Below are 121,391 nucleotides of genomic sequence, written 5' to 3' on the forward strand. Positions count from 1 at the left end.
TAGGGCCTACTTTCTTAAAAGTTATTTAGTGTAACAACTGAGGTTTCTTTTATTTTTATTTTTATCTTATTTAAGTCTTTGTAATTGGGGGTAGAAGGAGAGGATCTTGTGAGTTGGGTTTAGTTTTATTTGTGATCTGACTGGGGCCTGGGGCAATTTTGTCATGGTGTTGCCTGTGGACTAGACCTCAAAGTCCTCGGTGAATACCCTATATGTGCCTAGCGATGAAGGAAGCAAACAGGACTGGCACTTGGAAACATTGTGATGTCATGACCATAAGCCCTTTGTGCTGGCCCCTGTGTCCAAGAAGCCCTGAGACAAAGAACCTGGGTTTCTCTCTATGTGTTTTCATGTCCCATTACTTGTCTCAAACTTCCATCTAGCACCTGGCAAAATAGAACCTGCTGACCAGCGGGGCCTCCTCAAGGAGGCTCCAACTTAACATTGAGTTCTGTGAGAAAGTGGAAGCAAAATACCAGTGAGAAGCAATAGTGGTCTCGTCTGCCCAGGAGCAGAGCGTACAGGTTGGCTCTCACTGTCTCCTGGAGCCCCACTGCACATGTGCCTGCAGATCACTGGCAGCTCCCAGAGAGAAGCTGGGGGAAGCTTCTGATCCCTGGGGCCCACAAGGGTAATGTTGTCTCTGTCTGGGACGTAGATCCCAGGCCTCCTGCATCCAGGTAAGCTCTCTCTGTCCTGCCCCCATGAGGCTGGGCTCTGTCTTCTCCTGCTTCTGGAATGATAGAAATGTTCTATATCTTGATTGTGATGGTGAACAGACTGGGTAGCACGTCCTTGTTATTTTCAGGGCAAGCATCACCACTCTCTCCCCTTCAAGGCCCCAGTCCTCTTAGAAAACAACCAACCCACCAACCAACCAAAAAGAGATAGACAGTTCTGGGCAGCCTTAGGAATCTTAACTGAGGCTATGTCTTCTTGTCTTCTTCCCATGCTTAAATCTCAGCTTTTTTTTTTTTTTTTTTTTGAGACAGAGTCTTGCTTTGTCGCCCAGGCTGGAGTGCAGTGGAGTGATCTTGGCTCACTGCAACCTCTGCCTTCCGGGTTCAAGCGATTCTCCTGACTCAGTCTCCTGAGTAGCTGGGACTACAGGCGCGTGTCACCACACCTGGCTAATTTTTGTATTTTTAGTAGAGACGGGATTTCACCACGTTGGTCAGGCTGGTCTTGAACTCCTGACCTCGTGATCTGCCCGCCTCGGCCTCCCAAAGTGCTGGGATTAAATCTCAGCTTTATTGGGCCGGGCACAATGGCTCACGCCTGTAATCCCAGCACTTTGGGAGGCTGTGGCAGGTGGATCACCTGAGGTCAGGAGTTCAAGACCAGCCTGGCCAACATGGTGAAACCCCGTCTCTACTAAAAATACAAAAATTAGCGTGCACCACCACGCCTGTAATCCCAGCTACTCGGGAAGCTGAGGCAGGAGACTCACTTGAACCTGGAAGGCAAAGGTTGCAGTGAGCCAAGATTGTGCCACTGTACTCCAACCTGGACGGCAGAGTAAAACTCTGTCTCAAAACAAACAAAAAAACCAAACTCAGCTTTACCGAAGTATAACTTATTTGCAGTGAAATTCGCCCATCTCATGTTTATAGTACAATGATTTGGGGCAATTGTATACGGTTTCATGATCGTGTCAACAATCAAGACATAGAACATTTCTATCAATCACCCCCAAAACTTTCCTCTTGCCTCTTTGGAGTCAATCCCCCACCCACCTCTAGGCTGACCTCTGGCCCCAGTCAACCATAAATCTGCTTTCTATCATTATTGTTTTGCCTTTTCCAAAATGTAATATAAATGGAATCATGCAGTATATAATATTTTGTGTACAGTTTATTTCATTTAGCATGATATTTTTGAGATTCATTCAAGTTGTAGCATATATCAATAGTTCTTCCTTTTTATTGCTAAGTAATATTCCATTGGGTGCATATATCACCATTGGCTTAGCTATGGGTTTAGTCAGTGGGGATTTGAGATGCTTACATTTTTTTACTATTTATTATTATTATTATTATTATTATTATTATTATTATTATTTTGAGAGGAGTCTCACTCTGTCGCCAGGCTGGAGTGCAGTGGCACGATCTCGGCTCACTGCAACCTCCGCCTCCCGGGTTCAAGCGATTCTCCTGCCTCAGCTTCCTGAGTAGCTGGGATTACAGGTGGACGCCACCAAGCCCGGCTATTTTTTGTATTTTTAGTAGAGACGGGGTTTCACCATGTTGGCCAGGATGGTCTTGATCTCTTGACCTTGTGATCCACCCACCTCGGCCTCCGAAAGTGCTGGGATTACAGGCGTGAACCACCGCGCCGAGCTTTTTACTATTATTTTTGAAAGGCTGCTGTGAATATTTGAATACAAGTCTTTTTGTGAACGTATGTTTCCATATATCTTGGATAAATACCTAGGAATAGTATTGCTCGGCCATATGTACATTTACCTTTATAATTCACTGCCAAACCATTTTCCAAAGGGGCTGCACTATCCTGCTGAGGCTGCTTTTTAAATACAGACTGGGGTTGGGGAGGAGGAGGTAGGCAGAGCTGCTTTGCAGTTCTCCTAGAATAAGAAGTTAGACCTGGCATTCATGTGCTTCACAACAAGCTTATGAAGGAGTTAATGAATAAAACCCATTTCACAGATGAGGAAGTAGAGGTTTGGAGAGACATACTTGCCCAAAGTCACACACCTAACAAATGGAAGAGCTAGGATTTAAACCCTGGGACCTTTGTATCAGTGCGCAGGGGCTTACCACCCTATCCTCTCCCATCTCTCTCCCCAGTGATCATCGTGGCAACTTGGGAATTCTGCTGCCTTGACACCGTATATATCACATTTACATCTATCCTCAAGGGGACACAACGACCCTGGGAGGTGGCATTCAACCCCTTTTTTTCAGAGGAAGCAGTTAATGATCAGAGAGGTGAAGTGACTTTCCCAAGGCCAACAGCTTGCCTATAGAATTTCTGGGACCTGAATCAGGTTTCCTAGTTCCAAGTGCTTTCTGCTAGAGCATGGTAACCCACAGCTGCATTTAAAATTTTTCATTCCTAATTTTCTTTTTCTTCAGCCTTCTCTTTCCTCAGTAAGAATGCCCCTCCCTTTCCTCCACCTTCCCCTGCCTCAGGCCCAATACATTGAACCTGGTAGGATTAAGTTGAGGCAGGAGTGGGGACTGGGGAGATCAGAGCATAGAGGCCAAGGGAGAAGTAGCAGGAAACAGGCCATTTTCTCACTCGGGCCTGCTTCTTATCTAGGAGGTGAGAGGCCGGAGGTGGAGGTAAGGGATGAAGCCAGCCACATCCAGAATGCAGGCTCCTCATGGTGCTGCCTAGCCTACCTCCCCCAACTGCAGAGAACAGGATGAAGCCTCTGAGGGTAGGAGGTGCCTCCAGCCCTCCAGCCTGTGCCTTAGCAAAAGCAGGAGGACTTTGGGGGAGAGGGGCGGAAATAGGTGTAGGATGTGCTACTCAGAAGGGTTGTGGAAGAAGCAGCCTCAGGTCACATCTACTGCCCCCTCCTCTCTATTGTCCTGGAGCCCTGGAGAGGGAGGCCAGCCATCTTCTCACAGTCCTCCTGCATGTGGGGGGGTGTGTGTATGTGTGCAAAATGCAGGGAAGCCTGAAGATTCCTCCACACACACACACACACACACACACAGAAATGTGAGTGCAGCCCCAGCCTGGAAGAGGGCAGGCTCAGTCAAGAATACAGCGATCTCACCAAGGGCAAGGCGGTGGTAACCCCTCCATAGTGTGCAACCTTGTTTGATTGTTTGTTTGTTTGTTTGTTTGAGATGGAATCTTGCTCTGTCACCCAGGCTGGAGTGTAGTGGCGCAATCTCAGCTCACTGCAACCTTCACCACCCGGGTTCAAGTAATTCTCCTGCCTCAGCCTCCCGAGTAGCTGGGATTACAGGCGCCCACCACCACGCCTGGCTAACTTTTTTGTATTTTTAGTAGAGATGGAGTTTCACCATGTTGGCCAGGCTGGTTTCGAACTCCTGACCTCAAGTGATCCGCCCGCCTCGGCCTCCCAAAGTGCTGGGATTACAGGCCTGAGCCACCACGCCCAGCCCATAGTGTACAGCTTTTACAGTTTTCAAAGTGCTTCCTCATCTGTTGCCTCTTTCGATCTCTGCACTTACACCGTGAGACAGGCATGGCAGGGGTTACTCTCTCCATTTCACAGGCCAAAGGCTAATCTTCTCTACTGGCCCTTTCTGGTTGAATTGCATCTTTCTAGAAGTGGGGCTGGGCTGGGGCTGGACCCTGGAAAAATCTTCTTCAGGAATTACCTCCTTAGGATGAGACCATCCCTGCTCTGCACCTTCCCCACCTCCCAACCCCCAGCTCCTCCCAGCTCCAGCAAAAACCTTTGGCCTCATCTTGGGACACTTAACCAGGCCTATTATATGCAAGGTATCCCAGGCAGCTGCTGCCCTCCCTCCACCCATCCCCATTTTCCTCTATCCCTCTGCCCTAAGATTCACAGATACCAGGAATCCAGAGTTATTCAGCAGCCCACCAGGGAGCCTCTCTAGCATGCAAATTTACTGAGCGTGCTTTGAAATCCAGCACAAAAGTGAATAAGATTCAAAGGAGTTCATAGTCTGGGGAGGGGAGTTGGCAGAGCAGACGTGTAAGCAAATGATGACATCAGTACAACAAGAAGGGCTGGGTGGGGGAGACTTCTCATTGTGCGGGGGCCCAGGAGCAGCTGCTATTCTGCTGTCTTTCCAGGAGTTTGGCAAATCCAGGAGAGAGGACCAAGTGGAAAGGGCTGGAGGAAAGAAAAAACCCGGTGCATCAAGTTCCCTGGGACTAGGCCAGAGCTTGGGCTGAAGAGCAAAAAGAGGCACACTGGGAGAAGTGGCTAAAGAGTGGGTTGGGTTGGATTCTGGATGGCTTTGTTACTCATCTAAGAAGTCTAGACTCTTCAATAAAGCATATATATGTATATATAAATAATGATATATGAATATATGTGTATATGTGTGTGACTATGTAGAAACATACGTACACATATACACTGGTATCAGGTAAAATGCTGTTTTTAGATGCTGGAGAACTAACACATGCAAGAGAAAAAAACAGGTCATGATAAAGTCATCCTATTTACTCGAACTGCTCATGTATAAGTATTATGCAGTACAAAGAATATTATGCTCATTTTTCTATGTGCCAGGTTGTCTTTTTTTTTTCTTTTTTCTTTTTTCTTTTGTAATTTTTTTGAGACGGAGTCTCGCTTTGTCACACAGGCTGGAGTGCAGTGGTGCCATCTCAGCTCACTGCAACCTCTCCCTCCAGGGTTCAAGCGATTCTCTTGCCTCAGCTTCCCGAGCAGCTGGGATTACAGACACCTGCCACCACGCCTGGATAATCTTTGTATTTTTAGTAGAGACGAGGTTTCACCATGTTATCCAGGCTGGTCTCGAACTCCTGACCTCAGGTGATCCGCCTGCCTCGGCCTCCCAAAGTGCTGGGATTACAGGCGTAAGCCACCGCGCCCGGCCCAGATTATTTGTTTTATTTGATTACACAATGAATTCTCTTCTTGAAGTTTGCCTTCCTTCTCTTTTTCCTGTCCTTTTCTTTTTACTGTATCAATAGTTGTCTGACCCAAACCTCAACAAGTAGAAGGAATTTTGGACTGAAATGTTTCCGTTCACTAAGTCTCAGTTGCGTTCTTGGAAAGGTGCTGGCACAGCTGAGGGACACCCCAGCTGTTAGTTGAGTTTGTGAATTGCAGATCCTGCTCCGGAGTCAGTTCCCTGATACTATCTCAACTTTACGCAGCCAACCCTGTGTACCCAATAATAGCTCAATTTAGTGGCATCCCCTAAAGTCTTATGTAGAGAAGTTTTCCCTCTGGATTTCCCCTTTACTGAAGAAAAACGGGGAGACCCAGACAAGGGTCCCGGGACTACGCTTCCCAGCCGCCTCCGCCCGGCGCCCAGTCCAACTTCCCTTACAGAGATGGCCCCTGGCATCTTGGCCCCGCCCAGCCCCAGCACCATATTGCGAACTACAATTCCCAGCTGCCTCCATGCGTCGGACCCTTCAAAATGGGCTTCCCAGCAGCCTCTCGGGCGAAGAGCCCCGCCCTTCGGAGCTGCTCCCCGGGTCGACCCGGCGCACTCTTCCTGCCCCCTGCCCCGTCACGTGATGCAGTCCCGCCAACCGGCACGGGGAGGAGGGCAGCGGGCGGTGGCCGGGGGCGGGCAGGCCGTGGGGGGCGGACCCCAGAGGGGGCGGAGCAGGGCCCGGGAGCCGAGCAGCCTGGCAACGGCGGTGGCGCCCGGAGCCCGAGGTGGGTGCGCGCTCACGGCTGGCCTGGCTCGGAGCCGGGCACAGCGGGGATCCGTGGTGAGGGGATCGGGAGGAGGAAGTTGGGACTCCTTGGGCCAGCGGGTCGCGCGGGGCCTTGCCGCACCGTCAGGGTTGGGTGGGGGTTTCGCCCAAGCGCCGTCGCTGTCCCCGCGGGGCAGGGCTGAGGCCAGGGAGCAGCAGGCAGGTACCTCCGGCTTCCTCCCGTTCTCCCCGCCCAAGGTGGCCGGCCGGCGGCGGGCGAAGGTCGGGACGGGGGTAGGGGTTGGCTGGCCGTGGAGCTGGGGGCGGACGTCTCAGCCACTGCCTGGACTTTGCTTCCCCGTCCCGGGGCGGTGAGTGGGCCGGGCGTCCGCCCTGCCTCCCCGGCGACGCTCCGCGGCTGGTCCTCGCCTTGGCCCTCCGCACGGAGCGGGCGTCCGCCGCATCCCCGGTGGGCCCTGCGGAGCGGCCGCAGCCCGGCACTGGCCGCGAAGCCTCGATGGCCGCTCTCGGCCAGTGTTTCTGTGTCATACACGAGAGGTTTATCTGCTTTTGCAGCAGTTGAGGGAAGATCTTAGAGGGAGCGGTTAGTTCCCTGATAACGCAGTCGGAAGTATGTACAGGCACGAGCAAGCGCCCGTGGCCGGGTTGCCTCCCTTAACTGTCTGTTGCTGCGCTCAGGAAGTGAAAACTAATTTTAGTATTTGCCTAAGCAAGTAAGAAGTGAATCTGCTGCAAAAATTTTATTGGAGCTTTATAGACGCACGCATCGTTTGAGGCGAAGTGGGTTGCGACTGGTTTTGAAACAGATACACCACATCTTCACAAGAATAAAAATTATAGCATTTTAGAATTGACTGGCACCCTGAAGTTTACATTGTTCATTTGTTTCCTGGATGGGGGAACTGAGGCCCAGAGAGGGTAACTAATATGTCCCGGGCTTCAGGGCAACTTAATGGCAAAGCTAGTATCACAAGCCAGCTCTCTGGGGGTATCTTGGTGTCTGTCTAGTCTGGATTCTTTTTACCACAGCTCAGTATTATTCCTTGTGAAATAACCACCTTAGAGTCTTGAGACTGAGCCAGCAATTTTGCTAGACTGCAAACCATTTTGAATTTCCTTCAAAATCGGTTTACCAACCGAATAAGACAATCAGGCCTGTTACTTTGCAAACATGTTTGCCTTCATCCAACATATATATTGGGCACGATCATGTATTCACCAGGTTTGATTCTGAATGGCTTTTGGCTGCTTCACAAAATCAAATCTACTTTAAAGAGATTCCACACCATGGGGGAGATTTGAACCAGTGGTGCTGCCTGCAGCACCAGTGTATAGTAGCCTCCCAGGGTGCTTGAGGGTGGATACCATTCACGGGGACTTGTAGATTCTAGTGTAGTTAGTAAATGATTGGTCTCTTTAACTTAAAGTTCTAACTACATTTATTAAGTTGTCGGTGGTTTCATTCATTCATCAAACACAAGAATGCCAACGGTGGGCACTGGGAAGACAGCAAAGAGCCCCACTGCTGAGGTCCCTGCCTTATAGAGTTTATATGTGGGGAGGCACACAATAAAAAAATAAACAATGATATATTTTCTGGCAGAGATGAGCGCTATGAGAAAAAATAGAGCTCTGAAACCTTACAGTGAAAGTAAAACAGGCTGGCATGATTGAGAATGACTTGGGCATTACTTTGAATTTCTAGTTTTAGATTGCCAGCTGCTGCTCCATTAAAGGAAATAAATCCAAAAGTAAATCTCTGAATCAAAGAGATGTTTTGGCGTCATCATTTCTCCAATGAGTGTCTTTAGATGGTAAGCTCATCCCAGCCTCATTTTTACTCACATTTCCCCCCCTTACATGCAAACAGTAAGTGATTTCAAATACCTAGAGAGGTATTTTTCAAATCTTTCGCTGTTTTCATAGTTAGATAGCTCACTGTACTACAGAAAGCTCTGATGAGGTCAGTATTGGTTGTTGATTTCATGCCAGTGTCTGCTGGACTCTCAGGCTACCTTGCACAAGGGTTTCTCTTCCTGTGCAATGGTTTGTACTGTGAACCTCTTATCTGAAATGATCATCAGTCCTTGTGTTGTGTGGTTTGTAAAGAAACTAGTTCATTTTGAAATAGCTCAAGAGAAAAGAAGCACTCATTCTTAGGAACAAGAGTGCTCACTAATAAAATGGCATTAATGAGAGTTGACTGTAAAAGTTCATCTGTTTAATACCTTCTAAGTTCTCTCATATTCTGTATGTTCAATGGCTTCAAAGCAAAATTTTAAACTTTTACAGGTCTGAAAAATAATTAAAGTTACAAAAAATACTTTAATATTTTTTGTTCCAAAATGAGAGGCAGATTAACAAAATGTAGTTACTTAGAAACCACTGAAAACACATGGTTCTTGCTCTTATTGAGGGCTCCAAAATAAAGAGAAAAGTGGAGACTCTTCAGCGATTAATAGGTGACATTTTAAAGGGGTAACCAGAGGATTTCCAAGGCTGGAGTTTCTCATTTCTAAAGTTCATTCGATTTTGTAACAGAATAATAGATTGTTTTCATTATTCTTTAGTAATTTTCCTTTCCTGTTTTTGACCTCTTTGAAGTTCTGCTTTCGTTATTTTCTAGTTTTCTAGTTCTTTATTTCCTTTTTGGCAGATGGCGGGGATAGGGACCATCATTTGCCTACAAGATTTTGACTCTGGATTGGGCAGCCTGCCCCAATTTGAATCCTGGACCTAATATTATCTGTGTGACTTTAGGCAAGGTACTTACCTCTGTGCTTTAGTTTCCTTATCTGTCAAATGAAAATAATAATAGTACCTTTCTCAAAGGGTTGCTGGAGGGACTGAGTGAATAATCGATGTTAAGTGCTTAGAAAAGTGTCTTGCATGTAGTAGACACTAAAGAAAAGCTGTTATTGACTTGAACGATATGGAACTCTTTTGTTTTTAAGAAAAAACATTATCCTAGCTATGTCTTAATAAACTTTTGGAATCCAGTAGCTTGCTTTTCTTGACATTTCTCTGCATTTCCTTGTTGGCACGAGCTTTTGGTTCCAGGCGACTCTGGCAGCAGTGTCCTCAGTTCTTGCAGTGCTATATTCCCTTTACCATTTGGACTTAGAAATTTCTTGAGGCCACATTTTGTTGCTACAAACAATAATAGAGCAAGAGAGGCCTTCTTCTAGTTCATCTGCCTTGAAAGTGAGAATGTATTAGGAGACCCAGTAGGAGTTACTGAGTTAGGTCCAGTTGTCATCCTGTAGTTGGGGGAAGGTTTTTCATTGGAAATCTTTGCAGTGTATTTTTCCACTGTGAGTACCATGACAGTCTCATCTTTTTCTTTTTAAGAATGTGGAGGCATCTCTTTAGATAATTGGCATCGTGTACTACTAGTGCTTTCTATTTCTACCAGAGGAACTATGGTAAATGAGCCTTTTGTTTGTGTGAGGTGGTAGAAAGCTTCCTGCATTTGGATTCCAGAAGCTTGAGTTCAGGTCCCAGTTCTCTTCCTTAACTCTGTGTCACTGGACAAGTCATTTAACCTTGCTGCTAGTGGCTCTTCCATCTGTAAGGTAGAGCTAATAAAACCTGCCCTGCCAAGTTTCCAGAGTTCTTCAGAGAATCAAATGTGCCTCAGAGCCCTTTGTAAAGTGTGCAGCATTATTATTATTGCATGAATGTGTTGTATAAGCAGTTGCTATTTGGAGAACTGGTATAAGAGAGCAGTTGTCCTTCCTGATCTTGGACTATCTTCCCTGTGGCTGTAGGTGTGGCCTCTCTGCCTCAATCTCCCTCTTCTGTCATCATTAAAATATGCAGGTATTTCTATTGCCTCTTTCATAGGGGCCTGATGTCACTGGTATACCATAACAAGTTTTCGTTTTATGTATTCCTAAAATGGTAGTAGTGTATAACCAACAATCACAGGGTGACAGCAAGGCAAGCTCAGCCTCAGGGAATGTTGCCTGCCTCTCTCCCAAGTGTCTCAGAATGGAAGACTTTCTCTTTTCCAATGGAGACCTGACTGCAGCTCCTGAGTCCATACTAGACTGGATGCTTGTGCTTCTGGGGTTAGAATAAAAAGTGATCCAGGCTCTGGGGAAGAGATCGTTGATAGCTCCCCAGGTCTGTACCATCCTCCTTGCTGGAACAGGGCGGGCGCCTGAGCGGCCTTTTCTCGTTAAAGTTGTTTCTCAGTATCTTAAAATGTCTCTATAAGTTGCACTTTGCAATGAATTTCATGTACTTGTATTAGTTTAGTATTGCTGTTGCTTGACTGTTTGTCTTAATAGGTAACTCCTACATATTTCAGTACGTTTTTCATTTTCTATGCTTGTAATAAAAAGGGCGAGGTTGGAGATATTTTTTCTGATTGTCTGAAACCTAAGATGGTTCTATACACACAGTAGACATTTAGTAAACATTATTTAACTTGAACTAGACAAAGCAGGCCAGCTTAGAATTGTTCACACATGATCATTGTAACCAATTCTGTTGCATGTCTAGAGATCATGCTCCCTGTCTGCCAGATGAAATGGAGCTCATGCTTAACCTTTCTTGCCGTGGTCAAATAGCAAATGAGAAAGTTCTTTGAATCAGTCATTGTCTTGCCACCCTTTTCTTCTCAGCTCTTGATTTTTGAACTCTTGGCATGAGCAGTTTGAGTACAGATTAGTTTTTGCTTTGCTTGCTAGTATGTTTGGGGTGGGAAGTTGAAGGGGGAATAATTGAAAGTAAAAATAAAAGTTGTTTGTAACTCATTCAGCTCTTATCCCCTTGCCTCCAAACCCTGACAGCACACAGCGATGCCCTTTATTTAGCATGTGATAATTGTTATATTTTGATAGCATGTCCTTGAACTTTTTTGTGAGAAGGAAGCATTGTTTATTTCCCAGAGCCTTTTGCTTGGAATGTAATGGATTGCTACATCAGTTGCCCTTTTCCCTTATTGGGAGATGTAGAGGCAGAGGTGGGTTATAAGGTAGATTCTTAGCATCAGGTGGTGGTGCTTTAAATTCCCTTATATGACTTTTAAATTGCTTTATGGCCCTGAGATGACTTAGGTGGGGATTTAGGAGAATAGTTACTGTGCTGGAATCCAGCAGGCCTGGAATTGGCCCAAGCTGTTTTACTGAAATAAGAAATGTACCTGCCTGCACAGCAGTGACACTTGGCCATGACATGAAATATACCTGCGTGTCAGTGCTATTTGTGGATAACAGTAAGAAGGAAAGTTTGCACTTGGTTTCAGTGAGACCCCAGGAGGGTGCTGCGGTTAACACGGGTTATGTGACTAGGAGGATATGAGAAACCCCAGCCAGTATTCCATTTTGAGTTTCCTGGTTCTGAGGTGTTCCTTGCCCATGTCAGTGGTTCTGGATCTGAGAGAGAAAGCACAGGTCCCTACTGCCCTCACAAAGGGAGGACTGACCGTTGGTGCTGGCCCCCACCTCTTTGAATCCCTTACTTGGAGAGAGAACTGATTTTTTCAAAGTTGAAGCTGAGTCTAACTCTGCTGGACATGTCCTTCCTTCACTATATCAATAATCTCCCCAGAGATTCCCATTGCGCCTATGGCATGAAACAGGTTTTTCTTATTGATGGGGATTGCCCTTGCTCCCCGGGAGGTGGTGAGACGGGCAGAATTTCAAGCCCCATCCTCACCCACTGAGACCCGCGACCTACTCGACTCCTTAAGCTGAATGTGAATTTTAATGAGGCCCCCAGGTGATTTTGCAGTAAATTAAAGTTCAGAAATAGTCTAATAGTACCAGCTCATATCCTGGCTTCCCAGTCCTTTAAGATACCACTAGCCAATAGAGAATGTGTAATTTAAAATTTTCTAGTAGCCACATTGAACAAGTAAAGAAACAGGTGAAATCAGTTTTAATATATTTAACACAGCATATGCGAAATATTTCAATGTGTCATCGACATAATAATGACATGTTTTTCCTTTTTTGGTACTAAATTGTCAATCAGGTGTATATTTTACATTATAGCCCATCTCAGTTTGGATTAGCCACAGTTCAAGTGTTCAGGAGCTACAGCTGTGGAGAGATACATTTGGTCTTGATTTGCTGAGGATTTCATCAGATTCACTGTCAATGCTTAAATAGCCGCCTCAGTCATAACTTACATTAATATTAGGTGTAATCTTTGCCAAGTCCTTAGCCCAGTGCTTTTACATCAGGTCTCATATGAACCCTCACAGCATCGCTTTGAGGTAAAAACTGTTAAGATCCCCACTGAGTTTCAGAGAGGTTAGGTCTAAGCTGAAGCGTTTAGGAAGCAGCAATATCAGGATTTGAACCCAGGCAAGTCTGACTTCTGGGTTTGCAGCCTCCACTGCAACTTCCTGCAGCTCTCATGACTACAGGGTTTTTTCTCAGTTTCAGTTTTTAGTTTTGTAAGCCATATTAAAAAGGCACCATTGGCATATGTATGAAATGCAATCTTCTTTCTTGAGGGGAACTTCAGAGAACTCGAGGAATGCCTCTTCTCTGGCTTTTCAGAGCGGGTGCAGAGTCCCTAAACAGAAGTTTCCTCATAGAGGGAATACCATGGACCAGGGGATTACCTTTCCTGCTGCTCATTAGAATCACTTGGGGAGTTTTACATACTTGCTGCCCTGGGCATCTCCCACAGATATTCGAACTTAATTGATCTGGGCTGAGACTCTGACATCTGCATTTTTAAAAAGTGGTCCCAGCATGCAGCACTACCAGGAGCGCTTCTCCAACTTCATTGCCTTATGAATCACCTGGACTTCGAGTTGAAACACACATTCTGACTCAGTGGTTCCGGGATGGGCCCGGAGAGCGTTTTTCTTCTCAGTTCCATCAAGCTCCCAGGTGATGCCAACAGTGTTGCTCTGTGGCTCCCACTCAGAGCAGCAAGCCACATCATAATCACCTGAGGGGTTTTTGCAAAACTACAAATTCCTGGCGTCATGCCTGGAGTTTCTGATTCAGTAGGTCTGGGGTGGGGCCCAAGATCTTTACTTGAGAAGGCTCTTGCTTTCAATGTTTCACCATAAAGTATTATGTTTACTTTAGGTTTTGTGTAGGGGCACTTCTAGTGTACATTTTTTTCGGTCATAAGTGGATGTTGAGTTTTATCAAACCCCTTTTCTTCCTTTATGGAGATAGGTTTTTGGTTTGTGTTTTTGTAGAGAGGGCTTCTTACTGTGTTACCCAGGCTGGTCTCAAACTCCTGTCCTCAAGCAATTCTCCTGCCTCAGTCTCCCAAAGTGCTTAGGATTACAGGCGTGAGGGAGAACCTGTGTTTTCCCTCCTTGAGCTTGTTAATGTGGTAGGCTATTTTAAGGGATTTTCTAATATAACTTTGTAGCATTAACTAAGTTTGTATTGCTGGGATAAACTCAACAGGGTCATGTTCTTTCTTACTGCTGGGTTTGATTGCTAATACTTTCCTTAGGATTTTTACATCTTATATACATAAGATTTGGTATTAGTTTTCCTGTGCTGTCTTGGTCTAGTTTAGTATCATGCTTATGCTAGTCTTATAAAGTGAGTTGAGGTATTCCCTTTTTCTGTTCTCTGAAAGTTTGTATAAGATTGGAGTTACTGGTTCCTTGAATGTTGCTAGAACTTGCACATAGAGCTGCCTGGGCCTGGAAGATTATAAACTACCAGCAAATGTCTGCCAAATCTATAGCTGTGTCTGTCTTTTCATTCCCGCATCCTACTATTGTTTGTTTGTGCCCTCCTTTTTTCTTTATTAGTCTAACCAGAAGTTTGTCAGTTGTGGTTATGGCACCAACTTGATAATATAATTATGTTCATTTGTTTCCATTTTAGGGCTTTTCTCCCGCTTTTTTGATTAATTTTTAACGAGCAAAAACTTTATATGATTTTAAAGTCAAATTTATTTCAAAGTGTATTCAGAAAAGTCTTGCTTTCACCCCTATCTCTGACCAGGTATTCTGTTTCCTTTCCCCCCATAGATGATCAGTTTTATTAGTTTGTTCTTCTAAGTATCTTTTGCAAATTTGAGCAAGCGCGTACATGTATTTTCCCCTTTTCTTGCACAAAAACATATTTCATACACTATTCAGCCTCTTGCCCTTTTCACTTAAAGAATATACCAGGAATCATTCTTCATTTTCTCCTCCTTTCTTTAGGTTTATTCTGCTGTTTGGATGTTTCAAAACATAGTATTTTCATGATTATTTAGTTGTGATATATTCTATTTTCTATTATGATTATTTCATTCACCTGTGAGCTGTTTAGAAGTACATTTTTACTTACAAATGTATTTTCTAGGTATCTTCAAAACTGATTTACAACTTAACTGCATTATGGTGAAAGAATATGATGTGAACACTCGTAATTCTTTGAAATTTGTCAAGGATAGGCTTATGTGGTATTTTTGTGGCTGGCTTCTTTCACTTAGCATACTGCTTTTTATGTTCATTTTTGTGTTGTTGCATGTATCAGCAGTTCCTGACTTTCTGTTGCTGAGTAGTATTCCATAGTATGGTTATAATGTAATTTATTCATTCAGTAGTTGATCATTTGAGTTGATTCAGTTTTTGGCCATTTTGCAAAAAAGCTGCCATGAACATTCACGTACAAGTCTTTGTGTGGACTCCTGTTTTTATTTGCTTCGTGTAAATACTTAGGTGTGGCATTGCTGGGCCATATGTTTAGTGTGTGTTTAACTTTACAAGGAACTGTCAAACTGTTTTCCAAAGTGGCCATGCCATTGTGCCATTTTGCATTCCCACTGGCTTTAATTGTCTGCGTTTAAAATGTTAGCCATTTGACTGGGTGTATAATGGTATCTCATTGTATTTTTAACTTACAAATTCCCAGTGACTAGTAATAGTGAGCATGTCTTTATGTGCTTGTTGGCCATTAAGTTTATCTTCTTTGGTGAAGTAGTTGCTGAAATCTTTTGCCCATTTCTTATTAAATTGGATTGTCTGTCTGAACTTGTGAGGGTTCTTTTTATATTCTGGATACAAGTACTTCATCAGATATGTGATTTGCAAGCATGTTCTCTCAAACTGTGGTTTGCCTTTCATTTTCTTAACTGTGCCTGTGCAAGAGCAAGGATTTTTAATTTTGATGAAGTCCTATTTACTTTTTCCCCTCTTATGGTTTGAGTTTTTGTGTTTTAAGAAATCTTTACTTAACATAAGTTCACAAAAATTTTCCCCTGTGTTCCCTCGAGAACTTTTTTAGTCCTGCTCTTATGTTTAGATCTGTTTTGGCAGACAGATCTTTCCAACCCCTGGTGTTTATACCTGTGTGATCCCCTTCCCTTGAGTGTGAGCAGGACCTGTGACTTGCTTCTAGAATATAGACTAGAATATGGAAAAAGTGTAGGGATTCTACAGAAATAATTAAGGTCACAACCAGTAGATTTTGAATTAATCAAAAGAGAAGTTATCCTGGGTAGGCCTGAATTAATCAGCACAAAACCCTTAAAAGAAGGTCTGGGTCCTCCCTGAGGTGAGATTCTCTTTGCTGACTTGTTGATGTGAGCAACCACATTGAGGAAGGCCACATAGAAAGGAACTGCAGGTGGTCTCTAGGAACTAAAAGCTGCTTAGCAAAAAGCCAGGGCCCTCAACCATGCAGCCTAAAGGAAATGAGTTCTGCCAACACTCTGAATGAGTTTGGAAGCAGATTTTCTCCATTTGAGCCTCCAGATGAGAATGCAGCCTGGCCATTACCTTGATTGCAACTTTGTGAGACCCTGAGCAGAGGACCCAGCTAAGCTGTGCCTGGACACCTGACCCACAGAAACTGTGAGGTGATAAATGTGTGCTGTTTATGGCTGCTAAGTTTGTTATTCAGCAATATAAAACTAGTATGTCTATGTTCCATTTCAAGTTAATTTTGTATATTTTGTGAAGTAAGGGTAAAGATTCATTTATTTTTCCATATGGACATCAAACTGTTCCAGCATCATTTGTGGGAAAAGGCCCACACATTTTGGTAATTTTGTTGAAAATCAGTTGACCATTGCTAGGACCTCAAAAAGAAGGGCCTAATTATAGTCTCTGTTCTGTTCCATTGATCTGTATGTCTATCCTTATACCAGTACTGCAGTGTCTTGATTACTGAGGCATTATAATAAGTCTGGGGATCAGGTAGTGGAAGTACTGCAACTTTTTTTTTTTTTCTTTTCGAGATTGTTTTGAGTATTCTTGGTTGCTTGCCTTTCCGTACAAATTTTGGAATCATCTTGTCGAAGCCTGTCGGGATTTTGATAGGGATTTCATTGACTTTGTAGATCAATATTGACATCATGACAATTAGGAGTCTTTGATCCTTGAGCATGTGATATCTATCTATCTATCTATCTATCTATCTATATCTATCTATCTATCTATCTATCTATATCTATCTATCTATCTATCTATCTATATATATATATTTTGTTTTGTTTTGTTTTGAGATGGAGTTTCGCTTTTGTTGCCCAGGCTGGAGTGCAATGGTGTGATCTCAGCTCACTGCAACCTCTGCCTCCTGAGTTCAAGCGATTCTCCCGCCTCAGCCTCCTGAGTAGCTGGGATTGCAGGCGCCCACCACCACACCCAGCTAATTTTGTATTTTTAGTAGAGACAGGGTTTCTCCATGTTGGTCAGGCTGGTCTTGAACTCCTGACCTCAGGTGATCTGCCTGCCTCGTCCTCCCAAAGTGTTGGGATTACAGGCATGAGCCACCACGCCCAGCTCAAGCATGCAATATTTCTCCATGTATTTAGGTCTTTAATTTCTCTCAGCGGTGTTTTGTAGTTTTCAGTGTGTGATTCTTGTATGTATTTTGTTTACTGTTTCCCTAAATATTTCATATTTTTGGTATTGCAAATGACATTTTTAAAATAAAGTTTTTTGAGACAGGGTCTTGTTCTGTTACCTAAGCTGGAGTGCAGTGGCATGATGGTGGCTCACTGTAGCCTCAACCTCCTGGGCTAAAGTGATCCTCCCTCCTCAGCCTCTTGAGTAGCTGAAGACTACAGGTGCATGCCCCCATGCCCAGCTAATTTTTTTTTTTTTTATGTTTTGTAGAGATAGGGTCTTGCTGTATTGCCCAGGCTGGTCTCAAATTTCTGGGTTCAAGTAGTCCTCCTGCCTCAGCCTCCCAAAGTACTGAGATTACAGGCATGAACCACAGCACTGGGCCAGTATTTTTATATTTCAGTGTTCATGTGTTCATTGCTAACAATACAAATATAATTAATTTTTATATTGGCTTTGTGTTTTATGCAGCCTTACTAAATTTACTTATTCTAGTAGTTTTTTTGTAGTACTCTTAGGATTTTTTTTGCATACATGATTATGTTGTCTGTAAATACAGTTTTACTTCTTCTTTCCAGTGTGTTATATGTTTTGAACTTGCTAGAAGCTCTAAAAGATGTTAAATACAAGTGATAAGAGTGACCTTCCTTGCCTTGTTCCCACTCTTATTGGTGAAAGAAGAAATGCTTTCTCACTAAGTGTGATGTCAGCTGAAGGTTTTTCATAGGTGCCCTTGACAATTCCTAATTTCCTGAGGGTGTTTTTAAAAATCATGGATAGATGTTGAATTACGTTAATAGAAGCCACGTTTCAGATACAATCTTCAGGAAGATAGCACACCTCATGAATAGTCTTACTGACTACATATCACCACATTTATACCCATTCTTAACCACCACTACCCAGCTTTTCCTCCTAGTGTCGGTAACAGAATTTCCATCTGGAGCTTGGGAATTCTTTGTGGAGCAGCATATACTGCTCCTTCAAAAGACATAGAACTTCTCTGTGAGATTCACATGTATCATTATTTTAGAACTGGAATTTCTTCATCCTCTCTTTCTTTGCCATTCTTTTAACACTGGTTTTGGTTCTTCTTCATCTTCTTGCCTTTTTTATTTCTGCCTTTTTTTTTTTAGGTTATTTCTTCCCCATCTGTGAAACCTTCTCTGCCAATAGTGCCAAGTTATAAAAATATGTACGTTCAGTCCTTTCACCTTCTTCTGTAACAAGGATAGGTGGTTGTTTGTATTTGTGGCTGGAAGAAGTAACTGCTCCAAATATGAAGATAACTATTGTCCATACTCTCTAGGTCATGGCAAGTCTTTCTCCTTCTGATTCTCCCAGGATCCTAATTAAGCCATCTTTGGGGATTCCCTTTGCGTACTCCTTCTCTACTATGGCAAACTGCCTGTTGGGCAAGCTACTTCTCCTACTGCTTATCTCTGCTAACCTTCAAGGTCAACCTGCTCTTGCAAGTTAGGACTAATTAAGATGTATCAAGCCCAACATTTTCAACAATCAAAGGACCCTAGGCAGGGTACCAAAAGCCCCATGTAGAGGAAGGTCAGGAAGTTCCAAATCCAAATTATTCAATGTATTTTGGAACTCTTCTTTGGATTGACTTCAGAGACCATGGCACCTTTAAAAAAAGTATCCTCGCACCTTTAAAAAAAATCCTCAAAGGCTCTAGGCCAAAATCATTTTGTATCACCTCTATTAATATATAGAATGGGCACCGGTGCTGTGTGGAGCGTTGGTTTTGGTTTAAAAATTGAGATATGGTTAAAGTTCATGAGATGGCACCTTATGTAGCTTTAAATTCCAAAGGCAGTTTCAAAAGAGTAATTCAAAGAATACTTTGAACAGTGGCCACATTGCTGGAATTTGTGTACACCATCAAAGGGGACTACTTTGAGGAATAACTCAGCTATATGTGATCTTGACAGGCTTTTTAACAAATGCCTCATTACATCATAGTTGCACCTCATGGGGTATTTTGTGCACTAGTAATAAAAACTTTCTCCTTTTAAAAGATAGTTTTAATAAAGACTAAGTGGATACAAATAAATATTTCAGTAGACAATCAAGGGTTGTACTGTTTCAGTGACTCACAGACATGGATTTCAGGGGAAAAAGCCTATTTGTTGACTCATCTTTAAAGTGAAGTCTAGGGTTCTTCTTTGTGACCATCAGATTTTATCACATGGATGAAATTCCGAAAAGATTTTTTTATCCAGCTGTGCAAGCAGGAGGCATGATGTCCTCATTTTAATATGATCATCTATGACAGAATGAGAATGACAGATATCTATCTGTTAGTGGATGAGAGGGCCGGTCAGATTGCCTGGATTTCAGTTCCACCTTTGACAGTTATTAGCAAACAAATTGTTTAACCTTCCTGTTCCTTGTGTTTGTCAGTTGTCATATGATGATAGTAATACCTAGTTGCCTTTTAAGGTTTTGGTGGGGATTAAATGACTTAATCTGTGATTAGAACAATGTCTGACAAGTAGTAGATGATCAGTATATGAAAGCAGTGATCATTAGTATAAGCAGATACTCTGTTTTGCTTTAATTGTATCACCTCTGTTATTGTCTTTATTACTATTTAACCTTTTTTATACATATTCATTATCTTTATTGTTATCTAAACATTTGTTTATCATCTTCCCAACTCAGTTTTTAGCTCCTTGAAGACATATCTCAATTTTTTTTTGGTTGAGGGGAGGGGGAAATCTCCATTGTGGTCCAAAGTAGTTGCCCACTATATAGTTGCTGATTGTGAACTCTTTGGAAACAAGATTAAATAATGATATATGCTGAGTTAGGAGTATCTCAGAATGATTGGCTTGTTGTCATTTCATTATTTCTTCTAAAAAACCATATTATTATTTGAGTACTGGTTAATTTAATAGGTGTTCATTGAATGCTTATGGATAGATTGACAAATGAAATTGTTCTGAATGTAACCATATGTTGACATGACCATTTTGTAGATTGTTAATTTCTGTAGCCAACCTCCTGCCTATTATGGGTTGAATTGTGTCCCCTAAAAAGATATACTGAAGCCCTAGTCCCTATTTCCTCAGACTGTGGCCTTGTTTGTTACTGCAGTTGTAGTTAGTTAAGATGAGGCCATGCAGCACTGGAGTAGGGTGGACTCCTCATCCAGCATGACTGGAGTCCTTATGAAAGAGGAGAGCACCATATGAAAACAGACACACAGGGAGAAAGCCATGTGACAACGGGCAGAGATTGGAGTGGTGAAGCTGCAAGCCAAGGAATGCCAAGGATTGCAGCCACCACCAGAAGCTAGGGAGAGGCAAGGAAGCATTCTCCCCTAGAGGCTCCAGATGGCACATGGCCTAGCCGACACCTTGATTTTGGACTTTGGGCCTCCAGAACTGTGAGATAATTTATTTCTGTTGTTTTAGGCCATCCAGTTTGTGGGACTTCTTTACAGCAGCCCCAGGACACCAATACACTGCCCATCTGCTTGAATTAGTGTTGACAAGCTTGGGATTTCATTTCAAATGGTGGATTTGCCTATGTTTTCATCTATTATCCATCTTCTCCAGATACTTTGATTTAAATATATAAATATAAATACATATTTATATATTTAAATATAATTTACATAATTTATATATTTAAATATATATTTCCCATACCTGATCTGGCAGCAAATATATATATATATATGAAAATCTGGCACAAAAATACGGTTCTTACATGCATGCTGGGAATAGGAGACATTTCCAAAGATGCTTATAACAGCACTGTTTATAAGTGAAACCTGGAAACAGCTCAAATGAGGAGGAGAATGGAAAAACCAAGTGCAAAGCAGTGGACTGCTATGCAGCTGTGAAAATGAGTGGAACACAACTATATGCATCAACATTTGTGACTCTCTCAATAACACTATGTGAGAAAAGCAAGTGGCAGAAGAATATATAATGATCCCATTTACATGAAACTTCCGAAACATGGAAAATCATATTATTTAGGGATGTATACATATGTGGAAAGTTTTAAAGATATGCAAGGGAATTATAAACCTAAAAATCAGCCCTAGGGAGGTAGGTTGGAGTACCTTTAATGGCTGATGACTAACTTCTCCAAAGTCATGAAAGTTTATGAGGGTGATTCTACATTTGTTTCTTCACTGAATACTGAGTACCCAAACTGTGCTTTGTGCTGGTGCCAGAATGGAAAACATGGTCCTTGGCTTAGGAAGTTCTAGAAATCTAAGAGACGGGACACAAAATGTCAAGGCATAAGTACAGGATGAGAAATGAAATACGGTCGTCCTTTGGTATTTGCGGGAAACTGGTTCCAGGACCCCCGAGGATACCAAAATCCTTGGATGCCCAAGTCCTTGATATAAAATGGCATAGTATTTGCATATAACCTTGCATATCCTCCTGTGTACTTTCAGTCCTCTATAGATTACTTATAATACCTAATACAATGGAAATGCTATGTAAATACAAATAAAAATTAGTATTTGAAGTATTTTTCTATTTGTATTATTTGTATTTGTATTATTTTTTGTCATACTGTTATTTTTGTGTTTCTTCCCAAATATTTTTGATCCGCAGTTGGTTGAATCCCTAGATGTGGAACTGCTGGATGTGGAGGGCTGACTATATTAGAAATATGTATGGTGTACAGAGAAGTGGGGAGAGAGAGAGAGAGAGAGAGAGAGAGAGAGAGAGAGGGAGAGAGGGAGAGAGGGAGAGGGAGGGAGGGAGGGAGGGAGAGAGAGAGAGAGGGAGAGTGCGTGTATGTGTCGGGGGTGGGGGGGGAGGTCAGGAAAAGTTCTCCATGTTTTGAAGCAGGTAAATGCCAACAAAGCAGATGCCAACGAAGCCCCTGCTTCTGCCTTCAAATGAGAGTACCTAGAGGAATTGTTTCAAATGGCAGGTTATCTCCAACCTTTTCTCCTCTCTTCAGTTTTCTAGATACTGTGCACATCCATCTAGAGTTCCTTTTTCTCCCCCTCCTCCACTACTGTCTGTGCTCGGAAGAATCTTCATCAGTAATGCCCAATGCCTGGGCTTTTATTTGGGGTCCTTTAGCCCAGACCTGAGAAGGTTCTTGGAAAGTAAGAAGATGTTTTGATCTGGCACCTTTGTTACTATCATAGTTATAACTATTCATACGTTTCTATTCTTCAACAATTACTGTTTTAACTTTTGCTAAATAAGTTACTGTTTACTTATAAATTTAAAATGTACTTTTTGTGAATAGTTCTCACAGGGGAAAATAGTTCAATAAAATACAGTTTTTTTCATTGAGCAGATCAGCTGGGTTCATGAGTTTTGGAATTGGCAGATGCACGGGAACTTGATCTTGTTCCTATTTTAAAACTTTGTTTACTGGCAGGTATTTGACTGTTAAAAAATCCATTGGTGAGTTTAATGATCTGTTTAAATGTATGCAGTATTGCTAGGTAGCCTTTGTACATTAAAAACAGATAACCTGATAGTAGTTGACTTTTCTAATAGTTTACTTACCATATCACTTTCAATTTACGAAGAATTTCTAAAGTTACCCTGTTCCATGGCCACAGCTCATGCCACTAAAGCCAATCAGCTGTCTTGAAGATGTGCCATTTGTCGTGAGGGGACCAAGAAATAGGGTGAAGAGATCAGCCCAAATCCATCACTAGCCACTGGAAAAAATGATTCAAAATGCGTTCTCCACTGAGTCTGAATTATATTATTTTTAGCCAAAGGTCTTTGCAACATTTAAAGAAATAGGGGTAGGTATATCCTCATGTTTAAAATGAATTGTAAATATCAAAATTATATAGAGAGTGAGATTTTAAATGAAATACTACATAGCATCTTATAATTTTCAAAGAGGAATCATCAAACCAAATACACTGTAGCCCTAAGATTTGAAGTGACCAAGACAAATCAAGAAGCTCTAATGCATCTGTTACATGTGTCTATGTGGACAGTAAGCCACTTACTTGGGGGATCCTTTTTTGGAGTAAATATAGTTAGATTTCCAGCCTATTTTTAGATACCTGGGCCTGAATAGAAAGTAATGAGATGAGATCTGTATGTTAAGGATTTCACAGAAAGTTTCCCTGGGCTAGGAGTCAAGTGTTTTCTTTTTTTAATGGAAGGAGGCATATTTGAAGGTAAACTACTGTAAGGCTGATTGGAGTCTTAGCAAGATTAGATTGATCATCTTAGAAAACCTGTGTGCAGAATGGTTAGGCAATCAAGGATAATGGTATATTTTGTGGACAACCAGCCTAACATATTAGCACCAGTTTGGGGAGTGACTTAAGAGTGCATTGGGCTGGGTGTGGTGGCTCATGCCTGTAATCCTAGCACCACGGGAGGAGGCCGATGTGGGCGGATCACTTGAGGTCGGGGGTTCGAGACCAGCCTGGCCAACGTGGTGAAGTCCTGTTGCTACTAAAAATAAATAAATTATCTGGGCATGGTGGCGCACATCTGTAATCCCAGCTACTCGGGAGGCTGAGGCAGGAGAATCACTCAAACCCAGGAGGCAGAGGTTATAGTGAGCTGAGGTGGTACCACTGCACTCCAGCCTGGGCGACAAGAGTGAGACTCTGTCTCAAAAAAAAAAAAAGCATAAAGCATCTCTGGTAGGAGGAAGGGAACTGGTATTTGAGCATCTTTGTTGTGCCATCTGCTGTGCTATAATTTTACCTGTTCCTCATGACAGCACCGTGAGGGCTGGTATCATGCCCATTTTACAGACTGGAAACTGCAGTAATTAAGTGACAGAATTGGGATCTGAAACACAAATTGGTCTGAATACAGAATCCCTTCCTTTTTTTCAACTGTATCACATTGTTTTGTAGGTGGGCATAGTGGTATTTTGACAAGCTCTCAATGGTGGGGTTAATAGCTTGTTTTTTAGTTTAAGAGAATATGATTATTATGTACTTGGCTGAAGACAGTTCACGTGGGAATTATTTTAAAAGCTTAATGCAGGGCGTGACAGCCTGTTTTTGTAAATAAAATTTTATTGGAATATAGCCCATCATTTATTTACATATTACTGCTTCAGTGCTACGGCGCAATACTGAGTAGTTGGAACAGAAATGTCTGGGTATCTGGCCCTTTACACGGAAAGTTTGTCAGTCCCTTGTTCAAAGGAAAATGTATAAAAATGAACCAAACTTCTGCTTTTGCAGATCATAGTTTATTTTCATGTGAGTTGAGCACTTCTTCCCCCCAAATAAGCAAATATATGTGTTAAACTGATGGTGTACCTGGTCTCAAAATGGCTGGAATATAAACCTTTATCTTTGTTCACAGTGATTTGGTTGAGGACGTCTCAAGGTACGTTTCATTTTTTTGCCTCCTAGGTGGCCTACAATCCAAGCTACTTTAATGCAAAAAATCAGAATAAGTTTATAGTAAATTACCTGCGTTTACTGGCACTCCAGGTACAGAACTCTGTGAATGGTTCTCATTGGGGGTGACACTCCCCCTAGAGGCCAAATTGGAAATGGGGGTGTGTTTTGGTTATGGTGTAATTCATTGAAAAATACGTTATTTTATTATAAATCACTGTCCTTTTATTTCTCCTTTATATTGGAGTTAGTACAGTATATTGATTTTTTATCTTGTGTAGATTGATGATATCCGTGGTTTTCATTTCGGCCTAGCAAAGGGGACTTTACAGAAATTTGTTTTATAAAAAGGGAGTTTCGGGTCTGATAGTATTGAGCACCACTGCCAAAGAGATTTGGTATCTTTTTCAAAACAGACTTCTAAGTAAGGACAGCTACCTTAGAAAGACCTGGAATTCTGAACGGAGAGGCTGCTTGTTCTCTGACAAACTTTAGAAGTCAAGTTTTAAGTCTCAGTATGTTTCCATAAGCAGCGTCTTTCCAGAGAAAGAGCATGATTGAACTTAACGTAAATGCCAACACAGAGTCATAAACCACATTAAGGCTCATCAAAAGACAAAGGCTGCATACCTTTGTCACTGTTTTGTTTGTATACAGAAAAGTTCAGAAAAACCACTCAGGGCCATTGATCTCAACTCAGGTGACAATGGGAAATAGAGCTCTCCGTGGTGTTTACATTTTGCTTGCAAAGGCCCTATGAGGCAGAGATCAAAATTATTTCCTAGTTCTGCTGCTTTTAGAATTTTAACATAAGCGTTAAAATGGCATGCGTTTTTTAATGTTTTTAGTTATGTGTGCTTCAGGTTTGTGTATTGTTGTTTTTCATATTCAACAGAAAAGGAAAAACAGTTCCTTAGTCTGGAAAAAGGGCACAGTGAAAGAGGTTTTGTATCTGTCTCCATAGATTCAACTGACCAATCCCAGCCCCCTGTATTGGGATCGCTGTACCTTAATTTGAAATGTCTGCTTCATGGAAAAGTCTATAAGGGAAGATAGCATTACTCAAATTATTTTCAGTGCAAATCGTTTCAAAGGGGTACAAGTTAACCCTGCAGTTAACTGCATAACAGTATATACACTAAACTCTGCTGCCCAGAACCACCCTGCCTGGACCATCCTGATTAGCCAAGGCCTTGTCGTACCATTTCAAAGATAAGTTTGTATGAACCTCTGGCTTAAGTGAAATATTACACTGCCAGCAACTGTTATGTTCCTTAGCCAATCCTTAATTGCCCAGTTCATTCACTCATTTAACAAATACCTGTTAAGTATCTTTTGGGTGCCAGGCACTGTTACAGGTGCTGTAAATAAATAAAGCAGATAAAATTCTTGGGGCTTAGAGGCCCCAAAGGTTGGTTGGCTGGGTGTGAGTTGAGTTCTCTTATGTTTCTTAGTCTCAAGCTGTACTACTGAGATTGGGACCAGTCACGTGCAACCTGGTTTCCTTCCAGAGACCACTTACAAGCACTTTTCTGTAGGTAGAAGGGACTCTGCAGTGCAAGGAGACCTAGGTTAGAGTTGGCCCTGCCAGTAAGTCACTCCAGGACCTTGTCACACACCCTCTAGGCCCCCCTCATCTCCTCTGTAACAGGAGAGGGTTGGGCTTAAATCATCTCAAAGGTTATTTTGGGGAATCAGAAATGATAGAAGTCTACCTCTGGTTAGAATGCTGTAGTTAACATATATATAAGGAATCAACTTTTAATTTTTGCTTTAAAGCCAAGGTAGCCAAAAATCAACATTTTTTTTTTGTTTTTTAAATAAAAAGGATAAAAAACTTGATTGTTAGGGCTTTGGGATGAAACACTCTGTAACCAAAAGGGTAGCTGATTTTTGTAGACTTCACTGTAGCTTCTGATTATCATCCAACTGCTTTTACGCTAACATAGTCATTTTATACACGAAGATATGGATGAGCTTTCTTTGCTTGGTAAGTTAGAGACAGCCCAGGGCTTGTACACACCTGTCTAGTACATTTTCCAAAGTACTACACTGCTTCCCATTTTCCTATTAGAGCCATTATTGTCATGTATTTATTTATTTTTTTAAGCAAAAAGCCCTTTATAACTGAGTGGCTGCTAGCCGTGCACTATCCCTGTATTAGTTAACTTTTCTCCTAGTATTTCCAAGGTCAGGACTAATTTGTAGAATTGGCTAAGACATTGGCATTCACTAGTTATCCTTTTGTGCTCATAAAAATTAAAAATTTTAAAAATGCTAGTAATTTGTTAACAGATACACTGTGTGGTTCCAAGCCCTTCATGAATGTATTAATTCATTTGTTTCACCTAATAATGTTGATGTAAAATGGGGGTAATAGCAACCAAAGCCCAGAGAAGTTAAATAACCTACTCAAGGTCAAATGGTGAGTTGCAGAGTTGGAATTTGAATGTAGTCAGCTGCAACATTTGTGCACACCAGCATGATGCTGTTCCAGCTTCTGTAAACTTCAGGGATCAATCAAAACCATTCAACAAAGAGAGGCTCACTGATGAGATTTTAAAGTAAGCCTCATTGTGGAACTGGCACATGTTATCTGGACCTTTGGATTTCTCGGATGTGTATTGGATCCAACTATTAACAGTAGTAGTAGTGTCTGGTGTTACTCTAAAAATTAGAGCTTTAGACATAAAGACTGCATATTGTTCGGTTTCATTTATATGAAATTCCCAAAGTGGGCAAATTTATAGAGATAGCATATTCGTGGTTGCTGGAGGATTGGGAGTGGTGGGTGACTGCTAATGGGTATGGGGTGGGGTTTCTCTTTGGGATGATAAAAGTGTTCTAAAATTGATTGTGGTGATGGGTGGCACAACTTTGGATATACTAAAAACCTTTAAATTGTACACTTGAAAAGGGTGAACTGTATGTTACGTGAATCGTAGTAAAACAGTTAAATGAAGGGAAAATGAGGGCTTTCTTCCTTTATATTCATTTTAAATTGAAATTTTTTCATGAAAATCAGAAGTAGCAGGAAGACTCATCATTCTTTTATGGCCCATGAATAAACAGGGTGGTGACGTTGACTGAGTTGACTGTACAACCAGGATTTTAGATTTTTTCTACTGACTTGATAGTAAGAATTTAACTTTTTGTTTTAAAATGTTGACTTACAATTAGTGAAGCATTTTAAATATTAAAGTATCTATACTAAAAGGTAATTTTATATCTGTTACTGAAGAAAATCTGCCCCTAATATATAGTCTTGTTCTGTCAATAGAAAAATTTCAGAGCAGATACATCTGACTTGCTCCATAGTTCATCTCGTCCATTGTGCTATCTCTGAGAATAATGGGTTATTTTGCTTGTACATGAACTTAAGGTTAGAAAAGTTTTTCAAAGAATATTTTACTATTTTGTCTGAATTTAATTCATTTTAGTGTTATTCATTAATCTTTTTAGAAAGTTACTTTTAATTTTGCATTGTGCTACCTGTAGGTAGTTTCAGCTCTTCTAAGTTGAGTATCTCTTTCTATAAAGACGTATTTTGCTCTAATTGTTCATTTTCAAGCGTCAGTGGTAGTTGCCTAATTCCAGTGTTCTGGGATTTGGTGAACTAGTATACATGTTTGCCCCATCATGGCATTTCACAGTATTGTATATTTGCCACGTAATCATTCACCAGATAGTTGTGAGTTCCAGTGTGCGCCAGGATACAGCCACGAACCAGACAGACACAAGCCTTGGCCTTGTAGTGTTGAACTCTCATGGGGGAATCCTGACAGTCCTAACCTTGTAAGATGGCCCCTAACTGGCCATCTCGCCACCTCTTCATCCTGGTGGCTGTCTTTTTCTGTGACTTCGTCACCTCTCTTGACTATTTCTTAAGGACAGTGGCCAGTACTGTGAAGCTATTAAATCCCACTAGGTTGTGTGCCAAGGTGTGTTAACCTATTTATGCCTAGTGTTCCACTATTGGAACGCTAAGCTTGTGGGAGTTATTTACATCCTACTGCTCAAGGTCATCACCAAGGTCTGATTTTTCACAAAAATAATTTGCAACCTCCGGCATAAATGGGTTAATATTCTCCATTGCTGGATTTTGTTAGTGTGTCTGGTTGCTCTTAATACAGCCTGGCAAAAAGATATTTATAAATATCCACAGTCACCTTGTTGAATTGGATGTGGTTTACCTCCCGCTGACTTTATGTGTACCTGTGTCCTAAACTTTGATAAAATAACCAAAGCATTACTTAGTTTTCTGTTGTTGCTGTAATCTTCTTAAGTCTAAATAAATCCTTGCATTAAAATGGTATTTGTGTGTGTTCTGAATATAATGCTTTCATTTATGCCTGAATTGTGATGAATATGCATTATTTAAATGAAGTATATACTTTCCCTAGAAAATACTGATTAAATCAAATCTTACTAATTTGATTTCAATCAAATCCATGCCACTCTAAACTGCCATCATTTGGAGAAAACAAAATTCTTAAAAGAGAAAATAGTGTGAGTTAAATTGTCCATTCTTTTTTCATTCTGCTTGGCTGCCTCTAAATTATCTTTAAAAATTAAGGAGTATGGAAATTTGAGGCCTGTTGCACAATTAATAAACATTAAGTTGTTTTAGATGGCAATTAGAGCACTAGGAATAAAAATTCCTAGAATGTGTGTGGCGTCTTCTGCTGAGCTCCCCCTTGTGCATTTAGCTCCCCTTGTCTGTTTTCCCCTAATCCCCTGCACCTTTATTGGAACTCTCACATACTGCCTGTGCTCTGGTTAATCGTTTGTATGTCTCATTACCACTGGGGCCTAGTATGGAAATAGAACCTGTAAAGTAGTACCGTTTGCTCTCAGTTGCCATATTTAAGTCTCAGATGTCACATATGTTTGAAATTGCATACAAATTCAGTTGATATTGAATGTTGTCTTTCTTGGTAGAGTTTCCAGGATGGCTTCTGCATCAACTTCTAAATATAATTCACACTCCTTGGAGAATGAGTCTATTAAGAGGGTAAGTTGAATTTTCAGATTTATCTGTCTCTTTCCTTGCATTTATTTTGATATTTGAATATTAGGTCATTTTGGGCTGGTCTATTGAATTAGGAATTTTATTATTCATTCACATATAAATACATTTATACATGTGGTTTCTTTATTGTCTCACCTTGTTCCAGAAAAGCTTTTTTTTTTTTTGAGACAGAGTCTCGCTCTGTAGCCCAGGTTGGAGTGCAGTGGCGTGATCTCAGCTCACTGCAACCTCTGCCTCCCAGATTCAAGTGATTCTCCTGCCTCAGCCTCCTGAGTAGCTGGGATTACAGGCGCGTGCTACCACACCCGGCTAATTTTTGTATTTTTAGTAGAGACGGGGTTTCACCATGTTGGCCAGGCTGGTCTTGAACTCCTGACCTCAGGTGATCCACTTGCCTCGGCCTACCAAAGTGCTGGGATTTACTGGCATGAGCTACCACGCCCAGCCCAGAAAAGCTTTTAGATAGAATACCTTATATGTGTTAAGTGAGTTTTACATTTGTAAATCCTTTCACATAACTTCATTTTTGAAAACCTCTGTCTCGTGAAATTACTGCTAGACCTTATGTTTAAGGTACTAGGCAATCCTCCACCCGGAAAGGTTGCTGAAGGACATACTGGAAGGCTAAGGCCTGCTGAGCAGGCTGCTTATGCCTTCCTAAATATTGGCATTATTTTCTAATTATGATAAAATTGTTGCATAACCAAAACAAATACGACTTTAACAGAAAATGGTTCAAGGTATCCAGAGGGAGATTGTGTAATTAGAGGGAGATTTTGGAATGTGCATTCAAAGGAAGGGATTAATTTAAAATAAGCTTTATTCATGGCCCTTTAAGGCCCTAAGATTATCCACCAGAAAGGCTAATTTATACTCCCACCAGGTGGATAGAGATGCCTGAGCAATCAGAAGGGAGCAAAAGGTGGTCTTTTCATTTATATTTCTTGATTACTAATGAGGTTAACCTTTTTTAAAAAAGTGTGTTTATGGTCAGGTGAGGTGGCTCATGCTTGTAATCCTAGCACTTTAGGAGGCCAAGGTGGGAGGATCACTTGAGCTCAGGAGTTCGAGACCGGCCTAGGCAACATAGTGAAACCCTGTCTCTACCAAAGATACAAAAACTTAGCCGGGTGTGGTGGCGTGCGCCCATAGTTCCAGCTACTCAGGAGGCTGAGGTGGGAGATTGTTTGAGCCTGGGAGGCAGAGGTTGCAGTGAGCCGAGATCTCACCGCTGCACTCCAGCCTGGGCGACAGAGGGAGATCCTGTCTCAAAATAAATAAGTAAATAAAAGTGTGTTTGTCATTAGTTTGCATTTCTTTTGTGAAGTGATTGTTCATGTCCTTTATTTGGCTTTTGGGGGTTTTGAGGGGAGTTCTTATTGATTATGTGTTCCGTGTGTGTGTGTGTATAATTTTTTTTTGAGACAGAGTCTAACTCTGTCCCTTAGGCTGGAGTGCAGTGGCGCAATCCTGGCTCACTGCAACCTCTGCCTCCTGGGTTCAAGTGATTCTCGTGCCTCAGCCTCCCGAGTAGCTGGGATTATAGGTGTGCACCATCACACCTGGCTAATTTTTGTATTTTTAGTAGAGTTGGGGTTTCACCATGTTGGCCATGCTGGTCTTGAACTCCTGGCCTCAAGCTATCCACCTGCCTTAGCCTCCCAAAGTGCTGGGATTACAGGCATGGACCACCACACCTGGCTTGTTCCTTATATTTTGATAATCAGCTCTATAATATGTTACAAGTCTTCTTCCTGGTTTATTGTTGGCCTTTTAATTGTATTTATGGTATTTTGATTTTGAAATACTGAAGTTTAAAGTTTTTATGTGATCACATATATCAATCTATATTTTCTGTTTTGGGTGCCTACAAGGACCATCCTCATCTCCAAGATTATATGTTTTTATTGTATTTAAGTATTTTTATGGTACAAGAATCAGTTCTAAACACAGGAGTAATTTCAAGAATGTAACTATAAATCCTTTGTGTAATGCTGCTCTGATATAATGTATAGCCTATGTTAATCCCATGTTATCCTGTTTTAATCAGACATTCACTTCCCTTATTTTGTGGTTGGCCTAGAACTGTGGTATTTAAAAGGTATACTGAGTATTGCATTTGCTTGTTATGCCTGTTTTTAGTTAGTGAGAGGGAGTGTTAAAGGACGATAATTTCTTTCCTCTCCTACAATTTATATAAGGTGTGTGGTTTTGCGTCTCATTGAGGAAGGCATTCCCGGCTGAGAACAGTTTGTCTTGCCCAGCTGGTTAAAATGTTTAGCTTGCAAGTACTAGAAAATTTTTTAAATTGGCTAGGAATTTTCATTCTGCCTCTGAATAAAAAAAAAAAAAAAATTAAAAATTCAGCATAACACCCCTCTTTGACAGCTTATATCTCACCTAAATATACAATTCACATTTCTCTTGTTTCATAATAATTCTCCCCATTTGCATAGCCTCTGATAATTCATAGACGTGTGCACAGTAGCTCACACCTGTAATCCCAGCACTTGGAAGGCCAAGGCAGGCAGATCACTTGAGGCCAGGAGTTCAAGACCAGCCTGCTAACATGGTGAAACCCCATCTCTACTCAAAATGCAAAAATTAGCTGGGCGTGGTGGCACACACCTGTAGTCCCAGCTACTCAGGAGACCGAGGCATGAGAATCTCTTGAACCTGGGAGCTGGGAGGCAGACGTTGCAGTAAGCCAAGATCGCACCACTGTTGCCTGGCAACAGAGCAAGACTGTCTCAAAAAATAAAAGTGTGCTTGTATATATATTTTTTCACTTAATACTCACAAAACTGCTCTGACGGAAGCATGAGTAACCTCACTTATGAAATGATTGCAGTGTGATTTTGGACAACAAATAGAAAAAAATGAAATATTACTGAAAAAAACTTTTTGCCCAAACAGATGTTAGTGATGTGCCTCAAATGTCATCAGACTAGCACCTGCAACACATCTTTGTATTAATCCACTAGAGCAGCTGAAGAACCTGAAAGACAATGGGTATCTATGGCAAATTAGGCTCTGCGAACTCGCCTGCAGGTTGTAGTGGTTAATAATACTGTGCCCGCCTAGCAGAGCTGTGGAAGTGATTGAATGAGGCACACGCTTGGGAATACCTCTAAAGCCAGGAAGCCTAGAGAAATAGTAAAGTGATGTGAAGAATTTGTACAAATGGCTCCTAAGACTTTTGCCAGCTCAAAAGTTCTCTGACAGACCACTCTTTCCTCTTATCTAGGACAGGGATCTTAGTAAATGTGAGGAAGTAAAAAGAGAGGACGGGTCTTAGTGAAATAGGAAACGCAATAGGTAATCACAATGATTTTCGGGCATTGTAATAGGATTCTGGCTAATGGCTGTACTGTTGTTCAGTTAAGCCTCTATGGAATTGAAGTTTTCCTTCCTACTCTTCCCAAAAGATGGCCGAATATGAAAAAAAGAAAGCTGCTACAGTGTATGTGTATCTATAGAACACACTTAATATTTACTTTTTATCACTTTCCCGAAAGCTGTTAACTTTAAAGTGCTTGGAAATGTAGTTTAAAAATTAATATTATTGAAAAGTATGCTAGCATTATTTAATACTAGAAGTTGACACATCTAATTAATGTTGGTGCTAGATTGTATTTTTTTGTTTGAATTTTTGTGCCAGTTTTCCCAAATGCTAAATCTCTAATGCTTTTTCTTTAAAAAAACATATTTCTAGTGGCTTGTATTCCTAGTTGCTTAAAAACAGTGTGTAAATGTAACGTCATTACTTCTGATGCGTCTGTTTTGTTTCTAGACGTCTCGAGATGGAGTCAATCGGGATCTCACTGAGGCTGTTCCTCGACTTCCGGGAGAAACACTAATCACTGGTAAGGACCTGCTGACATTAAGATTTGCATAACTTGAGGAGAAGTCTGGCAGGATCAGGTGGCTTCAGTGCCGCTTACTCTTTAGCAGTCAGGCTTAGACAAATAGGCTACCTTTGTTTAGAAGCGTTAACACAGAACTCTCTGCATCCCTTTCTTGATTAAAGAGTTCTTTCAAGAGCTTCATGCTCACAAGGGTAGTGATATTCTTGTGTCTGTGCCAAAGACTGAGAATGATTTAGGGGAAAAAAATGTGGATTATCTCTTGAAAGTCTCTCATTGGAGCCATAAGCTCTCATGGTTTAAGGTTTTAAGAGCAAAATGATTTCCAGTCAATGATGCATGCTTTAAAATGATAAACTTAAAGGCTTGAAGGCTTAAGTATTCTCCTCTTTGAAATACAGGAGAACATATTGCTTTAAAATATCTTTTATTTGTCAGAAAATGGAAGTTAGTATTTAGGTAATATTTTGATGTTATTTTTCATGATAAACATATACTAAAAGGAAGGGATCAACTTTGGAAGGGCTAGATCATTATGGCTTAAGAATATAGAAGCATCTGACAGCTTCTAAGCCAAGTGCTAATGTTCTGGGCAAATTTTATATGTGGATTAACACCCTCCTTTCAGACTTCAATGTATTTGAAGCAGATGTGATTACCATTGTTCCAGGGAACATTTTGATTAATTAAGATCTGGGTTGTTTAGCTTAAATGGCTAAAACCTGGTGCTAATTAGATGGCGGTCCTAAGCGAGGTACCTTTGGGAATTAGCCATACACCATGAGAAATTCTGTTCTGAGTCCACAAACTTGCACACATTCTAGTCTTGAAATGGAGACCAGTGGGATGTGTTCATCCCGATTTCTGGATAAGAGCAAAGAAGATATTTCACTTTTGATCATCTTCACATATGAAGTTTTGGTGGTAGGTATCAGCACCTGAACCTTAACCCAGGTGGTAACTAATGGAACTAGCATAAAGTAGCTTTACTGAGTATTTTTTATTTAGAACTTGAGGAGAAAGGGATTTCAAAATCATTATAAGTCATTAACACATTCAAGGACATCCCTGAAAGATAAGAGAGGCATATTTCTATTATAATTAATTATTCTGATTTAGCTTCTCCTTATGTTTATTCTACCAAAGATGTACTATTCTTTCGGCCACCTGTTTTATATCACTTCAGTGTTTGAAATGAACCTAGCCAAACTCTATTCTAGACTATTAAAAAGAGAAAGAGGTTTGGTGCGGTGGCTCACACCTGTAATCCTAGCACTTTGAGAGGCCGAAGTAGGAGGATCACTTGAGGCCAGGAATTGGAGACCAGCCTGGGCAACACAGCAAAACCTCATCTTTACTAAAAATTAAAAAACGAGCTGGGTGCAGTGGCGCATACCCATAGTCCCAGCTACTCAGGAGGCTGAGGTGGGAGGATTGCTTGAGTCTGAGAGGTTGAGGCTGCAGTGAGCCATGATCGTGCCACTGAACTTCAGCTTGGGCAATAGAGCAAGACCCTATCTCAAAAAAAAAAAAAAAAAAAAAGACAGAATAACATGTAAAGATTTCTACTGCTGACATTTATTTATTAAAAACCTGATTATGTTTCTGTGGTTAGAGATTGGTAGCCTCATCTCTCAGTCTAGTGGTTAGTCCGTGAGACTGTCCCAGGTGAGTTGCCGTCCTCTGGCTGAAGTAGCTCAAATAGTTACCTTTACAACCACCTTAGGGTAGCAGCAGCAGGATTCTCATTCACTTCTATTGTCACCTTGCCCCAGGTAGTGACAGCATTGTGGGAAAGCTCAGGGAAGCACTGTTAGTGCCTGGAGGTGGTGTGGCCCCACTAGTTCTCCCACTGCCCCAACTCAACCCAGCACGGTAATGTAGAAACGTTGCCAGTGCTTGCTTTCAGCCTTTTCAGTAATTTTTAAAATTGTAGTTATTCTTAGCTGAATAGTTTATATTAAATTAGTGCCATTTGTTGTGTATCTTGGTATCTATTTCCATTATTTTAGGGTACTTTTTTTATCTTAATAGACAAAGAAGTTATTTACATATGTCCTTTCAATGGCCCCATTAAGGGAAGAGTTTACATCACAAATTATCGTCTTTATTTAAGAAGTTTGGAAACGGTAAGTAGAATATAAGACCATAAAGATGACCCTAACTGTTAAAGATAATGCTAAATTGTTTCTCTTCTACTTTGCAAGATTGACTGTGGGTCAAATTAACATGGGGTATATTTGCTTCTCAATTCTAAATTGTTTGCTTATGCAAAACTCATTTAACACTAACACTTGTATATGTAAGGAACAGGGTCAATTAAAAAAAGTCTTATCCCTCACAATGGTTGGGGAGGGGTTAGTTATTGTAACCTTTTGCTGGTTTGGAGAAGTTAGGTGTAGAACAGTGGTTCTTTGCCAGAAGCACATATGAAACCCACTTGTGGAGCTTAACAACACAGTATCCATAAAAGTTAAAAATAAAAAAATACAGATGTCCTCGATAGACTGCATCAGAATATCCAGGCCTGTGGTCCTGGCACAGTTATATTTTCTAAAATATCACGGAGGAAGATACAGATGTGAATTTCTGGGTAAAGCCCACCATTCTAGAACTTTTCCGAGTGTTCAATGATAAAGCACCAGGTAGCAGTGTAGAACTAGGATGACTATGGTATGGCTTACTGCCACTCTACCTTGTCAGTGCCTGACCATGAAAGGTTTGTCACAGCATTTTGAGGAATGTTCCATCACTAGGACAATAACATGGAAAAGAGATGCCCCAGAAAGGGAAGAGAGAGTGAGTAGCTGCTGTGGCTGTCACCGAAGGACTTCCAGTGGATGTGGTGGGTTGTCATTGCCCAGGTCAGCCTGAAGGGGAGGTATATTTTGATAGGATGTGAATGGGGAAGAGGTCCAGGGTTCACAGAGAGTAGCCCATCAGCAGCTTCTACACAGGTGACCTTGAGGCTGTCGGGGAAATGTAGCTTTTGTTTTATTGCTTTTACCCCACCATTTTTTAGGACAGTTCTAATCTAGATTAGTTTGTATCTTTTAATCTTTTTTTCTTTTATGGTGTTCATTATTATGTCTGAATTCTGAAAAAATGCTGTTTATTATCCCCATTGCCTTAGCTGTGGGAGCCCACTTTTATAGCTGCCCCAACTTCTGGAATCTCCTCTAGCACAGTGCTTGTAGGGACATGTACATGGATCAGGCCACAGGGCATTTTATTTATGTGACTCTATTCAAACTTTTAAGTAAGAGTTTAGATGACTGAATGTTTTAGCTTTCCAGAATGGGAAAGAAGATTCTGAAAATTAGCAACAGCAAGCTGGATGTTCACCCTTGGCAACAATTGGCAAAAATTCTACAAATAATCATTTTAAACAGATGATTCTTAAGTACTTAGAAAAGAAACCAACCATTGGGAGTGTTATTGACACATTGTCTTGATGGAACCAAGGCCATATGACAGACCCTGGTAAAGACACCTGGGCCGAATGGTGGCAGTACACTTAGGTGGAGTTACAGCCTGTGGATTTCAGGCTTAATGCTAGGAAGGGTGATCGCTAACATCTTGCTGTGTGGGGCCCTTCCTTTCCAGCATTTCTGATGCAATGCAGAGGAGCACATAGAAAACATGCATTTCCAATGTGTGAAAAACCCCATACTAGCCAATATGTGCTAGGTGATGGGATCAGGGTTTGAAATGATCTTAACTGGGTAGGATATTGGAGCAAAACTAATAATATAAAATTGATATAGATAACAATTACTCATTTGTTATCAGTAAAGGATAGGAGGTCTGTCTTAACGGATCCAAGCTTACTTGAACCAGTAATTGGATATGACTGATTAAAAAGTTAATATTCCCCTAGGCGGAGTTAACAGAAGTATAACATAATTGCCAGACAAAATGTAACAATAGCCCCATCTGAAGTGTTGTGTTCAAAGCCAGATGCCAAGTTTTAAGAGGGACATTAACAAACTGAAGAGAGTTCAGACACAGATAACCAGGTTAGTGAAGGGACTGCAGTTTGAGCAGTGATCAAAATAAATGCTGATCTTGTCTGAAGAAAAGATGACTAAAAAGGGACATGATGGACCCATCTTTGAATATTTGAAGCGCCTTTCTGTGGCTCAGGGATTCGATTTATTCTGTATAGCTCCCAAGGGTCAAATTAGGATAGATTGAAAGATTTTATGCTAATATATGTGAGAATTATCAAAAGTTGCAATTAAACACTATGGTCCCTTTTGCTGCTTGTACTCTTGGCTTTTTGACTCACCCTGTGTACCCAGTTCCACCTTATGCTGTCACTGATGATGAACTGGGGAAGTTATTCAAACTGATGATATGACAAGGTTGTGTATGTAGTGTGACCTCAACTACGAAAAACAAAAATTATCTGTAGAAAAGAGGCTGGAAAGAAATACACCAAAGGTTTAAGTATTTGGGCTGTCTGAAGAAAGGGATTATGCATGTCTTGTCTTCTTCCTTTCACTTGTCAATATTTTTCAAAAACCCAGAATGAACATGTGTTACTTTTACAATTGGGAGAATTCTCAGCAAGTTTTATTTTTGTTTGTATATGATGCCCTAGAGGATGGAGTTAGTGCTGAGTGGGTGAATAAAATGCCTGTCTGACACTGACTACTAACTTATTTCTTCTTTCACTAAGTTTTACATAAACATTTTAAGCAATTGGCCACAACATTTAGTCCAAGTATAAAAGCAAGCAGCTGACAGCAGAAAACATCATATAAAGAATGCCATTTAAATGGTTATACAGGAGTCTAAAAACATAGTCATCATAGTGTTTCTTCAATTAAAGTCCTAAACAAGAGCATTAATTGTGGATTCTGCTGCAAACTGAAAAAAATTTTGTTGCATGTTTGACAAAAAGCTGTCATCTCACTGGCATTTTGAAGTGGACACCTGTTTGTTTCAGGTATGTAAACACTGCAATAGGAGTGATGAGTCCAGATGTGTGTGGTCTGATTCTGGAGTCAGCTCTGCTATTTTGTAAGGAGTCAAGGGCAGATTCCCTGCCTCCTGTTGCCCAGAGAAGTAGAGGAACAGTGTCCATGTCCTGAGATTGCCACAGTGGCCTGCTTCTACCTAGCCCTCCTTGCCTGGTCTGCCCCCGCATTCTGGCCCATGCCCCGTCTCCAGCGTGTTCATCCTTAGAGTGAGGCCAACCAGCTTGCTTCTCAGTTCCAAAACTATCATCGGTTCCCTGTTGCCCACAGAGTGAAATCCATTCTCTTGGTATGGCATAAAAGTCCTTCTGACTTCTCCAACCTTGACTTACATCACTTCTTCCCAAGTGCACTGTTCTTAAACTACGCAGAGCCTTTCCTTCTCCCATCATGCATGTGCCATTCTCACGGAACCTGGATGCCCTTTCTCCACCCCTTTCAGAAGCTGCTATTCATCCTTCAGAACCCACCTCAAGAGCCACACCCTCTCTGGAGTCTTCCCCAGCTTCTCTTGAAGGAATCGTTCCTTCTTTGTGTCCCTGCAGCCTTTTCTTCATGCCTCTGTGTTAATACATTGCTATGAAACCTTCCCTGGCCCTTTAGCTAAACTTTTAATACGTCTTTTCGGTGTTTAATTTTTCTCTTGAGTGCTTGTCACTGTCTCCTATGTTATATATTTCACTGATTCATCTTGTTTGTTGTCTCTCTAAGGACAAGGATGCTTGTCTGTCTATTCACTGATGTTCTTTCAGTTCTTGGGAAGGAGTCTGGCACATTGAAGATGCTAAGTCAGTGTGTGTTGAATGAATGGATTCTGTCATATTTATTTGCTGCTATGTCTGTGGTCTTATCAAATGCTGAGTCCATTTGGTCCTTCATGCCTAGCTAGTACAGTGTCCTGGTAGACAGTAATACACAGTAAAAGTGTATTGAGTGAACTTGGGAGGAAATGGGCTCCTGAGTTGTTAATGCTGCTCAGAGGGCAAAGGTCTAGTCACTGTGGTTTGACCACAGTATGGCTCCTGCTACATTGTGGCATCTTGAAATACTAACATTGCTTCTGGATTTGAGAAATCCCATAGCCACCTTTTGGCCTTGAGAGTACTAAGGAATTTGGCTTTGGGTTAATGTTGTGACTATAGTAGGGCCTGTTGTAGGTAGGTGATACCCTGTAATCTGGTAGACTACCATGAGTAAGACTGCTTTCAGGATTCCTTCCAGGGGCACTTTGTGTTTAGGTGCTCTAGTGCATGAGAAAGATACCTTAACCCTCATTCATTCAGGCATTCATGTCTTCATTCCAGAAACATTCACTGAGCACCATGGTGAATTTAATACTGTGCAAGGTGCATAATACTATACCTTGAGGCCTGCACAGCCTCATAGGATATAGAGTTGAGTAATTGTGGTATAATATGACAAAGCCTACAGTGGTATGCATAGTGCTGTGAGAAGGAAGAAGACATACAAGGGAGAAGACGATTATGCCAGTGTAGCAAGTCATAGAATGCTTTCTAGAGGAGATGATACTTGAACCAACTCTTGACGAATGGTAACAGTTTTCTGGACAGGAAGGAAAAAGGAGCATATCAGGTAGAGAGTTTCCATATCTATATGGTACTTTTCTGTATCGCATGTATAACAATATGGAAAAGCACCATTTGTTATGAAGATGGTTGAATGATCGGTTGGAGCTCGAACATTGGGGGTTGATGGAGTCGTGGGGAACAGAAGAGGATGAGGCTGGAAGAAGAGCCAGCAGCCTTAAGAGTCTCATAAGTCACAGTTAAGCAGTATGCAAGTTACACAGACAATGACATATCCAATGTGATTTCAGGAAGAGAACTCTGGCTGCAGTGTGTGTGATGGGTTAGGGGCGGGAGAGACTGAAGTCAGGAAGCCCAACTAGGAAGTTATTTTAGTTTTCCAGGTAAGTGATAAGGGCCTTAATACAGTCATAGTGCAGATAGAAAAGAGGGGACAGCCATGAGAGATTTTGGAGGGCTTGAGTGGCCATTTGGAGGATGGAGTTGAACAAACTTTCACTTGAAAGATAGGAGCTGCTCCCATTCATCTGAATTGACATTATATTATAGGAGAAGGAATATGTTATAGATAAGCCCAATGGGGAAATTAGTCTGAAGGCATGGACTTACAACTCTACAACTACCACGTGGAAATGGCTCAGAAGCAGTTGGAAACCTGACTCTGAAGCTTCTGAAGTCATTAGCATATTGGTAGCACTAAAGACCACAGACATTCATGAGCTGGGAAGAGTATGTAACATAAGAAGATACGGGCTAAGGAGAGGACCCCGGGGGACATGGACACTTTTCCATGGTGCGGAGAGCGAGACGAGCCAGTGGAGACAACCAAGTAGCAGCAGCCAAAGCAGTAGAAAATCTTTGGATAAAGGGCTGTGATGGAAGTCAGTAGGAGAGAGAATCTCGAGAAGGAAGGGAGCGGACCATGGTGTGAAATGTTGCCAGTTTCAGTAAGATAAAGAATGAAAAGAGGCCATGGAGTGTGTGGCCAGGAGGAGGCTCACAGGAGCCCCAGTGAGAACAGATTCCATGGAGATGTGAGTCCCTGGGTCTTTCTCGCAGTCCTCTTCCATCTTGCTCTCTCTGTAAAGATTCTGCAGCTTCCAGGCCTCAGCAAGCTGCTCTGCATTTATTCTTCTCCCCGTGGCTTTAAACTACCCCCTTGCCTTTAGTCACTTCCATGCACATGAAATTGTGTAGTAACAAAGCTCCTTAGATTTTACCCAGCCTTTTTCCGTTGACTCTTTCATCTGAGCATGACAACAGCTGACAGATAAGCAAAGCAGATGCTACCCTGGCCATGTTTTTTCCCCTAGTGCTACCTCTCTTTTGAGCCCCTGTTTCTCATTCCTTACTGCCTGCTGGAGATCCCTTGAATTTTCACCTGGCATCCCAGACTCATGGTCAAGCTGAAATTGTTCAAATCAATTTTCTCCCTCCCCCCAGTTCCTTCTTTTGGTGTTCTTGTTTCTCTTAATGGTGCCATTTTCTTCTCATCACCCTGGAGTCTCCTCTGTCTACCCATCCCCGCTTCTCTGTAGACTTCATCACATTTGCCTCATCCTTTCTAGTCGTGTTGCCCTACCCTCATCCCCGGTGTCTGTCTCCTAGGCCCTGGCAGTCTCCTTCAGCTAGGCCTCCCTGACTTCAGCGTCTCTCCCTTCTATTTTATCTGCTCCCTAAGACATACCTGCAATCTTCTCATTTCCTTACTCAGAAACTCTCCTTTCCTACCTTATCGCACATTCCCTAGCCAGGTGTTCACGGTCCTCACCACTCTGCTGCCATCTTATCTTCCCAGCATTGCTCTTTCCCCGCTCCCTTGTGTATACACCCCGTGCTTTGGCTCCCATAAGCAACTTGGTCTTCCTAAACAAGCCCTCTGCCTCCTCACCTGTGGACTTCTCGTGCAGCCGTTTTGTCCCCCTAGAACATACATTCATCCCCACCCCATCTCTGCCATTTGTCCGCCACTCCTCTTAAAAATCGTTCCGAAGTATTTACTATAAAAAGCTTATGAAAAATAACATAGATGTCTGTGGGTCCACCACCCAGCTGAAGGAATCCCATCCTTTCCTCCCTCTTCACAGCAGAGGTAATCACCATCCAAAAGTTGGTATTTCTCACTCCTGGTCATTTCACACATCCCTTTTTAAAATAGAATGGAATATAGGAAATGTGCAGGAAGCTAAAGGAATGGGGGCTTTTAAGACTTCCAGTTGAGCAGATCATAACCCTTGGTGAGTATGATTTGGCTCTAGGTTCAGGACTGCTGGCAGGGTAAGAAACATGTTGGATATAGAGTTTTCATTTTCTGAAGACAAGTCAGAAACAGCACATTCTTCCTGGATTAAATTCAAGGACAAATTTGTTGTTTGGCTTTTCTCTAAAAGATAGTGATACAGTGATTCAATTCTTCAGGCAGTATATTATCCAAAGATTCTTGAATCCTTTTCAATTTGATGGCTCTTTTGTTGATTCTCTATAAAGATGGAGCATACAGTGTTAACTTTTAGTTGGTAAAGGTGCTTCTGTGAAGAACTATATAATGTGGCCTACTTTGTTTTTCTGATGAGTTGCCAGTGCAAAGGTAATGTTTGGAGAATCAAGACAAGTGGGCAGTTTACATGTCTGTCAAACTCTGTCTCAAATACCTCGTTGTGAAATGGCTTTCAGATGGGTGCTGGGTGTCGTGCCATCTAAGAGCTGGGCATGGAACAAGTGCAGCAGTACTCAGGTTTCCTCATCTCTGTTGGTGGCTGTCATTGGATCTGTAAACCTTGGATACTACCAGGAAGGGAGGCAGAGTTTACCTTTCAGTGTGAGCGTTTCAAAGCCAGACCTATATTCTTTTTCAGAGGGAAGGCCAGTCCACTTAATTACAAGCACAACCAAAAAGGATTCCTGTAGTATTTTTTCCTTGAAGAAAAAAAAAAAAAGCATTGGAAACTTTTCAAGACTGTCCTTTTCAGGTCCTTCTCTCTAGTGGATTTGGCACCTCTTTTCATTTCATAGTAGGTGAAATAATGCTAAATAGACTATAATAAAACACCCTAGTCTGTCCATAAATCGGAACATCAGTGGGAGTATAGGATCCATGCTATAGGTATTATTTTAAACTTCCAGTCTTAAATCATCTTCTTACATTGCTGCTGCAAAATGAATGCTTTCTTCACATTTAAAAACAAACAAACAAACAAAAAACACCTAATTCCTGCCAATATCCTTGGTTCCTTTGTCCTTTGTCCCCATGCTAATCCCCAAACTTTAGGGTCTGTAGGCTACTAAGCCCTGATGTTGAAAGTCACATAACAGGTTTAATTAATTAGTTCCACTACAAGTTCAGGCTTTCAGAAAGGGTCTCTTCGCTGCTTTGGCAATTCCTTCGGTCTCAGATTGACTTCTCACTACACCTTCCACCACTACAGTGACAAACCTTTCATGCTCTTTAGCTGACCTCATCTCTTGTTCTGTTGAAAAGTCCCCTTGTCACCACCTAAGGAGGTCTACCTTCACCCATCTTTTCCTCCTTCCCTCGCATCTGAGAGGAAGGAATCAGACATCTTATTTTCCAAAGTGAATCCCATTCTTTAAACCTTTCTCCTCTGGAGTCTTAGTTCCCATTGGTTATTCTGTGTCTTACATTTTTGGTTTTCATCATTTTTGATTCTCCTTCCCCCCGCTCTGTGAATCTGCTCAACTTCCTTCCCTTCCTTCCTTCCCTCCCTTCCCTTCCTTCCCTCCCTTCCCCTTCCCTTCCCCTTCCCCTCCCCTTCCCCTTCCCCTCCCCTTTCCCTTCCCTTCCCCTTTCCCTTCCCTTCCCCCTCCCCTCTCCTTCCCCTCTCCCTCCCCTTCCCCTCTCCCTCCCCTTCCCCTCTCCCTCCCCTTCCCCTCTCCCTCCCCTTCCCCTCTCCCTCCCCTTCCCCTCTCCCTCCCCTTCCCCTCTCCCTCCCCTTCCCCTCTCCCTCCCCTCCCCTCCCCTTCCCCTCTCCCTCCCCTCCCCTTCCCCTCTCCCTCCCCTCCCCTTCCCCTCTCCCTCCCCTCCCCTTCCCCTCTCCCTCCCCTCCCCTTCCCCTCTCCCTCCCCTCCCCTTCCCCTTCCCCTCCCCTCCCCTTCCCCTTCCCCTCCCCTCCCCTCCCCTTCCCCTTCCCTCCCCTCCCCTTTCCCTTCCCCTCCCCTCCCCTTTCCCTTCCCCTCCCCCCTTCCCTTTCCCCTCCCCTCTCCTCCCCCTTCCCTCCCCCTCCCCTCCCCCTCCCCTCCCCTCTCCTCCCCTCTCCTCCCCTCCCCCTCTCCCTCCACTCCCCCTCCCCTTCCCTGCCCCTCCCATCCCCTCCCCCTCCCCTCCCCTCCCCTTCCCCTTTCCCTCCCCCTCCCCCCTCCCCTCCCCGTCCCCCTGCCCCTCCCCTCCCCTCCCCTCCCTTCCATTTTGAGACAGCTCTGTTGCCCAGGTTGGAGTGCAGTGGCATGATCTTGGCTCACTGCAACCACCACCTCTTGGGTTCAAGAAATTTTCCCGCCTAAGCTTCCTGAGTAGCTGGGATTACAGACATGCACCACCACACCCAGTTAATTTTTGTATTTTTAGTAGAGACATTGTTTCATTATGTTGGCCAGGCTGGTCTCAGACTCCTGACCTCAAGTAATCTGCCCACCTCAGCCTCCCAAAGTGCTGAGATTACAGGCGTGAGCCACTGCACCCAGCCTTGCCCAAGTATCTTTATTTGAAAACACCTTCTTGTATTCCTGCTACCACTGATACTATCATCCTCTTTCTTCCCGTTATTGGACAAACTTCTTTAAAAATTAGTCCATACATGCTGCTTCCACTTCCGTACTATTGACTCCTTACTTCTTGTGGTCTGGCTTCTGTTCCCTATTGAAACTACTTTACTGCTCAATTCCAGTGGCCTTGGTTGAGTTCTTGACTTTTAAATTTCTATGCAGGGATTGATTCTGTTGACTGCTCCTTCCTTTATCCTTTTCCCTATGCATTCTTGGCTCTCCTCTCACTTCTGCCTTTTGCCTTCTATGCCACTCATTTTTTCTTTCCTACCTCCTAAATATTATTTTCCCCAGAGTTCTGTCCTCACCCTCTTTTTTCTCCATTGTCAGTTGCTTTCCAATTCTCTAGCTCCAGTTCCAATCTTTCATTCTGTATTCATTGAATATCTGAGAGTCCAGTATGTGTTAAGCACTATGCCAGGTGCTAGGATATGATGGTGAGCACAGCAGACACAGTTTCTCCCTCACGAAGCTTATAGTTCTCATGGGATTGATAAACATTCTTCTGATAACCACACCGATATATAATAACAAGCTGTGATCAGTGTTGCATGGGAGTAGTACAGGGGCACAATAGTTTGAGGAGCCTGGGAAATTGTCCTGAGAAAATGATGCTTGACCTGTGGTCTAAAGAATACATATAAGTTCCCTAGATGTGAGGCACGGGCTGGGGAGGTGAGAAGAAGCTGAGAGAACAGCATATGAGAGGACCTGAGACCAAAGGAAGCATGAAAGATGACAGTATGGCTGAGTTGGGGGAGAATGGCAAGAGATGAGGTAAGAGAGGTAGATGGTGGCCAGATGTCCTCGGCCTTGCCCACCCTGTTCAGGATTTGGGGTTTTTATTTTTTCATTTATTCATTGGATTGATTGATTTGAGACAGGGTCTCACTGTTGCCCAGGCTGGAGTGCAGTGGTGCAATCATAGCTCACTGCAGCCATGACCTCCTGAGCTCAAGCAGTCCTCCCACCTCAACTTCCTGAGTAGCTAGGACTATAGCTGCACACTACCATGGCCGGCTAATTTTTGTATTTTTTGTAGAGATAGGGTCTTGCTGTGTTGCCCAGGCTGGTCTCAAACTCCTTGGCTCAAGCGATCTGCCTGCCTCCGCCTCCCAAAGTGCTGGGATTACAGGCATAAGCCACTATGCCCAGCCCTTTAATTTATTTTTTAATTGTCAAAAATTGTATATATCGTGTGCAACGTGTTTTGAAATACATACACATTATAGAATGAGTCAATCAAGCTACTTAACATAAGCATGGCCTCATATACATATTTTGTGTGGTCAGAACATTTAGAATTTACTCAGCAATTTTCCAGTACACAATAGTTGTTAGTTGTAGTCACTGTGTTGTACAGTAGATCTCTGGAACTTACTCCTTCTATTAACTGAAATTTAGTCTCCTTTGACCAACATCTCCCTATTGCCTTCCCCAGGATGATGATGATGATGATGATGATGATGATGATGATTATTATTTTTGAGACGAAGTCTCGCTCTTGTCCCCCAGGCTAGAGGGCAATGGTGCGATCTCAGCTCATTGCAACCTCCGCCTCCCGGGTTCAAGCAATTCTCCTGCCTCAGCCTCCCGAGTAGCTGGGATTACAGGCACCTGCCACCACGCCCAGCTCATTTTTGTATTTTTGGTAGAGACGGGGTTTCACCATGTTGGCCAGGCTGGTCTCGAACTGACCTCAGGTGATCCACCCGCCTTGGCCTCCCAAAGTGCTGGGATTACAGGCGTGAGCCACCACGCCTGGTCAGGATTTGGGTTTTTAGAGTTCAGCAATGAGAAGCTTTTGAAGCTTTTCACACCACTTTTGAAGTGGTGTGAGCCAAGGAATGATAACATCAGATGTGCTCTTCTAAAAGATCACCCTGGCTACTCTAGGGGGAATGATAGTAGATTTTGAGACCACTGCAACCACGGCAGTGGCCCGGAGAAGTTGCTGGTAGAATTGGAGTGGTTAGCAGAGTTGAGACTGATTTAAGAGGTTAGACATAGGATACTGGCTTAAGGATAGCGGAGAAGGGGATGCCAGGGGTGACTCCTAGGTTTCTTGCTTTTGTAACCAGCCACTGAGATAGGGAACTTTGGAGAATAATGTAGTTTGGAGAGATAACTGCATTTAGTTCTGGACATTTCGAGTTCGAGGTACCCTTGGGATCTTGTCAGTTCTGTATATCTAGCCATCTGCTGGGTATCTGTACTTGGTACATTTATCATAATCTCAAACCCAGAGTTTCTAAAATTGGCCATGTTCATCTTTCTCTAAAACCCCCTCCTGTGTTCTTCACATCTTTTGGTGGTACCACCACTGTTTATCCCAGAGATCTGGGCCCAAAGCTGATTCATCTTTGAGTCTTCCCCAGTGGCTAGTCTCTTTTGCTTTCTACCTCGGTTCTTCTCCACTTCCAGATTCTCATAGCCTCTCACTTGTACTGAAGTATCAGCTTTCATGGTTTTGAGGAGTGGGTGTAGCCCACTTCTTGCTAGTCCAGAGTGCTCAGTGCTGCCAGATGAATCTCCATAAAGCACCAGTTAATCATGGCATTCCTGTTCTCCAGAAGCATCCTTTAGATCTCAGTCTCCCTGATCCTAGCCCTGTAGTACTCCCCAGGAAATTCCCATCACCGTCGCTGAAACCTGACCTACATTTTTTAAAAATAAACTCTCCATGCTTTTCCCACATGTGCAGCTGATGTGACTCTTACTTGTTTCTGAAATGCCAATCTCCAGTTGCTTTTGATGCATCCTTTAAGGATCATTTTTAATGTAGTCATTGCCACAGAACCTTCATGCTATCTAATCATCAGATATGACTTGCCCTCCTTTGACCTCCCCTTCCACTTTGTGTGGACTTTGCCTATGGCTCTTGGCACTAGCAACCTGGCATTGTAGTTACTTGAGTCCATGTGTCTTATCTCCCAGATAGAGCTAGGCCCTGAACTCCATGTGGGCAACTCTGCTTCTTAACTTCATGAACCCTAGGGCCCAGTAGAGTTTCTGTTACTTAGTGTATGAGACAGACAGACAGAGAGAGAGAGAGAGAGAGACAGAATGCATTGTTTTAGCTTATTTAACTCCCCTATTTACATGTCAATTACTTTAGGTAGTTAGAAGTACAAGGCATAGACTTTTGAGTTAGAATGGGCCTTTGAAAATCCTTAAATATTTAATGATATTTAGATACTGATGACTCAGGTATCCAGAGAGTTCAGCTAATTTGCCTATTCCTGGATCATCCAGTTTGGCCTGCTGGGTTATCTGATCTTGAATGTGTCATTCAGGGAGAACGTGGCAAGTAGCCTCATTAGACGGTGGGTGCCTTTGGTCAGAAGCTGGCTGGTTCTCCTCAGTGTCCTGTTTTCTTTTTTCTGTGTAGGGCCAGGGCTCTTTGAGCTATACAGTTTCCTCTGTACAGAGACAAAGAGTAGCAAGGTGTTAGCTCACTTTTAATTCTTCCACTTTTTTCAAACATCCTTGTTTCCATGTTGATACTAGAGTATCAGACTTATTTAGTGTCTATTCTATGTATTTTATGTATAAATTTGACATTTAAGAATACAGTTCACAGACACTCAAATCTCAATATGGTATATCTAAGCATAATAACAGACTGATACTATGTTTTAAATAACTGCACTGTATTGATAAGTAAATACATGAAAATATGCTGCTTATATCCGTACACTGTTACTGAGTAGTATTTTTCTCTTTGGGCATTTAGGTTTCAGTCATGTCATGAGGTGTCTTACCCCGTGACATTCCTCCTTATAGGTACAAACAGTAAGATCTGTTGGTTGCTTGCTAGAGCATACTGATCCACTATATTTGAAGAGCACAATTACATCTTCCAAATACTAAGATATTCTTTGCCATAATAATAATAACTTCCATTGTTTTCTAGCTACTGTCATCAGGCACGACGCCAGGTACTTTAAACTCATTTTCTGTAATCATCTCTACTTTCAGATAAATGTGACTGAGTGATAGTAACTCACCACTGTTATCAGCTAGTAAATGTCAGGATTCAGATTGAGCCAGTTTTGTCCACCTTAAGAGCTTGTACTATTTTCTCTACATTATGATAATTATACCCGTACACTTTTTTGCTTTTTTATTTTGAAATAATCATAAGCTCATAGAACTTGCAAAAATAGAAGAGATCCTTTGTACCTATTACTGAGTTCCCTGCAATAACTATATCCCTTTATCAAAACCAGGAAGTGGATTGGCACAAGTAGACTGACCATACTTGAATTTCAGCAGTGTTTTTCATGCACTCACTTTTTGTGTGCTTTTGCGCACAGTTCTGTAGCATTTGATCCCAGGTAACCACCATCAATAATCAAGACATGGAACTGTTCTGTCACCACAAAAGAACTCGCTCGTGCTGCCCCTTTAGAGTCGCGCTATCCCTCCCCTCAACCTCTGCAACCACTTCTCTGGGTTCCCTCTCTACAATTTTGTCATTTCAAGCACATTATATAAAAGGAATCATATAACACCTTACCTTTTAAGATTGGCATTTCTCAGCCAAATGTGGTGGCCCATGCCTGTAATCCCAGCACTCTGGGAGGCTGAGGCAGGTGGATGGCTTGAGCCTCAGAAGTTCGAGACCAGCCTGGGCCACATGGTGAAACCCCATCTCTACAAAAGGACAAAAATTAGCCAGGTGTGGTGGCATGTACCTGTAGTCCCAGCTACTTAGGAGGCTGAGGTGAGAGGGCTACCTGAGCCCAGGGAGGTTGAGGCTGCATTGAGATCACACCACTGCACTTCAGCCTGGGTGACGGAGTGAGGTCCTGTCTCAAAAAAAAAAAAAAAAAAAAAAATTGGCGATTTTCGTTCCACGTGATGCCCTGAAGATTCTTCCAGGTTCCATGTATCCATAGTTCATTCATTTTTCTTGCTGAGTGGTATTCCATGGTACGGATGCTCACAACCTTACACTTTTTGAATTTCTAGATAACCCATGAGCTGCATTTATATTTTATGAATAACTGCTTATTTTCTGTATTGTATTTTAATATAAAAGGCCAGGAGCAGTGGTTCACACATGTAATCCCAATACTTTGGGAGGCCAAGGCAGGAGGATTGCTTGAGCCCAGGAGTTTGAGACCAGCCTGGACAACATAGTGAGACCCCCTGCCATCTCTACAAAAAATACAAAATAATTAGCTGGGCGTGGTGGCATGCATCTGTGGTCTCAGCTACTCCCAGCTACTCGGGAGGCTGATGTGGGAGGATCACTTGAGCCCAGGAGTTTGAGACCAGCCTGGACAACATAGTAAGACTCTGTCTCTACAAAGAACTTTAAAAAAAATTTGGCTGGGCATGGTGGCTCATGCTTATAATCCTAGAACTTTGGGAGTTCAAGGCGGGTGTATTACCTGAGGTCACGGGTTTGAGACCAGCCTGGCCAACATGGCAAAACCCTGTCTCTACTAAAAATACAAAAATTAGCCAGGCATGGTGGCACATGCCTGTAATCCCACCTACTCGGGAGGCTGAGGCAGGAGAATTGCTTGAACCCAGGAGGCGGAGGTTGCAGTAAGCTGAGATCGTGCCACTGCACTCCAGCCTGGGTGACAGAGTGAGACTCATCTAAAAAAAAAAAAATTAACTGTGGCTGGTGGTGTGTGCCTGTGGTCTCAGCTACTTGGGAGGCTGAAGTGGGAGGATCCCTTGAGCCTGGGATGTCGAGGCTGCAGTGAGCCACTGTACTCCAGCCTGAGCAACAGAGCAAGAACCTATCTCTTAAAAAAAAAAAAAAAAAAAAAGGGAAAGAAAAGAAAAACTTTATTTGTAGCCCCAAAAGGTTTTTAAAGAACAAAAAACCAAATACCCCTTAAAAATTTTTTTCTTTATTTTTCAAACTGATCTACCACAATATGAAAGAAAATTTTGGATTAAAAGTGGTGTAGCCCTTCATGTCTTTGTCCCTGTAAATAGATATTTCATGTTATTGCAGTCACCGTGTATGTTGTATGCTGCTTTTTCCCACTTAAACTTACTTTTCCATGTACCATAATTATTTTAATAACTGTATACTTGTTCCAGCGAGTTGACTGTAATTTTTTCTACCCTGTTATCTACCTCTAGCTCCATTGAACATCTTCCTTCTGTTAAGTGATAGCCCTAAGTTCTTAGTAGCGAAATTATTGGATCAAAGAGTAGGACAATTTTTATGGCGCTTTTAATGTGTGTTTTCAGGCATTGCCTTGAATCTCAACCCTACCCTATACTTACTAAACAAGTTATTGAAGCTTTGAAAAACTCAGGAAACAGGGATACTTCACCTATGTCCTGGAATGGTTGTGAGGATAAAATGAGATGATGCGTGCAAAGCCCCTGTTGTAGTACCTGGCACAGAAGAGAGGTGTTTCCTACATGGCAGCTGCTGTGATGATCTCCTGGTGATGATTGTGCTGTTACTTGACTAACATGATTCCATCATGCCAGCAGTCTTCTAGACCACTTGCACCCAGCGTTGGATAGCAAATGATGGAGAAGCCTTGCCGTGCATTAAGGCCCTTCTGCTTTGGGAAATGCACCCATGCCAGAGACAAGCACCATTTCCAGATGCCTGGTCTCTAGTGGGGGAATACAGATGTGTAAATTTGTGGTAACAAGGCAGAGTGAAGCAAGTGGTTAACAGCAGTCTGAATCAAGTGCTATGGAACTTCCGAGGAAAAAGTGATGAATTCTGCCTGATCTAATTGGGAAGCAAGGCCTCATTAGAGGTGATGCTTGCTGAGCCAAGACGAAAGTCATGGGGACAATTTTGGTAGTTGGGAAAGACAGATCATTCTAGGCAAAGGGAACACCCTGAGCAAAGCACGTGGCTTGATTGTAGATGAAGCATCTGAAGAATGAAGAAGTTTACTTAGTTGGAGTGCAGAATATCGTGGGAGAGAATCCCACAGAAACAGGCTGGAAGTGACATCACGGACGTCCTGGAAATGTGTACCTAGGAGTTTAGTCTTTACTCCAGAGGCAGTGGACAATGGCAAGTGTTTGGGGATGCATTTTGATTGCATAATTGACTGTTTTAATGCTTGCTTTGTCATGTGTGATCTGTATCATATTTTTGTTCATAAATATGAACAAAAAGGGCCAAGGTAAAATCACTCTGAAAGCATATGGTTGTTTTTATGTGTTTTTTGATGTTTTAATTATACTGACAGAAATACTGACTATTGTATTTTTGTCCATTACAGGATTCTGCTCTAATACTTGATGTTCCTCTGGGTGTGATCTCGAGAATTGAAAAAATGGGAGGCGCGACAAGTAGAGGAGAAAATTCCTATGGTCTAGATATTACTTGTAAAGTAAGAGATTCGATACTTTCTTATGCAAAGAACAAGGCACGTTAGTGTTGAATGATAGTAGACAATTAATGTGGATTTGAAAAAAAAAAATCAAAATCTCATGTTCATCTAAGGCCCTGGAAATGGTTCTTCCCTTAAGAACAAGCTTTTCAAAAGTGCCTGGGAAATAGTGCCCACGTGAGGGACCCACTGCAATCACCAAATACAAGGACTCGAGGAACTGGTCAGTTTGTTAGCTTGACTGAGTGGGAAGAGAACTTTATAGACAAAATTTCTTAAACCACTTTAGTTTTTGCTCTAGCTTGCTCCTGGCGCCCCTTCATGTCATGTGTTACCATGAAGGAAGGAGGAATAGAGGAGATTTTGCCCTCTGTTAACACGATGTGTCCTTACCTCTAATAACCTTCGTAACTTTTGCTTAGGCCATTTTCAGAGGCACATTTTGCTATGATAGTAACCATGTATTGAGCATTTGTGTCCATCCAAACACATGCTAGGTGCTTTGCATTTGATCCTCAAGTGCAACCCTCTGAGATGGGCGTATTGTAGGGAGCCCGAGGCTCCAAAGAGTTGGGTAACTTTGCTAAGATAATTTCTGAAGGCTGGGACCCAGAAGGTGGGGATGTGTTCAAGCGTCTCGCGTGACTATGAACCACCAGTCCATTGCAGGGCTTTGCAGACTTTTTCTGTGAAGGGCTCACTAGCAAATATTTTAGGCTTTGTGGGCCACATCAGATTTCTGTTGTGTATTTTTCTTTGTGTGTTGTTTTTTCAACCCTTTTGAAGTGTTAAAAACAAAAAACAAAAAACAGTCTTAATTTGAAGACCTGGGCTGAAGTTTGCTGGCCCCTGGCCAATCCAAGTCGTTCATTGTATTGGTAGAGAAGTGAGGCCTTTGCTATGTGAGATTACTTGCCTTGTGTTGCCTAGGGAGACAGCGGAAGAGCCAGAACCAAAAACTAAGTCTCCTTTTTCTAGTCTCATACACTGCGATTTCTCAAAACCAACATTGTGTGCTTATATTTGGATTATGCTGCAATATGGTGTTTTTCTTTCCAGTTTATAAAAGATCAAGACTCATTTTTTCTATCAGAAACTAAAGGATAATGCCATTATTAAATCTTAACTGAAATTCACCACTACCATCCACCTCAGCTTTTTTTGGTGGTGTTTTAATTCGAGCTACCTTAATGCTTTATTATCCCAGCTACTGTCTACCCTTTGGGGCCTAGAAACATGGGAATTTACTTTGAAGGAAGGCTTTTGTATTTTGCATAAAAGGATTTATGGGAGTAGAGTGTTTAATATGAGAGTACTCAAGGGAAAATGGGGTTGCTATATTGACAGTTTCGAGGTGACTTTCATTCTTACAGGGTTTAAAAAAACCTATTTTCTGCCTTCTAATAGGAAAAACTTGTACTTAAATATCAATCCCCCCAAAATTAATGAGACAAAGCACATTTTCACCCTTGACTATTTACGAACAAAAGGCGTAGGAACAACTCACCAAGCATAATTCTGAAATGTTACATATGTATATTTTTTGGAGTTAGCATGAGCCCAAAGGTGATGGCTTAGAACAATGTTGTAGCACAACCTTTTAACTAAATTATCTCCCCAGAAACACTGACGTCACAGAGTCATATTCCATTTTCTCAGTAACAAACCTGATATTGATATAAAGGAAATCTGCTGCGGTGAGATAAAAGACTCACTGTCCTGTCTCTCATAGGTCAACTTTCGCCTGCAGTCAGTAACCATGATACAACCGCATTTCTCTCTTGAAACAAGTAGTTACAACTCCTATAAATTTGGCTATGCCAGCAATGCACATAGAGATTTCTGCTTGCCAGTAGCAACTTTCCCACAGTAGATACAAGTCCCAGAGGATGTTGTCCAGCAGCAGGAGAAAGGTCGTTCTGAATATGCAAATTCTTACCCTGCAGGCCCCATACCAGCCCCTGGTGCCTGTGTGGAGTCTTTCAAACAAAAAAAAAGCGAAGTAAAACCATACCACCACAAAGCCTTCTCTTTCCTTCCCCACCTCACTCCCATGTACTCGCCTTAAAGACATAGTGTGGCATTTTGAAGTCAGCAGTCATGTGTGTTGTTTCTTTAGAAATGACGCCTCAATAAATCAACTCTTCAGAGTCGTTGCAGCAGGGATATGTATTCTTCAACTCTTACCATAGTGAGGCTTGGAACATCACCATATGACCCGGCTGTTAACAAGGCTGAGGGTCTGACTAGGAGACTCTTAGCCCATGTGGATCTTTCCCTGATGAGTCAAACTCTGAGGAGACCAGGTGGAACTTACCAGTTAGTCTGTGCTCCTATTTCTGTTACAGATTTGGTGATCTGCCGCCTGTGAGTCATTTGCCTTTTCTACTTCAGTTTTGTTGGCAAGAAATAATATTCTGTCTTTAATTGCATCTTAATCAGATGGCAAAAAGAAGTTACTTGAATCACTTGTGCTTTGGCACATTAAAAGTAGCTGTTTGAATCATTGATAGATCAGAATAAATATTCATGTAGAGATGGTCTAATTTCTGGCCAAGCAGTGAAGAGAACGATGTTACAGAGTTACCATCTGACTTGCGGCTCTTAGGAAGAAAGTTCCTCACAGGGCCTGAGCCCTGAGAGTACTCAGCTCTCCAGTATTGCACTTGTGGCTGGTCGTAAACCCTTTTAATGCATATCACCCCATTGAAATGATTATTCCCCTTAGTTAACTGTTCATTGCGTCACAAACCAATAACTAATATCCCTATTTTCTTGGGAGGTGATATGAATGGGTTGTTGGACTTTGTTCTGTGACATGCTTTTTAAAAAAGCATGGAATCGTGGAGCTGGCAAGGCCTAGTAGATGTCATCTGTATACAGAGTGCTCAATCTCAAGTTCTTTATGAGTGGTCTCAGACTTTAGTTCTTCATACTTCATTTGCTGCTATTTGTGTTTGGAGATGTCTTATGAAGGCCGTAGCCTGTGCTGGTCCTTCAGACTGAAGGCTTGGGAAGCGTTAAGAGGGAAGCGTTAAGAGTGCTCTTGAGATAAGGAAGGAAAAAGCACCTTGAAAAAAAATGAAGATTGTGATATCCAAGAGGGCAACAACTAGGTCTGTACCGCTCCTGAAGTGGCTCCATGGTCCAGCATAGCACTCCTTTATCTGAAACGAAAGTTGAAAGTGTACTGCAGAGCATAGAGTTCCAATGCAGAGCCATCACTCAGTCACAGCACTGTAGTTGATTTTTTTTTAAGATACAACCTTAAAAAAACTCCAGTCTTGAAAATAAGATAGAATGTTATATCTGTATATATAATACAAATTGACATTTAAAGGAGCTTATTTGGTTTGGATTTGGTTTAAAACAAAGTTTTCCTGCTTATTGAACAGATATGTATTGGAAGCTACCTTCAAAATCTGGTTTTGACTGTTTATTTTTAGTTCCCAAAAGTGTAGTTACTACTAATACGGGCTACTTTGATGTGGCTTATATGGAACTCTATGAAGGTAAAATTGTAGAATAAAAATATATTACTTGCATGAGAGCGTAAAATGTCAGTCATTTAGGAAGAAAGCTTCTGTATTTTAATGACATGTTTGACAATGTTGAGATTATATTTGATAGCAGGTACTCTTTAGAAAAGTTGTTTGAATAAAATAGTTTTATAATTTAAAAAAATATCAGGGCCGGATGTGGTGGCTTGACACCTGTAATCCTGGCACTTTGGGAGGCCAAGGCAGGCAGATCACCTGAGGTCAGGAGTTTGAGACCAGCCTGGCCAACATGGAGAAACCCCATCTCTACTAAAAATACAAAAAATTAGCTGGGCGTGGTGGTGCGTTCCTGTAGTCCCAGCCACTCAGGAGGCTGAGGCACGAGAATCCCTTGAACCCAGGAGGCGGAGGTTGCAGTGAGCCGAGATCATGCCACTACACTCCAGCCTGGGCCACAGAGTGAGCCTATGTCTCAAAAACTAAATAAAATAAAATAAATTTTAAAAAATTTAAAAATACCTCAGAACCCAGTGAAAGTAGATGGATCATAGTAGAAGTTGTGCAAGGCAAGGTTTGATTTTTTTTTCCTTTTTATAAAATGAATTTTAGCTCTGTCTTCTCCTTAGTGCTAGTTGCTTTATCTTGTCTTTACATTCATTGCTATGATGGAAATATTTTCAGGTGTTCTTAAGCCAGATATATCAAATTACCATATAAAACAAAGCAATTTTCTAATAATTTAGATTAATTGCCCTTTTAGGTAAGTGAATCTTCTCCCTTAATTGAATGGAAGATTTCTTGCTAATGAACATGACTTTCTTTGAAGACTGAACTGTCATACTTCTCCTTTGCCCCCAGGACATGAGAAACCTGAGGTTCGCTTTGAAACAGGAAGGCCACAGCAGAAGAGATATGTTTGAGATCCTCACGAGATACGCGTTTCCCCTGGCTCACAGTCTTGTAAGTTCCAGCGCCCTCCTCAGCGCGGGAAGGCTCTCAGTGCCTCCCCTGTGAAAACTGCCTGCAAACTGGGGTCCTCTTCCTTTTAATGTCTGTGTTGTGTTTCCCAGTGTGATGTGTCTGCAGGGGTGTTCATTAAATAATTTCATCACTTCCAGAGGGAACAGGTCTCTCCCCTGTCGGTCAACTTTGGAGCTAATGAGCAATGAGTGTCAGGCTTTTGTGGCTCCAGTTGTAAATGGGAACAAACTCTCTGAGCCTAAATGCCATTTGAACAAATACAGATGTGTGGTGTAGGTACTGCACCAATAGCTGAATAGGGGCAGTTTTATTTTTGAAAAGAATAACCTTTCAAATGTCATTTGATAGCATTTAGTATGTAATTGTCAGGACCAATTTATTATGCATTTAATTAGTTGTAATCTATGACTTAGTCCAAAGGTGATTAAGTATATGTACCTAAAACTTTTCCTTCCTCTTCACCAAACTACTGGAGTAACCTTACTCTTACTGCATGACTGAAATAAGGCTTTCTATGAGTTTTGCTCTTAGAACAATCTTTCTTTATATCCTGCCTCGGCCTTGCCTCCTTTTTTACTGCCGTGCCTTGCTCGAATCTTCTAACCCCTGTCCTCCTCCTCAGTTTGACTTGAACTTAGATGCAAATACCTGCTAAGGGGAGAGTGAAAAAGTAATTATTTACGACATATACTGTATAAATGCCTTTATCTTAAGTATAGGATGATCATATTGCAGACTAAACCGAAGGTGATGGAAGGGACCCTTAAGTAGAAGAGGCATGTGTTGAACGCAGATGAAAATGTAATGCTTGGGAACAAATGTGCTGATCTCATAATTGAATCTATTTTCAGCCTTTTCTAAGTTTCTGATTAAATATGTGATTTTTAAAAATATGTCTATATTAGAGTTTTTAATTCTATTAGGATAAAAAGAGAGTCTGATGGGAACACATCTTCTTAATTATTATGAAAGTGAGAATGTGAGTCTAATTGATGAAAGTTCAATTAGGAAATGTGTTCTGTCTTGATTTATGCATATCTGGCCCTAAATTATCAGAAACTGACAGAATGGCAGGTTTGAAGATGCTGAAGCCCCAGTCTGTCTCCTGCAAGATCTTGCTTCATCAGACATCCCCTTTCTCTGGTATCTTCTATTTCTTCTAGGGTATACTCCCCTAAAAAAGTCAAGTGCTGGACCAGCTTTCCCCTTATACTACTGTCCCATCTTTCACTTCATTGCCAAACTTCTGGAAAGAATATTCTAGCCTATCCTCGTCTCCAGTGCATTCATTCCTCCAACCCATTCCAGTATGGAGCTCATTACTGGCCAAATCTAGTGGCTCATTTCCATCTCATTCTGTTTGATCTCTTCCCCAGCATTCAACAATTTTGACCACCGTCTTCTTGAAAGTCTTGGTTTCTGTATTCCTGCACCATCTTGATTGTTCCTTTCCAGTCTCCACTACCTCTGTCTTTTCCTTAAATGTAAATATGTCTTCACTCTCATCCCTCTTCTCTTCTCATCTTATTAACTTTGCCTTGATGGTTTCGTTTAGTTTAAAGTCATCACTGCTATGTAGATGACTTCTAAATCTAACCCTGATATTGTCCTTGAGTGAGTCCAATGAGTCTAACCCTCAAATTCCTTCCTCTGGGAGTCTGGGAATCACCAGCTCATCTGGCGCAGTGGCTCACGCCTGTAATCCCAGCACTTTGGGAGGCCGAGGAGGATGGATCACTTGAAGTCAGGAGTTCGAGACCATCCTGGCCAACATGGTGAAACCCTGTCCTACTAAAAATATAAAAAAATTAGTTGGGTGTAGTGCTGGACACCTGTAATCCCAGCTACTCGGGAGTCTGAGGCAGGACGATCGCTTGAACCCGGGAGGCAGAGGTTGCAGTGAGCTGAGATCGTGCCATTGTACTGCAGCCTGGGTGACAAAAGCAAAGCTCCATCTCAAAAAAAAAAAAATATATAGTCACAAACTTCTTGTTGCCCTAACCTCTTTGCCGTTCATGAAACCTACCTTTCATCCTATATGTCCCGCAAGTTTGAGGATCCCCAGTTGTTTAGGTTTGATAACTTGAAGTCAGCTTTTCAATTCCCCCCCTGCTATTCCTCCCATAGGCACATCAATTCTGAATCCTGTAAGTTCTACTTAGTAGCAACACCCAGCTATTTCCTCTCATTTCTACTTAGGCTTCCTACCTTAATCCATGCTTCCAAACTGGCTTCCCTTCTTTCAGTTTTTTCCCCATCCAGCTAATCCTACACAATGCTGCCAGTTGTTGTTTGTTTTGTTTTTAAATATGATCATGTTACTGTATCACCCTCTACCCCCCAAAAAACAAACCCCCAGTTACTTTTCATAGCTTGTGCCCTACACTGCAGCTGCACAGGGCTGCCCTATGCTCTTCTAGCACACACAGTACTTTCTTGGTTCAGATTTTGCTATCCCCTTTACCTGCAGTCCCCTCGTCTCTTGCATACCCATCTTCCACACACTTAGCCTTCAACATCTTAATCTGTCCTCTGTCCTTTTCCAGGCCATATGTGTGTGCCCCCAGTGAGAGTTCATCTTACCTCTCAATTGTTAGTCTTTGCAAGTTCCTCTATCAGAGCACTTATCTCAGTGTGCCTTATGGAATAATTTTCTCATAACTACCTCCTACCTCCCCCTACCACTGCCTGATAAATTATGAGCTTATCAAGGCAGGGATCAGCCTTTATTTCTCTCTCTACTGTCAGCACAGTGACATCTGCATGGGAGTTTTGTAATGATGGCTTTCGTCTTGAACTCGGGTTAGTAGAAAGGAAGGAAAAATCACTATATGGAAACAAATGAGATGGATGTTTCTGAATATTACAAATCTAACACCAAAACCTAGAAATCTCTGTAGCTGTTATTGGAGTCATCCACAGAGGGCTTGATTTCTCAAGTCTGTGGTACTTGGCCATATTTTTCATACCTGTGCTGAGAATCCCTGCTTCTTGTTTTAGGAAGTCAATAAAGTAACAAACTGCCAAAAAAAAAAAAAAAAGTCAACTGAATTGCTCATATGAAGTTTTGGAAGGTGATATTATCTTAGGTTTCAATCACTGAAAGTCATCCTTAAAAAAAGTTTGCCAGTCACCAATACAATGCAAGATACAGATTGAAACAGATCAGCCCTTGACCCTGCTTTTGGAATAGCAGTCCCTGATACTCAAGTCCACATGTGCAACTGTTTCATCAGTCAAGTTCATTTCATGTCTTGTGTTGGATGGTGTCAGGATGCAGTGGGGGCAGTCAAGGATTAAGTAGTGTGTAGGATGAGTGAAACCTAGTCCCATTGACGGATGTGACAGTCAAACAGTAGTGATGTGACAAATATGTTTAGCCCCAACATAAGATAGTATACATTCATTTGTGCAAGAGAAACGCAAAGGAAATCCACTGGGGACTCACAGGAAGAAGAGACCACATCTAACCAAAATTGGAAAGGCCTACGTGGAATTGATAGTTGTTAGTGTAGGGCCTTGAAGAATGGATTTAATTTCCAGTGAAGGACTTCTGAGGTCTGGGGCTTGAGTGATGAGGGTGGGGCACTGTCCACAGAGTAGGGAAGTCAGAAAAAGATTTTATTTTCAGAAACAGGTGGAAGAAAGGGGAAGGGGGAGGAACAATGAGTTCTGTTTTGGACACATAGCATTTCATGTATTTTGACAGAATTGACAGCAAGCCACTGAAGGCCTGCCCCTCAGAAAAGAGTCTAGAGATGTAGATTTGGAATAGTGGTTCTTAAGTCATTTGAAGTTATGGGCTCCTTTGAGAATATGATGTAAATTATAGTTTCTCTTCCCCTCAAACATGCAGTCATGTACAAAACCTTACCTAAAATTTTAGAGGACTTCTAGCCCCTCTGAAGCCCCTTTGTAGGACCCTGGTAAAGTAATCCTGGTATGTAATAGAGAAGTCCCGAACCAGAATCTTGGGAGAGGCCATCTTTTAGGGAGTGAAGATAGGAAAGGAGCCAGAAAACGGAATAGTTACAGAGGCGAGGGAAGAGCCTGGAAAGGATTAACAGGATGTCATGGGTGTCAATGCTGGGAGAGCTGGGGAGATGGATCACAAGCTCCCTTGGGACCTGACCCTAACTGTGACCTGCTTAAAGTCAGGACCTCCTTTTATTATCTTTGCAACTCTAGTGCCTAGTCCAGTGCCTGGCATACGTTTTTGGTTTTTGGGGTTTTTTTTTTTTTTTTTTTTGAGCTTTTATAAATCTCAGAAAATGATCTCAGGGTGAAGGGGACAAACACCAGTTTGCAGGTGTTTAAAGGAAGCATAGTTGGTTTAAAAAAGAGTAGCAGGCATGTTGAGGGAAGAAAGTTTTTACCTTAGAATTTGAAAAAGGAAAATGAATATATTTGTGGAAAGAAATCTTGCCTCTTTTCAAGGCAAGAGAGAGAAGGGATCTTTTCTTAAGCAGGATCCTGAAGAAGGCAGAGGGGGATGGGATCCAGCCCAGTTTGTGGGGCAGTTTGGGAAAGGAGAAGGGACCATTATTTCTGTGAGACAGGAGGGGAAGAAAAGTTTCCAAACTGTCACAGTGGGGAATGTGGGAGTGTGCCAAAAAGGGCTTTCCTAGGAGGTAACATAAGCCTGATTGCCTTGAACAATACAAAGGGCCCCTGCTCGAAAAAGATCACTTTGTTAATATTATTGGAACTGTTCAGCCAGCTGCAGATTATATTAGTGATTTTTATTGGCATTTGAAGTCAGAAGTGAACTTGCTGTTGCATCTATGAAATGGTGTCTGGAGGCCAAGCAAGCTGAGTCCTGACTCCGGCCAGGTCATGAATACACCATGAGTGGGCTTTTTCATTTCAGACCACCCCTTTGGCTCTCTCTGGCCTCCTGTCCCATTAGTATTTTCACCACTCAGTGTTTTCAAGTCATGACTTAACACTTTGAATTGAACTTGAGCTGTTCAGCAACACAGAGTTCACCCCAAACCATTAACTTCATTGTTTCTGTGTTATGTCAGTCTGGTAAGATGCACACTTTTTTTTAGTAACATTTCTATTTTGTCCAAAAATAGAAATTTATTCATTATTTTCTTTTTTACAATCTATTTGCTTTGCTTTTCAAACACTAGAAATTGTGCTGAATTCTCATAAATTGCATGCAGCTCAATACTAGTTCTAGGTAAATGATATATTTTAATAAATGTCAGTGTTTCTGATAGTATGGCGATTTTTTTAAGGCAGAAATTAAAATCATGTCTAACTGAACAGAGCCTGATAGTGCTACAGAAAGATAAAGAGTTTGATTGTTGGGGTGATAAGTTCAATGGCAAAGTTGTTCTTTTATTGATTTTCTTTATTGTTTGCTCGTTTTTTACTCAGATGGGATAATCAGAGATAATACACATATTAGATGAGAGTTTTTTAAACTGTCAATCCTAACCTATTAATGAGTCATAAAATCAATTCACTAGGTTGCAGCCAGCATTTTTAAATAGAATAGAATAGAATAAGAGCATAACACATAATATGGGTAAGAGTGGCTAAGTGAAACATTTCTCTCCGGTGTATGTGTGTATTGGGTCATGGTGTTGAAGTGCATTGCTTACTGTTAATCGTGGTCCAAAAAGTTTGAAAAACACAATTTTAGGTAATGGTAGAATATGTAGAATAACCTGCACTTTAAGTTATTGTAGGCGTTAATACAGTCACTTAAATCTACCTTTATAGCAATAGGCGCACATGGATTTTCTTGAATTTTAAGTGAAGGTTTAGAGTTTATGAATAAACTCGTGGGATATAGACGCACACAAAGGAAGTCTAGGGCTAGAAGAAATGAAGCCTGAGACCCGGGTGCCAGGCTCATAGCAGCCACTGATGGGGAGACCCTGTGAGGGGACATGTTTGCAGAGCCTTTCTGGTGTGTGGTAACAAGCATGTGCCATTGGAGTCCAGTGGTCTGTGTCTGAATCCAGCTCAGTCACTTACCTGCTTGGTGACCTTGGAAGTCACATAATGTTTATGTGCTTCTGTGTTCTCATCTGTAATGGAGATAATAACAGTCTCTACCCCGTTGGGGTTTTGTGAGGATTAAATGTAAAGTGCTTACGACGCTACCTGGCACGCAGTAAGTACCCAATAAATGTCAGTTCTGTTCTTAGTGTGCCGTTTTCCCAGCAGGTGTAGAGAATAAGGATGATTACCCAGCACACTTTTGCCCAAGACTATTAATAAAGTAATCGTGATAACATGTGGGGCACTTTAAGCTCTTTCAAAGAAAGATGCTATATATAGATTAGTATTCTTATTAACAAACCATTGGTTGTACCTTGAGAAAGGACTCTTTGAAAGTCAGAGCATTATATCCAGAAAGCATCTGACCTAGAAGGGTGAGATATGGGGGGGCAGTGATATTTATGAAAAGAATTCTTCAGAAATGGTTTTCCATGTTTTTCTTTCCATCTTTTGACCCTGCTCAGGCTTACTGCTTTTAGGGAAACATGGCTCATTCAGGTTTATGTTTCTGCACTTGCCACTTTTCTTTGACATTCTGCATTAAGCTCTTTAGCATCACAATATTTCTGTTATTCTGTGAACTAATTAGCAGTCATATAGTTGCGAAATTTTTGTTTTCGTGTGTGTGGTGGGAGATATTTGACCTTCTTATGTCAGTCAGAAAAGACACAGGTGAGGTAACTTGCTCTTGGTAACTCTAATTTCAGGAGAGAAGCAGCTGGGCTGCACAGCCTTTACTGTGGAGACCAGCAGCCTTCTGAGGACTGCTAGCGTAGTACATTAGATTGCATGCAAAGGATGGAAGCAAGGTCTTCCAGACAGCAGCACCTTTGTGAGCAGGGCTCATCAGCATTTGCAGGTGTTTGTTACAGCTGCCTTTGGTTTTCATAGTCTTTGCTGCTTATTTCTTTTTGCCTAGCTTTGGTGAACCACATCAAGCCCTGCCATATGGCTTAAACACTTCCATATCTACCCCGTGTCCTCTCTTGCTCTACTCCAATTGTGCTTACTTGTAAAAAGATTTTCATAAAAGTTAGTAGAGTGCGTTATGGAGGTATATATCTTTTATGATCATTTGAACAACAGGTATAAATGATCCCATGAATGGAGAATTAACATAGGATTTTTTTTTTGTTTGTTTGTTTGTTTTTTGAGACGGAGTCTTGCTCTGTCACCCAGGCTGGAGTGCAGTGGCACGATCTCGGCTCACTGCAACCTTCGCCTCCCCAGTTCAAGTGCTTCTCCTGCCTCAGCCTCCTGAGTAGCTGGGACTACAGGTGCTTACCACCACGCCCAACTAATTTTTGTATTTTTAGTAGAGACAGGGTTTCACCATGTTAAGATGGTCTCAATCTCTTGACCTTGTGATCCGCCCGCCTCAGCCTCCCGAAGTGCTGGGATTACAGGCGTGAGCCACCGCGTCCAGCCAACATAGGATGTTTTATTTTGTGCCTCAGAAATGTGGAAATTTTTATAAATTGCTTTGCAATTTTAAACGAGGCTTAAATTTAGTGGACCCTTACTTTCTGGGCTGATTATGGAATTAATAGATAAAAAGAAACAACTCATTTTCAGAGGGACACTGAAATGAAGTACACACACACACATGCTTTTAGCCTAGATGTGGCCTAATGACTAAAAGTTATGTCTTAGTTATCTGTTTCCTTTTTGGGCAGGACTTTTTTTTCTTGAATCAACAGTAAACTTGGCAAATTGACACACTAGTTATGCTTTTAAGTCTCCTTCCTTCCTGCCTCCTCTAAGACTTGGTCCTCTATTCTCGTTGACCTCTCTGTCTCCACCACCTTCTCCCTCTCAGCCTTGAAATGTGCTTGGTTCTTCTCCCTATTGCCTGTCCTCTGGAACTGACATTTCACCTGGTCTCCTGTAGCATTGTTGTCTATGGTCAGAAGCGTAGAATTCCCCGCCCGCATCCATTCACTCCATAACTCATTGCAGTCAGTCTTCTAGCCCGCTCACTGGAGTGGAATGATTCTTCTGAAAATGACCCAAGGCCCTACAAGCTAGAAAACTTGGTAGTCTGTTAGACCATATGCCTTTCAACTGCACCATCGTTTGACTCTCAACTATCCCACCCCTTCCTTTCAAAGTGGTGCTTTTAAAATATTGAGGATATTTATAAAATATGTATAAAATCTAAAGAATGCTGATTGATGGAACTTTCCTTTGTCTCTCCTGAGATGTAAGCTGGGTAATTTCTTCAGTTTTATCTTCTACTTTGGCTGTGCCTGATCTGAGTTTTTGTTTGCTAAAATTTCCATTGTTATTTTTTTTAATTATGAAAGTTCTATTTGATTGTTTTTCAGATCTGTTTAGCCATTATTTATAATCTCTTCTTCTGTGCTCAGATTTCTCATCCTCTTTTTGACTTCTGAAAGCACATTAAATATAATTTATAATATGCATCTGATGATTACAATACCCGAAGTCTTTGTGGCTTTTTTTCTACCACAGGTGTGTGTGTTTGCTGGCTCATGGCACTTCGTTTCTGATGTGGGTGCGTCTTGTGATTATTGCCTGCAAATTCCTATTCCTTGGAAGTTTATCTGTGGGAATACTCTGAGCATATGACTGAAGGCAATTTTACCAAGAGAGGATTTGTGTTTCTTTCTGCCAGGCATCTTGAAGCACAACTGGTTTGGGACGCTTATGAATTAAATTCTCAGGTTGGATGTTTTTGGGACCATCCAAGTTTTGTGAGTTTGGTCCACATACTACTTAAGGGCTGACTTGTGACTACAAATTTCTAGTGGGGGATGATGGCAGGGATTTGTTTCCTCCCTTGCTTAGCACCGATAATCTAGACAGGAAGCTTCTCTTGAAGTCCCCAGGTGGTCCTTTCCCATTCATCCTTCCCCTGAGTGTAGCACTTGGGAGGTTTCCTCATTTTGGTTTGGCCAGGTCTTCAGGCCCTATCTCCTGTGCCCCAAGAGGCCATGAAGACCAGTTCTGGAAGTGGCCTGAAAGTGAAAGCTGGTGTGTTCCTCTTGCTGTCTGCATTCCTGTTTGCAGTTAGTTTTTGGCTTCTGAGTAAAAAAGTCTCTGTTACATCCAGCATTTTTAGGTGTTTTCAGCAGAAGTCCCATTATGGCATATAGACCATCACATTTGCAGACACCTCTCCCTCTTTTTTTTTTGAAACCTAACTTTCCCCATAGCTTCTGAGATCTAAGTCCTCTGCCTCTCACTTCTTTTCTGGCTCCTCTGCATCCTTCTACCATCTAGACATGGGTTTTCTACAAAAGTCTGTCTTTCTTGCTCTGAATTATGCCCTGGGCAAACTCATGTCCACGAACAGTGCCTTTCTAAGCATGGCTTCCAAATCTATAGCTTTATATTTCCCTGTAGCTGTTATAGAACTTCAGGCAACACCAAAAGATCTGTTTAAAATGACTCTCATATGCCCCAGAAACCCACTCCTCTGTGTTCCCAGTTACTCTTAATATCATCGTCCTCTTGTTCATTCAAATTTGAACATTCGAAATCAGGGCCATCAGAGGTTTTCATTTCTTCCTTTTCTTGTTTTCTTTTTTTTTTTTTGAGACAGGGTCTTGCTGTGTCACCCAGGGTGGAGTGCAGTGGTGTGATCACAGCTCACTGCAGCCCACAGGTGCATGACTCTACACCTGGCTAATTTATTTTTCTTTTCTTTTAGATGGTGTCTCACTGTGTTGCCCAGGCTGATCTCAAACTCTTGGCTTCAAGAAGTCCTACTGCCTCTGCCCCCTAAAGTGCTGGGATTACAGGCATGAGCCACCATACCTGGCCCCTGTTTCATAGCATGTACTAAATCCAGGGGATTCTGCCTCCCCAGCCTGACTTAGTTCATATCTTCATCTCCTCTCTTCTAAACTGTTGGAACATTGTTAGGAGGTCTTTCTACCTCCATTCTGTCTCCTATCCCTTGCCCCCAGACTTCAGCCAGTTCCTCCCTGTCTGTTGGTGTGAAGGCAGACCTCTGTCTCTTTCACAGTGTGGCCCACCTCTCTCCGTTTTTTGTTATCCGTCTTCACTCAGTGGAGTTGAGTGTAGACTGAGATGTTCGCCAGTGGCCATGTATTCTCTGAGTTTGGCTGCCATTTGTGCCTTTTTGTTGTCGTCTTGTCCAGAGTTGTCTTATCCTTCCAGGGTAGTTCAGATACCAACAACGTCCCTCCAAGCCCCATGTGTCAAGAAGTAATCTGGGCATTCTCTGGGCCTCATAGTACTTTCTCTCTCCCACCTGTGGCACTTGGTGCTTTCCTCTCTATGTGCCCTCCTCATCTCTCTCCTTTGGATGACTTCCAACTCCTTAAAAACAGAGGCTGTGTCTTCCTTGCCTTTTTCTCCACTTCATACCTTGTTCATAGTAGAGCCTCAGTAAATGTTTATCGAGTGAATATACTAATGTAAATAGAGTGAATTAATCGGAATCAGTAGCAACCAAGACATCAATGAGAATATCCTGCTTTTTAGAAAGAGCATTTATTCAATAAGTATTTACTTTTTAATTTAAGTTGTAAATAGGTAATATATGTTCATGATTGACAATTCAGGAACTGTAAAAGGGTATACAGGAAAAATATCTCCCTCCCAGCACACTTCAGCTACCTCATTGCCCTCCTCATAGACAACCAAGGTTTCAGTTTATTACGTCTCCACCCAGTGATAGTTTAGGCCTATACACTGAACTGATTCACATTCCTTCCCCCTTGACCCTAATGGTAGAGAGCTGTATACACTGTCATGTAGCTATTTCCATCCACCAATAGACATTGCCCAGTGAATGTGCTTCTGCACCCTATGATCTTCATTCCATGTACTACCTTAATTCCTCATTGCCATATATGGTAACGTAACACAGGTTTGAGGGATTAGGACATGGACATCTTTGGGAAGACATTCTTCTTCTTCTTCTTTTTTTAAACAGTCTTGCTCTGTTGCCCAGGCTGGAGTGCAGTGGCATGATCTCAGCTCACTGCAACCTCCGCCTCCCGGGTTCAAGCGATTTTTGTGCCTCAGCCTCCCGAGTAGCTGAGATTATAGGTTGGGCCACCACACCTGGCTAATTTTTGTATTTTTAGTAGAGACGGGGTTTCGCCATGTTGGCCAGGCTGATCTTGAACCCCTGACCTCAGAGGTGATCTGCCCTCCTCAGCCTTCCAACATGCTGGGATTACAGGCGTGAGCCCCAGCCCTGGCTGGGAGGTCTTTATTCTGCTTACCATAGCAACCCAGTATGTTTTCTGATCTTTTAATCTTTTTCAATCTAATAGGTGAAAATGTAGCTTCCAGTTTTATTTTGCATTTATCTTGTATGAGTAAAATTGAATATCTTCAGGTTTGAGCTATTTGTGTTTGCATTTCTCCATTCTCTGTATCTTCTACCTATTTTTTGTTTGGATGTTTGGTCTTTTTCTTGTTAGTTGTAGGTACTTTTTATGTAATAGCTATAGTGATGTTTAATATGAGTGACTAATATTTTTCCTGTATGTTTTTTGACTTTATGATGGATTTTACTACGGAGAATTGTTTTCTATTTATTTGGTAGCATTTGAGAGTCTGTGTTGAGGGGCTCTTAAACCACCTCCACGTGTGGTGATTCGATAAGAGGACTCACTGGACTCATATTGTACTCACAGGTATGGCTTATTAAAGCACAAGGATACAAAACAAAACCAGCAAAGAGAAAAGGCACATAGGTTGAAATTTGGGGGAAACCAGGCACAGGCTTCCAGAGTTCTTGTCCAGTGGAATCAAACAGGATGCACTTAATTCCTCCAACAATGAGTTGTGCAGCACATATGAGATGTTGCCCACCTGGGAAGCTCATTGGAGACTTTGTGTCCACAGTGTTTATTGGGGCTGGCCATGTAAGCACCCACTGCCTAGCACAAGCAAAATTCCAGGCTTCCAGAAGAAAAGCAGGAGTTCAGTGTAAACCACATTGTTTATACAAACAGTTTGGGCACAGTGAACCAATCTTACCAGTGAGGGAATGGTGAGAACTCTGCTGAAATCCAGATTACCAAGTGTCTGGCAAGGGCCAACCATGTATGCAGGCCTTTCTAAGGAGGGCAGCCTCAGGCCTGCCATGTTAATTCTTCTGCACCCTTTTGTAGCTTCTGAGCTTTCTATCCCAATTAGGAAGATCTTCCCTACTCAGACTTATAAGGAATTATCTCAGCCAGGCGTGGTGAGTCACGCCTTGCAATCCCAGCACTTTGGGAAGTCGAGGCAGGCAGATCACCTGAGGTCAGGGTTTCGAGACCAGCCTGGCCAACATGGTGAAACCCTGTTTCTACTAAAAATACAAAAATTAGCTGGATGTGGTGGCGCATGCCTGTAACTCCAGCTACTCACGAGGCTGAGGCACGAGAATTGCTTGAACCTGGGAGGCAGAATTTGTAGTGAGCTGAGATTGCTCCACTGCACACCAGCCGGGGCGACAGAGTGAGTGAGACTCCATCTCCAAAAAAAAAATTAAATAAATAAATAAATAAAATAAATTATCTCATATTCCTCTAGTAATTTGGTTTCTTCCTTAAAATTTAAGTATTTCATCTATTTGGAATTTATTTGGAGTTAAAGTATAAGATATGAATCCAACTCTTTCTTCCCCTCTTGTTGCAATATCATTTGTTGACTAGTTTGCTGATTTGAAGTACTGTCCTTATCTCACACTAAATTCCTCTGCATGTTTGATTTTATTTCTAAGAGGTTCTCGTTGCATTAATTATTCTATTCATGCACCAGGTGTGCTCTTTTAACTATTGAAGCTTTATAAGATGTTGCACTGTATGGTAGAACGAGCCTCCCCTTGTTCCTCTTCTTTTTCTTTTCCTTTCTATTGTTGCTTAAGCAATTACAGAATGCTACATTATGGCTGTGCTCAGGGATCTAGAGCTGATACCCACTTCCTGTTCCCAAGGAGTGCTGTTTTCCTGGGTAATGCAAACAAACAGATGCATATGATACAGTGGTGCACAGGATGTCACAGGAGCACAAAGGAGGGCTTCCTAGAGGAGTCAGATTCTGCAAGATGAGTAGGAGCATTTGTCAGGCAGAAATTGACATGCCATACCGAAGGAACAGTCTGTGGGCATGCAAAGAGGCCGCACAGATGCAGGCTGAACTCACATGCAGTTTGGTGTCCGGGAGCACAGCGTGCATGTGGGGGTACCAACAGGAGATAGTGCTGGGGACAGAGGAGGCTGGGTCAAAGATTGCAGAGCCTAACATTCCCCACTCAGAATGTCTGCTTTTTATCTGAAGGGGAAGGGAGCCATTTAATGGTTTTAAGCAGGAACGTGGCATGATTAAATTTCCATTTCAAAAAGATTGCTGGGCTGCAGTGTGTGCAGAGTAGGTGGAGGGGACGGGAGTGGAGGAGAGAGGAAGACCATTTCTGGGGATTTTTGCTAGTCACCCCAATCCTTGATGATGAGGGCTTGAAATGGGGCAATGGACAGGGACTCCAGATGATGCTTTTGAGAAGGATTCAGATGGTAAAATCAGTAGAATTTGGTGGTTGACTGAATGTAGTTATGAAGGAGGATAGGATGATAGGGAGGAATCCACCCTGGATAACCAGACCGATGGTGGGGCCAGTGGTTGAGATGGGGAATACAGGAGGGGAGTGAGGAAGAGGTGGCAAGTTCCATTTTGGATATGTTGAGTTGAGAGTGTCTGTGAGACAGCCAGGCAGAGATATGTAGGAGACAGATGACCACATAGATCCAGAGCTCTGGCCTGGGGAGAGCTTTATTTGGTAGGCCTGGATCACATCCACATCACATCACTAGCATTTTCATAGATGTGGCCAAACTTGCCAGGAGAGAGAACTACAGTGAGAAGAGGGACAATGTATGAACCCTCAGAAATCTCAGTCTTAAATGATTATGATAGTGGACAAGTTGTAAAGAATATTCTTTTTTCCAAAATAGTTTCAAATGACATTTCAAATGTACATTTGTAGTCCTTTCATGAATAAATAGGTACGTTTATATATGAAGACAATGATGACACAGGAATATCAAGCCATTTCCCCCAGAGGTACTGATTTAGTCAGTAGTAGAAATAGGATTAGGAGAACTGTTTATGCAAACAAGTATAATTGGTAATTTATGTGCTAGCTGCTTTTGACCTGTTATCTTTTGTCAGGTTTTTGGAATAACTGCATCAAAACTGATATAAATGAACTTACTGTGTCAAGTCGTGTGAAATATACAGAAAGCATTATCTAGCATTAGGGCATTAGAATTATAAACTTTACCACATATCAGTACATCCTATGGTTCTTTAAAATTTTAGGCTTTCCCCTCCAATTTTAATGAAAGCATTTTTTTCTTACATGAACAAGTCTTGTTTCTAAAGTTTAATCTAAAAGATGAAAATAAGGTAATTTTACATTACTGTACCCTTAAATGGTAGATGGAAGCTTTTTAAAAAGATGAGTGTCTTTAATTTCAGAAATCAAATTCGAAAAAAAAAAAAAAGCTAGCTTCAATTCCTGTTCAAACGTTGCAAAATTTAATCCAGAAAGAAGCAGTTGGGCCAGATGCGGTGGCTCACGCCTGTAATCCAAGCACTTTGAAAGGCCAAGGGGGGTAGATTGCCTGAGCTCAGGAGTTCAAGGCCAGCCTGGGCAACGTAGTGAAACCCTGTCTCTACTAAAATACAAAAAAAATTAGCTGGGCGTGGTGATGTGTGCCTGTAGTCCCAGCTACTCTGGAGGCTGAGGCACGAGAATTGCTTGAACCCAGGAGGCGGAGGTTGCAGTGAGCCAAGATGGCACAACTGCACTCCAGCCTGGGCGATAGAGCCAGGACTCTGTCTCAAAAACAAAAACAAAAAAACAAAAAGAAGCAGTTAGTAAGTGGTTCCCTGAAGTTTTAAGTTTAGGTATTTGGAGACATAGGTCATTAAGAGTCATCTTCCTGAAAAATCACATTCATCAGTTGTGCCATTGCGTGCTGTTAACATCATTTGGAAACACTTTTAAATGTTCATATTTTATCAATTTATTCCCCTGATTATGAGCTGGACAGAGCCTATGACAGTGACAGACAGCTGTCCATCCTCAAAGGAAACTCAAGAATTAAGATTTATAGATTCTGCTTAAATAAACAAAAAATCCAATCTAGATGTTTTAAGGTAATCAGTGCATCTTTATATAGGTGCCATTTAAAAATAATGGCTAATTAAGTGAAAGCTAAAATCTGTTGTCATTTCAGAGTCTTTACCCCGACAAGTTACAATGATAAATGTAGCTAAATTAAAATGACAAGTTATATTCCCTATGTCAGAGCTGTTTTTATCCCTGGTGTGAAATCAGAGAGTTTCATCTCAAGTTTGTCCTTTAACATTTTTCAAATGTTACATTGTGCTATTTTTAATCCAGAAACAATGCACATGATTACTTTAAAAAAAAAAAAAAAGTCTCCATGTACAGTATCTCTTGACTAGTAGGGATCTAGTGAATTGTGAATTGATGAAATGCCCAAATACTAATATAGAGCAAAATTAAGGAAGACGTGACTTGCTCACTTGAGGAAGGTGAGGGTGGCCATTTGAGAGTATCTTCTGTCAGTTTCCTGATTTTGATATTGTGCTAAAAGTTATACAAGATGTTAACACCTGGAGAGGCTGGCTGAAGATTTACTTCTTGTGAATCTATAATTATTTCAAAGTAATTTAAAACAAACTAAAGTAGCTCCCCAACAGCTTGACCACACAGAATCTTTAGGCTACATTCCTGAGAGTTCTGGTACATCCCACATGGCCCTTCTAGGACCATGGAGGTAGAAAGTCACCCCCTAGAGATTCTGGTTCAGTAGGGGTGAGGCAGGGCACAGGGCATGGTTTAGCATCTAGAAAAAGCAGCCCACTTCACCCCCGATTCTGAGGCAGAGCCGTAGATAAGGACCACACCCTAGAAGAAAGCCACGTAGGACTTGCTGAAGCATCAGCTGAAAGGTGATGCTCAGCAAAACATCTTCTCTGTCCTAAGACTTTGCTCGGTTGGGACTGAATCGCTCTTGAATTTTCCATAGTCGATGAAATCAGTACTTGGACGTGTTCATTGAGTAAGCTTTATCATTACCCATTTAGCAAACAAGACGCTCTGCTTGATGGTTATAATGGAAAATACTTGAGAGCCAGAAATTAAGGGTCAAAATTGACCCAAGGTTATATTTAAGAACAATAGTTGAAAGTGTCAACACATTAATAAAGTGTTAAAGAATACATTGTCTGGAAGAGAAAGTAAATGACAGCTAAAAACCACAAGACGTATAACCTATTCACTTTAGGTTTTAACAATTTTGAAATAGGAGCTTTAGTTAGGCTTGTAACAAGTTACCACTTGTAGGGAATTTTATACTTTTTGATAATGAGGTACAGATGAATGTGTTTTGTTATTGCTTTATTTTTGTTTTTGTAATAATCCAACTTTATGTTACTCTGAGAGCCTATATTCTCTTAATCTTTAAGAAAAAAAGAAAATGTATCTGAAAAGTGAGTTCTCGTACTTTCAAGTTTAGAAAATGGTGGTATTGGCTCTTTCAGACTGCTCACTTCAATTGAGCCAAGTAGCTTATGGAAAACTTAGTTTTTAAATAAAAACACCACATAAACACTACCTAGTGATGCTTTTTGAAAAATGTTTTTCTGTGTTTGTAAGCTAATTTATTTGAATGGTGAAAATATTGGTTTAAGCACCCAGTCTTTTCTACCCTAAGCTCCAATTTAATATTAGATGTGTTGCTATGTGCTTCATGAGGAGAAATATTTGGCTGTTGTGCGATTCATAATTCTTCCTGAAATATCTGGGGTCCAAGCCTGGCTCTTAGCATCAAGAGTAAACTGGGAGTTGTTTTTGTCACCAATTCTAATAGACATGTTTCGGGTTAAAGGATACCAGTTAGTTGACTCATTCTGGATATTAGTCAGAATGTGAAGCATCATCATAGAAGTGATCTCATGAGCGAGGCCATCTGATGTGTGGTTACCATGGGGACATTGTCTCAGTCTCATACTAATGACAAAAAAAAATTGATGTTGCTTCTGTTCAGGTTCTTTTATAAAACAAGGAAGTTATGTAGATAATTTTTGTTTAGGCCATATAGCTTTGATCTTCTGATAACAATTTTATAAACTTAGAAATTTTCATGTAAGATACAGGAATACTGGAAGCAAAAAAAAGAAGGTGCTTTAACATTAGGGATTGAAAAAATAGTAATTTAGGTTGAAAATGCTGCTTGAAAGTTAATGCTGATAGCATTACTACACATGATGATTTTTTCTGGAAGGAAAGCTTTATCTGGGCCTTCAATTGAGGAATTTTTCTCTTTGGTTTTTAAAAGCTGCCATATTCACTTGAGCTTCTTGGGAAAGATGCAAATAACTAAAACAAATGAACAAAAACCATGTTGAGGTCAGGAACTTATTTCAAGAAAGCAAGTTCTAGGTTTTCTTTTAAAGTGACAGTAGAGCCTTAGGTCTCAAACCATCTACAACCATGTTAACAGTACATCACTCAAATCATTCAACAATCCTGAATGTTTACCTGTGCCAAGTACTGACCAGCGCAGTATCAGATGTTCACAGTAATGATATATTGCCGAGAGAATGCTTAGGCATGTCCCATATATTCTGTTTATGGATAAAGAAGTGCACCAAACATTTTAGTGCTATTTTCGCCCAAAGTCCCTCTGTCTTTTAATTTAAACTTAACAGAAATCACTTATTTTTCCCGGTAGTACTGAATAATTAAGCATTGCTGTGGATTCAGTGTCAGGTTAAAGCCTCAGTGCATCGCTTAGCTAGGTCAGCGTCATTACCAGTGTGTGCTTATCATGCCAGCCATCCAGAATAAACAGCACTTGGGCCTAGCGCTGCCAGAGTTGAGACCTGCAGAGTGTGCTGCATGCCTGGGAAAGTTTGAGAAGACATTCTGGAGAGCATGCTCTTGGGCAGTTTTCACCTTAAACCTCTTGCCATTCACATGCAGAAAACTGTTGCTGCTGAAAGATGCTTTTCCAGAAATACACTGTGTTGTAGGGGAGGGAACACTGGTGTTCAAAGCGATTAGTCTGATGACAGAGGAAAATGGTTGGGGAGGGAGCTACATAGAGGAAAAGTGCCCAGACGCAGCGCCTCCAGAGAAGATGGTTGTACAGGGGCTGTGTGGGCCTTCATGTCTTCATTCGCTCAGCGAGCCTGTGTTCTGCCTCCCTCTGACCAGGCGCCATTGTAGTTACTGGGGATAAAGGATGGGAATGAAGCAAGTGTGTACTTTCATGGAGCCCATGTTCTAGGGGAGGGGATAGTATATATGTACAGTGAACAAGTACATATGTAATATGTCAAATGGTCATAAGTGATAGGGAAAATCAGATGGGAATAGGGAGTGCTGTTGTGAGGGTAACATGTTTTTTTGTAGGGTGTCAGAGAAGGTCTTACTGATTAAGATTATTGGATCAGAGATGTGAGAGAAGTAAGACAAGAAGCCATGAGGTAAACGTATTCCAGGCAGATGGAATAGTAGCCGCAAAGGCCCTGAGAGTGGCATGTGCTTGGTGCCTTTAGGGAGTGGCACAGGAGGCAGGTGTGACTTACGTGGAGCGAGTGAATCTGAGAGCAGAGATGTGGCGGGGGAGATGGCCAGATGGCAGACAGCTGCATAAGCCATTGGAAGGACTTCCACCTTTACTCCTTGCAAAGTGGAAAGCTACGGGAGGATTTGGGGCAAGGAAAGGACTTGATCTGACCTACGACACTGTCACTCTGACTTGAGAAGTACAAAGATGAAAGCAGGGGAGCAGTTAGGTTTTTATAATTAACCAAGTAAGAGATGATGGTGGCTTGGACCAGGGTGGTAGCCATGTGGTGACAAAGATGAATCCAAGGTTTTCAGCTCAATCAGCTGGAAGTCATGTACTGAAATGGGGAGACTGTGGGAAGAGCAGGACTGGGTAGGGGGAGCCAAGGGTGTTTGGCTTTGGATGTGTTAACTTGAGAGTTCTCCAGATGCCTCTTAGGCAGTCTGGTGGGGTAGTAGAGTGGACACTTGGATAGCCAAGTCTGGAATTCAGAGGGGATGCTGGAGAATGATAGGTCCTTACTAGTCACTAGAGTATGGATGGTATTTGAAGCTATCATGTGTATCAACAGCACGTTGAGGGTGAGTATATATAGAGAAGAGGTGAGAGGTCTGAGTCCTGTCATTTCACAGAAACCAGGACATTGATTCAGAATTCACAGAGAACAGTTAGCTCAGAGTTTTCTTAATATCCTGTCTTTTTAAAAAATAAACACGTCATTGTTCCCTTTTGAGACAGTTGCACCGTTTAACAATAATTCCTGAATTTTATTTTTCTTTCTTTCCTTCTTTCTTTTTAGTGGCTTGTACCTGATCAATTGCTAATACTGTTTAAAATTGATAGGCACTTTTTGGTCTGGTAATCTGATTTTTTTGTGGAACATCATTAAAAGAACAATTGAGAGATTTATAGCCATAGAAAATTGAGTCTTCTTTCTATTACTCAAGATAGAAGTTAGCGTAAGTCTGATCTGAGTTTTCCACTGTTTTTTTTGGGGGGGTTGTTGTTGTTATAAGTCTTGGTTTGGGTTGTAATTTCATGGTCGGCAAATCTGGTGAAATTTATTTTGCGAGAAATCAAAGGATGTACTATAATAGTACACTATTCCTTCACGCTGAACTTTATTTATTTTTTGCCTTTTCTAGCCATTATTTGCATTTTTAAATGAAGAAAAGTTTAATGTGGATGGATGGACAGTTTACAATCCAGTGGAAGAATACAGGAGGCAGGTAAGATGTTAGATGCTATTGTCTGGTATGTGATGAACCTGAAACATGCATTATGACAGTATGTCATCAGCCATGCTTTCTGAAAATCAGCGACATCCTTGCTAAATATCTTTTCAATGGTGGTGATATTATCCACATTTTGTACAATATATCTCATTCTATCTATTAATGTATAACTTATAAGCTCATTCCATTGCCATATGCAAGCTGCATCGAAGACTGGATCACTAAATTCTATTTCCTTCCCTATATGAAGAGCATCAATTTTGTGTTGTTTATGAAATGAATTAAATACTTAGGATTTAGAAAAGTCAAACATTTTAGAAGTTACACTTTAGGACTTGATGTTGCTATGTATATGCATGTTTGGGAGCTTAACTATTACTTGCAGTTAGATTTAAATTATATTCATTTCAGTTTGCAGATTCAAATGAATTAGAACTGTTTTCCTGTAGTGATGTCTTTTTCAAGGAAGCTTTGATAAGTGTACATTATAATTGCCTTTACTGCTCTCTTATATGAATGTCACCTACATGCATGTTTATTTGCTATAATAAAGGCAAGAGGCTTGGTCTCATATTGCTGTTCAGGAACAAAAGTCTCTTGCAGTATTTTTGTTAAGGGAATTCTGTGCATAATAGGTAACAAGAGCCACAGTGTGACCTGTGGTGTAACCAAATCTGTAGATAGCTAGGAGTTGTGCAATGGGATAATTCACAATTCTTGTTCTACAAAGCTCTTAAGATAATTGAAAAGTTTTGTTGAATGAGATTTGAGAATCAGATCAAGCCCATTTGCTTTATATGAAAAGGTAGTGAATATAAAGTAAAATCGTAGAACCCTAGACTTGAGAAGAACCATCTAGTCACCACCTTCACCATGAAAAACCTGGATTGGTTTCCTTTTTTAGTCTTAATCAACGGTTTGCATATTCATGAACAGATTTGATGCTCTGGAATTTGGGTGCAGGAGTTTAGCTTTAGAACATATGTGAGATAGTATATCCTGTTGCTTCCATCAGTCACGTTTAGACTGTTGAGTTTTCTAAGGCTTTGCACTCCTCCCATTTTAATGGCCTCAGTTCTGGACTAGCTATTGAGGCAGAAGAAGGACCATGAAAACATTTTGCATGTTTTGGAGACCTCTGTAAATGATGTATTAAAATATTTTTACCTTATTTTTGAAGTATTACTGATAACATTAAGACTTTTTTTTTTAGTTCAAAGCTTCTAGCTTGAAACAAAACAGTTCCTGTTTTTAAGATTGCATGCATATATGAACTGTTGAAGGTATTTTGTTCTAGACTGCCATTATATTCAATCTTTTTTTCTTATAACTTTCTGATGGGACTTATAACTGTCTAATTGGACTCAGCATCAGACTCAACATCTGTTTGGTCCGTGGTCTCTAGGGCCAGACCTAAAGAAAAGGTACAATGTCTGTCCCCAAAGCAAACACCCACATAGCTCACTTTTGTGTGTGTATCTGTGCATTTGTGAGAATGGGGAGAGAATATTCCACCACCTCTGGATCTTTTCCATACTAAATACAATTTTGTGGGGGAGATGATAGGATGGGAGGTGTCTTCTGTGTCTCCCTGTCACATTAGCAGTCTGCTTAAAATGCAAATGACTGTATTTCTCACACAAACTATAGGGCAATCATCGATTCCGAACAACTTGATTGAAAAAAACTCATCGGAGGTGGCGAAATGAGCCTCCCCAGAGGGGTTTTCCTTTACTTCCCCTCTGTGATTTTCTTCATGAGCTCAGCCTCTTTCCACTTTGGAGCAGACTGAAGCATTCACTCTATTTTGAGCAGGGAGAGGAAGTTGCCTGATCTCTTTTCTACCCTCAGTTAGAGCCAGATTAAGATGAAGCAGGATATTTTTTTAGGGGATGGGAGGGGTGCATGGGCGGGGGATGAACTTGGGTTTATCTGTGTGGTACAGGTAGTAAAGAATATGTGGACACAAAATAAAGAAAGACGAGTTCCTTTGAATTCAAGAGAATCTGTATTTACAAAGTATAGTTTAGAACTGTAAAAACCACCAATGTTTTGTCTTGTGTTCTTACGTTGTCTGGATTATTGATTTGGCACCCTTATTATAAATAGGTAGACCGTCATCACCCTGTGGTCAAAGAGGCATGTGCACATATTGCTAGAAGAAAGAAAAGAGGCCTAAGAGGCCAAATCCAGAGATGAGGTCAAGCAATACTGACTTGAATTTCTTTTTTTCCTCACAGGGCTTGCCCAATCACCATTGGAGAATAACTTTTATTAATAAGTGCTATGAGCTCTGTGACACTTACCCTGCTCTTTTGGTGGTTCCGTATCGTGCCTCAGATGATGACCTCCGGAGAGTTGCAACTTTTAGGTCCCGAAATCGAATTCCAGTGAGTACTGCAATTAATGTTTCTCTTGAAGAACACCTTTTAGTCCATAAGAATGGTAGTCATGTAACTTAGAGAAACGGTCCTTTTGGAATTATATCCCAAAAAATACTTACTAAGTGCTTTCTGAGTGCAAAGTACCATACCAGATTGGAGAAGAAGTGTGCCGTCACCTGCCTTCTAGGAGCTTGCAACTAAGGATCAAGAATGGACGCAAGTAAAGAGCTCTCTACGAGAGAGGGGCTGCAAGTAATGGGAACCAAGTGCTGTGTGGAAGGAAGCAAGGAGGGACAGGCTCCTTGTGGCTTTTGTCTTTGTGGCACAATACATGATACTATATGATAGGCTCTTGATAAATGTCAGATAAATCACGCTGGAAAGAACACACTGTCTTGTTATAAAATGTGTCAGCACAGACTTTGACATATACTCACCATGAGCTCACCCCCGTCACCTTTGCAGGCTGCCCCAATACCATTGTCTAACTGGAGTCAAGTATAGATTATTCCAGACACTATCCATACGGTATCACTGCACCTAGTTCACGAAGCTCTCTTTTGGTCCTTAAATATTAAAGGGCATGTCATACTGTCTAACATTGACAAAAATTGACTAAAAATTTAGGTATTCTCCCCTGCTAATTTTCAGGGTCTGTCATAAGTACATTGGGGTTTTATTTTTTTTCCCTAATAAGTAAATGTTTAAAAACAAAGGTTGAAGAAATTAAGACTTAATGTCACCTTGCCTTTTTCAAGTCTAGACATTTTTTTTCCTTAAAAGGATATTTGTGCAAAACTTTTGTATTGTCAGCCTAATATGAATTGTAATTTTTTTAAATTCACTTGTTACACACTTCTAGCCATAAAACCGCAGAAGTGATGCTGTGTTCTCAGTGCACCACCTTAGGAGACATGCTGTTGATTTGTCCCGTTATTAGTGATGTTAACTGTGATTATTCTGCTAAGGCAGTGTCTGTCATGTTTTTCCACTATAGCACTACTGTTTTACCCATTGAAATTAATAAATGCCTTATGTAATGATTTTTTTTTAATTCACTTGCTTCTCCAGTTAGTAGTGTCTGTTCATATCTTCACGATATAAATTGTACTTGAAAGTATGTTCTTTAGCTCATGTTGTTAGAACATGATGCTAATGAAGCTAGGGTTACAAGTTCAGTCTTCCTGTGCTCTGTTTGGACATGCTCTTCTGTACCATAGCCACAGACTACACCCCTGCCCTGGCTGGCTGGCTGTCTTGCTAATACATGCCTTGCTCACAAGGACGACTGGGCTAGGGTAGCCTGGCTCAGTTTTCTTCATGTATTCATTCAGTTCATATTTATTGAGCATCTACCGTTTCATTTGTGTATATGGGTGAATTCCATGGGATTTGAAACAGAGAAAATTAAACAACTGTGCCCTTTCCACCATGCTTGGTTGCCATCTTGATCCAGTAGTCCCCATTATTCTGAATAGAATGAGTGTCTACTGTAGAGCAGATAGAATTTCTTAACTTTTTATTTAGTCATGTTATAGATCCTTCTTACTTTATCATGGCCACCAATTTGTATTTATTTTTTCTAAAATAGCTTTTATAGGAAAGACTGAGTTCCCCATCACCTCTACATATTTATAGATCTACTATTAGGTACTATTAAGCATGGTAATATGTTCTTTGCAGTATACTTTCTAACCACCCGGCTGTTGGCTAAGTCTCAGAGCTTTGCTTCCACCCAGAAAACATATGTGCCTTTAATGTGAAATCATTAATATCTGATAGTCGGTTCTTTTTATAAAAGCTCATGTAAAAATACAAAAGGAAGTGACAGGAAAGGGATCTTATTTTGCATGTAAATAAGATACAAACTATAATAAAATATCACTGAGAAATTTTATTTCTCAGTAGAGAAATAATCAATGTGCATTAAATGTTTCCATTAATGGATATGTATTCTCTTATTCTCAAACAGATTTGTCTTAATTTTATGAGTCTTTAATGTACAAGTAATGCACGTTCATTTTAAGCGTTATAAAAAATACTGATAAGCAAAAAGGAGTCTGCCACCTAGTGAGAACCAGTGTTAACACTGTTGGTATATATCCTTTCAGACTTCCTTCTAAGCATATATCTGCACACACACACGCACACGCACACACACACACATATATATATATTTGAAAAAAGTGAAATTATTCTATAATTTGTGTCTCAGTTTATAGAAATTATTCTATAATTTGTGTCTTTTTCTATCTAGCAATATCTTGTGAACAACTTCCCATGTTGCTAAATATGATCCGCTCATATGCCAGTGTGTAGATGTACCATGATTTAATCAGTTTTCCATTGTGAGACATTCAGCTTCTGCTTAATCTTTTGCTATTATAAATAATGCTGTAATAAACGTCTTTCAGTGGTTAGATATTTGTGTACTTAATTATCTATGGCTTCTAGATATTAATTTTAATAAGAATAATACAGTGCCATATACTGTAAAAGCACTTATGGTAGTTGACACTGTGAAATGAACATTATTTGTACCTGTTTAGCTCTGTAATAAGCATCTTTTTCAAAAAGTAATAAGAATCCCCCCTCCTGCAAAGAAATTAAGAGGTGAAACAACTCAGAGGAGTAGCATTTCCTAACATGGCATCACAAAGAGAAGAGGGTGGGAGGAGGGAGGCCATTGCCTATGGCCGGACTGAAATTTACAACTTGATGGGGTCTTTCTCAAATAATAAATCTTTTAAATGTGTAGCAAATTGCTCCTTTAAAGTGGTCTCATGTCTCTTGTCTCTCTTGATACCAGGGCCATAGAGGGAAGGGAAGGCAGATCTCGTATGTGCTGTGCATTATAGATTGGAAGGTGGAGGTTTAGGTCCCGCTAGTACCTTCTCCAAGGCTCCCAGTTCTGAGCCTTTGGACTCTTATTAGGCAGGGGCTACGATGGTGTTTTTAATTCATCTCTAGCATGGTGCAAGGACCATATTTGTTCTGAGAATGAATAAATATTATTGTATAATCTTTTCTCAATAACCTGTTGTCATTATAAACACTCATTTTTATAAACATCAATGTTTGTCATTTGCCATCGTGGGGTAGGTAACTTCAGAGACATCAGGGAATTTGGTGTTATGTTGAGTGAGCCCACATGATTATGCCTCTTTAGTTCTTTATATCTGCATTTTGTAGTTTTTGTTAACTGCCTGCCTCTATAAGCTAACACGAGCCAGTGTTTATTGCAGACTTTCTGGGCATTCTTCTTCAGGCCACCCATCAACCCTATGAGATTATATTATTCTCCCCATTTTATGGAAGAGGAAAGGGAAGCCAGAGAAGCTGCGAGTGAAATGTCTGAGGTTAGAGCCACGGCAGAGATGGCACTAGACCCCAAAGTCCACATTGTCGCCCACTGTGCTGCAATTCTCCAGCTTCCCATTTTTAACAGCTTTATTGAGATCTACTTCGCATACCAAACAATTTCCCATCTCAAGTGTACAATTCTGTCGTTTTTGGTATATTACATTATTAGCTACCTTTTACGTGTATTACTTTTCACATGCTATGAGCTTGGCAACCAGGGAGCAAATGTACTAGACTTGTGTATAAAATTAGAGAAGACAGGTTCTGAATCAGGGCTTGATGAGGTCTCCTAGGCATTGGATGTCCACATTGCACTGTGGAGACGAGCAGATCTTCGCCCTTTGGGCTGTCCTGAGATCTGTTTTGCTCTGCTCCGGTTTTCTTCCTTCCTGTGTTAGATTCTAGAATTGAGGCTGTCGGGAAAATGATCTGTAGACAGAGTTGGTATTATGAGAAACATATCGTACCAGAGACGATTTCCTTTACCTCTCACTTTTTGCCAAAGCTGCTTCTATATGATAACAAATCCAGTGCAAGCTACATAATTAAAATAGGATCAAGCTTTCAATTTCCTTTAAGTGATACAACTATTTTTAGGTAAGCAATTAATTTATATTGGATGTGGTGCTAATTAAGAAAAGACTGGTAATTGTACTGTTTCTGAGATATATTATTAAATGCATGTCTCTGGGCACACGCACACAGTGAGATTGCAAGTGAACAAGTATTCTATTTTAGCACAATCAGTTTCACTTCTTGATAACTGTCAGTGCTTTACTGTTTTGCAGTTTTAATTGTTTGCTTGTAGATTTGCTTTCTTGATAGCTTAAACTTTCTGACTTAACCATAGGTGCTGTCATGGATTCATCCAGAAAATAAGACAGTCATTGTGCGTTGCAGTCAGCCTCTTGTCGGTATGAGTGGGAAACGAAATAAAGATGATGAGAAATATCTCGATGTTATCAGGGAGACTAATAAACAAATTTCTAAACTCACCATTTATGATGCAAGACCCAGCGTAAATGCAGTGGCCAACAAGGTGAGTGGACTTAATGATGTGCTGGACACTTAGCTTACATACAGAGTGCAGTGTTTTCTGTGAATGTTTTTGCCATGACATAGAAACACATGGGTTTAAATTAATAGTTAAGAAAACCAGTTCTCTTAGATAGAAAGTAGTTTTAATCACAAAACTTAAACAAAATTGAATACATCAAAATCAAATGCAAATAAACTTTAGGTAAATAGGCATGTCTAGACTGTAATAAAATTGGGTTTTGGCCAGGACCTTGGCAGGAAAAAGTTAGATTCGCTTCAAAGCCCTTTCAGCTGTGGATGATCACTCATTGTGTACACTATTGGGGCATCTGTAAGGAGCTATGGGAAGCTGTAATTATTAAAATACTAAATTTGCATGCTTACTCAAACACTCCCTCCCCCATACCCGTATATACTCACATATGTGTATTCTCATTTACATAAGATAATTCAAGAAATGAGTAGATCCCGTATGTGAGTTTTCCAAGCACAAACATATACACAAAGTTGACCGTTTTCAAAGAAGTCTGTCTCAATTGACTTTTTGCTGTAAGCAGAATATGCGGAATGCACTTAAAATTGATTAGGGTCATCATGAACATCAGTGACTGCACAGTGTTGCCTTCAGAAGCTGCTGCAAGGTGTATGGCTGTTTGCTGCTATACTAAATGGCCCCAGATTGATGTGCATTTTATGTTCTATTTCTCCTTTTTGTTGTTTTTCTTTTCCTTCTCCTCCCATCATTGCTGTCACTTTCAAATGCTCACGAGGGGCCTGCCCCAAATTGCTCACTCCCATTCCAGCTTTCAGATTTATTGTTTCTCCTCTGCTGTAGGCTTAAATTTCATCATATTTAATACATTGCTTATCCTGAGGTTATTTGTCTAGCATCTTCAATTATTCAGAACATAAGACAAGAACCAGAAAGCAAAACAAGTTCTTGAGCAGCTCAGATAGGTGCAGCAGCTTCCTAATAGAATCTGTGATGTCTGTCTGCACTAGGATGTGTCAGACTGCGTGCATGCAGAGCTCAACTCTTGATTATTTGCACACAGATCTTCTGTCCTACACGTTTAATCCTGAGCCACCTCCCCATCCCCATGCATGCTTTTAAACCAGCTATTTGTTACTATGGTTGTTTTTTGGTCCAGAGATGATTTTGAAATTATATGTGAAGCAATCAGTAAGTTAAATTGACAAGTAAATTAGGAATCGTAAGTGAAACACTCAGGAAATTAAATCTAAATCTAAATATCTTCTTGGATTGTCCTTAATTTTATATATCTCTGTACCTATTATCTTTCATATATATTTCAGGGTGAATACATATATATATATATATATATATATATATAAAATGCAATATTTTCATGTACATATTTAGCCTGAAATAGATATGATATAGCATTACAATGAAGTATTTACAAAGAATATTTTAGAATATTAAAATGCATGAAATGGATACACTAATTAACTCTAAAGCTCATTCTAGCAATAGAATTCCTGAAGGCCTTTTTAACACTCAGGAAACAAGCCTCTATTTCTAGTCCTCTTAGGAGTCAAGGGAAGGAAAATATCAGGGAAAAAGCCTAAGCTTTGCAGATCTCTTGTCATTCTTTTAAAAAGCTCACTTGTTTCCCCCTCCCTCTGCTGTGTCTCTCTGCTAGTCGCTAGTCGTCTATATCCATAGCAACAGGCCCATAGACCTTTACATCATCGTCCTAGGTAATCTACATTGTTCTTTTTTGTTGAAGAAAGGAAAACCAAAAAGAATACTTCAAAAGTAACCAGAGATGTAGAATTTGAACTTTCAGGAACTCAGTGTATGCTTGACTAATTGATTGTTGCCCTTTCTGACCTTCTGTTCTCCGTGGACCTAACTGTTCCTCCCTTACAGATATTTAGAAATTTACATCCCCAGATGCAACAAGCAATGGCACATCATTTTAAATTAAACAAAATCCAAGGATTGGTGAGATCTAGCAGCAAGCCGCTTCTATTTTTGTGGCAGTACATCGTGATGAATTAATGTGGAACTGTGCTAATGTCTGTTTTTACCAGAAACATTAGCGATGAGTAATAAAGTATATTTTCCCTTTTATTTTTTCACTTATTTTCAGTTATTTATGAAAAGAACTCTAGTTTCAATAATCTCTTTGAAAATCACCATAACTATTTAAAAACCGCATGTGTAGAGAAGCAGGAAGAGGAGAAAGTGGCCCACTTAAATAATAAATTGCTTATTTATTAGCTAATAACTTTTTTAAAACAACACTGTGAATGTTTACTGTCTGCTTACTAGTGATACTATTTAGAGCAAGCTCTAAAGAAATACTTCTGCCTAACTATATTTTCTTGCCTAGAGTCTTTGGAGACCAAGATCTCTGGCTTTTAACATAGGTCTCCAAGTTTGAAACCTAAATGGATGGTAGCCTTACTTCTGCAGGAAACCTTTCTTTGTGACTAACTCCAGGAAAAAACAAAAACAAACAAAAAAAACCCTAAGTTTCTTTGGCCCTTCTATCCATGGCTACAAGCTTATATTCCTTCCATTGTTGTTAATAAAGAGAAAATAGCCATATTGTAGCTATGGCACATTTGTCTGGTGACTTCTCCTTTCCTCTTCAGCCCCAGGCAGATGTTTCCCTGTTCTGTTCCTACAGGCACTCTGGAGTTAGTATAATATTGCTTTCTTTGCAAGTCTCAGAACTGTTTAACTTTTTCTTAAAGGGCCAAAGGCCACGTGTTCTATGCCATTTCAAAACGTTTAAGCAGAATGCAGCCAGATTCCTAAATGAAACCATAGCATCTCTTTTTGTCAGTGTGGAAAATGGGCACTCTTCACCATGCTGTGAAGATGAACCAAAGCCTGCCCTGGCAAGTTAATACTTGTGGTTGCTGCAGTAGGCAGTAGCCATCTTGTCTCCTCTTGAAATCTTTTATTCTTTCAGAGTTCACTATGTGCAGTAGCTCTGTCATTGGTGTTTGCATAGCAGAGAAATAGTCATGGTTTAGTAGAAAAAGTTCGAGCTTTGAAGCCAGACTTAGACTTAAATTCCACTTATTACCTATGTGACTTAGGGGATAGTTAACTAGCGTCTCTGAGTTTCTGTTTTCTCATTGGCAAAATGGAGACAGTAATACCTATCTTGCAGCATTGCTGAAGGGATAAAATTATGTAAAGCAAGAGTCACAGTACCTGGGATGTCATAGGAGTTCATTAAATAGTGGCTGGCATTAGCTATTATAATAGAGTGTGGTTCCTTTAATAGTATGAGACCTAGGTAATATTATCCCCTATTTTACAGGAGAGGATGTTGAGGCTCAGAAATGTTAATTGCCTTGTCCCAGATCACATGGCAAGGAGAAGCTGAAGCTGAGCTGTCAGCCTGAGTCTGACTCCAAAGCCTGTTGTTTCCCTCTAATGCATCACGTCCTACGTGAGTGCTGTTACAGAGCCAGAGGTGCCTGCTGCTGCCTCAGTCTGGCTGCCTCCCCACTTCCCCCTGAAGAGTACTATTAGAGATACAAAACTAATGGAGAACGAGGACCTTTCACAACCTGCTTTTGCCTTTCCAGATCCGGAAGAAGAGCTATTAATTATAGAGCATTTTGAGGATGATTGTTTTCCTTAGGAATACAGATTCCCCAGGAAATTGCCAGCCTTCTGTCTTTTTTTCAACTCAAAGTATGACTAATGTTTTTGAGACTTACTGTTGGCTAGGAAGTTAAGTCACATCAATTATTCATTTAAATTGGAGGGTTTGGGGTTATTTGGAGGACAAATAACTAGAAATATTTGTGTAAGTTTCTGATGAAATAGAAAACTCAACTGATTGTTTGTATTTCATGTTGTTTCTTAGGCAACAGGAGGAGGATATGAAAGTGATGATGCATATCATAACGCCGAACTTTTCTTCTTAGACATTCATAATATTCATGTTATGCGGGAATCTTTAAAAAAAGTGAAGGACATTGTTTATCCTAATGTAGAAGAATCTCATTGGTTGTCCAGTTTGGAGTCTACTCATTGGTTAGAACATATCAAGGCAAGTATATTTTGTGAAAATATTTGCGTATATAAAAAAGAATGTAATTGTTTAGTGGAATGGAGATATTTTTAAATTCCTTAAAAAAAATGGACATTGAGAGATAAACTTTGTAGTAGAGGACCACATTTAACAGTTTTATGTTGCTTTATAATTTGCTTACCTAAATTAAAGATTTCACATCATCACTCCAGAATATATTTAGAGTTTGCAAAGACATCTCTTTCCATCTTTCAGTATTAAGTCCTTCAGTCTTTCATGCAGGTTTATTTAGGAATAGCCAATTTATTATCTAACCATTACTGGGTATGACCTCTTTGGACCTAGATAGAGGTGGTCAGTTTTGGTTTTTTTGTTTGTTTGTTTGTTTGAAACTAATCTCAAATGACTTATCTTAAAGAATTGGTTTTGTGTTTTATTATTTTCAATCCTTTATCCTGATAAAGGCATCAATAATCCTCCACTTTTTAAAAAGTACTTGAAGCGATCTGAGGGAACTAACACTTTTAGAAACCATTTAGTTCTGTAAACAAACAAAAAGCTTTAATGTATAGGTGAATTATTAAGATATATTCTGTAGTCAAATTTTGTTTTCCAACTTACCCTTCATCTGCAAGTGGTGGCATGCTTTTCTCAGCTAGCCAGGCTTATCCTCTTGGTGTCATCCTACATTTCTTTAGCTCCTGCACCGAGCTAATCATCAAGTACCACAGGCCCTTCCTTGGAAACATGTCTGTCACTCTCATAGTCCCCTCACCCCCACATTGGCAGCATTCAAACTAGGCCATTACTACCCCTATCTTTGCACTCTTAAAATGGTTCTGTTTTCCTTCCCTCTCGTATCTATTCTATAAGCAGCTGACAGAACATTTTCCTAAAATATCCTGCTATTCCAAAACCTCTGGGGGCTCCCAACAGCCTAACCTGACAGCCACGCCCCTGTTCATCTGCCTTCTGCAGGTGTGTTAGATTAACCTGCAACTACAGAAATCCTTACTCTTCCTGATTCCATCTCACGCCTGTTTCTGGGCCTTTGTCTAGGTTGTCCTCTTTCTCTAGAATGGATTCCCCCATTCTTCCACTTTCTTCAAGGACCAGATCAAATCCCACCGAATCTCAAAGGGAATGTTCTTTCCACTGACTTTGCTATACATTATGTCTCTTTTTACACATACCTATCATCTCTTCAATCATATGTGAACCTCCTTAAAGTCTTATACCATTTTCCCATTCACAAGGTCTAACATAAAAACCAAAATAAAACTTTCTATTTTACAATGGTTTTCAATTTACAGAAAAATTGTAAAAGTGCTATAGAAAGTTCCCATATACCCAACCGAGTTTTTCTTCTTATTGACGTCTTACACTGCTCACAACTATGGCATGTCACATTGTACAGTACATTTGTCACAACTAATGAGCCAATATTTATACATTATTAACTTATTATTAATAAAGTTCATACTTTATTTGGATTTCCTTAGCTTTTACCTAATGTCCTTTTTCTGTTTAAGGATCCCATCCAGGTATCACATTATATTTAGTTGTCACAATTAGGTTTTTTTTTTTTTTTTTTTTACAATTCATTGGTGAGGATGACAAATTCATAAAAAAATGAAAGGCAAAATAAAAATAAGATTTGACTGGGACCTTGGTCAAGAGAAACACCATGCATTTGGGGTAGTGATGGGCCGTCCACCTGGTGGTGTCTAACAGGCAGGCTTTCTGCAAAGTAGAACCCAAAATAGAGACTTAACACACAGATGTCAGTTTGGCAGTCAGCTATTGGGCAACAAATGCAAGCAAAGTCCTTTAATGTAGATTCTGAGAGAGGATGTGTGGGGAAAAGATCAGAGGACTTTGAGTGGAGCTTTGGGCCTGTTTGTATTCAGGGCAGGAGGCGAGAAGTGGAGCTCAGTGAAGGAGGCATACCAGAGAAATGGACATCAAAGGAGGATATTGGAAGGTAAAGAAAGGGTCTTAAGAAGAAAGGGTCAGTGGTACTTGAAGGAGGTTTATTAGCGAGGTCCTTTATGACCTTGGGGGTGTCTAGTGATGTGGTGGGTGTGAGTGAGAAAATAGAGGTAATGAATATCAACTGTTCTTTTAATAAGAGAGAGAGTTAAGGAAGGAGGAAGTGTTGAGGATCATATGACTATGAGAAGGGCTTTTCAAGTCATGGGAAGCTTCAGCCCATTTTGTAGACAAACAGAAAAGATTTACTTCAGGAATTTTTTTTAAGAGAAATAATCACACAGGTCTGAAAATATGAATATACTAGAATGCTTATGATAGTGGAAAAACAGAGCCAGCATGGTGGCTCATGCCTGTAGTCCCAGTGCTTTGGGAGGTCAAAGTGGGAGGATTGCTTGAGCCCAGGAGTTTGAGACCAGCCTGGGCAACGTAGTGAGACCCTGCTTCTTATAAAACTCAAACAAAAAAACAGAAAATATTTGTAGTGGTGCACAACTGTAGTCCCAGCTACTCAGGAGGCAGAGGCAGGAAGATTGTTTGAGCCCAGGAATTTTCAGGCTGCAGTGATCTATTAATATGATTATACCACTGCATTCCAGCCTGGGTGACAGAACAAGGCCCCATCTTTTTAAAAAAAAGTGGAAAAGCGTTGGAAAGAACCTAATGTACAAGAAAAGTTATATATATATACACACACATACATACAGAATTTAGAAAGGTATCCACCAATATGTGAATAATTATCATTTCTGAGTAATAGGGCTATGTTTTCTCCATTTTTTTCCAGGGAATATATATCACTTTCTAAATAAGAGGAAAAGCTTTTTTTTTTTTTTTAAAGAGAGAGCACAGGTACAGGAGTTATTGGCAAGGTGGCTCAGCTGCTACTCTGAGCTAGATAGAAGGAAGAGAGACTGGATGAAAGTAGGTCTTGTTCAATGGCTCAGATGTCTGAGGAAGTTAGGAGGTAAGGCCATCTGCAAAAGATGAAGTATGGAAGTTAGCACTTAAGGAATGTGGGAAATGTTTTAAGAGACCTCGCTAAGGTTTTATAGTTTTGTCTATAGCAAAGGGGATATGAAAGAAATGAAAGGAACTGTCATTGTTCTGTACGGAAGCCAAAGGAATTACCAGGAGACTGGGGAGTCTAGGTGGACACTTGTAATGATATCTGACTCAGGGCTTCTCAGGCATCAGTCACATCATAGCAATTCAGATAGTGAAGCAGAGTTGTGGATAGCCTTGAGTTGGACCTTGAATACTGGATGGAACAAGGGGAAAATCCATTCCCTGCCTCTTCCAGCTTCTTGTGGGCACATCATTCCGTCCTCTGCCTCTGTGGTCACATTGCCTTCCCCTCTTCTGTCTGTATGAAATCTCCCTCTGCCTCTCTCTTATCAGGATTTGTGTGATGTAATTTAGGGCCCACCTGGATAATCCGGAATAATCTGTCTTCTCAAAATCACTAAGTTGATCACATCTGCAAAGTCCCTATTACCATGTGAGGTAGTATACACAGGTTCCAGGGATTAGGACGTGGACATCTTTGGTGACCATTATTCAGCCTTCTATACTATCTTATAGCCCTGGGCCCGCTGACAGGTGGCATGGCCATCACTAACCTGTAATCTGGTGAAATGGTGTCACCATTCAATGTATGAAAGCAGGGCAAGCCTTTTGCAATGAGAAAATCACCATCCTTAGCATGCCTCTCAAATCGTCATTCCAGTTCACTGACAGCCCCAGCAGGGTGGAAGAAGGACTCTGTAGTGTCTGGAGCTTGTATTTCCTCTTTGTCCTTTTCAATACAATACTCTTCCCCTATAGTCCTTCTTCTTTTAAAGTATCATATTATTTTGGCCTTCTTGGATGGCAGCTAGCCCTCATTGAGCCTATGCTCAATGTGAGCACTTTATGGGGAGCATCTTTTAGTCCAAGGCAAGCTAGTGGGGACATTGCTCATTTCTTCACAGTAGAGAGAGAGAAACCATGGTTACTCAATTGGCCCAAAGCACGAGACATCAAAAGTAGAATGAGGTTTCAGGCCCAGGTCTTCTGCCATAGAGCCAGTGCTCTTAACTACCGTGATGTATATACCGCTTGATGGCTGTCATTTCTTTCATCAGTCACAAGTCCGTCAGATTATTTAAGAGTTTTTGGTCATGTGTTTTTAAAACTCTGGTTTAGTTTTATTAGATAATTATAGCTGTTTCGGTCAGAAGTGATCGTGGGAATTAATACTTAATTGGAACACAGCTAACATTTTTGAAAATAATTGGCTGAAATTGAGTCCTTTTTTTATTATAAGTGAGGGAAGTATCTCGAGTGAGAGTTGCCCTCTGTAAAAATGCATTAGAACCCCAACTTCATTAAATTGGACTCAAGTGATCTAGTATATTACCATTGCTTCTCAACAGCCCTTTCTTCAGAAGTACTTCAAATGAAAATTGTAAACAGGATTTCAAGGAGAATACTTAAAATGCTTGAAGAAATAAACTGCTCTAGTCATTTTAGGAGTAATGGATTTTGTACAACTAATTGATGTACATCCTTAGGTCCCTTAACCTTTCCTTCTTGGCACTACTTTATCCACTTATCTTTAGTTACATTGTATATGTAAAACTAATGAAGTTACATTTCTTTATTTTTATTTTTGTAGATTCAAGGGGTAAATGTACAGGTATGTCACATAGATATTGCATAGTAAGGTTTGGGTTTCTAGTTTAGCCATCACCCGAATAGTGAGCATTGTATCCAGTAGGTAATTTTTAATCTGTCACACATTAGATCTTTCACTTGGTCTGCCTTTTCTGTGAATTAGTTAAACGAATTTCCATTTCCTTGAATTGGGTAAAATGACTATAATACATGTCTGTTGCATGGCTGTTAGAATTTTGGAAGCTCCATGGAAGAAATCTTTTAAAAACCAACCCAAAATTACATAATATATACAAATTGTTGATACGCATGTGAAAAGATGGAACTCTCATACATTGTGGGAATGTGAAATGGTACAACCACTTTTGAAAATAGTTTGGCAGTTTCTTTAAAAAATTAAACATATGGCCGGGCGCAGTGGCTCACGCCTGTAATCCAGCACTTTGGGAGGCTGAGGCGGGTGGATCACGAGGTCAGGAGATTGAGACCATCCTGGCTAACACGGTGAAACCCCGTCTCTACTAAAAAATACAAAAATTAGCCGGGCGTGGTGGTGGGCGCCTGTAGTCCCAGCTACTCAGGAGGCTGAGGCAGGAGAATGGCGTGAACCCGGGAGGCGGAGCTTGTAGTGAGCCGAGATCCCGCCACTGCACTCCAGCCTGGGCGAAAGAGCGAGACTCTGTCTCAAAAAAAAAAAAAAAAAAATTAAACATATATTCACCATATGATCCAACCGTTTCACTCCAAGATATTTTACCCAAGAGAAATAAAAACACTGTGTCCCTTCAAAAAATGTGTATGCAAAAGTTCATGCCAGCACTATTCATAGTAACCAAATGCTAGAAACAACCAAATGTCTATCAGTTGATGAATGGATAAATAACGTGGTCTATCTATATACAATGGAAGGTTATGTGACCATGAGAAGGAATGAAGTACTGATTCATGCTACAACACAAATGAACCTTGAAAACATGATGCTAAGTGAAAGAAGCCAGTCACAAAAGGCCACCTATTGCATTATTCTATTTATGTAAAATTTCTAGTAAAGGCAAACTATAGAGACAGGAAGCAAATCAGTGGTTGCCTGGGGCTCAAGGTGGGAGAAAGATTGACCTTAGATGGCACAAGTAAACTTTTTGGGTGATGCAGGTGTTCTACAACTACATTATGGTGATAATTGCACAACTGTATAAATTTGCTAAATCTTATTGCACTCACACTCAGGTTGGGTATATTCCATGGTTTATAAAGTATGTTTCTGTAAATGCATGAATCATCAAAAAGTGACATCATAGCAATAACTTGTTGTATACATAAATTTATTGATACTTCTAAGTCTGAAATTTTTACTAGAATACTTTCACTTTAAGTACCCTACTGTTCATGAGCCAAATAAGAGTTGATATATTGCCAATTTAAAGGTCAAAAGGTGGATTTCACTGTATCAGACTTTTACAGTCTAGACTCGACCTGTTGGGTCAGTGATTTTTTTTTTAATCTGATCACAGTTATGGATTGAATTTTTGTCCCGCAAAAATGTATATGTTGAAGTCCTCACCCCCTGTACCTCTGAGTGTGACCCTATTTGAAAAGAAGGTCTTTGCAGACATGTTTAGTTGAAATGAAACTGTACTGGAGTAGTGTGGGCCCTTACTTTGTTATGACTAGTGCCCTTATAAAAAGAAATTTGGACACAGACACACACACACACACAGTGAGATTGCCATGTGAAAATTGGAGTTATGCTGCCCCAAGCCAAGGAACAACCAGAAGCTAGAAGAGTGACCTGGAAAAGATCTTTAGTGGTTAGGATGGCACTTCCCGCACCGTGATCTCAAACTTCTAGCCTCCAGAACTGTGAGACCATATATTTTTGTTGTTTAAGCCTCATAGTTTCTGGTACTTTATGACAGCCCTAGCACACTATCGCAATCACATCCATGAAAATAAGTTTGAGATGCAGTTTGGCTTTTGGTTTGTTTCGGTTTGTTTTTTTAACACCTGGGCACATTCAAATGCAGTGTCTGCAGCAAAAGTAACTATCATCAGAGTGAACAGGAAACCTACAGAATGGGAGAAAATTTTTGCAATCTACCCATCTGACAAAGGGTGATATCCAGAATCTACAAAGAACTCAAACAAATTTACAAGAAAAAAACAACCCCATCAACAAGTGGGCGAAGGATATGAACAGACACTTCTCAAAAGAAGACATTTATGCAGCCAACAGACACATGAAAAAATGCACATCATCACTGGCCATCAGAGAAATGCAAATCAAAACCACAACGAAATACCATCTCACACAGTTAGAATGGCGATCGTTAAAAAGTCAGGAAACAACAGGTGCTGGAGAGGATGTGGAGAAATAGGAACACTTTTACACTGTTGGTGGGACTGTAAACTAGTTCAACCATTGTGGAAAACAGTGTGGCGATTCCTCAGGGATCTAGAACTAGAAATACCATTTGACCCAGCCATCCCATTACTGGGTATATACCCAAAGGATTATAAATCATGCTGCTATAAAGACACATGCACACGTGTGTTTACTGCAGCACTATTCACAATAGCAAAGACTTGGAACCAACCCAAATGTCCATCAATGATAGACTGGATTAAGGAAATGTGGCACATATACACCATGGAATACTATGCAGCCATAAAAAATGATGAGTTCATGTCCTTTGTAGGGACATGGATGAAGTTGGAAACCATCATTCTCAGCAAACTATCGCAAGGACAAAAAACCAAACACTGCATGTTCTCACTCATAGGTGGGAATTGAACAATGAGAACACTTGGACACAGGAAGGGGAACATCACACACTGGGGCTTGTTGTGGGGTGGGGGGAGGGATAGCATTAGGAGATACACCTAATGTAAATGACGAGTTAATGGGTGCAGCACACCAACATGGCACATGTATATATATGCAACAAACCTGCACGTTGTGCACATGTACCCTAGAACTTAAAGTATAATTAAAAAAAAAAGAAAAGAAAACAAATGCAGCTTCTGTAGAGGACGATCAACAGATCCTGCAGCTCTTAGTGTTTCCTTTTGATAAATCTTTGTTCTGGACATTAATATTTTAAAGCATGGCTTTTTCTAAGTTTAAAAACTATCAAATTTAAGCAGTATCTTATAGCTCCCTACTGACTCACATATTTTTCTTTGTCAGCTCGTTTTGACAGGAGCCATTCAAGTAGCAGACAAAGTTTCTTCAGGGAAGAGTTCAGTGCTTGTGCATTGTAGTGACGGATGGGACAGGACTGCTCAGCTGACATCCTTGGCCATGCTGATGTTGGATAGCTTCTATAGGAGCATTGAAGGGTTCGAAATACTGGTACAAAAAGAATGGATAAGTTTTGGACATAAATTTGCATCTGTAAGTAAACAAAGCTAATTTCTAAAAACAGATCACTACCATTCAGGATTTTAAAACTAGTTGTTAAATTACATATTCAGTATTAAAATGAAAATCTGAGGAGTGTAATAAAAACTTTACGACTTTGAAAATGCATGATGCCTTGGGTAGTGAAAGTCTTTTTAAGAGATATGTTTATCCATCTGCACTGTTTGCAGTTTCACTTGAAAGTAATACAAAGAATCTTCATAGAAATGTTTACATTGAAATTTCATAAGAGAAGGAAGATAGACAATTCTTTCTCAAATAATATAGCTATTAGAGTCAAATATATTCTATAGACTTTTAGTTGAGGCTTTTTATTTCTGATATGCATTTTTAAAATCATCAAGAGATGAATAAATTCAGAAGAGCTATTGTATAACATGATGACTGTAGTTAATATATTCTTGAACAATGTTAAAAGAATGGATGTAAAGTTTTCTTACCACAAAAATGGTAACTATGAGGTAATGTATATGCTACACATTAAACAGTCAATATACATAAATTTCTCTCTCAATTAAAAATAAAAATAAAATTTTTTTAAAATAACCGCCCCAAGAAAATTTTTTTAATGAAATCATCAAAAGGACATACTAAAATTCATATTCCTAGGTCTTATTTCCAGATGCCCTTAATTTAAGTATGCATTTTGACCCAGCTCCCCAGTGATTCTCATGAAGGGGATCCGTAGGCTACCCTTTCAGAAACACTGCTATGTATCCTTTTAGCCTTCACCCAGGTTTCATAGTGTGAATAACATTTTCAAGTAGAAAGAATCATTGTGTTTTTGTTTTTTTTGTTTGTTTGTTTGTTTGTTTGTTTTTGAGATGGAGTTTCACCCTTGTTGCCCAAGCTGGAGCGCAATGGCGTGATCTCGGCTCACTACAACCTCCACCTCCTGGGTTCAAGCGATTCTCCTGCCTCAGCCTCCCAAGTAGCTGGGATTACAGGCGTGCACCACCATGCCCAGCTAATTTTTTGTATTTTTAGTAGAAATGGCGTTTCACCATGTTAGCCAGGCTGGTCTCAAACTCTTGACCTCGTGATCCGCCCACCTCAGCCTCCCAAAATGCTGGGATTACAGGCATGAGCCACCGCACCCAGCCATAGAAAGAATCATTGTTTAGTAAATGAATACATTGTGAGATTTTTTGGTTTTGTCTTGTTTTTAAGAGAGAAAGAACATTTAATTCTAATAATCATAACTTTTGGACATGATTTTAAGTCTTGAAACTTTAGGATTATTCTCTTTGCGACTGAAAGAACTAGGCTGAGTGTACTGCTAACATACTATGTAGGATAATCATGCCCATTCTATCTATAGCTGTTCAGGACTTGTACAAAATTCCGATTATATGAAATAATTGTAACAACCACCTAGGATGATGATTCTTTGGCAGTTTTTATTGGTATTTTACAGACGTTTATATACTTAATTTCCATTATTTTGAAACCTTACATTGCCTATATTGCCATGGAAGTACATATTATTTCCTCTCTGAGAAACTTGGCATTTAGAAGGCACATTGCTGAATTGTATTGTCACATTTTGTGTTATATGCTTTCTCAGTTTTGTACCCATTAATTAAAACAAATTATCTTCATCAATTTATTCAGCGAATAGGTCATGGTGATAAAAACCACACCGATGCTGACCGTTCTCCTATTTTTCTCCAGTTTATTGATTGTGTGTGGCAAATGTCAAAACAGGTAAGGAATATGAGGGATGAAAATACATTCAACTTATTGTTTAAATTAAACATTTTAATATAATGATTGGGATTTGATCCCAAAATAATACAGGGTAGAGATAGAGATGAAGCAAGACTGGTCATGTGTGAATAATTGGAGAAGCCAGGTACATGAGTGTTCACCTTTTTATTCCTGCTACTATTGATATATCTGGGATTTTCCTTAATAAAGTTTTAAAAATTAAGTATTTAACTCTGATGTCTCTACTAGTGGAAGATCAATGGAATTGACAATACCAAGTTGTCATTTATATACATTTTATACTGACACTTATATATAGCTGTGTCTGCTATCTCATAATAGCTTCAGTAACTAAACTACACTGTACCTGCAGGAGAACCCAGAAAATCAGCCTGTTTATCTCATTTTCCTCTTTATTGCTTTATTTAACACTTGAAGTGCTCAGTCCTATATAAACTGCTAAAAAAAGAACAACTGTAGTGTGTGTGCAGATTACAGCCTCTGCTGTCCTTCCTAGAGCCCTACAATGTGGCAGCATTTGTTTACTTCTACAGTGTATCTTTCTAATTTTATAAAGTTTCAGTCCCAGTTTTTCATGCTTTGTTTGCTTGTTTTTGTTTAGTTCCCTACAGCTTTTGAATTCAATGAACAATTTCTGATTATAATTTTGGATCATCTGTATAGTTGCCGATTTGGTACTTTCTTATTCAACTGTGAATCTGCTCGAGAAAGACAGGTGAGTTAAAATGCTATTTTTTTTTGATACATTGGGCTTACCAAAACGTATGTAGTCTGCCACGAAATATAAAAAATATGATAGCTTGTAAGACACTGTCTTTGACCTCGAAGAGTAGGAATGACATTAAAGGTATGCATTTTGTGTTATATAAAGGAATACCTGAGGCTGGGTAACTTACAAAGAAAAGAGGTTTAATTGGCTCACAGTTCTGCAGGCTGTACAAGAAGCATAGTGCTGGCATCTGCTTAGTTTCTGGTGAGAGCCTCAGGCTGCTTCCACTCATGGCAGAAGGTGAAGGGGAGCCAGTGTGTAGAGATCATATGGTGGAAGAGGAAGCAAGAGAGAGGGGAGAGGGTGCCAGGCTCTTTGTAACAACCCAGCTCTCTTGGTAACTAATATAGAGTGACAACAAACACCTAAGAGAGAGCATCAATCTGTTCATGAGGGACCTGTCCTCATGACCCAAACACCTCCCACTAGGCCCCACCTCCAAAATTGGGGATCAGATTTCTTTTTCTTTATTTTTTTGTTTGTTTGTTGTTGTTGTTTGAGACAGGGTTTCACTGTCGCCCAGGCTGGAGTACAGTGGCACAATCTTGGCTCACTGGGCAACCTCCGCCTTCCTGGCTTAAGCAAGATTCTCCCACCTCAGCCTCCTGAGTAGGTGGGACCACGGGTGCATACCACCACAGCCAGCTAATTGTTGTATTTTTAGTAGTGATGGGGTTTTGCCATGTTACCCGGGCTGGTCTCGAACTCCTGAGCTCAAGTGATCCACCTGCCTCACCCTCCCAAAGTGCTGGGATTACAGGTGTGAGCCACTGCGCCCAGCCTGGCAATCAGATTTCAACATGAGGTTTGGAGAGAACAAATATTCAAACTGTGACAGAGGTTCCCCCAAAAGTAAAAATATAGCTACCATATGATCCAGCACTCCCACTATTGGGTACATATCTAAAGGAAATGAAATCATCATGTCAAAGAGGTTATCTGCAATCTCATGTATATTGCAGCACTATTCACAGTAGCCAAGATATGGACTCAACCTGTGTCCATCAACAGATGAATAAGGAAAACATAAAACCTATATACAGTAGACTACTACTCAGCCATAAAAAAGGAAATACTACCATTTGCAACAACATAAGTAAATCTGGAGGACATTATGCTAAGCAAAATAAACCAGGCACAGAAAGACAAATACCACATGATTTCCCTTATGTGTGGAATCTAAGAAAACTTGAACCTATAGTAACAGAGAGTAGAAGGGTAGTTACCAGGGGCTGGGGAAAGGGTAAGGGAAAGAGAAACATAGTGGTCAAAAGATACAAACCTTCAGTTATAAGTACTAAAGACCTAATGTGCGGTATGGTAATTATAGTTAATAATAATGTATATTTGAAATTTGCTAAAATAATAGATCTCAAGTGTTCTCACTGCAAAAAAAATTGGTAACTATATGAGGTGACAGATGTTAATTAGCTTGATTGAGGTGATTATTTCATAATTTATACATATATCAAAACATCACATCATATACCTTAAATATATACAATTTTTATTTGTCAGTTGTAAATAATACCGGGGGAAAAACACAATTGTTTCTGGGAAAAGAGGTGAGAGAGCACTTTTTTTCATAACCTTGTCAAACTATTTGACTTTTTAAACTACGTGCATATATAAAAATAAAAACAGTAACATGCAAATAAATACAATGTGGTATATAGATTTTGGCATCAAAAAGATACAACTGAGGTTTTAGGTGGATTCAAAGAAAGGCAAAATTATGCTGTCATTATTCATGAAATGAAATACATATGTTTAAGACATTTATTTTTCTTTTGAGACGGAATTGCGCTCTTGTCACCCAGGCTGGAGTGCAGTGGCGCGATCACGGCTCATTGCAACCTCTGCCCCCCGGGTTCAAGCAATTCTCCTGCCTCAGCCTCCCAAGTAGCTGGGACTACAGGTGCCTGCCACCACTCCCAGCTAATTTTTGTATTTTTGGTAGAGACGGGCTTCACCATGTTGGCCAGGCTGGTCTCAAACTCCTGACCTCAGGTGATCCGCCTGCCTCAGCCTCCCAAAGTGCTGGGATTACAGGCGTGAGTCACCACACCTGGCCACGAAATTTCTTTAGTCACTTATTTTGGGATGTTCTTTTTGGTTTCCAGTTTTAGCTTATTGCTCTTTTCTTATTAAAGTCATTACTAGGAAGAGTTTCAGATTCTACCTTTGGTAATTTTAATTCTTGTATTTTTATTTCCCTAGCTTTGGTGTTTTTTTTTTTTTTTTTCTTCCTCTCTCTAGTTTATGGTCAAAATTTTGTAAATGCCTGCAATAAAAAGCAATGAAAATGTGAATATCTTTATGAGATGGCAACACTAGGCTAAAAAGCTTAGACTTCGTGTAGTCAGTTATCCAGATGTTTTCAAAGATATGGATGTTGACATGATGTAGATTAAACATCTGGATGGTCGATTAAAATAACTGTGTCCAGATGCCTACTGTCAAGTAGACACAGATTAAGATTTCATAGTTCCAACAAATGGAAAAGTTTTAAAAGTCATTGGGATCTTATGATAAGTTTTTCTTTTCACTGAATTAAAAAGAGTATACCACCCATCTGTTCATAAATGTTTTACCTAGCCGGGAATACTCTTCTTTGGTCAGTGAATTGCATTTAATGGTACAGTATCCTGCGCCCCTGTCTTCAGGCAGAAATAGTGGCTCTCAAGCTAGGCCATTACCTATGCAAATATCGATAAGTGGCTGCCAAGCACTCACTGGCCCATGAGGCTTTTTGAGCTATTATGAGGATAATGTAAATGTATGATTCAATTTGATGCTGAACTGTATTGCTACAGGCTGCAAAATGGTTTGTGGATTTATGTGTGTTTTTACTTAGGTTTTCCACTTTCTCTCTTTCTGTCTGTAGAAGGTTACAGAAAGGACTGTTTCTTTATGGTCGCTGATAAACAGTAATAAAGAAAAATTCAAAAACCCCTTCTATACTAAAGAAATCAATCGAGTTTTATATCCAGTTGCCAGTATGCGTCACTTGGAACTCTGGGTGAATTACTACATTAGATGGAACCCCAGGATCAAGCAACAAGTAAGTGAAGTAGCACTGTTAAAAGATAGCAATGTCAACTGCTTGCCTTAGATAATGTTATTTGGTATGGATTTTTTTTAACAACATGAGGAAAAATATCAGACTCTAAAAACACACTTATTGTTAAACTCAACCTTAATTTAAATTTTTTAAAATTACTAAACCATGTGTTTTGATGTTAAGCTGCAATTCTTCTGCCAATGTGATATAATTGTTTACTATAATGCAAGCTGATTTAAAGCTCTAGAAAATTTGAGTTTTCATAGCCAGAGATTTCCTTTCATCACTTGAAGTAGTTGTTCATTATATAGACATTGTTAGAAAATTCTTTACATTGACTAGACTTAGATGATCCTGTTAAGAAAATGTTTGCTACTCTCATTCAGGTGTATGCACTAGGTCAGCTAACATCAGATTGCTTTTCACTGAGGGTATTTACTTCTAAAATAAAGATAATTAGTCTGTCAATGGTAGTAAATTCAGTTGGCCATTTATCAAACAAAAATGGAAACAATGAGTTTGAAGTGAAAGACTCTACATTTTGTTAAAGACACACTTGGGCTTTCCATTCTCCCACCTCCACTCCATCCCAAATCAGAAGGAAAAACAGCCTGCAGTACTTCAGTTTATTGATTTGTTCTAAGCATTATAAATATTCAGTATTTGTGATGGTTCTTTGTAAAGGTTTGCACATTTTCCTGCAGTGTGGGTGGTCGACTACCTGTTCTCACAGTTCAGTCTTGCATAAGCACCAGCTTTAATGCCAGAAATAGGCTGGCCACAGCAGGGTCCTATAGCTGTGGCCTCTCTCTCAGATTGTTCATTCCTCTCAGGCAGTTGGCTGCATGCCAGTCTGTGCCCTGCCTCCTCACTGGAGAAGTGCCCATTTCAAGCTGGCACCCTCATTTCAAGGTCTGTGCTACTCGCGTGAAAGGCTTTTGTAATTTGGTAATGGTTGAAATGTGTATTCTTTTGGAAAGTGACAGATTCCAGGGCTTGAGAACATTCACTTGTTTAGTTTGGAATTTGAGAAGCACATGGGAGGAATTTATTTAACAGTAGTTCTAGCATTTTGGAATATCAAGTAAAGAATAAATAATAACCCTTACAGAATTCTAACTGCTTTTACAAAAGGTGTGTTCCTTATTAAAAAATATTTTATAGATGAGCACTGTGTTTGTCCTATAAAATAAGCCTTTTCCATATTTGTCATGGCTTGTTTTTAAAACATTGGCAATGAGAAAGTATGGACAGTTTTTGTAGAAGTCCTGTAATCTCTTCTCACCCATTTGTACTTGGAGAAATTCTTGAAATTCAAGGAATTTGGAGTAGTTCATTTCTGAATTCCTAAAGGTAATAATGATAATTGTGTGACAGGTCAAGTCTGAGGGTACATCATTAGAAGAACTTATTAGAATATATTTATCCCCCTTAGTCTCATAGATCTTGGCAAAATGGAACTGGCCTGGAGTGCTCATTCTTTGGTAGGGGTTTTTACTTCGAGACAGGAATTGGCCTATATTATGATCTATTGGCATGAATTCAGAAAAGAAATAACTTATCCTTTCTATGTGGATTTTCTGAATATGAAGGATCCTACACACCTTTATCTCCTTAGGCACTTTGTGTTTTCATCTACCAAATATTGAATGTTCTCATGCATCAGGCACTAGGGGGATGCAGAGATTAAGAAGAAATGGTCTCTGCCCATGAGTAGCTCCCAAGCTGGTAGGGCGGCCAGAAACATAAGCCAATGATTATAATGCACAGGGATAAGTGTAAGAATCAAAGTATGGATTAAGTACATTAGGTTTTTTAAAGATCTGCTTATGTAGAACATTATTTCATACAGAAATAGATTAAATCGCCTAGGACTTTTAAAAGTACATAATATAAACCTAAAAGAGTGTACTTAACCACTTAAAAGTTAAATTGTTACTCAGTTGTGTGAGCCAGAAGGTATACAAACAATTACTGGCCACCTGTAGTATTCACAGCACTGTGGTAGTATACTATCAATGTTGAAAGATACAAAAGAATATACAGCCTCATAATGAGCTGTTAGCCTCAAAGAAGGCAGGATTAGTGTGCTTTTAAAAGCAAAAGCCACCAACCCTTGCTGTGACATAAAATCTCAGCAGAGTTTATGGAAAGACCAATGCTTACATTTGAAAAGCTATCAATAAGCAGATCTGGTACTTTTATTTAATACGAGGAAATTACTCATGTCAAAAGCATAGTCACATTACAAACCTGAGTAGGAATTTCGGCTGCCAGTGAGCATCATACGGTACTCTAGGAACCACTGCTTTCCACGTAGCTGTTAATCAGGGTTACACTGGATGTACTGAAATTTTATATAGTGGTAACTGAAGGATGAGATTCAGGACAAATATTAGCAGGTTGACCTGTGTGGCATTTGTTTCAGTCATTTTTAATAGAAAAATTTAAAGGGATATGAATATGAAAATTGTTTGAAGCCTAAAATACTTCCATGAGTTGATTGCCTATCTTCTTTTCCATGCCGAGCTGGGACATACTTTATAATTCATTTCTCAAGTGAGAAGTTGAGGTATAATATTTTGTCAATTGGCTTGAAGTTTTCATTTCTTGTTGTCTTTGTATTCTATCACAAATGGACTCTTCTCTTCTTTTACCTCCTCTAAGTGGTTTGTGTTTGTCTGTAGCCCAATAACTTCTATATATTTTATGCCCATTACTAGACTGAATTATCTTTTTATTTCTAACAGTTTTTCCGTTTACTCTCTTCAGTTTTCTGATGATACAGTCATGCCATCTGCAAAAATTACTGTTACCTGATTTCTTTTTCTTATCTAATTGCACATGCTCATTGTAATATTCAAACTGATTCTAAATTCTAATACTCATATTTCAAAGGGAGGTTTTAAAAATAGCCACAATTTTGGAGGAGAACATCAAGGAAGAACCTGCCCTGCTGTATAGCAAGCCTTATTTGGAACAGAGTAGAGCCCAGAAACAGACCTTCGTCGATGTGGAGACTTGGAATAGTAAGAAGGTGGCAATGTAACACATCCCTATGAGTGGAATGTTCAGTAAATGGTGCTGGGACTGGAAATAAAAGTTAACATGTCAAAACAGAACTCCTAATGTTTACCCCAAAACCTCCTCTTCCTGCCATCTTCTCCATTTCAGTTCGTGGTAGCGCCAGCCTAGTCGCCCTCGCCAGGAACCTTAGAGTCATCCTTGACACCTTTCTCTCCCACACCCCATGTCCAATCTGTCAGGAGAGCTTGTTGGGCTCTGCCTTCAAAACACATATAGAGTCCAAGCACTTCTCACTGAGCTCCCACCACCACGCTGGTGTGTGCTGCCTGCCCTCTCCCGTGTGTGGCAGCGATAGCCTTCTAGCTGGACCCCCTGATGCTACCTTTACTTCTTTCTACTCTTCTCAGCATGGCAGCCAAAGCAGATCATGCCACTCGCCTGCTAGAAACTGGCCAGGTAGCTGCTCACCTCACCCAGAGTCAAGGTGCAAGTCCTTACAATGGTCTCTGAAGCCTCGTGTGACCCCCACCCCACCCCTTAGCTCTGTGACCTCCTGGCATCCTCACCAACAACTCTCTCTCACATGCCCAGCTTCAGCCAGACTGGCCTCTGCTCTTCCTTAGGCACTCAGGTATCCACTTGACACCCTCCTTCATCTCCCTTAAGTCTTTCCCCAAAAGTCACCTCTTCAGTGCAGCTCACTCTGACCATCCAGTTTAGAGTGGAATCCTCTTACCCTGCTCTAGTCTTCTGTAGAATTGATCACCTTCAAACATTCTGTGAAACTCCCAGGATCGTTATGTTCGTTGTTTGTCCGTCTCCCCCTGCTAGAAGATAAAGGCCATAAAAATAGGTATTTGGGCCTCCTTTGTTCACTGGTGGATCCTGAGCACCTAGAACAGTGTCTGGCCCTCAGTTGAGTTTTAAGAGAAAAATGGACAAAGGATATTAGCAAGCATCCCACAGCACTTACTGGGTGTTAGGCATTCTACCAAGCGTAATGCTATATATGAAAAACTTCCACTGCCAGGCCACACACTAAAAGTCACAGTGACCATAGGGAGAATGGGATTAAGAGACTTCTGCAATCCTGTGGGCCTTTGTAACCAGAGCATTAATGAAAGCAGCAATCCCAGTAGACATGTGGGCGCGGTTCCATCTCTGCTGCATTTGTACCTGGCTTTAGCTGATTCACGCCGTGGCTGCCTGTAGTGGGTACAATGGTGTGCAACCCACAACCTGTGAATGTGACCATATTTGGGAAAAGGATCTTTGCAGTTGTAATTAAGTTTAGGATCTCAAGATGAGATCGTCGTAGATTGAGGGTGGGTGGGCCCTAAATCCAATGACAGATGTCCTCATAAGAGAAAGGAGGGGAAGATTTGAGACCCAGACATAGAGAAGGCCATGTGAAGACAGGCAGAGATTGCAGCGATGCTGCCATAAGCCAAGGAACACCTGGAGCCACTAGAAGCTGGACGAGGTGAGAAAGAATTCTCCCCTAAAGCCTCCAGAGGGTGTATGGCCCTGCTGACACCCTAATTTGGGGCATCTGCCCTGCCGAACCATCAGAGAATCAATTTCTGTTGTTTTAAAAGCCACGCAAGTTTGTGTTAAATTTTTTAGGGCAACCTCATGGCTCATGCTCCCTTCTCTAGGATACGGGTTCTAGAAAGTGTCTGCTTCTAATAGAGACCATTCTCCTGAACATTAAAAATTGGATCCAGGCCAGATACAGTGGCTCACATCTGCAATCTCTGCACTTTGGTAGGCTGAGGCAGGAGGATCACCTGAGCCCAGAAATTCGAGACCAGCCTAGGCAACATAGTGAGACCCCCCCCTTCCATCTCTACAGAAAAAAAAAAAAAAAATGTTTTAAGTAGCCAGGCATGGCAGTGCATGCCTGTAGTCCTAGCTACTTGGCCAGCTGAGGCAGGAGGATCGTCTGAGCCCAGGAGTTCGAGGTTACAGTGTTCAAGATTTTGCTGAGCTATGATTGCACTGCACTCCAGCCTGGCAACAAAGTGAGACCCTGTCTCTTTAAAAAAAATAATAATAATAAACCGCAGCATTCTTCATCAGTGCATTGTCTTCACAGCTTCCTTGTTGGTGCGCACAGCTTCAGCAAATAGTTCAACACAGTAGAAAGCAGGATGGTTCTGGAAACTACATGTGGAAGGCACTTCTGTAGACGTTCGGCATTTTTCTTTTTTTTCTTCTAAAAAAAAGGGTGGGGGGATACATGTGCAGAACGTGCAGGTTTGTTACATAGGTATACGTGTGCCATGGTGGTTTGCTGCACCTATTGATCCATCCTCTAAGTTCCCTCCCCTCACCTCCCACTCCCCAACAGGCCCTGGTGTGTGTGTTCCCCTCCCTGTGTCCATGTGTTCTCAATGTTCAGCTCCCACTTATGAGTGAGAACATGCAGTGTTTGGTTTTCTGTTGCTGTGTTAGTTTGATGAGGATGATGACTTCCAGCTTCATCCATGTCCCCGCAAAGGACATGATCTCATTCCTTTTTATGGCTGCATAGTATTCCATGGTGTATATGTACCACATTTTCTTTATCCAGTCTATCATTGATGGGCATTTGGGTTGGTTCTATGTCTTTGCTGTTGTAAATAGTGCTGCAGTAAACATGTGTGCATGTGTCTTTATAACAGAATGATTTATATTCCTTTGGGTATAATGGGATTGCTGGGTCTAATGGTATTTCTGGTTCTAGATCCTTGAGGAATCGCCACACTGTCTTCCACAATGGTTGAACTAATTTACACTCCCACCAACAGTGTAAAAGTGTTCCTGTTTCTCCACAGCCTCGCCAGCATCTATCATTTCCTGACTTTTTAATAATCACCATTCTGACTGGCATGAGATGGTATCTCATTGTGGTTTTGATTTGCGTTTCTCTGATGATCAGTGATGATGAGCTTTTTTTCATATCTTTGTTAGCCTCATGTATGTCTTCTTTTGAGAAGTGTCTGTTCATATCCTTTGCCTACTTTCTGATGGGGTTGTTTATCTTTTTTTTTTTTTTTTGTAAATATCTTTAAGTTCCTTGGAAATTCTGGATATTAGACCTTTGTCAGATGAGTAGATTGCAAAAATTTTCTCTTATTCTATAGATTGCCTGTTCACTCTGATGCTAGTTTCTTTTGCTGTGCAGAAGCTCTTTAGTTTAATTAGATCCCATTTGTCAATTTTGGCTTTTGTTGCAATTGTTTTTGGTGTTTTTGTCATGAAGTCTTTGCCCATGCCTATGTCCTGAATGGTATTGCCTAGGTTTTCTTCTAGGGTTTTCATGGTTTAGGGTTTTACATTAAGGTCTTCATATATTGCTTAAGCTTTCTAGAAAGTGCTTGCCCCGATCCCTTCAAAACATTAACTTTCTGGAGTACTGTTCTGTTGTATATCTTGACCTGGGTGTGATTACCTAAATGTATACGTATGTCAAGATTCACTGAGCTGAACATCCGAAGATTTTGCACTGTGTGTGGTTTATATCTCAGTACAAAACTTTTAAAACTTAACATGCTGGGAGAATCACGTTATGCTCCAGCCTGACTTCTGCCTTTGTATCAACATCAATCCCTTGTTTACTCATCAATGTTGTCACCATTGTAGCAAAACAGATGCTATTAACTCACTTCACTCACACAATGCCATGTGAGGGCTATGCTGTTTTGATTCCCATTTTACAGATAGGGACATGGAGGCACACAGAAGGTGAGGGGGCAAACCCAGCATTCATACCCAAGGCGGAGCATAGCAGAGCCGCTATGGCTGTCAGCCATGTATTCAGATGGGCAATAAGCACATGAAAAGATGTTCTAGCAGAGCAATACAAACGAAAACTGCCGTGACATACCATGTCACAGCCCTCCAAATGGAAAAAATAATAATAATCGTATGTTCCGAAGTTCTAGTGAGAATGCAGAACAATGGGAACTGCCAGGTATCACCAGCGGAGCCTCTCTGCAGGCAATTTGGCAGCATCTGGTGAGGTTGAAAAGACCATATTCTACTTCTCAGCAGTTCCACCCCTAGGAAAATTCCTTAGGGAAACACTTGCATATGTGCTTGAGGAGATGTGTACAAGGGTACTCAGTACAGCATTGCACACACTACCGAGGAGCCCTGGAAATCACTGATTACCCATCAGCTTGGGAAGGGGTGGAGAAACTGGTTTATTCCTTCAATGCAACTTAACAAGGATGAAATTCAGAAAACACCTTGGGTCAAAATGTCAATTGATAAATACCAGATGGTACCAGTGATGTAAACTTTGATAAAACACAAAGTAATACTGTATTTTGTTGCTGGATACTCACAGGAAAAGTGTCACAAATCTGCACAAAAAGGAAGGTCACATGGCAACTTGAGAAGAGTTGTCCCTCAGAGTGAAAGAGGACAGTGGGCCTGGGACAGGCAACACGGGAGACTGGAGCTGTGTCTAGGCTGATAAATTTTAAAAGATGGTGACACGTGTGAGGAAATGTGTACATTAGGTATTTCTTGGTGAACGAATACTTAGTACTTGGGTTTTCAGTACTCTGTGTTGTACTTTCCTGTGTGCGTCAGTGAGGCAGTAGTTAAGGAAAGTATGTATTATGGTAAACTTTGAGTAAAGGGCTTATTTACAAATCAGCAGTCACAGCAGATGGGTGGAACACGTGAGTTCTCATGACGTGCCTGGCGTAAAGTGTAACTCAAGTCTCTGGTTCTTTCCAGCAGCCGAATCCAGTGGAGCAGCGTTACATGGAGCTCTTAGCCTTACGCGACGAATACATAAAGCGGCTTGAGGAACTGCAGCTCGCCAACTCTGCCAAGCTTTCTGATCCCCCAACTTCACCTTCCAGTCCTTCACAAATGATGCCCCATGTGCAAACTCACTTCTGAGGGGGACCCTGGCACTGCATTAGAGCTCGAAATAAAGGCGATAGCTGACTTTCATTTGGGGCATTTGTAAAAAGTAGATTAAAATATTTGCCTCCATGTAGAACTTGAACTAACATAATCTTAAACTCTTGAATATGTGCCTTCTAGAATACATATTACAAGAAAACTACAGGGTCCACATGGCAATCAGAAGAAAGGAGCTGAGATGAGGTTTTGGAAAACCCTGACACCTTTAAAAAGCAGTTTTTGAAAGACAAAATTTAGATTTAATTTACGTCTTGAGAAATACTATATATACAATATATATTCTGTGGGCTTAATTGAAACAACATTATTTTAAAATCAAAGGGAAATATGTTCATGGAATGGATTTTCCTGAAGCTGCTTAACAGTTGCTTTGGATTATCTAAAATGAATCCAAATGTGAAAGATGCATGTTACTGCCAAAACCAAATTGAGCTCAGCTTCCTAGGCATTACCCAAAAGCAAGGTGTTTAAGTAATTGCCAGCTTTTATACCATCATAAATGGTGACTTAAGGAGAAATAGCTGTATAGATGAGTTTTTCATTATTTGGAAATTTAGGGGTAGAAAATGTTTTCCCCTAATTTTCCAGAGAAGCCTATTTTTATATTTTTAAAAAACTGACAGGGCCCAGTTAAATATGATTTGCTTTTTTTAAATTTGCCAGTTTTACTTTCTAAATTCTTTCATGAGCTTGCCTAAAATTCGGAATGGTTTTCGGGTTGTGGCAAACCCCAAAGAGAGCACTGTCCAAGGATGTCGGGAGCATCCTGCTGCTTAGGGGAATGTTTTCGCAAATGTTGCTCTAGTCAATCCAGCTCATCTGCCAAAATGTAGGGCTACCGTCTTGGATGCATGAGCTATTGCTAGAGCATCATCCTTAGAAATCAATGCCCCAGATGTACATGTGTTGAGCGTATTCTTGAAAGTATTGTGTTTATGCATTTCAATTTCAATGGTGTTGGCTTCCCCTCCCCACCCCACGCGTGCATAAAAACTGGTTCTACAAATTTTTACTTGAAGTACCAGGCCGTTTGCTTTTTCAGGTTGTTTTGTTTTATAGTATTAAGTGAAATTTTAAATGCACAGTTCTATTTGCTATCTGAACTAATTCATTTATTAAGTATATTTGTAAAAGCTAAGGCTCGAGTTAAAACAAGTGTTTTACAATGATTTGTAAAGGACTATTTATAACTAATATGGTTTTGTTTTCAATGAATTAAGAAAGATTAAATATATCTTTGTAAATTATTTTATGTCATAGTTTAATTGGTCTACCAAGTAAGACATCTCAAATACAGTAGTATAATGTATGAATTTTGTAAGTATAAGAAATTTTATTAGACATTCTCTTACTTTTTGTAAATGCTGTAAATATTTCATAAATTAACAAAGTGTCACTCCATAAAAAGAAAGCTAATACTAATAGCCTAAAAGATTTTGTGAAATTTCATGAAAACTTTTTAATGGTAATAATGACTAAAGACCTGCTGTAATAAATGTATTAACTGAAACCTAACACTGTTTTCAGGGCTGTGAGTGTGTATGTGTTGGAAATGTGCATGGTTGCCATCTGATTTCTTTGCCCGGGTCTGCTTCATGTACTTTTTATCTCACTGGCAACCTTGCAGGGCTCTCCCAAAATTTCAGCAAGATTGGGCATTTAAGTGTATTAAACAGTGCAGATTTTAAGAGTCACAACTGTCTATGAGGATGGCTTTTGCAAAAGTGAACGCGCAAAACTTCAGGCTCTGACTAGGGAACACAGCAGTTGATAGTAAGGGATGCGAAGATACTGGTTAAATAAGCCATAGTTGACGTCTCGTTAGGTAAGAATTTTTAAAATTCTTCAAACAATATTGCCAGTTGGAGATTATGTCGTTTACATATGTACGTTCTAAGAATACTGAATAGTTATAGCAGTAAACTAAAATTGACCTTTTTTTGGCAATCAGAATAGATCACGTCCAACAGAGCTTAAAGAAAAAAAAATCAGAATAGGACTCTTAAATGACCAAGTGTATCTTTCATAACGATGAGTATTTGAAGTGCTTTGTGAAGTCCTTCCTCAGACATTGCCTCATTGAACCCTCACTAGGACCTTATGAGCTAGAGGGCATTCTGTTACCCCTATTTTTCCACTGAGGAGAATGCTGTTGTTCCAGGCGTTCACTGACATGCCCCACGTCCTACAGCACCACCACAAGTTCATACTGGTGTTAGCCTGAAGTCTACATTTGAGTTTCCACTGAATGGCCTGAGCTCTGCCTTCTTCATTGAAATTGAAAGAACCTCTCTTCCTGGGACAACTCTTCAAATAATTCGGAATCATATATTTGTTATTATAGGTTTTGTTTCTAAATATAGCACTTTCTGACCTGTTTTTGATAATGCAGCAAAGCTTATCCTTTTGCTTTTTTGGAGGGAATAATATTCAAAAAGTCTCAGAATAAGCTGAGTAGTATCTTATCACTTGCATAATGCAGATCTGTGGTGTCATTCAGACAATTATTGTGGCATTTGGGTACATTAGGCAAAAGCAGGACTGTCCAAATGGAAAATTCTTAATGTGGGAATTTATTAAAGCGTGTATACAGCTGTTACTGGAGGATGCACCCACTGGTGGCCGTTAAAGCAAAAGAGGGGACACCCGAGAGAAATGAGAAATGTATGCAGTGCGCACCCCACGAACAAGAATAATAGCACATTTGCAGAAAAGCGTTACATGGTTGAACTACATTTCAGTTGAATTTTTTAGGTTTATAGAACCACTAAAAGTATGAAGCTAGAATACCAATATTTGAAGTAGTCTGACATGCCAAACTTCATTGGTAGATTTAAAGTTAAGGGGTTGTTACCAAGGTCTTCCTTCCATATTGAACATACTTGGAAGAGGAAAGGGTAGTAAAATGCAGTATTCTCACTTTCTTATGAGGCTTAGATTCAGACATGGATTAGCTCTTATTTGCAATTTCTCCTTTAAAATCAAAGGTGATAACGTATTTGAAACACATAAAGTGGCTCAATGCTTAGACACGACCATTAAGCCTTAGCAGTTTGTTCCTCTGGCTTTTGAGAGCGCTGCTTATTCATTTACAGTGGTTCTGAAATTGTTTCACAGTGGCTTCCATGCAAATTATAAAAGTTGCTTACATTTTATGAACTCTGTATCACAAAGCTGTATTAGAACCCTGGATGGGATGTGTGGAAACCGGGGTTCTCATTGGCACCAGCACTGACTTGTGGCCCTATTTCCTGAAGGAAAGATGTGAGTGAAGTCCTCATAGCTCCCAGATACTACAGATATGGAGAAGGCCTCAGCCTCCATCTGCTCAGTGAGGGTGTGGGCTGCACGTTCTCAAAGTTTCCTTACATCTCAAACACAGCCCCTCTCAGAAATGCATTTTTAATGACATTTCATGCAGAGATTCACCTTTTTAATTTTTTTAAATTTATAACTGACACATTGTAATTGTACATACTTATGAGGTAAAATGTGATGTTTCAATGTATGTATATAAGCCAGGCACAGAAAAACACACTGTATGGCCTCACTTACATGTGGAATCTTAAAAAGTTGATCTCATAGGTAATAGAGAATAGAATAGTTACCAGAAACTGAGGAGGGTAGTGGGGAAGAGGGTACCAGGAGAAGTTGGTCAATGGGTGCAAAGTTACAGTTAGAGAAGAATAAGTTTTGGTGTTCTCAGAAATGCATTTTAATCACTTGTGCATGTAAAATATTTATCACACAAGATGGCATTTGCCTCATATGAGTTTCCTGTTTCTGCTGTAAGAAATCCTCACAAACTTAGTGATTTATTATCTTACGACGCAAATGCATTATCTTAAAATTCTAGAGGTCAAAAGTCTGAAATGGGTCTCATGGTTAAAATCAAGATGTTGGCAAGGCTGTGTTCCTTCTGGAAGCTCTAGGGAAGAATTCTTTTCCTTGCTTTCTCCAGCTTCTCGTGGCCACCTGCATTCCTTGATGCCACGACCTCTTCCTCCATCTCTAAAGCCAGCAGCAGAACATCTTCAAGTCTCTGACTCTATTTTTGCCTCCCTCTTTGACTTTTAAGGGCCTTTGTGATACATTGGGCCCATCTGTATAGCCTAGAATAATCTACCTGTCTCAGGGTCCGCTAACTGGCAATCTTAATTCCTTCTTGTCTTGGAACATATTCACGGGTTCTGGGGATTGGGCTGTGGACAACTTGTGTGTGGGGGTGCATTATGGTGCCTACCACACCTCAGTTCCTTTAGCTTTGGATGGTCAGAGAGTGTGCAAGGTGAGAAATCAGGCACTGCTAGGCTTTCCTATTACAAGCTATGCAATTATAATTAGGTAAATGACTAGTTCATTTCCTTGTATCTCAGACAAAATTTACACTTACGGTTGCCTTCAGTTTTATTCTCTATTTCTATTGTTGCTTCTATCCAAAGCCCCAGACCATGTACTTCAACTCCCTTGGTCTCTAAATGGAAGAAAGGGAGCTATTAATTTGGGCCATATGTGCCAAACACTGTACTATTTAGCCTCCCCATAACCTTATAAAATTAATCATAATTTTTTGGTCATTTTACAAATGAGAGAGGCTCAGAGCCAGAAGTATTTTTTATTTAAAGTAAGATCACTTCAACAAATATTTTCTATTATAACACAGACCCGTGCCAGCTGTTGAAATACAAATAAATAAAACAGTAGGCTCCTTCAAGGAGCATCTGGCTTAGTGGGAAGACAATCCAGTTAACCAGTAATTTCCAAGCAGGGTGCTGCCTGCAAGGATAGAGACAGATGGCGGACTTCTGGGCCAGTATAGGGAACTAGGGAGGAACTTCTTGGCAATATTGTAAGAACTGAGCCTTGGAAGCTGAGTAGACATGCAAGGCTGGTTTAACATATAAATCAATGTAATATACCACATTAACACAATGAAAGATAAAAACCATAAAATCATCTCAATCGATGTGGAAAACCATTTCACAAAGTTTAGCATCCTTTCTTTTATGGTAAAAACTCTTGATAGTTTATATTTAAAAAGTTTATCAACATAATAAAAGCCATTTATGAAAAACCCACAGCTAACATAGTCAATGGGGAACAATTGAAGGCTTTTCCCCCAAGATCCAGTACAAGGCAAGGAAGCTCACTCTTGCCACTTCTATTCAACATAGTACACAGTGCCAGGTGCAGTGGCTCATGCCTGTAATCCCAACACTTTGGGAGACCGAGGCAAGGAGATCACTTGAGGCTAGGAGTTGGAGACAAACTGGGCAATATAGCAAGACCCTGTCTGTACTTAAAAAAAAAGCCAGGTATGGTGGTGTGTACCCGTAGCCCCAGCTACTCAGGAGGCTGAGGCAGGAATTTGAGGCTGAGCCCAGGAATTTGAGGCTGCAGTGAGCTATGATTGCACCACTGCATTACAGCCTGAATGACAGAGCAATTTCAGAGACTGCACCCTGTCTCCGAAAACAAAAACAAAACATAGTATTGGAAGAACTGGCAAGAGCAATCAGACAAGAAAACTAAAAGGCATACAAATCAGAAAGTAAGTAAAATTATCTCTGTTTTTATTTTTCTTTGAGGCAGGGTCTCGCTTTGTCACCTAGACTGGAGTGCAGCAGTGTAATCATAGCACACTGCAGCCTTGGCCTCCTGGGTACAAACAATCCTCATGCCTCAGCCCCTCAAGTAGCTGGGACCACAGGCATGCACTACCAAGCCCAGCTAATTTTTTTGTATTTTTTTGTAGAGACGGGGTTTCACTATGTTACCCATGCTGGTCTCAAACTCTTGAAGTGATCTGCCCACCTCAGCCTCACAAAGTGCTGGGATTACAGGTGTGAGCCACTGTGCCTGGCCCAAAATTTTCTCTATTTGGAGATGACATGATCCTATATGTAGGAAACCCGAAAGACTCCACACACAAAAAAGCTGTTAGAACTAATAGATGAATTTAGTGAAGTTTCAGGATAGAAAAATCAATGTACAAAAACTGGTTGCATTTCTGTACACAAATAACAACCTATCCAAAAAAGAGATCAAGGGAAGAATCCCATTTACAATGGCATCAAAAAGAATAGAATGCTTAGGAATAAATTTTGCCAAGAAGATGAAAGCTCTGAACACTGAAAACTGTAAAACTCTAATAAAAAGAAATTGAAGAAGACACAAATAAATGGAAAGATATCCCATGCTCATGGATTGAAAGAATTAATATTATTAAAAAGGCTCATACTACCCAAGGCAATATACAGATTCAACACTATCCCTACCATAATGGAATACTACACGCCCATGATAAATGATCAAACCACAGCTACATGCAACACAGCTGAATCTCATAAGCATGTTAACTAAAAGATGCCAGGTACAAAAGAATACAAAGTAGCTCCCCCTTATACACGGGGGATATGTTCCAACACACCTAGTGGATGCTTGAAACCACAGAGAGTACCAAACCCTGTATATACTGTTTCTTTCCTATACACACATAACTATGATAAAGTTTAATTTATAAATTAGACACAGTAAGAGATTAACAATAGTTAATAACAAACTAGAACAATTATAACAATATGCTGTGATAAAAGTTACGTAACTGTGTTCTCTCCCTTTCTCTCCCACTCTCCCCCTCTTGAAATACTGTAATATTTTCAGACCATTGTTCATCATGGGTAAGTGAAACCATGGAAAGAGAAACCTCAGGTAAGGGGGGAACCACTGTATACGATATTATTCCATTCCTATAAGTTCAAAAAGCAACTAAATGCGTGTTTTGGGATGCATGTGTGGTCAAACAGCAAAGAAAAGCACAGAGACCATCACCACGGAAGGGAGCACTATGAGCAGAAGCAAATGGTGCATTAAGTAGGATGCAGCATTAGTGGAACTCAAAGCAAGCAGGTATTCCTGAGTCATAATGTGAACGGGCCTGGCAGAAGATGACTGAGACACAGGCAGGGGCAAGTCATGGAGTGCCTTAGGGGTCATGGGTGGGAGATGGATTTTAGGGTGGCAAGGCTGGGGACAGAAAGGCAAGTTTGAGGCTGATGTAGTTGACCAGATGGGGAGAACTGAGCCTGGAATAGAGACAAGTAGAGATGGAGATTGAAAAAAAAATTTTTTTTTAAGTTTGTGACTGAAAAAAAGAGACAAGAAAGAAGTCAAAGATGGTACTGAAGTTGTTGGTGGCTGCAATTGGTTGGCAAGTGGTATAATTTTCAGAAATAGAGAATATCAGGAGAGGATCGAGTCTAGAGTGATGCTGAGGCCAGTTTGGGATATGCTGAATGTGAGAACAGGTGTCCAAGATGTGGTTAAGTTTAGTTCTGAAGCTCACAAAAGAAGTCGGAAACACAGATTTGGGGATAAAACTATGGAAGTAGATGACATTGCCCATGCAAGTAAATGGGGAAAAGTGGCACGCCCCGACTCCAGATTGTACGGGACAGACAGAGGAAGAGGAGACTTGGGATGAGATGGAGAAGGAAGGTCAGATAAGTGCAGAAGCAAACAGTTGCATCATGGAAGGTAAAAGACAGGATAATTTCAAGGAGTGAGTGCTTAGCATGGGAGATCTGGTGAATCAAGGATTTAAAAAAAAAAAATGTCCAGTCAATTTGGAAAGTAAGACGTCCCTGGAGGACATTCGCAAGAGCTGTTTCATTGAGGCAGAAGTCAAAGAACAGCGAGTTAAAAGTCACCAGCCAGGATTCTAGCTCAAGCAGCTAAGGGGTGCAAAAGGCTGGAAGCGCACCCAGTTTGAGAAACTATTATTTTGGCACCAGGGTCTGCTTTAGCACCACTAAGCTACAAAAAGATGTGATGGCCTGTGTTCTAGGTCCTAGAGCAAGGGCCGTGTAACAGTGAAGAGAAAAAAGAAACTGAAGAGGAATAGCCCCACCTCCTGCAGTCATTTATTCAACAAGTACCTGTGAGCTCTATCAGTTTAAACGCGACTTGATTATGGCACTCTTCCCCAGTGCCCCTCCCCTCAGTACTATCTTAGGTCCCAGCGCTCTATGCTCCCTCAGGGCCTTACACCTCTCCTACTATTGCACTTGCCATACTTTGTTGAAATTAATGTCTTTCTTTTTCACTGCACTCTAAGCTGCCTTGTTTTTAGCTACAATGCCCAATAGGCTGCCTGGCACATGGTAGGTGCAAAATATATATATTTATTTGAATGCATGAATTAGTGAGTGAATGAATGAAGGGTACACAAGAGTGGGATTCTTTTTCTAGTGGGTTTGCTATAAAGAAAGGCGAGAGTGGGGGGAGGGGGGAGGGATAGCATTAGGAGATATACCTAATGCTAAATGATGAGTTAATGGGTGTAGCATACCAACATGGCACATGTATACATACGTAACAAACCTGCACGTTGTGCACATGTACCCCAAAACTTAAAGTACAATAATAAAATTAAAAATAAATAAATAAATAATAAAAAAAGATTGACAGTAAAAAAAAAAAAAAAGAAAGGTGAGAGATTGGATACTAACTGTTGAGAAATGAGACAGACAGAATGGGCTTTTGAAAGGAAGAGACTTTCATGGGATCATACATCGGGAGGAAGAAGCCAGTGGCGAATGAGAGATTGCATAGAGAAGAGGGAGCTGTTACCTGATTGAACAAGGCCTCAGAGTGGGGATGAGCCCAAGGACACAGAGGAGGATTTGCTTTGCACAACAGAAAGGACTCCTCTTCCTCAGCAACTAGAGAAGAGGAGGATGGGTGCAGATGAAGAAACACTGATGGAGGGAATAATGGTTCCTCAAAGATGTCCATGTCCTAATCTCCAGAACCTGTGAACATGTGAGGTTACATAGCAAAGGGGAATTAAGGTAGCAGATAGAATTAAGGTTGTGATACTAACTGACCCTTCTATGAGGAGATCATCTGGATTATTGAGGTGAACCCAATGTCATTACAAGGCTCTTTAAAAGTGGAAGCTGGAGGCAGAAGAGACATCAGAGTCATAGCCATGCCATGAGAGAAAGACGACTGGCCATGCTGGCTTTGAAGATGGAGCAAGGGGCCAGGAGCCAAGGACCACAGCCTCTAGAAGCCGGAAAAGACAGGGAACAGATTTTTCTCTAAAGCCTCCAGAAGGAACACAGCCCTGCCCACACCGTAAGTTTAGCCCAGTGAGACCTGGGTTGGACTTTCATCCCCAGAAATAATAAATGATTAATATAATATTAATAATAATTAGTGAGATAATAAATGTATGTTGTTTAAGCCACTAAGCTTGGGTAATCTGTTATGGCAACCATAGGGTATGAATACAAGTGGGATAGGGAATTTGAGGGAGTTCATGCCTGATTACCTCGATGTTCTTACACACTCCCACTATACCCACGATAGCAGAGGCCTGTAAGGAAAATTGCTTGGCCCAGAGCAGAGGAGAGGGAAGAAGATTCAAATGTCCCCGAGAAGTGGTGCTCACTAGCAGGCTTTCCAGTACAGTTCAAATTCACTTCACCTCAGTTCAAAAATCCTCAGGCACCAGTCTTGTGGTGCCCCCAGGTGCCTGGTGGAAGCAAATGCTCTATGGAGGAACACACCTTTATCGCAGCCTCTAAGAATTCTCGCAAATCATTTTTCAAAGAAAATAAACATCTCTCAGTGAAAAATAGCAGACAGAAAGCCCTCAGCGAACATCAATAGAAACAAAAGAGCAGAAAAAGACTTGTAAGACTTCAGATTATTCAAATTATCAGACACAAGCAGTCATTCTACTGGAGTTGGCTTATATAGGTTTGTCAGAGACAACTGTGAGCATCTCTTCCTAATTCTGTATTCAGTGATGTCAAGGTGGTACTTTGAAATTGGCCAAGCTGGGAAGAGTTACACCACAGAAATGAGCAAATGCTACAAATGAAGGCTTTGTCTTTCTTCAGAGAGCTGATAATTAAAAATGTACTAGAACATTGCTGGAGGCAGGTTATAAAAATGAATATGAAAATTATCTTTAAAGAAATAAAATCTAGGTGATCTTGAGTTTGACAATGAGTGTTTAGATATAAAGCTCAAACACAATCTCTGAAAGAAAAAATTAACAAAATGGGCCACATTAAAATTTAAAACTTCCGTGAAAAACACTTAAGAGAATGACAAGACAAGCTGCAGATTGGGAAGAAATCTTTGCAAAACACATATTCGATAAGGACTGTTATCCAAAATATAAAAAGAACTCTTAAAACTCAACAATAAACACAACACAATTTAAAAATGGCCAAAAGACTGACAGACACCTCACCAAGGAAGATCTACAGATGGCAAATAAACATATGACAACATGCTTCACATCGTATGTCATCAGGGAAATGCAAATTAAGACAGCAATAAGATACCACTACACACCTATTAGAATGGCCAAATCCAAAGCACCAACGACACGAAATACTGGTGAGAATGTGGAGCAACAGGGCCGGGCGCGGTGGCTCACGCCTGTAATCCGAGCACTTTGGGAGGCCGAGGCGGGCGGATCACGAGGTCAGGAGATCGAGACCATCCTGGCTAACACGGTGAAACCCTGTCTCTAATAAAAATACAAAAAAATTAGCCGGGCATGGTGGCGGGTGCCTGTAGTCCCAGCTACTGGGGAGGCTGAGGCAGGAGAATGGCGTGAACCCGGGAGGTGGAGCTTGCCGTGAGCCGAGATCGCGCTACTGCACTCCAGCCTGGGCGACAGAGCGAGACTCCGTCTCAAAAAAAAAAAAAAAAAGAGAATGTGGAGCAACAGAAACTCCCATTCATTGCTGGTGGGAATGCAAAATGGCACAGACACTTTGGAAGACAGTTTAGTTTCTTACAAAGCTAGACATAGTCTTACCATATGACCCAGCAACCATGCTCCTTGGCATTTATCCAAATGAATTGAAAACTTATGTCCAGGCAAATCCTTCACACAAACGTTTCCAGCAGTTGCCCCATGTTTGTCACATAGTTGCCACAAGTTGGTAGCAGTGAAAATGTTCTTCAATAGGTGAATGGGTAAACAAAACCGTGGTACATTCAGACAATGAAATGTTATTCAGCACTAAAAAGAAATGAGCCTATCAAGCCATTCAAACACATGGAGGAAACTTAAGCGCATATTGCTAAGAGAAAGAAGCCAATCTGAAAGGGCTATATACTGTATGATTCCAACTATGTGACATTCTGGAAAAGGCAAAACTGTAGAGACAGTAAAAAGGCCAGTGGTTGCCGGGGGTTCAGGGAGGCGGAGGGAGGAAAAGAGGGAGGGATGAGTATGTGGAGCACAGGGGATTTTTAGAGCACTGAAACCAGAAACCATTGTTTATGATACTGTAATGGTGGATACATGACATTACCATGTATTTGTCAAAACCCATAGAATGTACAACACAAAGAATGAACCCTAATGTAAACGGTGGACTTAATAATAATGTGTCAGTATTGGGTCACCAATTGTAACTTGTGTACCACACTAATGCAAGATGTTGATAATAAGGAAACTGGGATGGGGGGTGGGGCGTACTGTGAGAGGGTATATGGGAATTCTCTATAATTTCCACTCAATTTTTCTGAAACCTAAAACTACATAAAGAAAGGTCTATTAATTTTTTTTAAAGGCACCCCAGGTAATTTTGTGCAGCTGGCCCAGTGCCAAGTGTTTAGAAATGACTATTTCAGGCAATACCTACATATTGGTCAAACTGCATCCTTAAATAGATGTCATTGAAAGAATTAATCACTGATTACAGAGTTAGCTCCTTTTGGAAAGGTTTGTTGTATTGATTGATACTTTGGACAGAAATAGGCTTTAAATGTAGGGATTTCTTTCTTTGGCCCTACACCTGTAGAAGCACTGCCTGGTAGGATTTTGTAGGAGGAATTCAATCATCAAGTGGGATGTGGATTGGAAATAGGAAGACATTAGATTAGCGTTTCTTTCAACCCAGTAAGTCCGTGAGTCTCTACGCCACTTATCAATGCATTCTCAGCTCCAAAGCCATCCTCCTTTAACTGCTCTGTGATAATGGAGATGGGCTTTGTAAATATTTCTTACCAGCTGGCATAATGTAAATCCTTGTCAGTAGAGGGTGCTAGAGAGAGACCAGAGGAGAAAAAAGTTTTATCTTCCAGATTCTGGGGTGCCTCATCTTTTTGCCTCCTCCAGAGCACAGCTTTCTTTCTCTGTTGCTGGGCTCCAATGCACATGCTTTCTTTTGTGCTAGGCCCATGCATGTATTATCCCAAAGAAAACTGCGTCAAAGCATTTAATAATCGAATGCCCAAAGATCAAACATTAAGAAAGAATCCTAAAAGCAGTAAGAGAATAGAAACAAATAACATACAGTGGAGCCCAAATAAGTCCAGCAGCAGACTCTTCAGTGCAAACCTTACAGGCCAGGAGAGCGTGGCATAGCGTATTTAAAGTGCTAAAGGAATACAACTTTTATGCTAGAATAGAATATCCAGCGAAAATATCCTTTAAGCATGAAGGAGAAATATAGATCTTCCCAGACAAACAAAAGCTGAGGGATTTCATGAACACCAGACCTGTCCTATAAGAAATGCTAAAGCCAGTTCTTCAATCTGAGAGAAAAGGATATTAATGAGCAATAAGGGATTATCTAAAGGTA

At 40.7% G+C, this 121,391-nt stretch overlaps 1 protein-coding gene across 6 annotated transcripts; it reads left to right on the forward strand.

The window, feature by feature from the left end:
- Positions 1 to 660: 660 nt before the first annotated feature.
- Positions 661 to 110,283, forward strand: MTM1 (myotubularin 1). Of its 6 annotated transcripts, none has more exons than XM_054472146.2 (15): positions 661 to 680; positions 29,409 to 29,481; positions 33,293 to 33,365; positions 35,400 to 35,494; positions 51,909 to 52,019; positions 56,378 to 56,479; positions 76,272 to 76,355; positions 78,602 to 78,751; positions 82,959 to 83,147; positions 87,010 to 87,195; positions 95,015 to 95,221; positions 96,863 to 96,955; positions 97,581 to 97,694; positions 100,636 to 100,812; positions 108,574 to 110,283. In XM_054472146.2, exons 2-15 carry the CDS (start codon positions 29,419 to 29,421, stop codon positions 108,739 to 108,741), a joined length of 1,812 nt encoding a protein of 603 aa, XP_054328121.1. In that variant the 5' UTR covers positions 661 to 680; positions 29,409 to 29,418; the 3' UTR covers positions 108,742 to 110,283. The 6 variants fall into 6 exon arrangements, with proteins under 6 accessions (XP_054328121.1, XP_054328118.1, XP_054328120.1 ...); XM_054472143.2 differs by lacking the exon at positions 661 to 680 and adding an exon at positions 6,262 to 6,337; XM_054472145.2 differs by lacking the exon at positions 661 to 680 and adding an exon at positions 6,285 to 6,337 and having other exon boundaries at positions 108,577 to 110,283.
- The last annotated feature ends 11,108 nt before the right edge of the window (positions 110,284 to 121,391 follow it).

Source organism: Pongo pygmaeus, chromosome X, assembly GCF_028885625.2.
Source record: "Pongo pygmaeus isolate AG05252 chromosome X, NHGRI_mPonPyg2-v2.0_pri, whole genome shotgun sequence".
In the NCBI taxonomy this organism is placed as follows: Eukaryota; Metazoa; Chordata; class Mammalia; order Primates; family Hominidae; genus Pongo; species Pongo pygmaeus.

Coding starts and splice junctions, on each gene's coding strand:
- MTM1 (XM_054472146.2), top strand. CDS start 29,419: ATGGCTTCTGCATCAACTTCTAAATATAATTCACACTCCTTGGAGAAT. Junction 96,956..97,580: donor TGTGGCAAATGTCAAAACAG/GTAAGGAATATG, acceptor GTTTTTGTTTAG/TTCCCTACAGCTTTTGAATT. Junction 100,813..108,573: donor ACCCCAGGATCAAGCAACAA/GTAAGTGAAGTA, acceptor GGTTCTTTCCAG/CAGCCGAATCCAGTGGAGCA.